At 38.1% G+C, this 144179-nt stretch overlaps 7 protein-coding genes across 10 annotated transcripts; 4 read left to right on the top strand and 3 right to left on the bottom strand.

The window, feature by feature from the left end:
• Window positions 1–6241: 6241 nt before the first annotated feature.
• perp (p53 apoptosis effector related to pmp22) lies at window positions 6242–13559 on the bottom strand. Its single transcript, XM_084092834.1, has 3 exons — window positions 13156–13559; window positions 10977–11117; window positions 6242–7405 (listed from the first exon to the last, which is right to left on the bottom strand). Exons 1-3 carry the CDS (start codon window positions 13358–13360, stop codon window positions 7194–7196), a joined length of 558 nt encoding a protein of 185 aa, XP_083948960.1. The 5' UTR covers window positions 13361–13559; the 3' UTR covers window positions 6242–7193.
• An 11149-nt stretch (window positions 13560–24708) lies between these two features.
• Window positions 24709–34890, top strand: psmb1 (proteasome 20S subunit beta 1). Its single transcript, XM_084092264.1, has 6 exons — window positions 24709–24885; window positions 26743–26850; window positions 27738–27819; window positions 27944–28073; window positions 29799–29905; window positions 34607–34890. Exons 1-6 carry the CDS (start codon window positions 24785–24787, stop codon window positions 34790–34792), a joined length of 714 nt encoding a protein of 237 aa, XP_083948390.1. The 5' UTR covers window positions 24709–24784; the 3' UTR covers window positions 34793–34890.
• A 5819-nt stretch (window positions 34891–40709) lies between these two features.
• On the bottom strand, window positions 40710–56021 carry fbxo9 (F-box protein 9). Of its 4 annotated transcripts, none has more exons than XM_084093583.1 (13): window positions 55835–56021; window positions 55235–55309; window positions 51469–51591; window positions 50197–50254; window positions 49991–50087; window positions 48613–48743; window positions 48417–48531; window positions 48197–48315; window positions 47515–47605; window positions 44595–44690; window positions 44413–44506; window positions 43216–43373; window positions 40710–41318 (listed from the first exon to the last, which is right to left on the bottom strand). In XM_084093583.1, exons 1-13 carry the CDS (start codon window positions 55835–55837, stop codon window positions 41210–41212), a joined length of 1269 nt encoding a protein of 422 aa, XP_083949709.1. In that variant the 5' UTR covers window positions 55838–56021; the 3' UTR covers window positions 40710–41209. The 4 variants fall into 4 exon arrangements, with proteins under 4 accessions (XP_083949709.1, XP_083949711.1, XP_083949710.1 ...); XM_084093585.1 differs by having other exon boundaries at window positions 55437–56014; XM_084093584.1 differs by having other exon boundaries at window positions 43216–43370; window positions 55835–56009.
• A 981-nt stretch (window positions 56022–57002) lies between these two features.
• arfgef3 (ARFGEF family member 3) lies at window positions 57003–127651 on the top strand. Its single transcript, XM_084093294.1, has 35 exons — window positions 57003–57350; window positions 59314–59365; window positions 59795–59876; window positions 61806–61937; window positions 62963–63031; window positions 70326–70448; window positions 71714–71759; window positions 74290–74374; window positions 75027–75131; window positions 75879–76206; window positions 77295–77407; window positions 78677–79656; window positions 81667–81833; window positions 81955–82120; window positions 82770–82877; window positions 83959–84174; window positions 84499–84609; window positions 85677–85827; window positions 88154–88453; window positions 88801–88934; window positions 89357–89502; window positions 90673–90852; window positions 91510–91651; window positions 93917–94039; window positions 96197–96300; window positions 96444–96588; window positions 98031–98159; window positions 101099–101275; window positions 104585–104699; window positions 107540–107642; window positions 112379–112510; window positions 112953–113083; window positions 114500–114839; window positions 121757–122653; window positions 125303–127651. The coding sequence occupies exons 1-35, from the start codon at window positions 57266–57268 to the stop codon at window positions 125492–125494; spliced, it is 6609 nt and encodes a 2202-aa protein (XP_083949420.1). The 5' UTR covers window positions 57003–57265; the 3' UTR covers window positions 125495–127651.
• A 3159-nt stretch (window positions 127652–130810) lies between these two features.
• Window positions 130811–135054, top strand: LOC311070287 (uncharacterized protein). Its single transcript, XM_084094069.1, has 2 exons — window positions 130811–130974; window positions 134071–135054. Exons 1-2 carry the CDS (start codon window positions 130825–130827, stop codon window positions 134437–134439), a joined length of 519 nt encoding a protein of 172 aa, XP_083950195.1. The 5' UTR covers window positions 130811–130824; the 3' UTR covers window positions 134440–135054.
• A 1523-nt stretch (window positions 135055–136577) lies between these two features.
• cox20 (cytochrome c oxidase assembly factor COX20) lies at window positions 136578–138175 on the bottom strand. The gene is made up of 4 exons (XM_084093930.1): window positions 138018–138175; window positions 137247–137361; window positions 137095–137158; window positions 136578–136807 (listed from the first exon to the last, which is right to left on the bottom strand). Exons 1-4 carry the CDS (start codon window positions 138042–138044, stop codon window positions 136681–136683), a joined length of 333 nt encoding a protein of 110 aa, XP_083950056.1. The 5' UTR covers window positions 138045–138175; the 3' UTR covers window positions 136578–136680.
• Window positions 138176–139541: 1366 nt separating this feature from the next.
• On the top strand, window positions 139542–140867 carry lhb (luteinizing hormone subunit beta; the record flags this gene model as incomplete). Its single annotated transcript, XM_084093632.1, has 2 exons — window positions 139542–139727; window positions 140628–140867. 2 exons carry the CDS (start codon window positions 139542–139544, stop codon window positions 140865–140867), a joined length of 426 nt encoding a protein of 141 aa, XP_083949758.1.
• Between the last annotated feature and the right edge of the window lie 3312 nt (window positions 140868–144179).

The raw sequence follows: 144179 nt of genomic DNA, 5'->3' as shown, positions 1-144179 counted from the left end.
TGGAACCAATGACGACATTGGAGTTGTTCACATTTCGTAGTGCATCCCCCCCCTCCCCCCCCCCCTTTTTTTTCCTTTTCCTTTTTCTTTTTTCCCTTTTCTTCACGTGTGGGGATTTTGAAGTCACGTACTCCTTCTGCAAGTGACATCATTACTCCAGCAGGTGACATCAAGTGTTATTGTAAAATCAGAATAATTTTCAGAATAAAAGTGCGAATAAAAGTTTTTTTTATTTATTTTTTTTTTTTTTTACTTTAATGTTCTCCTGAAGGTGTTTGTATATTTGCATCTGTTTCTTGAAAAAAAAAAAATCCTGAAATATCAGTGACACCGTTAGAATAACAAGTGGTTATTCTCTCTAATAAAATAAGTTTTTTTTATTTATTGTAACACACTCACCCGACCCTCTCTCCATAAAGATATTGTTATTAACACCTGCTATAAATCTTTTAGTTGCACTATACGAGTAGATCTATGCAATACAAAATCTATACAATATAATAAAGGGCATACATTTCATTAAATAATTATATTATATCTTTGTTCACTATAGCTCAAAGCACATTACAATATATTCAGTAACTAAGATGGCCCTTTGGATAATTTAACATTTTGTTCTATAACAATTCAATTTACAAATATTTCAATTTATTTCCTATAATAACACATTGGCTGATCGATCACCCTTCTGCATAATAAACCTATATCTAAAAACAATTTAAAAGTAAATACACATTGTTCTTAAGGGGGGCATCTTCCCCCATGTTACTCTACAATAGGCTATATATATATATTACAATTTAAAATAATTGGTTTTCAATTTATTATACTTTAAATGATCATTTATTTCTGTGATGCAAAGCTGAATTTTCAGGATCATTACTCCAGTCTATCACATGATCCTTTAGAAATCATTCTAATATGATGATTCATTATCAAAGTTGGAACACAGTTCTGCTGCTTAATATTTTTCATAACCGGTGATACTTTTTTAGGATACTTTGATGAATAAAAAGTAAAAAAATAAAAATAAAAATAAAATGTTTTAAAAATAGAAATCTTTTGTAACAACAATATACACTACTGGTCAGTAATTTGGGGTCAGTAATTTTTTTTCTTTCTTTTTTTGAAATAAATCAATACTTTTATTCAGCAAGGATGTGTTAAATTGATAAAAAGTGATAGTAAAGAAGATTTATATTATTAGAAAATATTTTTTTATTTTGAATACATTTTTAACCTTTTATTCATTAAATATATTAGGCAGCAGAACTGTTTCCAACACTCATAATAAATCAGAATATTAGAGTGATTTCTAAAGTATCATGTGACACTGAAGACTGGAGTAATGATGCTGAATATTCAGCTTTGATCACAGGAATAAATTATTTTTTAAAGTATATTCAAATAGAAAACTATTATTTTAAGTTGTAATAATATTTCACAATATTACTGTTTTTTGTTCTGCATTTTTGATCAAATAAACGCAGCCTTGATAAGCATTAGAGACTTCTTTCAAAAATATAAAAATATCTTAATGTTTCCAAACTTTTGACCTGTAGGCCTACTATGTATATATATATGTGTGTGTGTGTGTGTGTGTGTTGTTGTCCATTAGCAGGGCTTTTCCGACTGGGGTCTTCTAGAGTCTTCTTGGGGTCTCAAAAATATTTAAAATAAGATTAAGACTAAAAAAGAGCTTTAAAAAATCATGTTTTAATTCACCCCCAAACTTCTGAATTGTACAGTGTGATTATCTTCATTTTAATTAGGTATAATCATTAGTAGACCTAATAATGTATTCATGTATATCCAAAAGAATAGATATTAAATTGACATCGAAATCAAATCGCAAGCGTGTGAATCGAAGCATGAAGTTTGTGTCAATACCAGCAATGAGCTGAACTAGAAGTTGGCAGCCAGAATGTGAACAGTGTGTGTGAGGAATGTGAACAGAAGACATGCATGGTGTGTTTGTTCCCTTTCTTTTGTTGTTGTGTCCTCAGTTGACCCGTTTACAGACAGTTTCCGTCAGTACTCCATGTACCAGATGTTGTGTGACTGTTTATACAGTGACAGAGAGAAGTGAACAGAACAGGTGTGTCTCTCTCTGACTCATCTTCAGCAGAAAACACTCCTCCTGTTGTGTGCCTGCTCCAGGGCTATTATAGTTTTGCATTTTTCATTCGTTTTTATTTTTATTTCGTTTTGACTTTTTGTTTTCAAATTCAGTTTAGTTTTAATTAGTTTTTAAAGTGGGTTTGCTAGTTTAGTTTAGTCTTTATTTTTTTAAAATGTTTAGTTTAGTTTTTATTAGTTTTAGTCTTTTTTTGTAATTTGGGTTATTTGTCAGGGGCAAGATTCAAAAAGGTCAGAAAAAGTATTGTGTAATAATAACTCAACAAAAACATCATGCATTTTTAGAAAAAAAATTCACACCCCATTGAAATTCCTTTACCTCTTAGAAAATCCACACGCCGTACCAGAAATCTACACATCTTCTATACAGAATTCACACCCTATACAAATACCACAGCTGTACAATTTTCACACCCTGGCCTATACTAAATTTACCCTATACAGTCAATAGCCTAACGTTACTCATCTGGATTGAAGCAGCAAACATTCAGTGTAAAAGTTAAAAAAAAATGACATAACATTATTTAATATTTGAATCACAGCTTATATAGTGTTTTGACATCGACACCCACAACCAAAAAGTGCATTTTACCTCAAACTTGCGACTAGTTAACTTTCTAAAGAAGGCCCAATCGCTTCTCGGGTCGACATTAACACACTGACAAAATTATATTCAGAATTTAAAATATTTTTATACCACTTTTTAATGTGTGATTGTGTAAAGGTGTTCACGAGATAGAGATACCAACCTTTCGCGAACTTGCTTTCAACGTCGAACGAACACTCGTTCTCATGGAGACGCGGTGTGCACGGAGGGGAGGGGCTGGCTGTGTGTGTGTGTGTGTGTGTGTGTGTGTGAGAGAGACGCATGAGCGCGCGCATGTGAGAGACGCATGAGTGACAGAGAGACGGAGGGAGAGCAGGGAAAGGAAATGCAGCTGAACGAAAACGCTGCGTTAAAAAATGAAAGACCTTGACAAAGACGAAAACTAAGGACATTTAGTCTATTATTTTATTTTATTTTAGTTAGTTTTGCCAAACACACATTATAGTTTTAGTTAGTTATCGTTTTTTTTTGTAATGCCTCGTTTTTATTTTTATTTCAGTTAACGACAATGTTTTTTCCCATCTAGTTTTCGTTTTTTCGTTCGTTTTCGTTAACGATTATAACCTTGGCCTGCTCAATTTTCACTTATTTACACTATACTTTTGGTGAACCGCAAAGAACATTTCAAACTGATCGGAAATTAAGGTTTTTGCTGCAAACAGGGATTCATTTACTGTCAGGGTTGTGTCACTTCTGTAGTTCATATCTTTGGTGACAGAGCTGTGACACTCCCGGTCTGTCATGTGCTTGTGTTATAGTCCTGTCTGGTGTGAGCACATGGCTTGTCATGTGTTTCCTTGTGCCGTTGTCTAGACTAGCCCCACCCATCTTGTTATCTGATTATTGATTCATTAGCCGCACCTGTCCTCCCTTGTTATCCTCTTTTGTTTGCTTCCCTATTTATTGTCCCTGTGTTTACAGTCCTGTGCTGGATCGTCCTCTGTTCCCTCGTGTTCCTGCCATAGTTCTGTTGTATCTTGATGCCTGTCCTGGTTTCCCCCATGAGGAGTTTTTGTTTGTATTTTGTTTTATTTTTATTATTAATTAAAGACCCTTCATTCCTGCACTTGAATCCTCACTTCACTATTACTTCCACCTGTGACATTTACACTAAAGGTGAAACGATAACCAGATTTGTCTGCTAATAGTATCCCAGTGGCAGGATTGATAAACCATCCCAAATAATCCTCAAAATTTGCCACTCCTGTACCAAAATAAATAAATAAATTAGATATATGTGTGTATATATATATATGTATATATATATATGTATATATATATATATATATATATATATATATATATATATATATATATATATATATATATATATATACATATATACATTTTTTTTTTTTTTTTTACTGGTATGCATTCTAATTTCAACTTTAATATCACACATTGTTCATGTCAGAGCTGCTTTTTAAAGCTGAGAATAGTTGCTAGTACCTTCACTGTGACGTGGGCAAATCAGGAAACACCGGCAAAAACGCCCGTTTCTGATTTCTCACCCACTGATCTGATGACTCCTGTTACTGTCCTGCAGAGACCAACACTTGCAGTGGCCTGGAACTGAGTGGTATCATCAGCCAATCAACCTTGTCATGATGTCATTTCCCCACGGATACAAAGTGATTTGTTGCTCATTTAGTTTTGGATTACTGGCTCAAAACTACTTGGCAGCAGATCTGATTCATGGCAAGATAAATAAACTCATTGATTTCTAGACTGAGCTGCGTCTCTGATAGCACTGGTGTCAATAGCAGTTGTTTGGCTGGTGAAGAACTAGACGAAGGCGACTCGTACAGATCTGTCTATAGACCTCCTTGAGTTTATTGGCCAATTAAACATACTATGGGCCCTATCTTGCACCCAGCGCAATTGACTATTGACTATTGAGAATTGACGCAATTGAATACACCGACGCATGTATCATTCCTATTTTGCACCCGCGCACAGCTGAATTTTCCCTCCACAGACGCACGCCGGTAAACTAGCAAATGCATGTGCGCTCCCGGGGGCGGTTCAGCGCAAAGAGAAGGCGTTCCCTGGTGCTATTTTGCAGGTTTAGAAAACAATTCCGCCACTGACCAGGAAAAAACTCATCTAAAGTCAGAGGCTGAAGTTAATTTGGGTGTGTTTCTCCATCCCCAATGTAACTTCTCTCTCTTTTACGGCCCTGACGAGAACGACGGTCTCCTCGGCTGTGAACCGCTCCAGGTGTGCGTCTGGCAAATCCGCCGTTATAATAGCAATCCGCCATAGAACAAGCGCGCCTGCTCTTAAAGGGAATATGAGATGACGCTCTGATTGGTTTATTTCACGTTATGCCAAAACCACACCTATGAGTAATGAAGCTACTTCAGACCAACACATTTTAGATTTGCGAGACCCGCCCACAAAGTTACTTGCGTTTCGCGCTTGATACTTGTTTCAGATCATTAAAATAGGGCCCTATGAGTTAGTCATACTGAATAGTGCGCGATACTGAACCAAGTTCTCTTCCACGTCTTTTTGCACTTGAACGGACAAATACACACAGAGATATGTCAAAATATCATTGTAAACAGTCATTTATGTCTTAAGTGAACGTAAACAGTTGAGAAAGAAAACGCATGTGTAACAGTATATTGGATTTGTGCAGCTCTTAAAGGGATAGTTCACCCAAAAATGAAAATTAGCCCATGATTTACTCACCCTCAAGTCATCCGAGGTGTATATATCAGAGTTATGTTAAAAAATGTCCTGGCTCTTCCAAGCTTTATAACGGCAGTTTCTGTTTTTAAAGTCCATAAAAGTGCATCTATCCATCATAAAAGTGCATCTATTTTTTAATATAACTCCGACTGTATTCGTCTGAAAGAAGAATGTCATATACACCTAGGATGAGTTGACGATGAGTAAATCATGAGCTAATTTTATCCCCTTATCCCTAACTAACTATCCCTTTAAAGTGACAGCAGCCTAATATCCCTGCTGCCATCTCTATAATAACTCTATTCAAACAGCAAAAGACAAGAAAATTCACTCGCTGTTCTTGTCTAAGTGTTTGAACCAAATTTGTAATGTATATTTTATTTATAAAGTGCAGTATTATTTGATGAGATTCTGTCCCTGAATACCTGAAAATCTTAAAACACTGTTTATTTAAATTCTATCTTTGTTCAGTTGTATCTATTTGTACAATTGCTAATTTGCTTGTTCTTTTTAATTACTGAATGTTTCCTCGTCTTTAATAATGCTTAAAATGTATAGTTGTTTTTACTATGGTATTTCAAATCCTTGTGTAAGTGTTCTTTAGCCTGTTTATTTTTGTTCAAGGTATTCAGCTACAATTAAAAGACTTAGAATAAATGTGAATGATATATAAAAATGTTTTCCCTTATTTGAATCGAAGAATCAGAATCGTTAAAATTCAAAGATACCCAACCCTGGGTGCAAAAACACCTTTATGGCAACTTTAATTTCTTTAAAAAAGAATTGTGATTGTCTTAATAGTATTACTCACTTTTATTGAAGATTCGTTTACAATTCATATCACAAAGAACCACAAATGACAAAGTGAAAAATCTAAATCTCTTAAAACGCTTCAAAAAACCTACAATGTTGCAGTTTACCAGCAAAGTATATATTTTTATTTATTCATTTACTTTTCTGCATACACACCAAGCTGACTCAATTGAATTGAACAAGGCATAAATGCATCAAAATCTACAAAAATTCAAAGCAAAGCAAAGAAAAGCATCAAGTTACTGCGAAATGCATTCAGTTCTGCTTTTTTATCCACTTGCTCACCCCTTTTTTTGCTGTAAAAATATCTCTGAAACTCTCCACAAACACTTTGACCAGCCAAACACAAAACACACATTCTTAGCTAATATAAGAGCACTTTAGGGAAGGCCGGCATAGAATGACACATTAATATACAAGTACAATTACATCATAAAAATGTTTACTTAATGTTGATATGTCGAGATGTTCAAGAAATATACAAATATCAAAACTCAGCCACACTTTACATTACAATATTCATGTTACAGTGTAAAACTCAACCTACTTTCAATTATTTTCTAAGCTGTATTAATGCGAATACGTCTATAATTAATGATGTTTACATATAATACGTGATGGACAATGTAACTCTCTAAAATGTACAGAGAAAAGGTGGAGTTTTCATGAGAAATCTGTGCCGAGTGACATTAAAAACAAAGCATCAAAACCCAATCGGTTTGTGAATGAATAACAAGGTAATTGAAAATAAAAGGTAATTGCATTAACCTGGAAGGTTGGAGAAACGGCCACAGTTTGGCTGTGCATCACAGCCCTTATCAAAGTCAGTACTGTCCTACGGTTGCTTTGGGGAAATGACAATGCTTTCGAGATCTGTGAGCATTGACCTTTAGTCTTGGGGGACTTAACATTGTCCTTTATGAGAGGTTTGGGGCTTTCAGGCAGAGCTGTAGATGTATTTCACCTTCCCAATCCCGGAAAGCTCATCTTCGTAGCGAGGAAGGCAGCAGAAGAGGATCCCGCACCCCAGCATCAGGATTGTCGCGCCCCAGCCAAAACCGTACGCCCACGTGTAGTTATAATAGCCTTCATAGATCAGGTCGTTGAACTTGACGGGGTAGATGATCAGAGCGATTATCTGCACGATTACTGTAACGAGAGAAAGCACTGTCACTCAATGGCACAGCAGATTACAGATAACAGAGAAGTTCAGTCACAGTGACCAAAAAAGTATTTGGACACTTAAGTCATACCATTTCATTTTTTTTAAATGTCATTATTCTTAGGGATGCACCAATATGAAAATTTTGGCCGATACCGATAACCGATAATTCTTTATATTTGAAAGCCGATAACCGATATATTGGCCGATAAATCTAATTCCAAATTTTTATATAATTTTTGAGAGCCTGATTACAAAAACAAAGTCTCACCATTAAAAGCCACGTCCCAAACACACAATCATAATGGTCTCATTACAATTATATGTAGCTGATATGACAGACTTGCGCTGCACATGTTGCAATTAACTGTATTTTCCTTTTTTTTAAAAGTGATTCCAGTCATATTTCAAGAAACTCAAATCCATCATGTTGAACAGTGCGCATCTGAAGTGTTTTAGCTGAAGGAAATAATCCATCATTTATCAGCTTTAATATATCGGACAATTTTTCTTTTCGGGCCGATAACGATAACATTAAAAATGAACATATATCGGCCGATACCGATATGGTGTCCGATATATCGCGCATCCCTAATTATTTTACAAAATACTAAAGCAGGAGGCATTTATTTGAAAGACAGACAGTAAAAGCACACTTTTAGGCTTCAAAGGATAAAACAATAGACGCCCTTTTCAAAATGAACAAATCATTAACTCAGACATCATGTCCATGCATAAGGCACACAAAATGGGAAACACTCCTGGTAAGAACAGAAATAACCTCGTCTGATTTACAGGCATTTTATATTCATAATTCAAGCATAGACCAGTTTGAGGAATGCAGGAAAGATGAGCTGAGCGCCAGGGGCCATTTACAACTAAAAGCAGAAAACTTTATGCGTTTTGGCCGTTCATTTAAAAGACAATGCCGTTTTGGGGGCCTAAAAACGGTTACAAAGTGCACATTTTCGAAAACAATATCATTATCCTCTCTGTGTAAACCAAAAAAATGGGAATTTGTGAAAACTAAGACTGTGACATCGCCATCTACCGGCCTGGCAGCAGAATACAGCGTTTTTAGTACGAGGATCGTTTTGACAATATAGTCGTAAAAAACACAATGAAATGACGTAAAAAACACAATGAAAAAACAACAGAAAAACTGGAAATAAAAAATGGCTAAACGCACTGTAGGCTTTGGATGTATAAAAGGAAGCGATAAAGACATGGTTGTTGATCTTATCCTGCACTGCAAAAAATGCTTTTCTTACTTAGTATTTTTGTCTTGTTTTCAGTCCAAATGTCAAAACAATTCTTAAATCAAGATGCATTTACTAAAGTAGTAAAATGCCATACGATATTATGTCTTGTTTTCTGGTTTCAAAATTAAGTGAGTTTTTGCTTAAAACAAGCAAAATTATCTGTCCATGATGTAAGAAAAATAATCTTGTTTCTGCTTGAATTAACATTAGTTTTCTTACTCCATGGACAGATCATTTTGCTTGTTTTAAGCAAACTTAATTTTGATTAATTCCCCCGGAAAACAAGACTAATTTTACTCATCTAGTAAATGCATCTTGATTTAAGAATTTTTAGATATTTGGACTGGAAAACCAGACAAAACTACTAAGTAAGAAAGGCATTTTTTGCAGTTTATTTCTTGATAAACTGCACCTCATATTAACGAGGCAGTAATCTGTTTCTGCCCATAAACATGTTTAATCAGTAGCTTAAAGCCCAGCTCAATAAACCCATCATCTATGGGAGGGACAGGTCGTCACTGGGTGTTGCAGAGACATGCGAGTGAAGCCAAGCCCTGTTTGGGTGTGTGGAAACTTTCACACAGGGCCACAAAGCTTTAATCTAATCTAAAACTGAGGAATGAACTATTGCGCACACAGAGAGTGCTGAGGTTTCATTGTTTCACTGAGTACGTGCCGCCGCATAATGGTAAACTTTTAGTATCATTGAGATACTAATATATGTTTTTATCAATATTTTGATAATAGCTTTTATTATTATATTTCCATTTTAACTGTAATTTAAAGTTTTGATCATTTTGTTGTGTGTTTTTGTAATTTGTATTAGTTTCTGGTTTTATTTTTAGTTATTTTAGTACGTCATCAACATAAATTACTTGAAAATGAGAAATGTTGCCTTGGCTTAGTTGAAATAAAATAAGTTATTAAATATCAAGTTGACATTTATTTTATTTCAAGTTACAGGTTTTTTTTTATGGTTTTAGCTTGTTTTAAATAAAAGATTTATGATGATGATTGAACATTTATGACGATGATACATTCTGTTCTTCCAACTCAACAATAAGCACCTCATTGTAAGATCGCAAGAAAAGGTTGTGATTCAGTCTGGTGAGGAATAAGAGACGGAGAGCAAACCTGCCCAGTCTCGACAGCCGCTCTTAACTTTCACCTGAACAAGTGAACAAGTGAACCAGTGGATGGGGAGGGCGAGAGCGTGGTTTGTGATCGCAACACACTGACACTCGATCCCCTAGCAACAGCAAAACAAAAGTCACGTAGTAGAGGCCGGAAAGACCAAAATAACATTATCAGTACAAAGCAACGGTTATTATCTTCAAACTCTCCTCCCCTAAAAGAGGAGTTCTTACTTGTCTTAGCTTATTTGGGATGATTTCCGCTCTGTATTGTTTTAGATTCTGACCTAAAGTAAACTCAGCACAGCTGAACCTCTACTGGGTTCGATAGTCCACTTAGACACTGTACTAACGGTATAACTTTGCAACATGTCAGCTAACTCTCATTAGAGTGTTAGTAGAGTATTAGTAGACTGGTAGGGTTAGAATAAGTTGACTTGTATTTTGTAAAGTTACTTACAGTCAGTAGAAAGTCTGTTGTTGAGCATCAAAATAAAGAGTTAGCAGATATTAAGCAGAGAGTCTACTAAAACTCTAATGACTGCTAGTTCACATGTAGTTGCAAAGTTACTTATAGTCAGTAGAATGACTAAAGTGAACTATCGAAATAAAGTGTTACAGACATTTCTGTGATCCAGGATATAATAGCTATAAAATAAAATGTAAACAAAAATGTTAAATTAAGGCAACCTTTCTCATTTTCATTTAGTTTAACTTGACGCACTAAAATAACTAAAAATAAGACGGAAATAAAAAATAAATAAAAAACTACATAGATATATTTAAAAAAAATAATGGCAAAAACAGAAATGGCAACAAAATTTTAAATAAAAATGGAAGAAATTAAAATAAAAATCTAAATATGAATAAAAACTATAATGGTATCTCAATGATACTAAAATAACAGCGCTGCGTTCAGGTTTATACCATCATACCGCCCATCCCTACATCCACGTATTATCTGGAAACCATTCAATTCATCACAGACAAAGTGATAATCCTAATGTGGAATTTCCTGGGAAAGAGTTTGACTCAAAACCCACATGGACTGGAGGCGTGTGGACTGGAAACTCATATTTTGTTGAGTTTTGGCCAACATGAAGGTGTCCTCAGTCCTTATTCCTTGATTTCCAACAGACTAAAAAGCAAAGAAAGTCTCTTACCAGCCAAAATAAGCATTCCTCCAATCAGAGGCAGCAACGGGATGCTGAGTGTGCAGCAGAGAGCCACGACCGAGACGATGAAGGCGATGCAGAGGATGATGAGGCCGATGATCATCAGGGCAGCGACCGCCTGAGCCCATGCTGGAGGGACGGCAGGGACAACACTTCATCACAATTCAAAACTGCTTTATGGGCATGACTGTAAATAAGGCAATATTGCCAAAGCTTGGAATACATAGAATAATAATAATAGAAGAAGAAAATATTATAACTTAACTTAAATTTAAATAAACAGTGTAACAAATTAGAACATGTGTGAACATGTGTTTTGGTTTCATTACGGTCACACTATTCGAAAACTGTAAAAATGAAACAACACAAAGCCTATTAGCAGGATAGGAGCTGGTTTTAGTTATTTTAATATATAATATTAAAGGCATAGTTAATCTAAACAACTAAACAATCTGAGAACTCGTCACTTTCACTCAATTAATCAACATGAGGACGTTTAAAGAAAACACACGATGTTCAGTGCGAGCTTGTAATGTGGATGGTTACACATTAACAGACATGCTTAATGCTTAACTAGTTTCACTCTGAATCAGTTTCAGGACTTGTAGAGACAGCGCTTGGCTTCTTCACGCTCAGTAGAGGAATGTGTCTGAGGACAGTCACACCCAGGAGGACGGGTGTGGTCGAGTTAGACAAATAATGTGATTGATGAGACTTGTATTTTTTTGGTCTGACTCCATATCTAGTAATCAACTCATCTCATAATCACAAGTCGTTAGGAACAAAACTGCTTATGAATGATCAACTTTGTTTTTAAGATTATAATTATATTTTTCATGACACTTGCTTGACGTATGACACAAGAGCTTAAAGAAATATGAAGTGCTAATATGAAGTGCATCACAGCATATAATATTCTCCATCTATGAATATTTTAGACGCATTGTTGTTCATAAAGAGGGTTGTGGCATTATATTCCTGCATCAAAATGCTCAATAAACAGTAATGGAGAGATCTTTATTGTCATGCCTTAGATTAGACATGTTCTATTGGTAAAATAATGAAAATAACAGCTGGTAAGGTAAACAACAACACACACACACACACACACACACACACACAAAATGGCAGTTTTGCCAGGAGGTTTAAGCTGTCAACTTTCTCGTCTGATTTACTTAACTGGTTCAACTGGTTAAATGTGGCTCTATTTGAAATTTTGCAAATGTTACATTAATTATTTCCATTTGCCCAGAGGATAACAATTTTAAAAATGTTATTCTTTTATGGGCTTTTATTTCTGATCAACTTAACTTATAAGAACGTTCCAGCCCAGCTAACAAATATAAATGTTCTAACAACTTTGTGCGAAAGATTCCCATCAAGTTATGAAAACGTTATTTCTGATGTTCAATGAACTTTTCAAAACATCCACTGAAACGTTTTGAAAACGTTTTTCTTGGTTATGCGAACATTACAATGATAGTTCGCCCAAAAACTAAAATTCTGTCATCATTCACTCATGCTCTAGACTAGTTGTCCCAAACCTGTATGAATTTCTTTCTTCTGCTGAACACAAAAGAAGATATTTTGAAAAATAAGGGAAACAAAACTTTTGATGGGCCTCATTGACTTCCACAGTATGGATGGAAAAATTATATAAACCCAGGTCTGTTAGCGACATTCTTTCAAAATATCTTCTTTTGTGTTCAGCGGAGGAAAGACATTAAACGAACTAGAGCGTGAGTAAATGATGACAGATTTGAATCTTTTTGGGTGAACTGCCTCTTTAAGGGAACATTCCATTGTATCACTCCGCAAACACTGCGGAATGTTACTTTTGATTGTTCTCTGAAGTTCTGAACGTTCTAAAACTAGTGAAATTTAAAAATGGACAGATGAACGTCCAACTAAAACGTTTAAGAAGAAAAAAACGTTCCAAGAACGACATATGAATAATGTATTAGTGCTAACATTTTGAGAACATTATTAAAGGCCAGAAAACTTTAAAGACAAATTCTATTAAGTTACCGTGACTGGGAGAACATTTGTAATTGTTCATAACTTTTGCGCCTGTTTCATTTCTTTTTTGGTGAACGCTTTTATTTGTAAGTTAAATGTCTACAACTTGATTAAACATCGATTCGAAGGACTTGAACTCAATACTTACAGAACTCCATGAGAGATTTACAATCCCACTGGTCGTTGCGGCCTCGACACTGCGTCCACATGCTGGCGTAATGTGTTTTAGCGTTCTCGTCCTCGACCCATCCAGACTGCGCCGCGATGGCGATAATGTCGAAAATGATCGCGAACAGAATAAGGATAGGCAGGATCCACCTGCATCTTGGATACGCGATTCCGCAACGAAACATTTTGGCTAGCTGTGTCTCCTGGCCGAGTGTGAAGAAGAACCTCTCTGAAGGTTTTCTTGCCACTCTTTATCTGAAACTTTCCCTGAGCTCCACCCTACAGTGAAACCTGATCTGGAGAGGCTAGACCTGTTTCAATGGATCCTCTCAGGGTTGGGCCTCAAGGCCTCAACCCACTGAAATGACACACACACACACACACACACACACTTCATCAATCAGAAGTTTTACATTGTAGAAGTTCCCTTTTAATTGACAGTAAAGTTTTACAATTCTTTAAAAGTTATGCAGTTATGAAATGGCATCTCCATACAGTGGAGTTTTTGTGAATGAGCTCAGCTGTGCTGTATAGATGAAATAGATAAAAGATTATTCTGAATTCACTCAACCGGTAATTCACCTTTATCTTGTCTTTTAACTATTTATAACATTAACAAATAATTAGAGATAAAATCAATTCTAAATAACATATATTTACACCTGACACGTCCCTGCTTTTTACCATATTGGCCTATTTATTGCCACAATGTAACGATTAATTGTTTTATTTGTATTTTTTACAGTAATGTGTTCAGATGACCTAACCTGCTTTTATTTTACAGTAAACCTCTTCAAAATGCAGTATTTTAATGTTGAGAATAGTGTATTTTGGGTTACTGGGGTTTATGTTTTATTGTTCTTTCTTTTCTTTTTTAAGAAGTACAGACCTTAATTGCATGCAGATTCTTAAGATATTAAGGTGAAGTTTCTTCCCATGCTTTCTGGGATGATTTTCCATAGGTTTTTTTTTTTTTCTCTCACGAACTTCTCAACAGCTCAAACTCAGGTCTAACTTATAAGTTTAATGTCACTTCACATGTTCTTCTATTGAAAATGCTTTTCATTTCATCTTGATTTATGTAATCTTTTTGTATACTATCAAAAAGCCAGGTTTTTCCTAATATCAATCATCATTAGAACAGAACACATTTTACACATAATGAGAAAACAAGCTTGGTCCATTAATCATGAAGGTCCAGACTTTAAAGCTCATGTAGCCTACTTGTAGTTCTTGTAATTGTGGCAGTTGTTAAAGCTGTATTGCCAATGTATATCGTTTTCTATAGTTCAATACAACCTACACTTTCTATACTTAGCAGCTTAGAAACTATATACTAGTAAATGTGTATTACAATAATATGTGATAAAGTCTTGTTGTAATGCTGGTCATGAGTAGTTTAAAAAGCCTTAATTTATGTGGGTGCATGTCAGTGTCAGTTTTAGATGATTGACTTTCTTCATAGCGTTGTGTGCTGGTAAAATTATATTTTCATTAGCAAATCTCACAACTTTGTTGCATGCTGGTGATTCACGCACCACTCATGCAAAGTTAAACCAGTTTCTTTCACAAACATAATGTTGAAGTTATTCCCAGCTTTTGAACCGTAGCCTACTGTACACCAGTCCCTGCTGTATACAATATAATGTTTGTTTATGTAAACTACGTGTCGGTTTAGCCGTCCCTGGTGGCAGTGAGAAGCCCATGTTGTGGAAAACAATCTCATGACGTTGTTGCTGGGTCTTGAGAGCAAGTCATAAATTGTGAATGTATACACTGTATACATAAGCAATAAGACCTGCGAAGCCGTGTTTTACAGTGGATTTAGAACAGAAGGGGCGTTGTTAGCTGTTCAGCTGTTCTAAATCCACTGTTAAACATGGCTTCATGGGCTTATTGTTTTTATGAAACGGTTACTCCATAAAAATATTTATTTTATTCATAAAATAAACACCAGCAACAAAAAATATAACGTTATATAACACATTTATTCCTCCGCCAAGCAATGTAGTTCCAAAGAGGTTGCTAAGCAACACATGGAGCAACAAAGAATCACAAACGGCAGTTGCGCAGTAATACAGGTGTATGTTTGTAGAGTTCAGAGCATAGACTGTAAAAAATAGTTGGCCAAAACTTTTAAAAATAAAGGTTCTTTCTTATTGGCATTGATGAGTCCATGAAGAACATTTAACATCCATAGAACCTTCTCAAACAAAGGTTCTTTAGATTATTAAAATGTAATTTAAAAAAAGGGTTAATTTAGAAGAACTGGTGGTTTCACATTATTTTGATGGTCCCTTTAACACATTCTGTTGACTGTAACGTTACACCTACATGACTAACTCTCATTAGAGTGCTAGTAGATTATCAGTAGACTGTTTAACAGCAGTGTTGGGCAGTAACGTCGCTACAAGTAGTGACGTTACTAGCTTAACTACATTTCTCAATAGCGTGGTGGTAGCGTCGCTGTTTTCTGAATCAAATAGCTTTTCAGTAGCGAAGCTCTTTTGTTGATCAAGTAGTGCGGTAGCGTCCACACAAGCTGAAGCTACATTTTCTGAAGCACAAGCTCAACTCGGGCGCCGCATGATTAACATCGCGCAACATCAGCATCGCACGTGCACACGGAACGCACATGTAGGAAATCTTGTGAATTACGACCGTTTCAGACCGCAACCGCGAGCAGCGCGAATTGTTTTCGGCGTGCATGTTCAAGTGCATTCACACACCGCGAGCAGGAGCAGCGCGTGAGCTGAGCAGTAGTGAAGCTGAGGGTTTCGGCGCCGAGTCTATTTTTCATTCACCATTGAGCTCACGCTCAATTAAAGTGAAAGCACACTTTTCATGGACAAAATAAATATGATTTCACACTAAAAGTACCTAAAATGCACATAATTTGCATGTATAGTGTGTTTTAACAAGAAATAGAGTAGGCTATGTCAGAAATCAGAAATATTCAAAAATATTTATAGAAAATGTACCCATTTAAACTTCTTTTTATTAATCAGTCTGGGCAGGGGCGTAGCACCAAATGTTGGGCCCTGGTCACAGAACCAAGAGGTGGGCCCCTCACAACACAGCCGTCTATATCAATATATTGTATATCAATATATCTTTGTGGGGCCCCCACTTCGCCAATGGCCCCTGTTACTCAGTTCCACTATTACCCCCTGTCTGGCCTAGAAAATTGTAACCGGTGCATCTCTATAATCTTTCTCATTGGCTGGTATCAAACATGACCACATAATCTGATGTTCACCTAGATGTTTTATTTATTTATTTGTACATTTGCTGTAGTATTGACGATGGGTTCAATAACACATCCTGCAAAAGAAGGGCCTTGGCCAGAATCTAGTGGTAATTTTTTTTGCCATGTTGGTACTGTTTGGAGCAGGTCTTAATTATTTTGCTACTGTGGTTTGAGCTGAGTTGAGTTATAAATTAACTTACAGTTAGTCGTGCAAATATGCCCAAGTCTAAATTGTGCATACCAAGGTTATTATAGTTTTTTTTTTTATTATAGTTATTCTATATTAGTTTTTATTTTAATATCATTTTCAAATTTCCTATAAATTTCAGTTTAGTTTTAGTTAGTTTCATGAATGGTTTTGTTAGTTTTAGTTTAGTTTTTATTTTGTGAACACATTTCTATTTAGTTTTTATATATTTAGTTTCAGTTTTAGTAATTATAGTTTAGCAGAGTTAACAGAACATTTCCAGTTAAAGACATTTAATTTCAGCAAAGTTTAATGTTTGCAGTTTACATTTAACTCTTGTGAAAACCTTTCAATAATAAAAAAAAAAAAATTGTTTGAGGATGAACAAAGAACCAAACAAATGCAACTAAAAAGTACAAATTATATAATAATATTAAAAATGAAATCTTGTTAAACGTGGTGTATAAGAACAAGATATGCGTATTATTATTTTGATTATTCTTTAAGGTTATTTCAATTATTAATCCTTTCAAACATTATTCTTGTATTGATCCATTTTTGCTTTCTGTCTATTGCATCGTTTAAAGTCATATAATCATAGTTATACACATATTCAAATGTTCTCTTCAGACCAGACATGTGGTATACTTCTACTCTGACAAATAGGCCTATACGTCTATTTCTGGGCTATAGACATGCTATTTGTTTTTTCCGTTTTCTGCTCAGTGTGGTATCTTATCTAATGTGTGGTATAGGCCTATCTTGTTTAGGCTAGTTTCACATGAGATGGTTATCTTACCTGGAATTAAGGTACAGCTGTATTTGCATGAGGTGGAAATAGATTTGGGCCTTTCTGCTTCTTAGGGCTGGTTCACACAGTCGGTTTTGCTTTGAAAAACGTAAAAAAGAGTTTTTCAGTGGGGAAAAAGAGAGGCACAGTGGGGAAAAAGCGCAAGGCCTCGATACGTATCTTAAAAGTTGAACTTATTTGAACTTGAGTGCCGCGTTTTTAAAGCGTCGTGTCACGTGATGCTGCAGAAGACGCGAGACTCGAGCGCAACGGTCCATACAGTGAAAAATAAAGTAGCACAGTGGAAAAAAGTGATTTTCCGGTAGGCTTATTTGAGAGCTTATTAATTACGAAAACGATTATTTATTTTTGCGAATTATTATTTTGTTTCAGTTATTTTTTCAGTAACTGTTGTTAGTTTCGTTTAGTTTTAGTTTTTCATTAATGTTGAAATTTCTATTTTATTTCAGTTTACGAAAATGTTTTTTGACCAATAGTTTTAGTCTTAGTTTCAGTTTTCGTTTATGAAAATAACCTTGGTGCATACCCAGGCAAACATGTTGTGCATATGGATACTTACACATATACAGATGAATACACGCACACTCTCGACACCTGGTTTTGTTATTATGTGGATCACGTTTTTTGTTTGTTTGTTTTTGTTGCCAAATTGATTTGGAACAGTTGTTGAATAAACAATTGAACTGAACAATTATGCTTGCCTATCTGTTGAACTTACAGTTGTATTGATCACTGAGATAGCATTGATTTGGAATGAAGTTGGTTCAATATAAAAATGTAATTTTAAAAAATAGCTTAGATGTAGTGAACTACTTTTGCCATGTTCCTGTAGCTTAGCTCACTACATTTTCCAAGTAGCTTGCCCAACACTGGTCACTTCACATGTTCTTCTATTGAAAATGCTTTTCATTTCATCTTGATTTATGTAATCTTTTTGTATACTATCAAAAAGCCAGGTTTTTCCTAATATCAATCATCATTAGAAGAACAGAACACATTTTACACATAATGAGAAAACAAGCTTGGTCCATTAATCATGAAGGTCCAGACTTTAAAGCTCATGTAGGCTACTTGCACTTTTAATATAGTTCTTGTAATTGTGGCAGTTGTTAAAGCTGTATTGCCAATGTATATCGTTTTCTATACAACCTACACTTTCTATACTTAGCAGAAACTATAGGCTACTAGTAAATGTGTTATTATAATATGTGATAAAGTCTTGTTGTAATGCTGGCCATAGTTTTAAAAGCCTTAATTTATGTGGGTGCATGTCAGTGTCAGTTTTAGATGATTGACTTTCTTCATAGCATTGTGTGCTGGTAAAATTATATAGAATTAAAAAAATGGTTTGCACATTTTTTCATTAGCAAATCTCACAACTTTGTTGCATGCTGGTGATTCAAGCACCACTCATGCAAAGTTAAACCAGTTTCTTTCACAAACATAATGTTGAAGTTATTCCCAGCTTTTGAACCGTAGCCTACTGTACACCAGTCCCTGCTGTATACAATGTTTGTTTATGTAAACTACGTGTCGGTTTAGCCGTCCCTGGTGGCAGTGAGAAGCCCATGTTGTGGAAAACAATCTCATGACGTTGTTGCTGGGTCTTGAGAGCAAGTCATAAATTGTGAATGTATACACTGTATACATAAGCGCAATAAGACCCGCGATGTCGTGTTTTACAGTGGATTTAGAACAGCTAAGGGGCGTTGTTAGCTACGACTCGGAGCGGAGTGCCTAAAACCCCCTTTAGCTGTTCTAAATCCACTGTTAAACACGGCTTCATGGGCTTATTGTTTTTATAAAACGGTTACTCCATAAAAATATTCATTTTAATATTTATTTTATTCATAAAATAAACACCAGCAACAAAAAATATAACGTTATAACACATTTATTCCTCCGCCAAGCAATGTAGTTCCAAAGAGGTTGCTAAGCAACACATGGAGCAACAAAGAATCACAAACGGCAGTTGCGCAGTAATACTAATGTAATGCGGTCACAGTTTGTTGAGTTCAACCAGAGAATGTTCAACCATGAGTTCAACTGCTTCGAACGCGGCTCATCCAATCACAATCAAGGATTGGAACTATCCGTTTTATAATTTTTTTTTTTTTTTTTTTTTTTTTTGAGGTTACGTCAATAAACAAACTTTATGACACAGTAAGGGTCCTTCAAAACTGTTTTGTTCTTTTAAAATTGGGATTTAATATAAAACTATTCTGGACTTTTATTCATTTGAGACTAATGCTAATTGCATTCAAATGTTTAATTAAAACGATAGACATTTTAATACTATAGATTTGTGTATAGCTATACATGTTAAAGCATAAACACACCAGAACTCCAAAGGAAATTATGAGATCAGAAAACTTAATTGAAGGAAAGGTCATTAAATGGGTTAGAGTGGTTAATTAATTTCTCATTAAGGATGTGCTACCCCTGCCATTCTTCTCTTGAGTCTGTGGATTTTCACATCTATTACATTATTCATCAGTTTATGTCTGTAGTTTGATTCTAAAATAAAGATGTTTAATATTAACGTTTAAAAAAATGATGTAATCTTACAGTTCACTTACTATCAGGAATGATTAACATAGAAAGACAATATGTTCTTTCCTTTTCTAAAGATTAAGTCTGCAATTAAATAATCAATATTCAGTCAACCTCCATATTATAATCTATCATGTAATATTCAAATTCTGTACTGATATTTGACCATTTGTAACTTAATAACTTTTAAAAATAAATTGTTCTTTCTTATTGGCATTGATGGTTCCATGAAGAACATTTAACATCCATAGAACCTTCTCAAACAAAGGTTCTTTAGATTATTAAAATGTAATTTAAAAAAGGGTTAATTTAGAAGAACTGGTGGTTTCACATTATTTTGATGGTCCCTTTAACACATTCTGTTGACTGTAACGTTACACCTACATGACTAACTCTCATTAGAGTGTTAGTAGAGTATCAGTAGACTGTTAGGGTTAGTATACCGTATTTGCAAATTTACTTATAGTCAGTATAATATTTGTTGTTGAGCATCAAAATAAAGTGTAAGCAGATATTAAGCAGACAGTCTACTAAAACTCTAATGAGAGTTAGTTCAAAAGGTACCAGCAAAATAAAGTGTTACTGAACTGGTGAAATGGCATTGGTATGAAAAACAATAAAATAAAATAAAAAAGACTGCAGGTCTTCCTAAAGGCCTATTCACACCAAGAACTATAACGATAATAACTATAATAGTGTCCACACCAGCAAATATATATTGATCTGTTTATAAAACGCACAAGCTGCAGTTCTGCCTCTTTAAATGCTCAAAAACTCTTTAAAGCAGGATTGATTCTGATTGGCTGTCAATGTTTTTATCATTCATCAGCTGGAAAAAATCGTTCTGAAAGAGATTCAACGATTTCTCTGCGCCGTCATCGTTATACAGGGCAGGGGTCCTGGAAATACTAGAAAGTTTGTGAATCTGAAAAAATAAAATAAAAATGGAAAGTGGAAAGTTCTTGAAAATAAACACACACAGATACAGGTCCTTGAAAGCACTTAGAAGCAAGAAGTTTTCTGGAAAAAAAATCCATATTATTCCCTCCGGTCCGCTAATGTGTTATTTCGCCAACACCTCGTGGCCTATGCATACTACAGCTTGCTTGATTTACAGTAATTGCGCGCATTTACGCGTTACGTTAAGTGTTTCCCGCGTGAGGTATACTTTGTGTTGTACGTTGCCATTACGTTCACGCACGCAAAACTGTAACAATGTATCTTACAAGGTAACAAGATGTAACCTTGCTCTCACTTGAAATGAGTTCCCACACCTTTGTTAACTTCAAATTCAAGGACCTTTCAAGGACTTTCCAGGTCCAATACCTTCAAAATCAAGGACTTAATGTGGTAGTGGACCTGGAAAGTCCTTGAAAGGTCCTTGAATTTGAAGTTAACAAAGGTGTGGGAACCCTGGTTACAGTTGTGGTGTGAACTGTTATTATTTTATATTTAGAACAATTTTTACTATCTTTATGGTTATAGTTATCGTGCTTGGTGTGTTTCAGCTTTGTTTCAGCTCTCCCTAAAATATACAGTCTGTGTAAAAACAGATGCACTGTGTGAATGAACAAACGTGACTGGCTTGTAAAACCTTCTAACTATACAATCTTGCTCATGCTTTCTGTACATGTACTATTGTCTAATAGGCCTAATTTAGTGATGTTTGCAGTCTTTGCATGAATCAAAGGGTGTGATCATTAAGTCCTGTAATCAGAATAATTTGAGGGAAATCATAAGTCCGCCCTTTTCATCTGTCCATGAAGAAAAGACAGTGCTGTCTGATCCCCGTGAATCAGAAGTGACGATTTTACGGGGTGCATTGGAGGGTGTGGGAAAGGGTGAGGCATTGGGTAAGTCATTTCAACTTAAATAACTTCTTAAATAACAATTAAACTGACTTGTGAAAAAAGTAGAAAATTGCTTAACTTATTTTGATGAGGTAAAGCAATGTAAAACCATATGTTGTCATACCTTACTGATCATATCATGTTTTACAGTGTAGAGACATGAGCTAATTTACAGTCTGAATGTTCGAATGACTCAGGAAGCTTCACCACTTCACAAGCACACTCCCTGGACAGACCGGTTCTGAAAGAGCACAGGTGCCTGCGGGCAGGGCCGACCCGAGCGTGAGGTGGGGCCCGTGTGAGAGAGAAGCCCTGCAGGTGTCCATCACACCCAACGTCATTCACTGTGCTAATGATGAAATATGGATGTTTTCATTAGTACTTACAATGCACATTTCTAGGAACTGATAACTGATAACTAGGAACTTTTCACAAGTCACTAATAACATATAGCCTTCTTTATCTTACAACAAAGACGTGTTCTGCGTGTTGATCTATTCGATTATAATTTGGGATGGCATCTTCCTTTGATTATAAATGCTTCTGCTTGTGTTTTTGTTTGTTGTTTTAAACGAATGTGTCTGTTAAGTGTCAGTTTCTCTGAGACATTCTCTTGGCATGATACCACAACATGAAGCAACATGAAGGGATGGTGATGAAAAAAATATGAAATGGAAAAAAATATTGAACCAATCACAAAATACAAGGGACATTGTAATGGAAAAAAATATGAGATGGGACGGGAAATTATGTCAATGCTTTTGTGTTTTCTCCCAAATGTATTGCGTTCCCCGGAGAAACTTTGCGTTCGCTTGCAAAGAACTTGCAAAAGTTTTGCGAGTGAACGTAAAATTTATCTGAGGAACGCAAAACATTTGGCAGAAAACACAAAAGCATTGACATAATTTCCCGTCCCATCTCATATTTTTTTCCATTACTCCCATGTCTTTTGTGATTGGTTCAATATTTTTCCCCTCAGAAATGTTGAGAAATCTTGTTTGATCTTTTCATTTATGTCAGCCTAGTAGACTAATAAATAAATGGGCAAGTTAAAGTCGTTACAATGGAGATCTTTTCACTCTGGATAATATAAATAAAGATTTTATGATTATTTGTATTACTGGATTAATTACCTTGGATTAATGATTGTAATGTTACATTTTTAATTCTGTCATCATTTACTCACCCTCAACCCGTGAGACTTTCGTTCATCTTCGGAACACAAATTAAGATATTTTTAATGAAATATGAGAGATTTCTGTCCCTCCATTGACAGATACGCTACTAACACTTTGACGCAACAAAAAGTTAATAAAGAGATCATAAAACTAATCCATATGAATTGAGCGGTTTAGTCCAAATGTTCTGAAGAGACTCCATCACTTTATATGATGAACAGATTGAATTTAGGCTTTTATTCACATATAAACATTCATCAACTCACACATCAGTTGTGGTAAACGGAAGCTCAAGCATGTTCGCTTGACAAGTGAGAACCAATGAGATTCATCCTAGTGTTACGCAGCACGTTTGAGCTGCAGCGAGAACCAATGAGTTTTTTCCTAGCGCGTCAAAGTTGGTTGATCGTCTGTGTTATGTTCGCTGATCAATGTTCATGTGAATAAAAGACTAAATTAAATCTGTTCATCATATAAAGCGATCGAGTCTCTTATGGAAAATTTGGACTAAACCGCTCAATTCATATGGATTCGTTTTACGATCTCTTTAGCTGTCAATGAAGGGACAGAAATCTCTGATTTTATCAAAAAGATCTTCATTTGTGTTCTGAAGATGAACGAAAGCCTCACGGGTTTGGATTGACATGAGGGTGAGTAAATGACGACAGAACATGAATTTTTTGGGTGAACTATCCCTTTGAATCAAGTTATTATTACACTTAAACACGCTGAACAGAACAGGCTGGAGTGACTGAAGTAAAAAAAAAAAAAAACATAAATAACCTATAAAACAATCATTAACCAACCAAATGAACATGAATAATTACAGATACATCCATTTATTAAAATGTAGAAATATAGATTTATTTCTGCACCTAAACCCTTTCAAAAAGTACACCTTTGTATCTTATTTACCCATAAAGGGTGCATATTAGTACCTAAATGGTAGCTATTAGCTATTAGCCCTATGACAGCTTTTGTACCTTTCTTTTTGAGAGTGAAAAAGATAACATTATATGTAGGTAAAAAAATATATTTCGTTGTAATATTTGTTTTTTTATTTAAGAATCAAAACATCTCAAATGCAATATAATCTGCTTGTTTGTGCAGGTTTACAATGTAGGCTAGCCTGTATTTAACGTTAGGCTACTCTATTTATTTAGCCTATAGCTATAAGTGGTTCTCCGTTTAGGGCTTTTCCTTCACTGGGAATTCTCTAAATATACTGATGTAAGCCCTATTAGTTACAAAAGGCGCAACAAATGTTTTAATTGTTTACTTTATGAATATTGATAGCAGATATGTGTGTCTTTTGTTAGTTAATAATAATTACCCCGTTCACACCAACCAGTCCAGTTACTAGTTATTTTAAATAAATAAAGAAAATCATCTATAAAACTATGGTGTAGCCACTAGATACCTGTACTCATAAGTTCATTTATTCATTCATTCACTCATTCCAATAGGATTTTTTGACAAGGGTAGCCTATAATTTTCTTGTCCCTTTGAACTTGAGCGCAATGAAAGACACTGGGAACTTGTTTTACGTATCAATAGGTTATAAACAACTGACTAAACAATTATAATGAAAACATTTGACATATGCTTCAAATTACACAGCAGCACCTGTGAATAATCGAGGCTATCAGCAGACGGCGCTATGAGCTAGCTAGCATGTGACTACAAACTCTGTGACGTAAGCGCACAGGAAACCAGGACCTGTCAACTTCCGGTGGCCATATTGCGGTGATACAGCGAGTTTTTGTGAGGGAGCTTCATCATGATTTCTTCTCAAGCTTATGGTGATAATGGAAAGATGAAGGATTATCACTACTCTGGTCCAGTGGAGCATAAATTCTCTCCTTATGCTTTCAACGGAGGGTAAGAAGGATGTTCTGCCTCATCTTCCTCTTCCTCGCGCGCCGATCATGACAGTTCACTTCACTGCACAACTCCTCTTACACACTCTTCATTAAGTCTGTTTAGCGATTCCTTATTCTGTTATTTTATTCATATATTAAGCTTGGCATTCTGTAGTTAAATTCAGTCGTAATGGTAAATAATAAGTTGGTATGAAGCGTGTGTGTTTTTTTACTTTCACTATCAAAACTGCCGCATTTGACGGACAATAAAAGCAACAGATTTACACTTTCTCATAGTCACAAATATTAGTCAAAACTGCTGATATCTGCACTAATGATATGATATGTACATTTCATGGTGAAGTGATGTTGCGGCCTGATTTCTGTAGATTCATTTCATTGGTGAAATACGAATTATTATTATGGGATATACATATACTCACACATACATACAGTGTTGGATACGTTTCTCTAAAAACCTAATTAATTAACTTAATTACTAGCTGCTAATCAACAGTGTAAGTAGATTACTGTTCTCTTTCTGAAATGTAGCTATTGCATTACTTATCATCCCATATCAACCTCGACCAGTTGATCAATACAAGGGTAGACATGAAACTGCAGCACTTTTAATTCTTTCAGATAAATAATATTAAATTGTATACATTATTCTTGAACTAACCAAAAATATTTAAAGGGATAGTTCATCCAAAAATGTATGTCTGTCATCATTTAATTACTCTCATGTCGATTCAAACCCGTAAGTCTTTCACTCATCTTTGAAACACAAATGAAGATATTCTTTAATGAAATCTGAGAGATTTCTGTCCCTTCATTGACACTCGACACAGCTACCACTTTGACGCTTCAGAAAGATGACATAGGCTAATTTTCATTTTTGGGTGAACTAACCCTTTAAAGAGAGAAAGTTACATTAAAACACACATTTTAACATGATCAGATTTTGATGTTAAATCCCCTATTGCTTTATATAAAACGGTTCTATAGTCTATTTAGTGCAATTACATCAGAAGTAATTGTAATTAAGGGAAAAGTATCTAAATTACAGTAATTAGTCATTTATTAATGACACGCGCACACAATAATAAATGTATAAAAGCTGCAGTCCATAACTTTTTTTTTTTTCCAGAATGTATATAATGAACGAGTACGTCATGAATCCATTTTCCAAACCGTGTTTTTGCTTTATCCTAAATCACTAAGGTACACCTATAAGTTATAGGCTATAACTATAATAAGTGTTTATATTGGGACTATTTTAGACTGGTTCGGGTCGCACAGTTGCCCATAGTCATAAACTGAGAGAAGTAGCTCTGAGCACAATGTTCTTCCGCAAGACTCACGCAGTTTTGTTTATGAACCGCTAGAGCACCAAAAGTTACGGACTACAGCTTTAAAGGGATAGTTCACCCAAAAAAGAAAATTAGCCCATGATTTACTCACCCTGAAGTCATCCGAGGTGTATATGACTTTCTTCTTTCAGACAAATACAATCAGAGTTATGTTAAAAAATGTCCTGACTCTTCCAAGCTTGATAATGGCAGTGAATGGGTGTCTGTCTTTGGAAGTCCATCAAAGCGCATCGATCCGTGATAAAAGTGCTTGAAACGGCTCTCCAGGGGTTAATAAAGACCTTCTGAAGTGAAGCGATGCATTCGTGTAAGAAAAATATCCATATTTAAAACTTTAGCGACTAAAATAACGGCAGACGGCCGTACGCAAATCCACTTACGCCAAATTATAAAGTTTTAAATATGGATATTTTTCTGTACCTGTCTTTCCTCCTTACTATAAATGTTAAAGAGTGTAACTCTGTGGCGTTAAACCCTGTGTGTTTGGCTGAATCTCTCCTCAGGACCGTGCTGGCGGTGGCGGGTGAAGACTTCGCTCTCGTGGCGTCGGACACGCGTTTGAGTGAGGGGTACAGCATCCACAGCAGAGACTCCCCCAAATGCTACAAACTGTGAGTCAGCACACGAATCTCTCACACAGAACACAATCTGTATTAGCTTTCTGATCATATTTAATGTCACTTTCTGTATAGCCTATACATCAGTATTTTTAACCACACTTTATTGCACAGTAAAATAAAATACAGTCATTTAATTAAAGCTAATCAAGGAATGACGAATGCCATGTGGATACATCTGTGAACATGACATGTTTGAATCTATCTTTGTTAACCAAGCAAACAAACCTTCAGACTCTACTGAAGTTATCTGAGATGTTTCAATAAAGCTTCAAAATACAAATCAACATAGTGTTAAACTAGTGACACTGATTGATTACACTCCCTTTAGGAAGCAAATATATATAGTGAAATATTCCTTTATCGTCGCTGTTGTGCGGAAAACTCGCATCTCCAAAAATGCTACTTTTCAAAACCCAGTATTTATACAATAATTAAATACTGCATTGTCAAAGTTGATATTGTGGCTTTATATGTGGTCAGACACTTGCATGTGGCATTATATTATCAAAATTAAGCTCATATGGAGTTATAAGACATTTCTGAGAATTTCACACAGCACTTCATTCACGATAGAAGTGGGCGGAGCTATGAGGTTTGACTGACAGTTCGAGGATCCAATGGAGTTACAAGGTTTAGTCACAAGCTCTTTTTAATTCTTTTCATTGGTTAAATATTTGCAAAACCCACAGACAGACATAAAGGATGACCATTAGTAATGATTTATGGGGAAAAAAACACACGAAATACGGAGATACAAGGTTCCCGCCCGACAGCGACAACATGTGACTTCCAGTGCTTTGATTGAGCTGTAACTCTATAGAGAGTTTCAAGATAAAGATCAGATGGCTGAACCCGATCTCTCGTTCATTCCCACACAGGACAGACACTACAGTGATTGGCTGCAGTGGTTTCCATGGCGACTGCTTGACGCTAACCAAAATCATCGAGGCGAGACTGAAGGTGCGTTTGACAAACACAACCTAGAAAGGAAAATGGAAAATGTCATAGTATGTTCTGGTCAGATCATGTTCAGTCAGCACTAACAGTACGGCACTAACAGTTGTAATGTTTCTTTCCTGTATAGATGTACAAGCACTCCAATAATAAGGGCATGACCAGTGGAGCCATCGCAGCCATGCTGTCCACCATTCTGTACGGCCGGCGTTTCTTCCCTTACTACGTGTACAACATCATCGGGGGTCTGGATGAGGAGGGTGAGTGTGTGTCAGCGGGTCGAAGCTTGTCAAAGCTTGTCTTTCTCAGGCTCCGAAATGTGTGATTGAGTTTATTATACACTCTTTTATTGGTAACACTTCACAATAAGCTTCATTAGTTAACATTAGTAAATACCTTAGTTAACATGAACTAAGAATGAACAATACTTCTACAGCATTAATTAATCTTGGTTAATATTAATTTCAACATTTACTAATACGTTATTAAAGGGATAGTTCACTTTGAAATTAAATTTTGGTATGTTTTAGCTTACCTCAAGGGCATCCAAGATGTAGGCGTCTTTTTTTCCGCAGTAGTTTCAATTTTGATATTTTTAGGTCAAACCGTTCTTGTCTGTCAGTCATATAATGCAGGTCTATGGTCACCACCTCAAAGAGCATGCACAGAGTCCAAATTAAAACAATTCCCCATCGTCCAAATTAAACAATTCCCCATCGTAAGTACACATTGATGGCCTAAGACATGAAACGAGCGGTTTGTGTGAGAAAACAAACAGTATTTATATCGTTTTTACCTCTTATACACAGCCACGTCCAAGTGATCTGAGGGCGCGCGCGCATCCTGGTGTGTGACGTGTGCATAGATATATACACTAGATGTCGCCTTAAAGACATTCATTCCAATGAACTGCCGTAGACAAGGCGACATCTAGTGTATATATCTATGCACCAGTCTGCGCACACGTCACACACCAGGATGCGCCCGCGCCCTCAGATCACTTGGACGTGGCTGTGTATAAGAGGTAAAAACGATATAAATACTGTTCGTTTTCTCACACAAACCGCTCGTTTCATGTCTTAGGCTAATTTGGACGATGGGGAATTGCTAATAAGCTAAAACATACCAAAATTTAATTTCAAAGTGAACTATCCCTTTAAAATCAAAGGTTGTATTTGTTAGCATTAGTTAATGCACTGTGAACTAACATGAACTGCTGTATTTTTATTAACTAACATTATCACAGATTAATAAATACTGTAACAAATGTATTGCTCATTGTTAGTAAATACATTAACTAATGTTAACTAATGAACCTTATTGTAAAGTGTTACCGTTTTTTCAAGGCAAGACGCCTCAGGGGAATAGGGTAAAAAATGTCTTATTTGATTTATTACATTAAGTATTGCATACATTATTTTGTATTACAAGATTCTGCTATGTTATGTTTGAATATACAAATGAGGCATTAAATAATTAAATATGCACTAGCTTGCATAGATTTCCTAAACCCAAATCTGCGCATTGGATAAAGCCAGGATCAATTTGATTTTGTTCCAGTTAAAGGTTTTTACAGAGCGGATTTTGGACCTTCACTTATTTTTCAGAAAGTTCTGTCAACAGCCAGAAAACAAATACATCTTCACCATGTTTTTAGGAGTAAATGTTCTATAAATCAGGGGAATGATATACAGTATGAATGAACCTCCAGAATACAGATGAGAATAAAACTGTAAAGTCTGGTGTGTGTAAGTGCCGCTAAAGTGGAGATTTCTGACTCAAACATTGAAATTTACAGATGCAAATAGATAATATTACATAAAAGTGTATTTTGGATGTTTTACTTCCACTAGTCTGAAACAACATGTTATGAAAAGCCAAATCAGGCCAAAATCACAAAATTGGCCGGTGTATGAAAAACAATGCTTTTGCCTTAATAAACGGGATTGTCTTTCAATAGCCAGTCTGTTTTTTTTTCATTCCAGGTCGAGGTGCCGTTTATAGTTTTGATCCAGTCGGTTCGTACCAGAGAGACTGTTATAAAGCAGGAGGATCAGCGAGTGCAATGCTGCAGCCTCTTCTGGACAACCAGGTAAGAGCGTTCAGGGACGGCTGGTCGAGTGTGTCCACCTGATCTTTACAGAGAGAGTGGCGCAGACATGTAAATGAAGCAAGTCTTCCGGTGTCATTCGTTTGACCGTTCGCAAAGACCCGCCCCCTTTAGTTACCGACAAGCCATGCCGCTCTCACACACACCATGTTCTCACACACACCATGTTCTCACACAGTGAATAATACATTGCGGAGGAGAGAGGACACGGACAACACACTGACAGACAGGACAGACCAGCTTACTTTAGATATGAAACAAAGTCTCAACTCTCAAATTTGGTCATTTTTAAAAGAAATTTAAACAATAAATAATGTTTTGTGGCTCTTTAATGTGTCAAAGCTGCTCGTGAACCGATCATCTCTTCCTTCTAATTAATTTATAGCATCAAATAAACATGAATAAACATAAGAAGTAATGTTGTTTTAACCGTGGAAAGACGTCAGTACACTCTGTTTTTCAAGTTCAGATCCTCCAATGTTAATCTACTAACTCTCCTGACCGCTTTGTCGGACAAAAATGGCAGATTACGATTGGTCAGATCGTCTGTCAATCAAACTCCCTGCGAAAGGTCAATTCCCGTTATTTTAGCTGCACATAACAGTACATAAATACTCAATGCAAACTGCTATTTCTTATAATATGTTAATGTTTTGTAACACAAAACACATTGGTTTGTAGCGCAAATAGTTTTACCGTTTACTTCACTTTGTTATTCTTATAGCTCACGACCTGTAGCTGCTATTCAAGTGTCAATAATAAATAATCTTACAAACACCTAAATAGGTCATATCAATTTTCCTCCCTCCAGTAAATAATTTTATCCCTTAAAACTCATCTTTGATCATCAAAATAACACATTTTAACTTTTTTTTTCTGTTAAAATAATTTCCTTATGCCTCTATAGCTTAAATGTAACTACATCCATGAATATGCAAATTAGCCCCGCCTCCACTCAATCACAGCAGCTCGATTGACCTGATCCATTCGCTCGACTGTAGGAAACACTACAGAAGTGGAAATATTCCTTCAGAAGAAGTGGAAGAGTGAATCGCACAGGCTCGTCTACAAGTCCATGTATCAGAATGCTAATGTGTGTTTTGTATCGCTCTCTGCAACGTCAGACATATGATGGTAATTAATATGATTAGCTTTTGGTTTGACTAAAAAACAGCTAATAATGTGTTGCTAATGTTACACAAACCATGTTCCCGTTCACATCTCAGTCAGACAGCTGAACAACATCTCAGTTAAAACTCAGCGTCCACAGAAACGCTTTTAAACCCATAGAGAGTCAGTGGCGATAAGCCCCGCCCATACGTTAATGTGATTGGTTACATGTTTGTGATGTATGTAACCTGGGCGATTTCAAACCTTGATTTTGAAACTCTCTTTGGTTCACTGCAGTTTTAAGGAGAAAATACTCAGCAATGGTGTTGACTTATGAATTTGCCATTTTTTGATTTTGAAAGCACATTAAAAACACCACATAGACACATAAACTACATTAAAAACTTGATTTTCACCACGCTGAGTTTTAAAGGCAGCTGTCTGACTCTGAGATGTGAACGGGAACATGGTTTGTGTAACATTAGCAACACATTATTAGCTGTTTGATAATGTAGTCAAGCCAAAGGCTAATCATATTAATTACCATCATATGTCTGACGTTGTAGAGAGCGATACATAAAAAGCATTCTGATATATGGACTTGTAGACGAGCCTGTATAATTCACTCTTCTTCTTCTGAATCAGTTTCTGCTTCAAACATGTGTTAATGAATGGATCAGGTAATTGGATCTGCCGTGAGTGAGTGGAGGTGGGGCTAATTTGCATATTCATAAAAGGGTGTAGAGTTACATTCAAGCTATTTTGAGGCATGACTTGTTTTAAATAAAATGAAGATCGTTTTCAGGACAATTCAGCATTTTTGCGTTGACATTTTTATTTTTAAATAATGAGCTGTGGAATATTGAAATTGCATTTGTTTATACAGTGAGGAAAATAAGTATTTGAACACCCTGCTATTTTGCAAGTTCTCCCACTTAGAAATCATGGAGGGGTCTGAAATTGTCATCGTAGGTGCATGTCCACTGTGAGAGACATAAAAAAAAATCCAGAAATCACAATGTATGATTTTTTTAAACTATTTATTTGTATGATACAGCTGCAAATAAGTATTTGAACACCTGAGAAAATCAATGTTAATATCTGGTACAGTAGCCTTTGTTTGCAATTACAGAGGTCAAACGTTTCCTGTAGTTTTTCACCAGGTTTGCACACACTGCAGGAGGGATTTTGGCCCACTCCTCCACACAGATCTTCTCTAGATCAGTCAGGTTTCTGGGCTGTCGCTGATAAACACGGAGTTTGAGCTCCCTCCAAAGATTCTCTATTGGGTTTAGGTCTGGAGACTGGCTAGGCCACGCCAGAACCTTGATATGCTTCTTGCAGAGCCACTCCTTGGTTATCCTGGCTGTGTGCTTCGGGTCATGTTGGAAGACCCAGCCTCGACCCATCTTCAATGCTCTAACTGAGGGAAGGAGGTTGTTCCCCAAAATCTCGCAATACATGGCCCCGGTCATCCTCTCCTTAATACAGTGCAGTCGCCCTGTCCCATGTGCAGAAAAACACCCCCAAAGCATGATGCTACCACCCCCATGCTTCACAGTAGGGATGGTGTTCTTGGGATGGTACTCATCATTCTTCTTCCTCCAAACACGTTTAGTGGAATTATGACCAAAAAGTTCTATTTTGGTCTCATCTGACCACATGACTTTCTCCCATGACTCCTCTGGATCATCCAAATGGTCATTGGCAAACTTAAGACGGGCCTTGACATGTGCTGGTTTAAGCAGGGGAACCTTCCGTGCCATGCATGATTTCAAACCATGACGTCTTAGTGTATTACCAACAGTAACCTTGGAAACGGTGGTCCCAGCTCTTTTCAGGTCATTGACCAGCTCCTCCTGTGTAGTTCTGGGCTGATTTCTCACCTTTCTTAGGATCATTGAGACCCCACGAGGTGAGATCTTGCATGGAGCCCCAGTCCGAGGGAGATTGACAGTCATGTTTAGCTTCTTCCATTTTCTAATGATTGCTCCAACAGTGGACCTTTTTTCACCAAGCTGCTTGGCAATTTCCCCGTAGCTAGGGATGGGGCCGATCCGATCCAGTATCGGTATCGGGACCGATACCAGCGTAATTCACGTATCGGATTTTCCCGATCCAACCTGCGGAGATATCCGATATCCATGAGTCATGTCTGCGCTTTAACGTTGTCTGCTGAAATGACTCCAAAAGTGATTCCCGCCGGCGAGTCTGCTAGCTGGCTGCAAACTGCGGAATGGATTTCCTAAACAGAGGCGCGGCTCAATGAGACACAGAGTTATGAGACACGCCCCCGCTCAGGAAATCCATTTCGCAGTTTGCGACTAGCCAACAACGTCCTCTGTGTGGAAAAATACTTCACACTGGAAACACCGCAGAGCAAGACAGCAAAATGCAATGTAACGAACGCAATCAAACATTTAAAAAAGCACCACGTTACTGTGCGTTCACACCAAACGCGAATAGCGCGTCAAGTTCGCGTCTACCGCGTCTAGTTGGACGCTTGAATATTTTGAATCCATTTGCGCGTCCAGAGCGAAATTGACGCGCGTTTGAGGTGAAATCCGCTTGTCTGTTTGCAAGATGCTGATGTTGATCGAGCATTCATCGAGACGAGTTACCATGTGTGTAAGATGTTTACACTTGCACTTTTCTTATATTTCAAGACTCAAGTATTTGACATTTTGGGAATGTAATAAATATTGACATGACAATCAATTTGAAACCTGTAAGTTACAGTTGCATATTTGTTTTCAGAATGGGATTTTTCCTGTTAACAGGATTTCCTGTTTTTTTTACTTCCTTTTCTGACCTTATACTTACCTCAAGTTGCCTTTTGGGACATACATGCATACATACGTACATATCATACTTGCCTGTTGAGAGAAGTTTATTTCAGCATCATATAAAATAAACAATATTAAAGCAAGAAACACAGCTCTGGTATCGGAATAGTATCGGTATCGGCCGATATCCAAATTCAGGTATCGGGATCGGATCGGAAGTGAAAAAATGTGGATCGGTGCATCCCTACCCGTAGCCCTTTCCAGCCTTGTGGAGGTGTACAATTTTGTCTCTAGTGTCTTTGGACAGCTCTTTGGTCTTGGCCATGTTAGTAGTTGGATTCTTACTGATTGTATGGGGTGGACAGGTGTCTTTATGCAGCTAACGACCTCAAACAGGTGCATCTAATTTAGGATAATAAATGGAGTGGAGGTGGACATTTTAAAGGCTAAGACTAACAGGTCTTTGAGGGTCAGAATTCTAGCTGATAGACAGGTGTTCAAATACTTATTTGCAGCTGTATCATACAAATAAATAGTTAAAAAATCATATATTGTGATTTCTGGATATTTTTTTTTAGATTATGTCTCTCACAGTGGACATGCACCTACGATGACAATTTCAGACCCCTCCATGATTTCCAAGTGGGAGAACTTGCAAAATAGCAGGGTGTTCAAATACTTATTTTCCTCACTGTATATCATGTCAGTATTTGGAAAATGTGCTTATTCATCATGAAAACGTTACCGTTCCTTCTTGAAGGCTTGAATTATTTCCTCTTGTGCTCAGATCGGCTTCAAGAACATGGAGAACGTGGAGCATCTCCCGCTGAGCCAGGAGAAGGCCGTTCAGCTGGTGAAGGACGTCTTCATCTCGGCCGCTGAGAGGGACGTCTACACAGGAGATGCTCTCAAGATCTGCATCATCACCAAGGAAGGCATTCGAGAAGAGATCGTGCCACTCAGGAAAGACTGAGACGCCAAAATTAGCCTGTTTTTCTTTTTCTCCAGTCGCATCCTTCAAATCCGCTGTTCTTTTTATATTCCTTCTCAAGAATAAATGCGTTACCAATATCTCTACTGTCTTTCTTTTCTTTTAATTTGCGTTTTGTCTGTTTTATAACTGCATTTATGTGAAAAAAATATTAATTTATGTTTGCATATATAGATAGTGCAAGGTCTTGAGCTGACACACAGGCATGAACAACTGATTCCCATTTTATTTATTGTTAGAAAGAGACGTTTTTGCAAACGTACAGAAAATAATTGATAATTAAATGCATAATTGAATAACAGAATAATTAAGTGCAGGTTAAGGCACGGGACTGATTTACTTCATTTGAAATCATAACATTTCATTTAAAAATCTCAGACACTTTAAAGTCTTAAAATGAATAACATTTCTTTTAACCATTAATTGCCATCCAATATTTATTGTTTGCTGTGGGACATATAAGAAATTTTATGAATATGCTGTGGTTTTTCTCAAAAAAAGAAAAAAAAAGAAAAGATAAACCATAAAATACATTGTTCATTTTGTATATTTTAGCACCTGTCTAAACATACCAAAAGTACATTTTTGTAAATGTTACTTACGAATACTTAAGTTTGAGACCAGGCTTATTTTTATATATAAAAATTATTTTTTTATTTTTTTATTCTACAATTAATTAATGTACTTGAGTACAATTTTGTACTTAATTGCCATTATTATGTTGACATACAGAATTGCAAAAAAAACATTGTTACACCAAACGAATAATGGCAAATAAGAGAAATCTACAATATAACAACACCAAAAATTAAGAATTCTTTGTTGGCAATTGCATATTGGGCTAGATAAGCCTGGTCAGCTGTGGGGTTTCTGGGTAAAGACTGGTGTTGATATGCTTTACTTAGGCTGTGAATTGGTACCAGTATTAAAAGTTCCCAATTCAGGGCTGGATTATGGGTTATTAATTGATGATTAATGAGTTTCAGCACTTAGCATTGATTAATTACATTTGGTTTCTGCATATAATATTTCGGTAACAATTTACAATGAACTCCCAAGTGAACATAAAACGCATAACTAATAATAACTAACAGTGAGCAATTCATTTCTTACAGTGTTTAATCGTTGTTTATATGTCTGTGGTGTTTGTAATATGCTTTAAGACAAACCATGTGTAAATTCATATGTCAACACCATTGCTGAGTATTTCCTCCTTAAAACACAAGTTATGTCCATAACTATGGATCTATGAGACCGAACGATGACTGTCACCACGGTCTTCCCTTGAATGACGCCATTCTTCCACCTGTCCTCGAGACCTAATATATGACCCTGGACCACAAAACCAGTCTTATGGGTAATTTTTTTTTTTAATTGAGATGTATACATCATCTGAAAGCTGAACACATAATCTTTCCATTGATGTGTGGTTTGTTAGGACAATATTTGGTCGAGATACAACTATTTGAAAATCTGGAATCTGAGGGTGCAGAAAAATCGAAATATTGAGAAAATCTCCTTTAAAGTTGTCCATTTATGTTGGCGATTGTGCTGCATCAACTCACAAAAATAAATGTTTTATATATTTACGGAAGGAAATTTACTAAATATCTTCATGGAACATGATCTTTACTTAATATCCTAATGATTCTTGGCATAAAAGAAAAATCGATAATTTTGACCCATACAATGTTTTGTTGGCTATTGCCACAAATATACCCGTGCGACTTAAGACTGGTTTTGTGATCCAGGGTCACATATCAACAATGTCATGTGACTGACCTTAGGGGTTGGCTATATAACATCCAGGTGAGCCAACCACTTCCTCTTGCCTGGAACGCCCCAGTTCGTCCCGAGTGACATGGGATTGTGACGGTCATCGTTCGGTCTCATAGATCCATAGTTATGGACATAACTTACGATCTATTTCAACCTCACTCACTCACCACGGTCTTCCCTTGGATGACTTATACCACCAGGGTCATGAGGGACTAGTATCTTTTCCCTCCCCTGTCTATTTAGCCACAGATAAAACAGCAGCCACCTAGAAAGTAGCCATGCTCCTGGTAGAGTGAGCAACCAGATCACCATAGGTAGATTTTGGTTGACATAAGCTTGTGAAATTGTTTCCACTATCCAATGAGACGATCGTTGCTTAGACAGATTTGCCTGCAAACTTCTTGCCAAAGCATACAAAAAGTTGCGTGCGTGTGTGACTGCCACAATTGATGAGTACGCTCAATGTATGTGTGCAATGCTCTAATAAGACATAGAGGAAAAACTATCCAACCCTGCATCTGAACAAAGGGGATCTGGATGGAAAGCATCAAGCTCAATTACCTGACTGTACTAGGCTTAATGACCTTAGGTAGAAATGACGGGTTTGGACCCGTAAACGGTGTGCACCCTTAAGAAATTGAGACACCAAAGGGTGTTTGCCAATATTTGCACCATCGACTAATGCATGAAAGTGGGAGATGGCTGCAATGTAGACCTTTATTGTATTAACTGATTTCCCCGAATCCATCAATGATTGAAAACAACAAAGAACCAAACTGGTGTCACTCTTGGCCGGATCTAGTTGTCGATCGTGACACCATGTCTAGAATATTCGCCACTTGCTAGAGTAGTTACTCCACGTAGACGGTGCCTTAGAACTATTTATCGTCCTCAATACAACATCATCTTAAGTCTTTAGAGAGAGGACTGAGCAAAGGCCATATTTATTTATTCTTGGGTGCCAGATTTATTTATTTAGGGTAACCTTGGACCAACGATGCGTAGAGATATTTAAATGAGGAGAAAACCACCGCAATCCTCAGGAACGTGAAGCACCTGCACGAAAACGTGACGGATTGTAACCATAGACTGTAAAAAAATAGATTGTCTCTCCTGTAATCAAAACTGCGCTCTACCGCGTCGGTCTCAGATGAGGCGTTCCATGCAAGAGGAAGGGGTTGGTTCACCTGGATGTTGTATAGCCAACCCCTGAGGTCAGTCACCTGACATTGTTGATATTACGACTCGAGCAGAGGTGGACAGCAACAAAGTACATTTACTTGAGTACTGTACTTTAGTACACTTTTTGAGTATCTGTACTTTACTTGAGTATAATTTTTTTATGGAAACTTTTTACTTCACTACATTTGAAAGACAAATATCGTACTTTTTACATTTCTGTCAAGGTCCTTGAGTAGAAAGTAAGGGGATGATTTTGGTTGCAAGGGTTGCATTTTGGTTGGAAATGAAAGTCGGGTTGACATCAGAACTTGACTGATGTTGGTTTCTGACGTCAACCCGTCTGTCCAACGTTGGAGATTAACGTCAATCTGGCGTTGGATTCTGACATCAACCTAATTTTCATTTTCAACGTTGGGTTTGGCCAAGCAGCCATTTGGGTGTCCGAAACCATTGTGGACGTTATTGAGTGACTTATTCAATCTCACATTCAATCCCACTACTGGAACTGTGCTCTGGAAGTAAATGTGATATTGATATGAGGGAAGGCAGGCACAGATTCAGAGGCATACGGTACTGTAAGTATTACACACAACAATGCAACAATAATAAAACAATGCATTGACATTTACTTTTTACGTATAAGTACTTTTAAAAACAAGAACTTCTGTACTTACTTAAATAAAAATCGGTCTTTAGAACTTTTACTTGTAACGGAGTAATATTTGACCAGTAGTATCTGTACTTTCACTCAAGTAAGGAAGTTGTGTACTTTGTCCTCCTCTGACTCTGGAGGATAGGCGGAAGAATGGCTTCATTCAAGGGAAGACCGTGGTGACGGTCTGAGTGAGGTCGAAAAAAGATCTGCAGTGAACCAAAGACAGTCTCAAACAAGCGGTTTGAAATCGCTGGTGTTTCTGACGTCACAAACTACCTTAAAGACACATCTTACGATGTCGGAAAGATCCGGGAGGCCCTCCCGGAGAGATACCGTAAATACCTGATCTTCCTACACAGCTTCTCTGGCTGCGATACCGTATCAGCAATTTCTGGGTTTAGCAAACCAACTTTTGACTTTAGCTACTGCTACAAAGTCTATCACTGGATGTCCTTGAGTATGGATGGAAACAAGGAGAACAAGGTTATGCACCAGTCCCTACAACAGATCCCATTGCACTGGACTACCTCCTGAAGTTTGTCAGCTGCAGCTGTGCAGGGGACTGTGACACTAAAGCAAGGCGTCAAGCGTATTTCTGTTTGTGGGAACGGTCATGGTAACTCTTGCCAGAACATCAACCAGCCGGATGATAACAGGAGTGAGGGAGATGTAGGGGAGTTGGATGAGGTTTGTTAAATTTAAAACTGATTTAGTAAGTTTTGTTTTGTAATTGTTCAATAAAACCATTTTTACGTGGTTTTTGTATGGACTTGCGGAGTCATTTTTACTCAAAACTAATGGCTGGGATAGATTCAGCACCCCTAAAAAACCCTAGTTAGACATCTCAAAAGGTGATATTGGTAAATATATATATATATATATATATCATTATTTTTACCCAGGCCGTCTGGGCACCCCAACTGATTGCCTCTCCAGGGGTTTCCCGTGGATAAATTGGGAGGTGTTACTAATAGACACCTATAGGAACACATGGTAAAAAAAGCTATTGGTAAGAAATTGTTTTGCAGATTGGCCAAAAAAAAAATTGCCTAACTTTCACTAACTATCCACGCAGGCTCAACATGTTCAGTGGCTCTTGTGCTCTTGAGTCTCGAGTCGCTCAGCGTGTTCTTCAGCACCAGCGAGTTCATGAACTTTCCAGGTAGTTCCGGGTTCCTCCACTGGGGGCAGAATAGAGAGAACTGATGACGCCACAACAGTCACAGAAGACAATAAACATCTGGCTTCGATTAAAAAAATAAAATAAATAAATCCGGCTTCGATTCCCTCTCTTTTTTTTCTCTTTTGTATATTTTTATTTCTCTTTTTTTTCCCCTTTTGTTTCCTTTTTTATTATTGTTGTGGTTGATATTATGTGATATGCTTACTCTTTTGTATGTTCTCTTCTCTGCAATAAAAAAAGAAGAAAAAAACCTTCTGGCTTCAATTTTTTTTTGTATGATAAAGTTGCTGAATTACACATAATTGCTACCCAGTAAATTATAAACTTGCTAAATTTTACACCATTTCCCCCATGTGCTGCTTCTGTCATGAGTTTTCATTTGTTGTGGGATTGTGCTTACTGAGTAGTTTGAGTTGACTCACAACAGTTTTTGTTAAAAAGAATTAATCCTCAAAGTTCTGTATGTGCCCTTTTTTTTTTTTTTTTGGTGACTGAAAGCAGGCCCTTCTCATTTTAAATGCATAATTTATTACTATTTCTCGCTAAATTTCACACACATAAGTGTTCCTTTTCAAAGAAACGAAAACCTTTTATTTTCAATCAAGATATTGATTTAAATTCTTTAAGGAATTCAAAAAAATTCTATTGCATGTAAGACCCTTTTATGGTGTAATACATGTAAGTTACAATAGGCTTTATGATAGTGTAATGTAACCATCATAGTTCTATGTTGTGTCTGTAATAATCTTTATCTTGCAAAAAAGAAAAAGGACTGAACATGGATTGAGCTGAACTGATTTATTATCTTTTACCCAGTTTACAGATAAATGCATTATTTTGTTATTTATGAGTTCATTTTATTATTTTAAAAGATGTCAGCTAAGATGACAGCTTAAGTATAGAAGCTTGTTTCAATTTAAAAGATAATTGCAACTTTATATCATGCAATTCTGACTTTATAACTCACGATTGCAAGTTTATATCATGCTAATTTTTTTATGTTTTATTATTCAGTGGTAGAAACAAGCGTCCACACTACAGATCACCAGCTGAAAAATATAGATTTGATCTGGCAGGAAGAGAAAGAGTCATGACCAGAATGAAGTGTTTAAAGGAGAGGATTTAGTGACATCAGCCAAACAGAAAACACTGCAGACCTTCTTCATCAAATTAAGACCAGGAATGTGTATTAAGAAAAGAAAAAGTGTTTTTGATTTCAATTTGACTTCAGGTACTATGCAACATAATGTAGACATGTAAATGAAGAACAAGCAGAACACAACACAGCTGATTTATTTGGGTGTTCCAGTCGTCATTAGACATGTTCCCTCACTGAAACTCACACAAACAAAGTGAACATTCATCACAGTTGAACTGAAACTTCTTAAAGACAATCTATATATATATAGTATTTTTATCTTTTCAATAAGAGCGTGACAGATCTCTTACACTATTCATGAGAACAAAACATAATGCTTTGAGCTGCAGTTAAGACTAAACATGTCACACGATTCTTGTACATTCATCAGAAAGAGCCCGTGCTGGAAGCGGTGGGAGAAAGGTCAAAGGTCGGCTTTCGTCATGCATCGCTGGGGTCGTCCTACAGGGGACGCTCTGAAAAGGCTGTGAAGCTCTTGACTCGTGCAAAAAACAGAGGCGTGTACATTTTGTCCACATCAAACGCAGTGACGACAGTCTCTCCGGTGGATCTGAGGAGGAGAGGAAGAGGAGGAGAGGAAGAGGAGGAGAAGAAGAGGAGGAGTGGAAGAGGAGGAGTGGAAGAGGCGGAGAGGAAGATGAGAGGAAGAGGAGGAGAAGAAGAGGAGAGGAAGAGGAGGAGAGGAAGAGGAGGAGAGGAAGAGGAGGAGAGGAAGAGGAGGAGTGGAAGAGGCGGAGAGGAAGATGAGAGGAAGAGGAGGAGAGGAAGAGGAGAGGAAGAGGAGGAGAGGAAGAGAGGAGGAGAGGAAGAGGAAGAGGAAGAGGAGGAGAGGAAGAGGAAGAGGAGGAGGAGAGGAAGAGAGGAGGAGAGGAAGAGGAGGAGGAGAGGAAGAGAGGAAGAGGAGGAGAGGAAGAGGAGAGGAAGAGGAGGAGAGGAAGAGAGGAAGAGGAGAGGAAGAGAGGAGGAGAGGAAGAGGAAGAGGAGGAGAGGAAGAGAGGAGGAGAGGAAGAGGAGGAGGAGAGGAAGAGGAGGAGAGGAAGAGAGGAGGAGGAGAGGAAGAGAGGAGGAGAGGAAGAGAGGAAGAGGAGAGGAAGAGGAGGAGAGGAAGAGGAAGAGGAGAGGAAGAGGAGGAGGAAGAGGAGGAGAGGAAGAGGAGAGGAAGAGGAGAGGAAGAGGAGAGGAAGAGGAGGAGAGGAAGAGGAAGAGGAGAGGAAGAGGAGAGGAAGAGGAGAGGAAGAGGAGGTTAGAAACAATGCAGACGATTCCCTCCATTAATCTCTGCATAACGACTGTTCTGGACAGCACTCTTATTCTTTAATGATTTGTACTTTATTGATTTTCTTATTCGCAAACAAAAGATTATATAAACAATCATGTACTTGACATATAACCAAACCACTAAATCAAAAACGTACATAAAATAAAACAGTTAGTCAATAAATTGTAACAATATAAATAATAAATGAATGAATAAATAAATAAAAACAGTAAAAACAAAAACAACAACAAAGAAGAAAAAAAAGGGTGGATAGCAATCTTAAACTCAACAGGACCAGGACACGATTGTTACGGGACCGAAGACTAGACAGCACTAGCTCGTATCACATGACCCAGCTCGAGTCACATGACCCAGCTCGAGTCACATGACCCACGACATGGACCCCTGCTCTGCAGGAGGAAATTAAATGAGGGGGATTTTTAACACTTTTTACTCGTGTTTGTAGTTCTCCTCCAAAGCGCAGTGGGTTGTGGGTAATATTAGCTGTTATAGTGAGAACGGATCCACACTTCGAAAATCCACTGGAAACAGAATCATCCGTGGACTTCTGGCACACTCTCTTCAGCGTACTATGCTTTGGGACACACTTATTTCTAGGGCTGTAATCAACCAAAGAAAATCTTGGTCGACTGAAGTCCTGAAATTTTCAACTAAAAATGACGTTAGGAAAAAAAGCGTTAAATTAATTAGCTGCAGTTTTTGGTAGCCTTGTTGTCCGCCTAAATGAATTATAAATAAACATAAAAAACTAGTAGGCTATTTGCAGTATATAAATCGTTTTTGACCTAATTATTTTGCACTGAAATGAGTCTGACACACGAGTCTGTCTTCTAGTAGCCTACTTTCTTCAGTCTGTCTCTCTTCTCCAGTGGGTCGGGCTAATCCAAAAGAAGTGAAAACAAGGGGGGTGTTCTGAAGACAGACTGTTACCTGTGAAACAGGGGTGCTCTGAAAACACCCCCATTAGCAATTAGTGCTTTCCACCTGATGAAATGAACGCGGCAAAAAATCGACCAATCAGAATTTTGTCGAAAATCGAATTTTGGTCAAGCCAGAACGTATCGACCAATAATCGACTAATCGACTGGGAGATTACAGCCCTACTTATTTCAATCTCACACACGGTTTAGGATGTATAGTGTGGACATTGAGACGCAGGGCATGGCACCTGTAGGTGATGTGGCAGGAATGGTGGATCCACACCAGCTTGTTGAAGCGCTGACGCCCCCCAGAGGCCAGCTGCAGTCCCACATGAAACGAGCGCTCGGCTTCAGGAACTGGGTTCCGCCTGCAGAACCGGCTCCTCTGGTACTCGGACACCTTCTGCTGAGAGATCACAACCAATTCAATTCACATTTATTTGTATAAAACGGTTAGTTCCAGTCCTTGATTCTGATTGGTCAATATGACCGCTTCACCCAACGGTTCTGTGTATCACTCCACAACACCCCTAGCAACCACTCTTAGCAACGTAAACATATGTCTGATCTCACTGATATTGTTCAGTGAAGCTATAGTAGAGATGTGAGAGATCGAGTGAGCGAGTGTATCTGCATTTACAGTAGATATAGCATTTTCCTTCAGGTCAGTCCTATATTCATAATAAAAAATCAGTTTGAATGTCCGTTGCGATATCTTGTCCTTTTAACGGTTAAGGGGTTTTCTCGAGCCCTGACACGCTAGTCATCTTGCTTCTCCGTGTTCACATGTTTGAGTCCTTTCAATATAAAAGTCTTCTCTACTGACTGACTCACTCGTTAAGACAGTCTTTGCCGCCAACTAATGGCGTAATAACGTAACTCTGCTGCTGTTCACGGACAAGGACTATTTTTTTCCAGCGGAAGGAAGGCTTTCAGTGATTTTATTTAATTAAATAGTTGCATTGATACATTTTTTTTAGCTTTAATATTTGTATGTGTGGTAACCGTTTTATAAAAGCATTAAGGTACTCGAGGCTAGCGCTGTATCGTGAATAAGTCACGGCTGAAGGAGTTCCTCGCTCCGTGCCGAACAACGCCCTTCAGCCTTGACTTATTCACGATACAGCGCTAGCCTCGAGTACCTTAATGCTTACGTACAGCGCTTTTCACAATACACATCGTTTCAAAGCAGCTTCACATTACAATTTAGAGTGATCTGTTATCAGAGGTGACTGTCTTAAGTTACGTATTTCAGAAATGTACATATACAAAATCACAGTTAGCTAAAAATGTATTAATTGAAATGATGTAATAATTTAAGGCAGAAACAATGAGCTCATTGAAGTAATCAATACTTGTTTGTTAACAAATGATTATGACATTTAGAAATGATTGCTAGTAAAACCTCAAACAAATAGAACAGCGCTGTGAAATGACCAACCAACCTCTTCTTTTCTCTTGGAGACAACAACAAAAACTTTGGTTTGATTGTCTGTATCCTGGGACAGCCGGTAATGGCCAAACATGATGGAGTCCATCCTGTGGGAATCAAGCATTTTAACCGTCATGTCACGTGGACTAGACATGTCAAGTTCAGAGGTGTGTTATTCATGCACACGACACACACCTGGAGTTCTTGCTGCGCAGCCGTGGGACAACGACCAAAGGGTCCTCGGGGGTGGTCAACATCATCGCCTGGCCGTCAGGGAAGAAGCGCAGGTACCTGGAAGATCAGGTCTCGTCAAAGCCTGATAACACCGTGTCCTAACCAGACGCGATGCGATAAGATTCCAGCGACAAATAATTTGTCCGTCTACACTAGATGCAACGCGACTGCGAGATGCGTTGAAATCAATCAAAGCCCACAGCCAATCAGAGCAGCGTGTGGGCGGAGTCAGCCAATCAGAGCAGCGTGTGGGCGGAATCAGTCAATCAGAGCAGCGTGTGGGCGGAGTCAGCCAATCAGAGCAGCGTGTGGGCAGAGTCAGTCAATCAGAGCAGCGTGTGGGCGGAGTCAGCCAGTCAGAGCAGCGTGTGGGCAGAGTAAGTCAATCAGAGCAGCGTGTGGGCGGAGTCAGCCAATCAGAGCAGTGTGTGGGCAGAGTCAGCCAATCAGAGCAGCGTGTGGGCGGAGTCAGTCAATCAGAGCAGCGTGTGGGCGGAGTCAGCCAGTCAGAGCAGCGTGTGGGCAGAGTAAGTCAATCAGAGCAGCGTGTGGGCGGAGTCAGCCAATCAGAGCAGTGTGTGGGCAGAGTCAGCCAATCAGAGCAGCGTGTGGGCGGAGTCAGTCAATCAGAGCAGCGTGTGGGCGGAGTCAGCCAGTCAGAGCAGCGTGTGGGCAGAGTAAGTCAATCAGAGCAGCGTGTGGGCGGAGTCAGCCAATCAGAGCAGTGTGTGGGCAGAGTCAGTCAATCAGAGCAGCGTGTGGGCGGAGTCAGCCAATCAGAGCAGCGTGTGGGCAGAGTAAGTCAATCAGAGCAGCGTGTGGGCGGAGTCAGCCAATCAGAGCAGCGTGTGGGCAGAGTCAGTCAATCAGAGCAGCGTGTGGGCGGAGTCAGCCAGTCAGAGCAGCGTGTGGGCAGAGTAAGTCAATCAGAGCAGCGTGTGGGCGGAGTCAGCCAATCAGAGCAGTGTGTGGGCAGAGTCAGCCAATCAGAGCAGCGTGTGGGCGGAGTCAGTCAATCAGAGCAGCGTGTGGGTGGAGTCAGCCAATCAGAGCAGCGTGTGGGCAGAGTCAGCCAATCAGAGCAGCTTGTGGGCAGAGTCAGCCAATCAGAGCAGCGTGTGGGCAGAGTCAGCCAATCAGAACAGCGTGTGGGCGGAGTCTCGCGGCGAGTGCACAGCACAAGAGTATAATCTTGACGGCACTCGCAAGAAAATGGATAAGCAGCTACATAATCAAATTCGCAAATATTATACCATTTAAACATTATTAAAAATACATGGGCTGAGTTACTAAAACAATCTTTGTCAAATAATACACTTGTTTGTTCACAGTTTGAACGTTCTTGTTTCCATTTGTTTAATTTCAAGATCTGAGGTGAATCTTTTACAGCTACAAAGCTGGAGCACTAAATGATATTCAAAGTCACATTTCACGCTTTAACATTAAATAAAGCACATAAACAGTACCTGAGATTATCATCGCCACACTTTGTGTTGTTGTTCCAGCGCGACGTCGCAGAAAAATAGAAACCGTTTCTAAAATAGACTCGTCGCCGTTGCGGCTGGTTAGGACAAACACTCTGATTAACATGGAAAAGAGGCATTTTATCACGGCGTCGTGTGTAGTTATTAGGACACGGTGTAACACTGAACAAAACCGAATCTGTTCAGGGACACTCAAGAGATACTGCACCCAGAAATGAAAAAATCTGTCATTTACTTCCAAACCGGCATGACATTCTTCCTTCTGTGGAACATCAAAAGAAGATATTTAGAGAAATGCCTCAGTGTCTCCGGGCTCTGAAACTGTTTGGTTCCCAACATTTGTGTCACCAGAAGAAATGCAGAAATGCGCCATAGTCGAATCTGTCCCGCCACAGTTTCATAATGAACTGAAAACATTTAGAAAATTTCTCATAATCGCATAAACCTTGCATTTTGTGCTTTGCCAAAGCATCTGTCAGTCAAACTAAAATCATGATGTGGTTTAGTGTGCTCTTCAAACTGCAAAAGGTTGAGATTTAATTAAATAAGTATTTAACTTTCACAGTCGCATAATTTCTAACATTTCTGTGGACAGACGAGTACACATTTGTAATGAGATGCATTTGTGAACCTGTTTTCACAGAAACTGATAAAGGTAATATATGAACAAGCATAATAGGGGCTCTCAAAGCGCACCACATTCATGCATTTAACTTAACAGGGGACCCAAGTCCACCACTCATAGTCTCACAAAATTGTAAAAAAAAAAAAAGACTGTAAAAAAATATGGATGTGGTGTCCGTGACGTCACCCCTAGGGTTCCTGAAGAGCATTTTGAAGCCAAAAGTGGGCGGAGCCGGCCGTCACCATCTTGGCAGCGCGTCACTCCCGGATAACCGGAAATGGGGTTAAAAAAGAGGCGGATTAGCTGAGTTTACGCTAACAGACAGCAGACAAACGGCTAGTAGTGACATCAGCGACAATCCACCCGCCACTCAAGTGGCCACACCCTTAATTATGCAGAACTTTAAGGCTTAATATAATTTAAGCAGATGAGTTATAAAAAATTCATCCCCCTCACAGTCGTCATGAAGGGCAAAATTAACTATATAGACCAAAACCACTTTTTGTACCAGGCTGTAAACATGTTTATTTCTGCTGTAAAGTTGGACATTTTAACATGGGGGTCTATGGGATTGAGTCTCTTTTGCAGGCTGTCTCTAGTGGCCAGTCGATGAATTGCAGTTTAAGTCACTTCCGTGTCGGATTTAAGAGAGAGGTTGCCGCTTGGGGGAAACACTGTAAATGCATACAGGTTTGGAAGTACACGAGAGTGAGTAAATGCTGACAGAACTGTCATCTTTGAGAGGAGTATCCCTTTAAAGCCCAGATCTCACCTGTAATACTCCACCTGGTGCCAAGCCCTGTAGAAGCCATCCAGAGACTCCTCCCCCTGACGGATGTATGAGGTTTTACTGATGTAAACACCTGGACGAACCACAGACGGTTATTAAACTCTGTACGTGCAGCATATATTTAAAAGTATTCAGACACCAGATATAATTTTTGGTATTTTTTACTAGTGTGTGCAGGACACTATAGTTCATTTATGTGAGTGAGGAGAGCAAAATAAAGTAAACTGTGACATATTATACCCAAAAATTCTTCATACAGTGACTACTAGTAACATTTATAAAAATTTGGGACCAAAAATGATTCAGACACTTTGAGCTGATCATGTTTTGCTGAAGTGTTTTGTCTTTAATTGCTAATGCTCTTTTTACACACAGACTGAACAAAATGAAGCATTGCTTGGTGATTGGTTGAGCTAAACTGGTATTATCTAATTGTGTAGTTAAATTTAACAGCTGACAGATATTCAACATAATTCATGTGTGAGACAGTCTAACAGAAGAATGGACAAAACCAGTCAAATATCAGCTGATCTGATAACTCTGAGTTCTTGTCATATTTTATTACCATTTTCTGAACAATAGCGAATAAACTGTGATAATGTGAGAAATGTTGAAGGTGTCTGAATACATTTTGTTTTGACTGTACATAAACGCACACGTTTACCATCAAAGCGCACACGTGGCCTCTCCAAAAACATCTCTCTCCAGGATGAAAACGGCAGCATTTTGGTGCAGCTTCGCCCCCACACTCTCAAACAGGCAGAGCGCCAGATCTCAGGGTCCCTGCAGCAAAACACACACAATTCAGTGGCAAACCAATATTTCTGGTTCTGCTATGACTCTAAGCTGGTTTCCTCAGATGTTTGGTGAGTCTGTGAGCCCACCTTGCACAGATATAGAAACCCCTGCAAACCAATGAGAGCTGCTCTAAGGCTCGAAGGTCCAGGTCACATGACACCACCCAGCGGAAGATATACATGAGCACCTCGAAGGGCAAAGCTGTGGACGTGAGAGAGAGACTGTCAGGGAAACAGGGAGACTGTGGGATTGTGAACAGAGCAGGTCGAGCGTGAGAAGTACCTGAGATGTGCACCTGTGACGTGTCCGTCTCCGGCTCACACAGCTTCATGGTGTCGCAGCCCAGCATCAGCTGCTGCTGGAAGTATGTCAGCAGATCGTCGATCTCACGATCCTTCTCATTGTCCTCCAAGCTAGAGTGCATGAACAGGCACTTGTGAAGAATTTTGCATGTAGAAAATGAAGCTAATTTGTTGCATTGTGCCATTATTTTTTTTATGACCACAGATCACAATTACACCAATTTACTGTAATGCTAACTAAACTTTTAGTATTGTAATTGATTTTTTACTGTATTGCAGAAATGAGAATAATCAAGAACAGTCAGAATTACAAGAACCCCCCCACCCCATTTACCTGCAGTCTCCACTTTCACAAAATCTATTTTCTTTATGCATTTTTTTGTGTGTTTCTGTTTACTGCAGATTCATAAATGTATGTTTGGATAAACAGGGCTCCCACCAAAGTTGCCAACTCTTGCGAGACAAATAAGCAACTGCAGCTTCAAAAACAAGCCCAATATTATTAGATTATTTAGTTTCAGCATTATCATTTATTACCAATAAATGAGCCTGCAACATATTAAACTGAAACCACTCCTTTATTATAAAAGGATAAACGGATTAGGGAAAAAAAGAATAAAAAAAAAAAAGTGTATTTACGTCTATCATAGCTTGGATTACAGCGTCGCGCGCGCCTGCACGTTGAACGGGATTTTTCTCCAATGAGGGGGATAAGGGGGCGGATTCGGCGGAATGTTTTGACGAATTACGCCACAGCACTTGCACTGATTGCACTGATTGGCTATAGCTGTGAGCAGACAGTGTCAATCAATGCATTGGAGATTGAGAAAACTGCTACCGTGACCATAGATGTAAAGAAAACGAAGTTGCTTGTCAAATTTTCCTAACAAGCAACCATTTTTTTTTTAATAAGCCCAAAAATACGCAACCTGTGCTGTTTTAACGCAATTTATTAAAAAAAAAGCCCAAAGTCGCGTATTATAAGCAGACTTGGCAACTATGATTCCCACACTTCCCAACCAATGAATTTCCATGACCTTTCCAGTCACCTGTAACTGCTGGATGTGGATTTGTATTATTATTATTATCTGTTTCAGTATATACCATCAAATAACATTAACAGATACATCTTATGGTTTCAATAATTTATTAGTAAATGTTGACATTAACATGAACTAAGATTAATGAATGCGGTAGAAGTATTGTTCATTGTTAATTAATGCTAACTAATGCAGTTAACACATATTAAACCTTATTTTAATTATTACTATTAAGAAAAAAAGGCTGGAAAACACTATTTACAATTGTCCCACTATGCATCCAAGTTTTCCATGAGCACATGAGATCCGAGCACTTACTAGCTCCCACTACGGTCCGGATCAGGAGTTCTGCTGTAGTTGATCCGAAACTCGATGTCCGGGACCAGCAGCATCGCGCTCTTATAGTACTTGATGGCTGCAAAACATCAACGGAGGAAAAGTTTACCGGCAGTCCCGGCCTTCACTTCTTCATGGAATCCATTTTATAAGTATTGTCTAATCTAAATAAATAAAAGACTGAACACCTTCATAAACCGCTCCATTCTGCTCTTCCTCGACTGCCTTCAGGAACAGCTCTCGGGCCTGTGAATGTAAGACAAGGCACATCATCATCACTGTGGCGCTCTGACTGATTTAGATTTCATTATCATAGTGCACAGTATGAATATTCATAAGTTCACACCTCTTCTAGCGATGGGTCATTCATGAACGTGCGTCTGTCACGTGATAAATGAGCAAAAGACTCGGAAGGTAAAAGTAATTATTTATGTTCCCTGTAAATAATTTTTTGCTGCATTATAATGATCGCTTAAATCAGAATATGATCAAGATTGCGTAGGTGGATGTGTTCAGGGAATTTGGCTGTTAAAGGGCTGGTGTAATGCCCTTTTCACAAGATGTCAAATAAATCTCTGATGTCCCCAGAGTGTGTGTGTGAAGTTTTAGCTCAAAATACCCCACAGATATTTTTATATAGCATGTTAAAGTTGTCACTTTTTGAGGGTGAGCAAAAACACACCGTTCTGTGTCTGTCCCTTTAAATGCAAATGAGCTGCTGCTCCCGGCACAGGGGGCGGAGCTTCAAGAGCTTGTGTGTTAGCAGCTCCGATTACCTCACGCATACACACACTAAAATGACAGAAACTATTCTGCCTTTTATGTTTAAACGGAGTCAGACAAAGATGGAGAGACTCGAGAAGAAGTGACAACACATAGAATGCAACAGGACGTCACTGAATGGTTAGTTGATGAATTTATGTTGCTGATGTGGAGTTAACTATCTTCAATTAGCATATTCTGTCATGATAATCTATAAATCGCTCGTATAGGAAATGTTGTGAGATGCACAGAGTGACTTTCCATTGCATGTGAAAAGACGGATGCTACAGTTTGAGCAGACTCACAAATGTGCTCAACTACAACTCTTCCTCTTCTCAACATGGACTGCGTGTTCCCGGGGGCGGGGTTTATGTAAATTTTAGGGTTGGTGATGTCACTAACCCGGGAGGAAGCTCGTGTAGTCCCTACCAGCCGTTTGTTGTAGTCCTTAAAAAACTATTTCTTTTAAAGCAAATATCTCCCTTTGCTTTGAACTTTGAGCGTTGTAACTTTGCAGATGTTGTTTATGCTCAAACAGCAACATTACACACTAACTAAAGTTAGAAAAGTGAAATCAACCACCCCTTTAAAAGTATAACATTAAGCTACTTAAAATGAACGAACTGACTCGACTAAAGATTCGTTCATTTTGATGAACGAGAGAGTCAGTAAAATGATCTGAACTTCCCATCACTAACCTTTTCCTCTTTAGCTATTTCTTGTCTCCTCTTCAGCTCGGCAGATTTTTGGAGGCTCCTCTTCCCACCGGAGCTGGGCTGAAGCTCGGACATCCACTTGGCCCGGAAAGCACTGAGCTCCATCTGAAACATCATTAGGTTAGGCTCATAAGAAATTCAGGATTCCCACACCTTCTGACCAATGTGCTTTTGATGGCTTCTGCAGTCATTCATGATTACCGGGATTTGTTAACAATAAAAAGCCTTTCAAAACCTTGTGTGATCAGGCAAGATTTCTGAACAAGCTTGTTTCTGCTACAGAATAAAAAAAATAAAAAGGTTATTGCGACTTTTATCTCACAATTGCAAGAAAAAATTCTGAATTGCAAGATATAAACACTTGCGAGTTCACATCTCACAATTGCGAGTCAATATCAGTCATAATTCAGAATGGCTAGTTATAAACTCGCAATTGCACGATAAAAGTCAGAATTGCGAGATATAAACAATTGCGACTTTTTTCTCAACTTCTAAACTTGGATTGCGAGAAAAAAGTCTCAAATGCGAGATATAAACTCTGAATTTGGAGAAAAAAGTCAGAATTGCGAGATATAAACAATTGTGACTTTATCTAACAAGTGCAAGATATAAATTCGGATTGCGAGAAAAAAGTTAGAATTGCGAGATATAAACAATTGCGACTTTTTATCTAACAAGTACAAGTTATAAACTCGGATTGCGAGAAAAAAGTCAGAATTGCGAGATATAAACAAATGTGACTTTTTATCTAACAAGTGCAAAAGTTATAAACTCGGATTACGAGAAAAAAGTTAGAATTGTGAGATATAAACAATTGCGAGTTCCTATTTCAGAATTGTGAGATATAAACTCTGAATTGCAAGAAAAAAGTCTGAATTGCGAGATATAAACTCTGAATTGCGAGAAAAAAGTCAGAATTGCGAGATATAAACAATTGTGACTTTTTATCTAACAAGTGCAAAAGTTATAAACTCGGATTACGAGAAAAAAGTTAGAATTGTGAGATATAAACAATTGCGAGTTCCTATTTCAGAATTGTGAGATATAAACTCTGAATTGCAAGAAAAAAGTCTGAATTGCGAGATATAAACTCTGAATTGCGAGAAAAAAGTCAGAATTGCGAGATATAAACAAATGTGACTTTTTATCTAACAAGTGCAAAAGTTATAAACTCGGATTACGAGAAAAAAGTTAGAATTGTGAGATATAAACAATTGCGAGTTCCTATTTCAGAATTGTGAGATATAAACTCTGAATTGCAAGAAAAAAGTCTGAATTGCGAGATATAAACTCTGAATTGCAAGAAAAAAGTCAGAATTGCAAGATATAAACAAATGTGACTTTTTATCTAACAAGTGCAAAAGTTATAAACTCGGATTACGAGAAAAAAGTTAGAATTGTGAGATATAAACAATTGCGAGTTCCTATTTCAGAATTGTGAGATATAAACTCTGAATTGCAAGAAAAAAGTCTGAATTGCGAGATATAAACTCTGAATTGCGAGAAAAAAGTCAGAATTGCGAGATATAAACAATTGTGACTTTTTATCTCACAAGTGCAAGTTATAAACTCGCAAATGCACAATAAAAGTTAGAATTGCGAGATATAAAGAAATGCGACTTTTTATCTAACAAGTACAAGTTATAAACTCGGATTGCGAGAAAAAAGTCAGAATTGCAAGATATAAACAATTGTGACTTTTTATCTCACAAGTGCAAGTTATAAATTCAGATTGTGAGAAAAAAGTTAGAATTGCGAGATATAAACAATTGCGAGTTCCTATTTCAGAATTGAGAGATATAAACTCTGAATTGCAAGAAAAAAGTCGGAACTGCGAGATATAAACAATTGTGACTTTTTATCTCACAAGTGCAAGATATAAACTCGGATTGCGAGAAAAAAGTTAGAATTGCGAGATATAAACTCTGAATTGCAAGAAAAAAGTCGGAACTGCGAGATATAAACAATTGTGACTTTTTATCTCACAAGTGCAAGATATAAACTCTGAATTGCAAGAAAAAAGTTAGAATTGCCAGATATAAACTCTGAATTGCAAGAAAAAAGTCGGAACTGCGAGATATAAACAATTGTGACTTTTTATCTCACAAGTGCAAGATATAAACTCTGAAGTGCAAGAAAAAAGTCAGAATTGCGAGATATAAACAATTGTGACTTTTTATCTCACAAGTGCAAGTTATAAACTCGCAAATGCACAATAAAAGTTAGAATTGCGAGATATAAAGAAATGCGACTTTTTATCTAACAAGTACAAGTTATAAACTCGGATTGCGAGAAAAAAGTCAGAATTGCAAGATATAAACAATTGTGACTTTTTATCTCACAAGTGCAAGTTATAAATTCAGATTGTGAGAAAAAAGTTAGAATTGCGAGATATAAACAATTGCGAGTTCCTATTTCAGAATTGAGAGATATAAACTCTGAATTGCAAGAAAAAAGTCGGAACTGCGAGATATAAACAATTGTGACTTTTTATCTCACAAGTGCAAGATATAAACTCGGATTGCGAGAAAAAAGTTAGAATTGCGAGATATAAACTCTGAATTGCAAGAAAAAAGTCGGAACTGCGAGATATAAACAATTGTGACTTTTTATCTCACAAGTGCAAGATATAAACTCTGAAGTGCAAGATATAAACTCTGAATTGCAAGAAAAAAGTTAGAATTGCGAGATATAAACTCTGAATTGCAAGAAAAAAGTCGGAACTGCGAGATATAAACAATTGTGACTTTTTATCTCACAAGTGCAAGATATAAACTCTGAATTGCAAGAAAAAAGTTAGAATTGCCAGATATAAACTCTGAATTGCAAGAAAAAAGTCAGAATTGCAAGATATAAACAATTGTGACTTTTTATCTCACAAGTGCAAGATATAAACTCTGAATTGCAAGAAAAAAGTTAGAATTGCGAGATATAAACTCTGAATTGCAAGAAAAAAGTCAGAATTGCAAGATATAAACAATTGTGACTTTTTATCTCACAAGTGCAAGTTATAAACTCGCAAATGCACAATAAAAGTTTAATAAAATGTCAATAAAATGCACGCAAATTCCTATCACAGAATTGCTAGTTTATTTCAGTCATAATTCAGAATTGCAAGTTATAAACTCGGAATTGCTAGATATAAACACGTAAATGCAAGAAAAAAAGTCTGAATCGTGATATAAAAAATTCCTCCACTCGCAATTCTGAGATATGAACTCACAACTGTTAATATCTCGCAATTCTGACTCTTTTTATTTCATAGCGAAAACAAGCTTCCACAGATTCCAGAGTGAAACACAATTTTCAATGAGAAAAAACTTGCGGGACTTGGTTTTAGCCAATCAGAACAAAGTATTCCGATCCAGAATGGGGAGATTGCTGGAGGGGAGGGGCTAAAAAGTGAGAGGGATTTGTGATGTCATCCAAAAAGGGCAATCATTTCAGAGGTGGAGTAAAGTATTGTGTCATGAATTATTATCTTTGGAATAACATGCACTTGACGAACTGTGCAAAATAAAACCAGGAAACCAGTGTTTTTTGAGAGTAAACAGGGTCAATTTTGGTAAAATGCTGACTGATATTTCCAGGTTTTCAATATTAACCATGATGTAGGAATACTCTTAAAATGAATTAAATTCTAAGTATTTGATGAAAGCAACTTATTACATAAAGACATCTGCAACTTTCTTTCATATGCCTTCTTTAAAAAAAAAAAAAAAAAAAAAATTAGGTCAGGTTCACTAACTTGAATATTAGTATCCTCTGAATTTTCATCTTCCACTTCTTCAACAGTGCCATCAGTATTTTGATTGATTTCAGCCTAGAAATAACACACATTCAGTAACTTCAACTGAGATATTATGTTAAGTAGGTACAATTTAAAAAGATGTGACGCAGATAAAAAAACTTCAGCCACGTCCATGTTTGGTGTTAAAAATCAGACTGACCAATCAGAGACTAGCAGAAACTTGACAAGCATTAATCACCAGGACCCACATATGTGAGAAATTATTGCACTACATTTAAAAAACAAACAAAAAAAAAAAAAAAACAATCGTCTATCAAATTATATTCTTATTCAGTGCATCAAAATACAAGTCCGGTTGTTTCGTGATTTGCACAACTTTGTAAACATGCATGAATAAATTAGACGAAGTTTTAAATATATGGACATTATGCATGATTGTTATTACATGCTATGCGTTTAAAGAATTATTTAAATCTGTTATCCAGTAAAAACAACTCAGATGTGTGTGACAGGACGATAATACGTCACGGCTGCTAACATGCTAATGTTAGCTACTGATTAGCAGTAGCTAATCTTAGAAACACAGCTCTTACTGACCATAACAGGTTATTTTGCGAGTTCTTTTAATGTCGCGTTTAAAGACGTGCTTTCAACGAATATTTTACAGATCACGATCAGAGAAGCGGACGACAGAGCGGGCAAATACGCGAGCTCGCCACACGGCAGCCATCATGACGAGTGAGTTTGTAAGTGACAGCAGCGCTCGCGGAGAAACTTGAGCTGCGGGTACAAAACAACATCCGGTCTGCGGTTTAAAAATAAAAGTCTAAAAATAAAAGCCTATCCTTCTGCCATCAAATTCTACATCAAAGTGGCCACGTTATATATACATATATATATATTATTTTTGTAAAATATACATAATAAAAAAAAACTCAAATTATTTTCCATGGGCACAGAAATAGACAAAATCATGAAAATACATACTTTAAGTTTTACTGTCAAATGTACCCTCAAGTCTAGACGGAAACAACGGAATGGCTCAGTCCTCAATCTGCTAATGTTTTGTTTGTTAAAGTCGGTATCTGGAACAAGAAAAATGTAGGGCGGGACTTTTGTCCATGGGGAATTGATTGGATGGTTGTGGTTTGCTATTGGTCAATCTCATGTGATTGACAGGTTTCCCCGCCCTCGCGCCAGTAACCACGTCATCAGAGAAGAAATGTGCTGCAAGAGGGCGCTAGGGAAAGTTGTTTTGATTAAATATTGAGATGCACATGAATTAAAAAAATAATAACAATGTACACAAATAAATCATTTATAATATATTGCAATATTACTTAAAAAAACCCAAGAATGGTCAATTTTGATTTCATGGTGACTTTAAATTAGCCAATTATAGGGGTATATGAAATAAAATAAAAAGGCTATCAACGTGACATAATCATTAATCATTACGACTCGAGCTCCATATAATAAACATAATAAATCCCGTGCAGCATTTTTTCTTCTGGACAGAAGTAATGTAGAATACTATGGCGAAATATCACCTCATGAATATTATTAAGATATTGTTAAATTTGCTTGGTATTCTTCCAATGGCAAAGATGATCTTATATCATTAATAAATTAATGATCCTATATATTAATCAGATAGCAGTGACGCAACATTATTTCCCTCCACCAACGAAGGCGTGGCTTATGAATATTAATTAGCAATCCTTCGTCATAGTAGTTTTAGTACCTTAATTCGCGGACGGGAAGTAGCTGGACACCCACCTTACAAATCAGATGCGTGTCTAGAATGCAGTTAAACCCTTTCATTTGGTCGAAACAATATTTTCTTTATAGTATTTGTGTCACTAAACACCAGCGGCTTCCACGCATATAGTAACAACTGACGTACAGTGTGACGTATCACTGTTGTTAAAGTGAATCATCTTTAGTGTAGGGATGCTGAGCTTTAGGCAGGAGGCCTGAAACCATCATTTCTACAGCCTATCATTCCTCCACCATCCTCCCAGCGCGATGGAGGAGATTCTTCGCAAGCTCCAGAAGGACGCGTCGGGCAGCAAACATAAAGCGATGCGGGACGCGTGCGGCGTCGCGCGCGGTAAGACGCACCTGAGAGTCTGTGAGCGATGAATCAAACGCACATTCAGAACAGATGGACGCGCGTGAACGCTTATTAAAAATAATGTTTTAGAACAGTCAGAGCAAAAGTGTGCCCGCCTTTCACGGATGTTTATTTACTGCAACTGAATCCTCATAACAGCTGTTACAGGATGTCTTTTTAAATTGCATATTATTTTTTACATTGCATATTATTTTTTTTAGAACAGTATGAAGAATGCAATGAAAACATGCGAATTGAAATCAAATGAAATAGTTTAATTTCCAGTGGGCACTATATAGGCATGCGACCTGTGTGCATTTAAACCATGTTTATGTGAATATTATAGTGCTGAATGGTTTGGCTTCAAACCTCCTTATTTTTAAAATGCATGCTGTCAAAAATGAAAAAAGTCCCATGTTAATAGTATGTTTTTGGACATGCACTATGAGTACTTTGGAATAGCATGCAAATTCAGTCGAACATGTTTATATGAATACTAGTGTATGTTAATAATATGAAATTATGTTTTTTTTTTTACCATAATTGAGGCATGGTAAACCCACAGTACTTTTAATGACAGTCTGTAAAGAAGCTTCTATGTTTTAATGGTTAATTTAATCTTTTAATGGCTACTTTATTTTTTCTTTTGCTGGTAATTAAGATGTTATTTTTTTTATAGTTTTTTATAGTTATGTTTTTTTGTACATACGCTCTTTGCTTTAGTATGATCCAGAAATTAATAAAATAACAGCAACATTACTATTATTATTATATCAGACAGAATATTTAGTGAAATTAACAAAAAAAATATTGTATTAATAATAAATTATAACAAATATTCAAATTTATTGTAATCTTTAATATAATAAATATTTAAAGTGTTATAGATGTTCTAGTCTCGTTCTTAGTTATTCTGTGTTCTTGTGTTGTGTTTAACTATAGGCTGTTTAGTAGATGGGCAAAGGCAGTTGAAGTGGAGCTTCATGCACTTAATTGACCTTTCATTGTTTCAGCATTGAATATCACACACTGTTAGTCATGCTGTGCCAACAAATGAGGGGCTCAAAACTGATGCTGTTCAACTCTGGCTCATTTTACAGGATCAATGAATTCCCAGATGACAGTATAGCAAGGCCTGGTTTGGGATTTTATTTCACAATAACGATATATATCTCAATACAGTTATTTTTGCTTTAAATAAGGGTTTTATATCATCAAATATTTGATACCATTGAAAGTTCATAATTCTTGTCACCAGTTTCAGTATCACAAATAAACTAATACTAGCCTACGTAAAAACTCTCAAGCGTACAGAAGACAAGTAAACAGTCTGATTGTTTGATTGACATTAATAACACAGGTTTATTAGGCTGCTGTCCCTTTAAGACTGAATGCACAGATCCAATATACTGTTACACATGCGTTTTCTTTCTCAACTGTTTACCTTCACTTAAGACATAAATTACTGTGTTTACGAGGATACTTGCAAAGACGGGCATTTTGACACATAAGTGTGTGTATTGAACCGTTAAAGCCCAATTAGGCGGCAAAAAGCACTCAGTTCAGTTCTCAGGCTTCATTTCGCGTGTCTCTCAGACAGACTCAGAAACATGTGCATTTAGCGAAATTAGTTCTCTTTCTCCGCTTACTTCAATGGTTTAAAATAACCTGTTTTTAAAACACATTGCTTAAAAACGCATGACGCCGCAGCACATCAACGCCACGCGAGCGTAACCGCGATAGAGACGACAGTCCAAAATATCTACTGGTTTCTACCGGATAATCGTGTCTACCGGTATATATCGCCCACCCCTACTTTAAATAGTTAGGAATGATGGGGTTTCAAAGAATGTTTATTCATATTGAAATTATGTTAATTTGTTTGAATGTGTTTAATTTTTATTATATTGGTTTTCTAATTTTATATACTTTTCCCCTAATTTTCCTTGCGGTTGTACAGAGACACTGCAAGCTCAGAATGGATCAGTTAAAATACCCCCATCTAAACTCAGGCAAGTGTTTTGATTCCATACACCATATTTATATTGTCAGCATTTGTATTTTCTCAGATATACTCTCTCACATAATCTTTATGATCCATATATAATCCATAAAAGACAATGCACATTTATTAGGTTTTGCATTACATTCCCTGTTTTTAAATCTTTCATTTGTGAAAACGCATTGATAAAGTATTAAAATGACCAAATGCATAAGAATTGTTCCTTAGTAATTTTCTGGCTATACCGTTGATATTGGATTGCTTTTTGTTTTTAGCTTCTTCTATATTTATTCATATAGCAGATGCTTTAATTCAAAGTGTCTAACAAATGATCTCAGAATCATCAGAGGCTGACAGTGACACTAGAAACTGCTTCAATACTCTTCATGAGTTTCTCCTTCATGTTCTGCGTTGTTAACTGTGAACGGTTTCTGTGCAGAGAGAAGTGTTTTTTCCCTCTTCGGTTGGCACTGGAGTCTAAAAACACTAAACTGGCTCAGACTGCCCTCACTGGAATGCAGGTGTGTGTGTGCATTACTCAACACTTCACGTTTTAAAGACGTACAGAATTATTTAGGTACACTAAGATAAAGCTGGACACAATATATTTGGTCTCTGATTTATTTAATGGTATTTGCTAAGCCAGTGTTAGACTCATAACTCATTTCGTGATGTTTGTACTATGGACATGGATAGACCATATCTTTGGACCAGAATATACAGAATTTATGGTAAAAACGGAAGCTGTGGTTGCCATAACTAAATCAGTTTTACAGATTGAACTTAAATTTATAGTAAAAAACAAACAAAAAACTATATTTCATTAAAGGTGCAGTAAGCGATTTCTGAGAAACACTGTTGATATTTGAAATCAACCCAAACAAACACACCCCTCCCCTCATTGCTCCGCCCCCAAAATGCATGAACACGCAATGCAAGAGTGGATGTCTGTTTACTATAGCTGAAGCGAAGCAAAATAATGCTTTGTAAAAATAATGCGAAGATGACTAACGAACGACAAGGAAGAATTAAAAATTTGTTTTAAAATTGAGTACACAAGAGTATAAACAAGCAAGAGTTCGTTGTTAGGCTCCAGACAAACAACGGCACTCAAAACTGTCCTGTTACTATAGATAACATTACAGTAACAGCATATCTTGATTCTGTGGAACGGCAAAACCAGTGTTACTCATGAATGGAGCAGAAACAACACAAACAACACTCTCTCCTCCCACATCACGAGTGGACACGCCCCCTACTGCTGATTGGCTCTCTCTCCTCCCACATCATGAGTGGACACGCCCCCTACTGCTGATTGGCTCTCTCTCCTCCCACATCATGAGTGGACACGCCACCTACTGCTGATTGGCTCTCTCTCCTCCCACATCATGAGTGGACACGCCACCTACTGCTGATTGGCTCTCTCCTCCCACATTATGAGTGACACACCCCCTACTGCTGATTGGCTCTCTCTCCTCCCACATCACGAGTGGACACGCCCCCTACTGCTGATTGGCTCTCTCTCCTCCCACATCACGAGTGGACACGCCCCCTACTGCTGATTGGCTCTCTCTCCTCCCACATCATGAGTGGACACGCCCCCTACTGCTGATTGGCTCTCTCTCCTCCCACATCATGAGTGGACACTCCCCCTACTGCTGATTGGCTCTCTCTCCTCCCACATCACGAGTGGACACGCCACCTACTGCTCATTGGCTCTCTCTCCTCCCACATCACGAGTGGACACGCCCCCTACTGCTGATTGGCTGCAAGTGTGTTGTGCTCCTCGATCTGATCTACTTTCAACAGCGTTTCTCAGAAATCACTTGCTGCACCTTAACTTAAATAATGTTAAAGTGACAGTTCTCCCAAAAATGAAAATCCTGTCATCATTTACTCACCCTCATGTTGGTCCAAACCTGTATGAGTTTCATAGTATTTTTTATTCCTAAAAAAAAAAATCAAGATTGCGATCTTTTAATGATTAATCATGCAGCTCTGTATATATGCACTGACAACCACCTTGAAAAACACAGGTGGTGAAGAGAGAGACACACGATGAATCAAAGTTGAAGATGATCAGTAACTTATAAGATGACTTGTTTTTTTCACGTCCAAAACCTGTACATTTAACAGTATTTTACTGTAAAATTACATGAAATGTCTCATTGGATCTATTAAATGTTTTTTAGTGTATAGAGTAAGTGAACTTACCGTTAACCAATTAAAAGGTTTTTACATTTTAACAGGTTTTAAAACTATGATCAATTTTACAGTGAATGCCTAGCAATGTGCTGGCAAGTTTTGCATGCAACCATTCACACCTTATACGTTTATAATTCAGCTTACAAACATGGCAAGATGACCAGTGTTTATTTATTTTTGGTTAGTTGTGTAATGTTGGTTCGTTCATACCCTTCTCAGCCTTTTGCATGTTTTTCTGTTGACAGAAGATCCTGTGTGAGGACTGCTTTGCTGCTGTGGAGACCGAGGTGCCAGAGAAGCAGCTCTTGAGTCAGATCCTGGAGGCCATCAGGGTGACGCCCGCCTTGCATGAAGACCTGCAGGTGGAGGTCATGAAGGTGTGTGTGTCTCCTTCACCATCATCAGTGTGTGTGTGTGTGTGTGATTTGCAGCGTTGGGCATGTTACTTTAAAAAAGTAATTTGTCATAGTTACTAGTTACTTCTCACAAATAGCAAATGAGTTAGTAACTGAGTTACATCATTATAAAAGTAACTAAATACCAGGGAGAGTAACTATTGTGTTCCTTTTTTATTTATTTAAAAAAGTTCAGATATGTCAAATAACTTGGATGCCCCCAATATTAAATATGTTCAATAGAAATAGAATACACTAAATAGAATAAATTATTATGATAAAACATTGTACACTAATCTACACTATATTAATGTTGCTGTGGGACAATGTGAGAGACACCTATTCAATTGAAAATATTATTGTAATTATTAAATAGTATTATCATTACTATAGTGGAACAATAAAACACAATAGATGATTTAGAACTTTTTTCTAAACTAAGACGCCCATTCACTCTCAGTATCAAGCTTGGAAGAGTCAGGACATTTTTTTAACATAACTCTGATTGTATTCGTCTGAAAGAAGGAAGTCATATACACCTCGGATGACTTCAGCGTGAGTAAATCATGGGCTAATTTTCATTTTTTGGTGAACTATCCCTTTCAGTGAGCTCAATTATAGTAACGCCACATTTTATTGTCAGTAACGGTAACGGCATTGTAACGGGGGAAACAGTAATTCGTTTGATTACTCGTTACTGAAAAAAATAACGCCGTTTATTTATAATGCCATTATTCCCATCACTGGTGATTTAGTCTGTGGAGAAAAGACTTTCCCACAACTGAGCTGGAATAGTCAGTGCCAAAAACATTGTGTTGCTTCTATCAGGCTTAATGAATTCAGTGTCAGCTCTGCACCTGTCGTGTGATTGGACAGATTTGCAGCATTACTGGCACACGTGTGTCCATACACACACTGTGTTTCTCATCTCCTGTTTCTAATACTGAAGTGTTAATCAAGTGGCTGTTATATTAAACAGCTAATGTTTTAAGTTCTTTGTGTTGTAGGTCCTGCTTTGTGTCACCTACTCCTCTACATTTGAGATCAATGGGCACAACATGTTGAGAATTGCTGAGGTGAGACATGCTTTATTGACGTTTGACTGACAGATTGAGACAGCGAATTGCAAACCGCTAATCTGACGTGACTCTGGCAACCCTCTCATTGAAGTCCTTGTCTAAGGCCTATTAAAGACTGCTGCGCTGTGAAGACGTGCTTTAATGAGGACGATGCAGCAGTTTGGGTCACACTTATACAGTGGCAAACTGCTTGCATACAAACCCTGAGAATGTGATCGCCTTCTATTGCCTTCATTTGATTTTTTCTGTACTGATTTTTAGGACCATTAAGGACCATATATATACAGTATTGTGTTATTTCAACATTTTCATAGCAATTAGGCACATTGCCACTATTTTTCATTGCGATAATGCAAATCCCTAGCCTGGTTAAAACCAGACCATTCTCAGTAGTAACTGAGTTATGGTCTGGCAAAGCTCCATAGACAAATCATTTCCAAAGGGGCGTCACCAACGGACGTCGCTCAAATGCCTCTGGGCGCAGTTGGATAGACCTAAAACCAATCAGAGCGATCGTCATCGTGTAAAGCCATATGCTGCGTCCCAATTTGCCTAAGTTACACTACGCCATAAAAGTATGTACTCTTTTTGTGAAGAAAAGATATTTACTTTTGAATGTGTAGCAAAAAAGTAGGCAAGCTTTAGGACATACTACTTCGTCATCTTTATCGGACGGATCTGTCGTGTGCATCCTGTCACTTAAACTGCCCTGTCAATCATCGTGTCACAGTTAAAATCCTCTATTAAATCTAATTTAATTCCCTACCGTTTCGGAGAGAAATGTAGTAGCACGTTCATCTGCCAGTGGGTCTTTTATGGAGACTGTCCTCATGTGTTTGCAATTTGAATATAATAATGCATTTAAAAGTTGAACGGACGTCGCTCAAATGCCTCTGGGCGCAGTTGGATAGACCTAAAACCAATCAGAGCGATCGTCATTGTGTAAAGCCCGCCTCAACGTTTCTGATTGGTGCCGCGATTTCGACGGCATGGAAATGGGCTTGAATGAGCTCTTTGCCAGACTACTTGCAGAGCAAATCTGAATTTGCCGGAAGTTGTCTGGGTTTTCCCAGGCTAGCAAATCCCCCCCCCCCATCCATTACCATTACTTTAATTAGAAAAAAACCCAACAACAATCATATATTATTTATAATATATAAAATAAGGTATTTATGCATCACCTTTTTTGGCTGATTTAAAGGGATAGTTCACCCAAAAATGATAGTTTTGTCATTATTTATTCACTTACATTCTCTCGTGGAACACAAAATAAGTTATTTTTAAATTTGTCTCAGTGATCTTTGTCCATAAAATGAAAGTCATAATATTTCAAATGTTTATGTCCATACAATGAAAGTCAATGGGGCCCAAAACGACATTGGACCCCATTGACTTTCATTGTATGGACATAAACATTTGAAATATTATTCAACACTTTTTGTGTGTGTGCATTTTGCAGAAGAAAAAAGTCATACAGGTTTGTGAATAAATGACGATAGAACCTTTATTTTTTAATTACTTTTAAAGACCCTAGTTTTTTTTGTGTGCCTGAGAGTCAAAATAAGCTGAAAAAATGTAAGACTAAATTAAGCTGAGTCTGACCCGTCTAGTGTCTGAGATGCTCTGGTTCTGAATCATGGCTTTAAATCTTTGCCGTTGTCATGGTGGCACTTCAGTGCACAGAGCTGAAGTATCTCTTTAATAGTGAAAACTGTTTCTACACCGATTTTGTTTCATTGTATAAAAAGATCACAGTCTCTTTGTCACATTTTTAACCTCATCATGCTGTGAGTGCACTTGTTGCATCACATCACTGTTCTTTCACACTAATTGTCATTTTAAGGGAAATTTTAGATATGAACCACCATGCAGATTTTATGTATTATGCAAATTTTAGTTGCGTAAACACTGTCAGACAGTCGCATGCTAAGCGATCAGATCTCACACTGCTTGTCTGTGCAGACTGGTGTCTAACTTTATTATCTTGCCCCTGGTTGGCCATAAACGGCTCATAAAAGCACATCACATCATCATGTGTAAATGTGTCTGGTAGTGGCAGACTGCTCTTATTTTCACACAGGACTGTTGAGGAGCCCCAGGGAACAGGCCATAAACAGCGAGGCATGTGCAGTCACACAGCAGACCCATCAAGTGTTTGAACACTGCATTTGATAACAGAATATCAAAGCATGTGTGTTTATTTTAATCCTCAGATAGCCGTGCATTAAACGATTTTAATGCATGATGATAGTGCATTCAAATCATTTTAATGCACAGCTAGCCGTGGATTATGCTGCTTATACCATGGTCATTTGCCAGAATTTTTAAGTTAAAGCTGTTATTGATGTTTGCAGCACTAAATGTCACTGGAAGGGTTAAAGTGGCAGTTATTTTCATCAGTTACGGCTCGTTAGATCCAGCATTTTGCCCGCTTTGAGTCAGATAAAGAAGCGTGGATTAGATTACATTTATTTGAATGAACAGAGAGAGAGAGAGAGAGAGAGATGTGTGTGTGTGAATTACCTGCATCTGTACAGCATCATACATACAATGAAGCTGTGAGTTAAATCAAGAACAGTGATGATACTCCCTCGTTGCTGAGAAATAATGTTGCGATTCAGTAGCGAGGCTGTTTTATTAATAGAAGTTGTGGCGGAGTGATGATGATAACAAGTTTCTGTGCTCCTGAATGTTTCACTATCTATCTAAGTGTGTGTGCGCTTCAGTAAAAGCAGCACATTAATATAGAACAGTGATTAAACTGACTGGAACTACCTGTGCATTAAATGGCTTATTTATGGCACATATTCCAGCCAATCAGAATTGAATATTCAGGCTGACCACGGTATAAAGAACAACATGAGATTACAACATAACACAATTGTAGGTAGTTTGTAAGGTATAAATAATAGGGCTGTCAATCGATTAAAAATTTTAATCGCGATTAATCGCATGATTGTCATGAGTTAACTCGCGATTAATCGCATTTAATCGCACATTTTTTATTTGTTCTAAATATACCTTAAATTAATACTTTTCAAGTTTGTAATACTCTAATCAACATGGGCATGGATAAATATAGATGCTTTATGCAAATGTATGTTTATTATTGAAACCATAGTCAATATAGCATGAAGACGAGACATGTTTCAAAGGTCATAGATGTTTTTCAAAGAACTTGTTCATGTCTATTAGACAGAAAGAACAAAGAAATACCAGGTTCCCATTACTTCTCTTTGAATGTTTAGATTTTTGCATGACAGGGCAGCTCTTCTGAAAATGCTAAATGTACATTTAGCATTTATTATTACATTGTAGTTTGTCTCTCTCTGTGCCCATTTTGATGAAGCTAAATTCTCAATAAAACGTATATTTTACTGTTTCTGTTGTCAAACAACGGAATGAATATGAAATGGTGACTGAAACGCGACAAAATAAACATAACCAGCTCTCCCTTCCAAGACGTTAATCTGCACAAAAATTCTGATAATCGAGCCGTCGTCTGGTGAAATCAAATACACATAAGATAAAGACAATATCCGTGCTCTGATTTCGGCTATATTTGTAAAATTAGAGAAGCAACATAATATCTGTGTTTAACTGAATTAAAGCGCTGCTCCTCCGCGTGAGACGCAGAGAGAGAGAGAGAGAGCGAGAGAGAGAGAGAGAGAGAGAGAGGCGCGCACGCGTGCTGAGAGAGCAGTACCGGCGGTACCGGTATATTCTCAGAAACTAAATAAGGTTTGGGCGCTTTGTTGAAGGGAAAAAAATCGCTAAAGGGGTCTGCAATGTCGCTAAGTTGCCAACACTGTGTATCTCCATTTCTCCAACTAGGGGTTGGGTCACGGGTCAAACAGAAAATACGCGCTGCGTTAATCGTCCGTTAAAAAAATTAGTGCCGTTAATATGATTTTGCGTTAACGCGTTATTAACGCGCTAACTTTGACAGCCCTAATAAATAATAAAATAAAAGATATAACTACTGATCAAAGTAAAGACAAATGCTATTTGGGTGATTTATGGATGCCGAACGTTAATGGAAGATGTCCATAGTTAATGTGATAAACTACTCCTGCGGAACATCCACTAAAACCTTCCCACCTTCACACCACTTGATTAATTGTCATTGCAAAATTACTTAGAAATATGACATTAGTTCTGAGAAAAGCTCTAGCTTCATTTGTTTGATGGCACTGTTTGATGTATTCTATTAGACATGCAGACGTTTGTGTCCAATTATTATTTTGGGGCCACTAAATGAGTTGATTATTTTTTGACTGAGCGTTTTGATTTCGTATAAGGCAGTTGTTTTTCAGTGACTAAGACACGGTGAAGGCCTTTCCCCTGACATCTCACTTCCATCATGAAACTAATGTTCCAGCCGTGTGTCATTGGTTGCTGTGGTTACAGGTGATAGTGCCACGTCTTAGATCCTTTTTCCGTGACCGAGCGAGCCACACAACGGCAGATGCTCAGCTCAGCCTCTCTGTTTGCTTAGTGGAAGATTCCATTTCAGAGTCACTTTGTTGATCGGTTTTAACAGACTTTTCCACATCATAAACACACACTTGCAGAGCAATCAATCAAAAGCATGACGTTCAATCAAAAATTTTCATCAAAGACCTCTATCAGACCGCCATCTTTCTTTCTTTCTTTCTTTCTTTCTTTCTTTCTTTCTTTCTTTCTTTCTTTCTTTCTTTCTTTCTTTCTTTCTCTCTCTCTCTCTTTCTTTCTTTCTTTCTTTCTTTCTTTCTTTCTTTCTTTCTTTCTTTCTTTCTTTCTTTCTTTCTCTCTCTCTCTCTTTCTTTCTTTCTTTCTTTCTCTCTCTCTCTCTCTCTTTCTTTCTTTCTTTCTTTCTTTCTTTCTTTCTTTCTTTCTTGAGTGATGGACAACTATTTCAGTGCCCTTGGGTCCGAATATTTGTTTTTTATTTTCTAATTCAATTCAAGAAACTTCACCCTATCTAAATTAATTTCTAAATGCATGTTATAGATCTTCTTGTGAAGGATTCATTCATGTATATGTTTTATAAAAAAAAAATGGACCTAAAAAAAATCCTTTTTCCCTCCCAAATTCCTTTTTTTCTATTTTTTTTTTTCTGGATTCCTATTTAATGGTTCAAATAAATTCTAGTAATCAAAAATGAAACGTAAATTTTAGGGCCCTGAAAAATTCTGTGTTTTCCATTTTCCTTTTCCTGAATTCTGTTTTAATGGGTTAATTACATTTTGATAAAAAACAATCATGTCTAATCAATTGAATAATATCGTATTTGTTTTTACAATAATAAGGCCCTATGAAATGCTTTATTTATTTATTTATTTATTTATTTATTTTTAGAATTTTTTTGGCTTTATGTACGAATACAAATGTAAAACATTAACAATTTAATAAGTCTTTTAAAATGTATTCAAATGAAAATGAACAAATTATATTTTTGGCAAACACAAGTGCTGCACTTCAAAGGTTTACTGTTAAAATTAATACATGGAAGAAAAAAAATCATTTTAAAAAAAATTATTATTATTAATTTGAGAAGTACATTTCACTGTACAATAGTAATATATTTCTGTCACAGTTTCTATTATTTTGATGGGTTGTAGTGAAGAGCATTTTCTGTGTGTATCTGGAGATTGTTTTCTCTCAGAGTGGCTCCGGAGCTGAAGTTCATGTGTTCCCGTCCTCATATAGTGAGACGGTAGAGGCTGAAAACACCACGAGCGTCACGCATGCTTTGGACCCGTTTAACCATTTAACTAGGGCTGGGTACCGAGTTCGATACTTTTTAGGTACCGACCGAATTGCCTCGATACTATCGAGTATCGAAAAATGACTTGTTTTTCGGTACCAGATTTCGATACCTAAGGGGTTAACTCGTCAACGTCAGTGCTCAAACAAATACATATGAAATGCACAACGACACGCCTAAAGTCGCTTACGCACATACACGCAAACTCTTCACACACGAGACGCACACAAACTGTCCACGCACCTTCTCATATGAGACGCGAGCACACACACACAAACTCGCGCACATACTCAATGAGACGCGAGCACACACACTCACAATACCCTAAAGATGTGGAAAAGTCGATCAAAAGTGGGGCTACATTTCTCCAGGCTCGATGCCAACAGCGCGCGATGCAGTATTTCGATGCAGTATCATGCGGTAAAATAATTGCTGCAAAGACGGTACCGCAACAGATATGATGAAGCCCTTGACAGTGCACGGAGTAAACATAAGAGCAGAAAGTTGCTCCGTCTTTGACTGGTAAATGAAGAGATACCTTGTTGATCACTCTGACAGTGTTTATATTGCAATAATGACCTACTGAATGTACACTGTGTTCAAAAATGTATTGGTCAGAATTTTTTTTCAGTAAGGATGCATTAAAGTGATCAAAAATGACCTTAAAACATGTGTAATGTTACAAAAGATTTGTGTTTCAAATAAATGCTGTTCTTTTGAATTTTTTATTCATCAAAGAATCATGAAAAAATGTATCATAGTTTCCAAAAACTGTTTTCATATTTCTGAAGGATCATGTGACACTGAAGTAATGATTTTGAAAATTCAGCTTTGACAACACAGGAATAAATTACATTTTGAAATATATTCAAATAAGATTTTAAATTGTAATACTATTCCACAATATTACAAGTTTTACTGTATTTTTGATCAAACAAATTCAGCTTTGGTGAGCATGAGCTCTTTATAAAAAAATATTTTGTACCTTATGTATATGTATAAGGAATATTTTGTTCCTTTGTGCTTTTTTTGTTCCTTTGTGCACTGGCTAAGGAGCATGAGTCAAACTGAAAAAATAAAACCAAAGTTTTTCTGAGGTAATGTGTTATGTAATCTTGTTAAAATGGATTTTATAAAATTGGTATTGAAAAAAGTATCGTTCAGGAACCGGTATCGAAATCAAGGTATCGGTATTGGTATCGAAATTTTTTGAACGATACCCAGCCCTACATTTAACCTTTTTGAATCATGTTCATGATTTTGTGTGTGTGTGTGTGTGTGTCACAAGTGCCAAAACCTTAACCAGCTAACCAAGTTTCGTACCTGATGTTGTAAACATTCCAAAAAACCACAATATAAAATCTTTTGGTTAAAAATGACTGAAGAGCACCAGAGGGTTAATCACATTTGACGTGCAAAATATCTACAGTGGCTTTAAAAGGTAATGATGGTACCTTTCATTGCCACAGCGGAACAAAGGCAGTTTGACATGATGGATATTAGAAGTTGCTCAATCTCTGTTGCATCTTTGTGTGTCTCCAGGTGTGTATTGAGACGTACATATCGAGTTGTCATCAACGCAGTATCAACACAGCGGTCAGGGCGACTCTCAGCCAGATCCTCGGAGACCTCGCTCTACAACTACGCCATAGACAAGAAAACACTGTGAGCCACATTTCACAGAGCTTTATCAATCACAAGCTCATATCTATAATCTCGTATTATACAGCTCTCTGAAATAGGCTTGTGTGATTGGTCAGTGGTGGCATTCTGTAGTCAAATATTTTGGTAACACTTTACAATAAGTTCTCATTTGTTAACATTACAAACATGAACTAACAGTGAGCAATATACTGTATATATTTTAATCTTTGTTAATGTTGTTAATAAAACTTCTCAGGTTATGCATGTAACCATGGTTCCCTGAGAATAGGGAACGAGACGAGGGAAAGCCTCAGGCATGACTGGTGTCTGAAGCATGTGTATAAACCATAGACTGTAAAAAATAAGCCCAAAGCGGGCGGAGCCGGCCGTCGCCATCGTGGCAGCGTGTCACTCCCGGATAACCGGAAATGGGGTTAAAAAAAAGGCGGATTAGCTGAGGTGACGTGACGCTAACAGACAGCAGACAAACGGCTAGTAGTGACATCAGCGGCAATCCACCTGTCGCTCAAGTGGCCACGCCCTTAATTATGCAGAACTTTAAGGCTTAATATAATTTTAACGAATGAGTTATAAAAATATTCACCCCCCCTCAGTCGTCATGAAGGGCAAAATTAGCTATATAGACCAAAACCACTTTTTGTACCAGGCTGTAAACATGTTTATTTCTGCTGTAAAGTTAGGCATTTTAACATGAGGAGTCTATGGGATTGAGTCTCTTTTGCAGACTGTCTCTAGTGGCCAGTCGATGAATTGCAGTCTAAGTCACTTCCGTGTCACTTCCACTTTCAAAAGAGAGACCGGAAGGTTGCCGCTTGTTTAGACTCATGTTTCAGACACCAGTTATTCCCCATAGCACCCTCTAGGGGATGCAGCGCGAGTTCCCTTTCGAAAGGGAAATACATTTGTTCATTGTTTGTTCATGTTAGTTGACAACTAATTAACAATCACAAATTTTGATTTAAAAAATATATTTGTAAATGTTACAATTAACATCAAGATTGATAAATGCTGTAGAAGATTTGTTCATTCTTAGTTCATGTTTACAAAGGAAACCTTACTGTAAAGTTTTTTTTGTATTGTATAATGACCATTGTCCTGAACAATCACAGCTCAGCTCAAATCAAGATGTATTTTTTGTTAAGTAGCCATGTAATAAGCTACTCTAATTTTTCATTTTTAGATTTCTCAAACATTTCTAGAATTTCTAGCATGATTTGATGTTATGAAATTGCCATCTTATAATGAGTCTGGTTGGATTTTTACAGGGCTTTGATGGCGAGGAACGTTGCATACCTGTGCACCAGCGCAAAGGTACACGCAGTCAATAAGCCATGAAAACATACTTTCACTTGCCAAGTTTTTGACATGGCTCATCCGTCAAACTATCCGTTTAATAATTTTCATGTTGCTGATAAACCACAACCATTTTCATATCTCAACCTTTACTGAGGATAACAGCTGCCGGTTAAACCGTCACAGCTCTGTTCTGGAATCTGTTCAGGTTTTTCCTTTTTTACAAGCCATAGTCCTCATGAGTGTGTTGCTAAGATAATAACACAGTATCTAATGAGCATAAAAATACATCACAGGCACAAATATTGAGGTAATTAGTCGATTTTTAACTTGATTAAACTGTTTTTATTGATACTTTTCAATATGTAATGAATAACATATAAGAGCCATTTTAGTTTATTCCAATTTCCACCATGTTCGATTTAATATCAGTATTATTTTTATTATTTATTTATTTTAAACTGAGACTTGTATTGCTTTCTCTGTGAGGTATACATGCAATGCTGTCTTAAAACTGGGCAAAAATAAAGGTTTAGTAAGCGATTTCTGTTGGGTTAGAGTTATATTGTTGTTGTTGATATTTAAGGCGAGACACGGCAGGCAAAAACATTGATTTTTCATGCAGTGGTCAGTTTTGAGATTTTGGGCTAGTTTACTCCTTCAATATGTGTTCTTTCAAGCTGCTATAAAGAAAACGTTGAAAATATACACTAAGTTGTTTATTTCATTACATTTTGTTTACTTGCGGCAGTATGTTTCTCCCGAATTTACCAAGAAGTCAGCATTCCAACGAGACATGCCGAGTCCCGTCTGTTTACTGAAGTCTGTCATGACCGGTATCTATGTAACCCAAATATGGGCATTTCCTTTCTATCAGTAACAAATTGTGAATGTCCAAAGGGGGATTTAAAGCTAATGACAAAATCGCATTTTTGAGCTATTTAAATCTGCCGTTTTCTCAAAATGAGTTTTTTGTCATTCTCCAGTACAAACATCTCAGCCTATGTAGCACCTGTGTACACCAAACTTTCCAATTATACACTTAGCAGTATTCTGAAGATATTTTCAGAGGGATTTGTTAATAAATAATTCCTGGCCTGATTTATGTGACATTTTAATTTAAAAAAATATGGCGAAAATCGATTTTTTAAGGCTATGGACAGTATATTTTGATTTCCTAGGTAATGAAAGCATATATCCTGAAATCCCTCTGAATTTTTTTTCATCTTGTGTGTAAACAAAATGAAAAAAGAATTTTGCACCTGGCTTTATCATATCAGATCTATCTACCGTAAATATGCAAAATCGTGCATATTTAAAGAGATAATGCCTAATTTGCATACAAATAATTAAACATACAAATTTCTATACATTTTTTTTATATACTTGTGTAAGTAATCAACTGAGGAAGTTTCATGGTGATATCTATTATTTAAAATTTTTACCCTATTCACCTGTAGTGTCTCGCCTTCACCAAATCACCAAAACAAACACGCTTCAACAAACACTTCATAGCTCCGCCCCCAGGCACCTCCCCCATTATGAGTGGACACACCCATTATTGCTGATTGGCTACAAGTGTGTTTTAGTGCCAGGTCAGATCCACTTCCAACAGTGTGTCAGAAATCGCTTACTGCACCTTTAAAGGGTTAGTTCACCCAAAAATGAACTCACCCTCATGTTGTTCCAACCGCGTAAGACCTTCGTTCATCTTCGGAACACAAATTAAGATATTTTTGATGAAATCTGAGAGCTGATCACTTCTCCATAGGCTGCTAGGTGACCGAAACTTGCTGGCCCAGAAAAGTTATTAAAGAGATCGTTAATATAGTCCAAGTGACTACAGTGGCTCAATCTTAAGTATATCAAGCGACGAGAATACTTTTTGTGCGCACAAACAAACAAAAATAACGACTTTATTCCACTATTCATTTCCTTCTCTCTGGGCCTCTAGTTGGTTCACGTAGTGTTTTTGCGCTGCGCGTCTGTGTTACACGTCACCACGTAGGCTCACTATTGGCCGACGCTGGTCATGTGTGTGATGCGTGATGACGTGTAACACAGACACGCAGCACAAAAACACTACGAGGCCCAGAGAGAAGGAAATGAATAGTGGAATAAAGTCGTTATTTTTGTTTGTTTTTGCGCACAAAAAGTATTCTCGTCGCTTGGAACAACATGAGGGTGAGTAATTACTGACAGAATTTTCATTTTTGGGTGAACTAACCCTTTAAGGTATCTTAGAAGGCAGTATACACTTATGTGGTTGGAAGTGTGCTGAAATACAAAGACAAAATGCAGTAGCCACACATTTTATCATGACTTGAATGTGTAGTCTTTTAGGCTATTCTGTCCTATGAAAGACGGGTTTGACCTTGACGAATAGATGCCTTAAATTGCTGTTTAGATAACTCATTAGGTACAGATCTAAAATGTTTTACGTACATAGTCTGATTTATAATCACCTGTTATATTTTTTAATTGCTTGCTTACAGTTTTTATGTGCCAATTATTAGTTAGTTATGTAAATGTGTATGTATGTTTTCAGATGTCTCTCCTACTACTGATGCGCTGTATGAAGATGTTGTTATGGTGCTCACTGTTTTCTGTGACAAACTGGAGTCTGTCTCAAAGTAAGCTTTACATGTTATTAACTTGTTGTAGTCATTATTAGTAGACTAGTGTTAGTGATTACTATTATTAGGGGTGTTTGTTTAGATGAGAATCACTTTTACTATAGAACCTACTGAGCAAAATCTTAACGCTAAGAATTAAACTTCTGGCAAAATGCATGATCGATGCGTCAAATCGTGTGTCTAGTTAAGGAGAGGAATGCTAATACTTTTCTGTTTTATGATTTTTGCCTGATGAAGAATAAAAGGGCATAAAAATCCCATTGACTTGCATTGAAGGCGGAACACAAGCCATATCTAGGGACCAGGGGCCGGTTGCAAAAACTGCTAAGACTAGTAAATATATAATATAGTCAATGCTGACTTTGAGCAAAGACTCAAATCTGTCCACTCTGTGTCAGTATATGCCTACTTCCTTACTATATAGTCTTTGAAAGTAGTATGAAGTAGTATGTCTGAATTTGACAGTGAAAAGTAGGCGAACAAAGCCAATATGAGGGATGTAGTACACCCAGATTTAATTTATATTACATACATTCATAGTATATAGAATGTACTTTTTTTAATGGTAATTATGAAGTTTGTTCCTCATGAAATGTTGCGCTAGTGTTTCATCAATGTGACGAGAGAAATGTGTGTTGTTGTTCTTCAGTGAAAACCAGCTGCTGCAGTTGCTGTACCTGGAGTGTATTCTGTCTATGCTGAGCAGCTGTCCTCCCACAATGCACCTGCATCGTAATTTCACTGACCTCGTCTGGTGAGACTTGTTTAAATCAAGGATGTTGGCACTTTATCTAGTTAAACATAGCTTAGCTTACGCATAAATACAACTTTTTATTTTATTTGAATTAATTTACAATGAATTGCATCAAATTAACATCATTAACATCAATTGACAGCCCTCATAATCATTCGTTTTGCCATATTATTGCAAGTGTGAATAAATGACTTTTTAATGTGTATTTTTTACACGGCTTCTGGAATGAGAAAAAAATGTGGACGGGGCTTGATTTTGTCCGTGGGGAATTGATTGGATGGTTGTGGTTTGCTATTGGTGGATCTCATGTGAGTGACAGGTTGCCCCGCCCTCATCATCAGAGAAGAGAAGAGATGTCTCTCCAAGAGGGAGGGGAAGTTATTCTGATTAAAAATTCTGAGGCTCATGAATCAAAATAAATAAATAATGTGCACTGATAAATAATTTATGATAAATACTAAAATAATCCATAAAAAAAAAAAAATGCCTATTTTGATTTCATGCTGACTTTAGTCAGCTAAAAAATTATGGTCTAAAAGTATTCTCCACCATAATTCAATGGGAATCACCGTGTTAGCAGGGTATGTCCAAAAAATGGTATCAATGTACATCCAATAAACACATCTATTTTTTTTTGTAAACGCATAATCTCAATTTGTGTCACTTTGGTCTTACAAATTGATTATTATGATTCTGAGAGGAACATGGTGCAATTATACATCATCAGTGTGTCCTGTCTATACGCAGGAAGCAGTTGTGTCCAACTCTGGTGGTGATTATGGGAAACCCAGCGAGTGATAAAAGCATCACCTCTGCCCACGGTGGGCAATCTCAGGACTCAGACGCGGCCCCAGGGACAGGGGTCTCGGATCAGGGCCGGGGCTCTGGCTGCTCGTCGAGCGCTCCCGGCATGATCGGGCCGGTGGTTCGCACCATCTGCTATGTGGCCGCAGAGTTAGTCCGTCTGGTGGGCTGCATCGAGTCCATGAAGCCGGTTTTGCAGTCCCTGTACCACCGTATTCTGCTCTACCCCCCACCCCAGCACAGAGTGGAGGCCATTAAGATTATGAAGGAGGTGAGAAATCACAGATAAGACTGACACACCAAACTGACAACAAAGAACTAGCTTCATGTCACCAGTGTCTGGGCCACAAAGTTGCGCTTGAACACACAGCAAACACTACATTCGACTTCCAACCACTGTTGCCAGACGTACGATAATTATCGTATTTGTACAATCATTTTGGTTCAACTTTATTTCGATTGTCCACTTTAGACATTCTACTAACTACAAGTAGCTTTGCAACTACATGTCAACTAACTCTCATTAGAGTATTAGCTGTAGTAGACTGTAAGGTTAGGGTTAGGTGTTAGGGTTCGCGTTAGGAGAATAAGTTGACTTGTAGTTGGCCAAGTTGCTTATAGTCAGAAGAATGTCTGTTGTTGAGCATCAAAATAAAGAGTTAGCAGATATTAAGCAGAAAGTCTACTAATACTCTAATGAATGCTAGTTGACATGTAGTTGCAAAGTTACTTATAGTTAGTAGAATGTCTAAAGTGGACTATTGAAATAAAGTAGAACCAAAATGATCGTGCAAATACGATAAATATCGTACGTCTGGCAACACTGATTGGAAGTTGAATGTAGTGTTTGCAGTGTGTTCAATCGCAACTTTGTGTAGTTGCAAAGTTACTTATAGCTAGTAGAATGTCTAAAGTATACTATCGAAATAAAGTGTTACCATCATTTTTACCTATGTATGATGTTCGATCAATGATGAATAAAATCCCATAATGTATGATAATTTCAGAATTTTAAAACACTTCAAATTATGGTTGTTGTAATCATAGGGCTAAAGCAAGGGGGTATTTGACTCTGGTAAGCATATCCATAGCAGACTAGGCCTGGCCTTGGACAAGATTTTTCCTCTTTTGTAAAGCCATATAAATGCTGTTGTGGATTTTTTGTTGTAGTTTCCCTTCATCACTAGAGAAGTTTACCAAACTATGATGACTCGCTTCTAAGAACCCCTGAAATGTGAAAGACATTACAAAAGCATCTTGTTTTATGCCCCAGATATTTGAATGTATCTTTAGCGCCCCCTTGCGTACTGAGGTTTTCTGTCCTCATAAGCATGCTGTTGTTCCTCTCGCCCCCTGCAGATTGTGGGAAGCCCCCAGCGCTTGTTTGACCTGGCTGGTCCATGCGTCATTGAACATGAGACAAGAAAGAGGTCTTTCTCTAAAAGGAAGTCACACCTTGATCTTCTCAAACTGTGAGATATTTTTTTTCTAATTCTATGACAATCAGACATTTAATGGTCAATTCACACTGCACCGACAGATGCCGGCCAAGCTGACAATCACCAGATTACTGTACGTCACTTTTCAAACTAGACAAATATGAAACGCCAACAGGGGAAACGCACTGATCCGAGTACGACCAAACCAGACGAACATGTCTGTTGCCGTTGACCGGTGTCTGTCAGTGTAGTGTAATTGGCCTTAAAACTGTATCTTAAGCCAAGTCAAGTCAAGTCACCTTTATTTAAATAGTGCTTTATACAATACAGATTGTTTCAAAGCATCTTCACAGTAATGAACAGGAAAATAACACAATCAATGATGCAAACTTCATTAAATATGAGACTAATTCAAATTCTGCGGCTGTAAAAAGACAATAGTGTGATTATTCAGATCACATCAGGTCAGTGTCGGTTCAGTTCAGTAACAGTTCAATTCATCAATTATGAAACAAGTTCAATTCAGCAATAAGCAACTCTACAGAAGACAGTAGTGTTGTTATTCAGCTTGAGCCAGTTCAGTGTTGATTCAGTTCAATAACGTTGATGCAAAATTTGTCAATTTTGAAAAAGTCTATTCAGCTGTACAAAAGACATATCCAGCTCAATTTTTCTCATCTGATAGTGCCTGTGCGGTAAAATTGATATCAATTTTATATCATGTCTATATGATTCATGATATTTATATATCAAGAATATCATGTGTCTTTTAAACACCAAATAAGCAAGGTCTGTGTCTTAAGTCTGTGGGCCACAGTTCCTTAAAGTCCCCCTGTGGTGAAAATCCAGCTTTTAAGGTTGTTTATGTCTATGTGGTGTTTTTAAAATGCTTTAAGACAAACCATGTATAAATTCATAAGTCAACACCATTGTTGAGTATTTTCTCCAAAGACAGTCTCAAAAACACGCTTTGAAATCACTGGTGTTTCTGACGTCACAAACTACCTTGTAACCAATCAGATCAACGTGTGATCATCAACGAGTGGATCTCTGAGCTGAGTGAGTGAGTGGAGGCGGGGCTCATTTGCATATTCATAGAACCGCGTATACTAATTGAGGCAAGGGTGTAGAGTTACATTCAAGCTATTTTAAGAAAAAACTATTTTTCAAGGAAACAACTATTTAAATATGTCATTTTGGTGATCAAAGATGAGTTTTAAAGGATAAAATGATTGACTACAGTCCTTTAAGTCATTTTGTTTACCAATGAATGCCACCATCTTTCCTATTTTCCTATTTTAGGGTAATGGATGGTATAACAGAAGCATGCATGAAGGGTGGAATTGAGGCGTGCTACTCCTCCGTCTCCTGCGCTTGTGCCCTATTGGGTGCTTTAGATGAGCTCAGTCAAGGGCGTGGCCTGCAGCAAGACCAGTCTCGAATGCTGCTGCGCCGATTGGATGATCTGAAGGAAGGGGCGGAGTCAATGCGTGAGTCTGTAGAACTCAACGAAGCTGATTTCCGCTGGCAGCGGCGCGTGCTTTCGGCTGAGAACGCCGCCTGGGAGACCAGCATCACTGAACGCAGCCCTGACATCAGCATCAGTGTCACGACTGACACGGGCCTGACCACTTTAGAGGGGGAGATTGGTCAGACCACTCTGGAAGGGGAAATGGGCCATACCACTCCAGAGGATTTTGGGGAGGGACAACGCCTACCATCGCCGTCTACCGGCGGGGCTGCAACGGGGACTCGCCCGGATCTGCCTGAATGTGTACGAGACAGTGGCGTCCCAGAAGCCCCGTCCAGTACGGCCCCTCCCGATGTAGTGCAGCGCAGTCACGGCTTGGCCTACCCTGACATCACCAACTTTCTATCTGTGGAGTCTCGGACACGCTCGCACGGCTCACGGTACAGCGAAAGTAACTTCAGTGCGGATGAGCAGGAGCTGTCGCGCACTGAGTTCGATTCGTGTGACCAGTACTCGATGGCTGCAGAAAAGGACTCGGGACGCTCCGATGTCTCCGACATGGGGTCTGATAACTGCTCTCTGGCTGACGAGGAGCAGACGCCGCGGGAGTGTCCCGGGCACCGTACGCTACGCACGGCTGCTCTGTCCCTGAAACTGCTGAAGAACCAGGAAGCAGATCAACAGAGCGCCCGGCTCTTTGTACAGTCTCTGGCTTCACTTCTGCCTCGCCTGCTGGGACTGCACAGCACCACCGATGTGGACGTGTCCCTGCAGAACTTCTCTACCACCTTCTGTTCGGGTCTGCAAGCAGGTAACATGTCGAATGTTGTGTACAATAATTAACTGATATCCTGTTTATAGACCACTGGCCTATATCAAGCGTAGCGTCGGTTCTGGCAGATCACGTTAGTCAAGCTCGCATCAGTGACTCTCAGCTGATCCTCTACCTGTAGGAATACGACGCCTATCACTGTATTCATATATAAGTTCCTTCAGTATTATCAGCAGATATCGCGTTTCTCAGGAGCGAATTACCCTCCTCCCTCCCCAGCTCCTCCTCTCTCCCCAGCTCCTCCTCCCTCCCCAGCTCCTCCTCTCTCCCCAGCTCCTCCTCTCTCCCCAGCTCCTCCTCTCTCCCCAGCTCCTCCTCTCTCCCCAGCTCCTCCTCTCTTCAGTCAGGATTTGGCCTTCTGATTCCCCTTGAATCAGACTAAATTCTCGAATTATGTTGCACATTAAAATCTTGAATTAATGATATCTGCAATACATTCATGTTGGTTCTGTTCTGTTTACCCTAAGGGGGGTTATTGCTCTTATTCATGCTAGACTGCATGGATGCGCAGGGAGTTCTCGCCCAGAACAGAATCGTACCGCCAATCCAAAGTATATGCTAATTGTCAGTCATATTTGACGATAGTGGTCCTGACAGAAATCAATTTTTTTAGGGCAGAGGTGTCCAGTCCTGCTCCTGGAGGGCCACTATCCTGTAGAGTTTAGGTGGGCTTGACTTTGGCTGTGACTGGATTTAACCACGAGTTCAACATAAGTCTATACTATTTAAATACTGTGGTAAATTTTCCCCTATGCACCTGACTTAAGTTTACCTGGGGCATCTCCAGACGACACCCTAGCATCTACAGTCGACACTTGCAAAATTATACTCAGGCCGCGTTGGTTGACGTATAAGAGTAGCTATTCTTACTGCATAAAATAAAATGCCCAAGAATTATAGTTACCTGACCGCAATCTAACCCTGCCTAAGAGTCTCACACGGAGTCGAACAACGTCTCGTTCCTTTTTGAACACTATCACTTGGGAAGAAGGTTGGTAGTGCTCCACTAACCTGCTGTGCAGCAATAACTAAACAGACTCCAGACAATGCCTTCGAATATGCTTTAATCACAAGAGATTTCAGAGAGAATCCCACCAGCAAAAATAATACAACAGTTTTTATAAAATAGGAGCATAGCAAAGGTGACCTGATTTATTGGGCTACACAATTTTTCTCCAATAGGATTGGTTCTTATTTAGCAACCCTTCCCCATACTAGGTAGAAGCTTGACTTTGTTACTATGAGTTTATAAATATGGATATCTGTCTAGTTTTATTTCCCCTTTTGTTATATTTGGAGATGATTCACAAACACACTGACTGACTTTGACCAAAGTGTTTGGAAACATTATTTTAGGTTTCAAAAGCATAAGAAAGAATTGCAAGAAAGAATTATGATTTAGTTTTAAATACAGTTTACTATTTTATTTTAAAAATCCAATCACACTTCCTATAAAGTGGAGTCTATATATTTTTATCAGGTTCATTTTGATAAAAATGACACAATATAACATTAAGATTACATGCACAGAGTTTTTACTGTTATAAAAACACAGATTTGTGAGCATTAGCAGAACTGAAGGTGACAGAATTAACATGAAAACACATGATCATTGTCATTGGTGAATCTGGCCAGTCTTGAAACAGCAGATGTGTCGTCGTCAGAGCTATGGTTATTGGCCTATGCCAAAATGGCCAAATATCAGTAGTTTTTTATTCAGCCTGGGTAATTTCCCCCTTAAAGGGTTAGTTCACCCAAAAACAAAAATTCTATCATTATTTACTTACCCTCATGTCATTCCAAACCCATACGACTTGCGTTATATAAGATTAAATAATATCGAGGTATAATTTAGGCTATTACTCACATAAACATTGATCAACACACATACATAGTGCTCATCAAATCTGGTAAAAAGAAGCTCAAACATGCTTGAATGGATGTAAATTAGATGGCAATATGATGTTATTATGTGGTCTTATTCTCCAGGTGGGGTTCATTCTCCAGGTTTCGAGGGCAGTGAAAACCTGAATTGTCAGGCTCTGATGAATGCGGATGGATTGTACCTGGTTTCCTATTATGCTTTACTGCTCAACCTCAAACTGTGCTGCTGTGACTTCTACCACAGGAAACCCATGTGTGCTCTGGTGTCTTTGGTACTCCTGAAAACCTGCTTTAATTTACCATACATTTGAAATATCTCTGAATTAACAGAAGGCCGGCCCACACAATCTGATGGTGATGTTGAATGAGCTGTGTGTATGTGTGTGTGTGCAGAAGGAGTTTGTGCGTCAGATCCAGAGCAGTGGTGTTCTGGTGGTTCTGTCTCAGGCCTGGATCGAGGAGCTCTATAACCAGGTTTTAGAGAGAAACCTCCTGGGAGAGGCGGGATACTGGGGCTCGGCTGAGGAGCAGTCCTTACCTCTCATCACCATGCTCACTGGTAATACTCCTTTGTGTGTTATGAACTGTAGAGGTCTCAGATGAGCAATTATTGTTTCAAATCCTTGGTGTGAAGGATTAAATGTATAACATATACAATCAAACAAAAATGTATTCAGACACCTTCAACATTTCTCACATTATCACAGTTTATTCGCTATAGTTTAGAAGATGGTAAGAAAATATGACAAGAACTCAGAGTTATCAAATCAGTTGATATTTCACTGGTTTTGGCCATCCTTCTGTTAGACTGTCTCACAGATGAATTATGTTGAATATCTGTCAATTTAAGTACACAATTAGATAATACCAATTTAGGTCAACCAATTACCAAGCGATGCTTCATTTTGGTCAGTCTGTGTGCAAAAAGAGCATTAGCAATTAAAGAAAAAACACTTAAGCAAAACATGCTCAGGTAAAGTGTCTGAATAATATTTGGTCCCATATTTTTATACATGTAACTGGTAGTCACTGTATGAAGAATATTTGTGTATAATATGTCACAGTTTACTTTATTTTGCTATACTCACTTACATAAATGAACTTTAGTGTTGTGCACCCACTAGTAAAAAAATATCAAAAATTATATCCGGTGTCTGAATAATTTTTGGTCTGACTGTATATTATATTTGTGTATGGTGAATTGTCAGATATTGATGGACTGGGCAGCAGTGCTATTGGTGGTCAGCTGATCAGAAAGGCCTCAACACAGTCGCCCTTTACCTGTGACAAGAATGGCAGTGACAACTTGGTGGCAGGTACAGCATAAATGCATATCCACACACACATTCGTAAAGAGGTTACAGAGGTTTCTTTTCTTTGTCAGCTCTCAAAACAAATGCACTTGTGTAGTTGATCTGACATTTGATATGATGAACTATTAAAACTATTTTAAACATCTTTTTCTTTTTTTGCATAATTAAAGGGTTAGTTCAACCCAAAATTAAAATTCTGTCAGTAATTACTCCAAACCTGTACGACCTTCGTTCATCTTCGGAACACAAACGATATTTTTGATGAAATACGAGAGCTTTCTGACCCCTCCATGGACAGCAATGCAACGGCCACTTGCAAGGCCCAGAAAGGTAGTAAAGACATCGTTAAAATAGTCCATGTGTACAGTCGTTCAACCTTAATGTTATGAAGCAACGAGAATACTTTTAGTGCATAAAAAAAGAAAAGAAAGAAGAAACGACGTCTCTTACACTGTTTCTGTTGTATCCACACTATAGCGCTTCCCTGTTCTACATCAGAACGCTGACGCCAATTGCCGACGCTGTTCACGTGAGCACCATGACACATGCGTGAGCCGGCCAAAATGAGTCGACGTTCTGACGTAGAATATACAACATAAACAGCAATAAACAGCAGAGACTGACAATAAAGTCGGAAAATCCATGTGCCTAGTCATGTTGTGTATTTCAAAAAGAAGAGGGGGCCAAGCACCGAACCCTGAGGTACTCCGGTGGTTAGTCGATGTGACTTAGACACTAAGATACCCTGAAACATCTACTTGTAATGACTCAAACCAGTGCAATCTTTGGATATCCAGTAAAGAGAGGAAGGACTAGCAGATCTAGTGATTTATTTTGTATTAAGTCTATGGAAAAGTCCAGCAGAAATAGTATGCATAATCTTCAGTGACGGATGGCAAGGTAGTCTGCACTTGTAGCCTGACTAATTACTATCTCGGATGTTGTTCTCTCTCATATGAAGAGGATAGATGAGAATGTCTTAAAGTTTGTGAGAATCTGAATCCATGGAGAAATTGTCAGATCACAAGCTTTGACAACACAGGGTCAAGCAGTCATTCCCTCATCATGGCCTCGTTTCTTACAGGTGTGGTATTTGCCCGCTTTATCCTGACCGGCTGCTGGAAAAACCTGATCGACACGCTGTCCATGCCGCTCACAGGGCGCATGGCGGGAAGCTCTAGGGGTCTCGCCTTTATTCTAGGAGCCGAGGGAGTTAAAGAGCAAACTCAGAGGGAGAGAGACACCATCTGCCTCAGCCTGGATGGTCTGCGCAAGGCTGCGGCTCTCAGCTGTGCTCTGGGTAACATCACATTCATTCATTTTTATTTCTTTTTATACAAGTTTCTGCTTCCTTTATATCTTCAGACATACATCTGTAAAAAAATATGTAGGTAGTTAAAGCCTTTTGAAAGACTTGGAGACAGAAACATCTTGTTGTAGATGCTCTGCCTGACTTATGTATTGATTTACTTATTTAATTTTATTTAATTTTAAATTTGCCTGTGTGTTTATTTGATTTGATTTTAAATTTGCCTGTGTGTTTTCTATATATGTATGGATGAATGTTATTTGTTAAACCCACGTGAGTTGTCCCACTGCTGGCCCTTAATTCTCTGTCATTTAGGTGTGGCTGCCAACTGTGCCTCAGCTCTTGCCCAGATGGCAGCAGCGTCATGTGTTCAGGAGGAGAAAGAGGAGAAAGAAGTGGGGGAGACTGGAGATGCCATTGCTCAAGGTACTTGCGCACATTTAACATGATCGATACTGCATTCAGAGTCATGTGAAGGAATGCTATGATAACATACTTGTATTTAGTCCATTACTGTGTACCATTTGTTCATTGCCTGATACTGTGCAGCATATGTACAATGTTTTTTGCATAAATGGTTGGGATAAACTGGAAGCGAAACAAAATGTATTGCCAGTATTCATGCTTGCATAGAGCCGCTGGCATTGATGGTGTGGGAAAGGGAACACAATCGTTTTGATCAAAACAAATTTGTATTACTTCCTTACAAGTTCCTTATAATTCTCATAACATTAATATTGTAGTGAGACTATCTCAAGCCCAACATATTGTTTACTTGGTAATACTTCACAATAAGGTCTCATTTGTTAACATTAGTTAAAGGAATAGTTCACTTAAAAAGGAAAATTCTGTCATCATTTACTCACCCTTAAGTTGTTTCAAACCTGTATGAGTTTCTTTCTTCTGCTGAACACAGTTGATGGACCCAATTGACTTCTCTAGTAGGAAAAAAATATTATGGAAGTCAATGGGGTCCATCAACTGTTTGGTTACTGACATTCTTCAAAATATCTTCTTTTGTGTTCAGCAGAAGAAAGAAACTCATACAGGTTTGAAACACCTTGAGGGTGAGTAATTGATCACAGAATTTCAAATTTAAGTGAACTATTCCTACAGCATTTATTCATCTTTGTTAATGTTAGTTAATAAAATGTTCATGTTCATTGTAGTTCACAGTGCATTGAAATGTAATGTTAGGAATATTATCTAAGATTAACAAATGCTGTAGAAGTATTCATCATTAGTTCATGTTAATTAATGTAGTTAACTAATGTTAACAAATGAAACCTTACTGTAAAGTGTTAACGTTTAATTTAACAAATGAGTAAATGCCCTATTTGTATATGTGAGTGCATTGGTGATCATTATTAGTGAGTTATTAATAGCTGAATTAACAGTTCATTCAAATATTGAACTTACTAACCTCAGATCATCAGTTACTTCAAACCCTATTGCACTTATGTTTAATGATCTTGCATGTGTCTGTGTTGCAGTAAAGCAGCGTGTTGAACAGAAACTAGAGCAGATGGGCCGCTGTCAGGGCGTGAGGCTTCACACAGCTCATGTGCTCTGCATGGACGCTATACTCAATGTGGGGCTGGAGATGGGCAGCCATAACCATGACTGCTGGCCTCACGTGTTCAGGTAAAACACTCACAAATCAGTTCTTTGGGAACCAGGATCTGATCTTACTGTCCAGTCTTTAGTAAAGTAATAACATTGATTTTAGGCCTGTCCCCAGATTAAAATAATTCATTATAATAACTCATTAATTGTAATCTGACATTTTGAAATTACTCAAATTTGCAAATTTCCTTTCAAACTGTAGTAATGCATTCAGTTCATCTTTTAAGGAAAGAAACCGGTATATTATAACTATATATCTGTAGCAGCACTACTATGATGGTCTTCTCATTATTGATGTATTTCGCTCATGCTGTTGGTTGAGTTTTTCTCATGATTAAACGCTATAGACCTTATGCGCCAGAGAAACGAGGGCGCCGCCATCTTTAGAATATTGTCTTTGAACTTCCGTTTTTGCAGTTGCTCTGTATATGGCATTGCTGTCCAAGAGTAATTAGCTTTACTTAATGTAAAGTTAACGAAAGTTATCATGAGGACTGTGATGTTTAAAGCAGATGACTAAACAAATGTCAGTCGACCGGGAAGATATTAAAACGAGCTGTTCATTCATAAATACGCAAGATCGCTGTGAAAATACAGACCGGAAGTCAAAAGACAACGAGCGCAGCGCTGAAAAGGGGCGGAGCTACATAAGGTGTATATCGCAAAAAATCTACATGAGATTTTACTTTTAAATCAGTACATTACCGTGAATCAAGTCTAGCTATCCACTTCAGTGAATTTACTCCAATCATATTCACTCGCATGCTGTTTGTCATCTATCAAAATGTTTTAATAAAATCCAGTACTTTTGCAAAAGTCTTAGGCACATTAGTATTTTCACCCCAAAAATGGTTTTAAGTCAGTTATTTGAATCTTTTGCTGTAGTGTGTCAGTAGGAAATATTAGTTTACATTTCCAAATATTATTTTTGCCATTCATTTTTAATAATCCAGTGAGATATTTGAATGTTCAAGGAGTCTGACAACAGCCAGGATGATCTGATCTCACCATCATCGAGTCTGTCTGTGATTACATGAAGCAACAGAAAAAACGAAAGACTAAATCCAGTAGAACTGCGGGAAAATCTCCAAGACGCTTGAAGAAACCTTCCTGCAAAGCTACAGTACTGTGAAAAGTTTAATGCACTTGTGTTAAAATGCTGTAAAGTCATGTCTGTAAAAAATAATTTTGAAATTCTATTAACTAAATCAAATCATTATTTGGTGTAACGACCCTTTGCGTTTAAAACGGCTTTTGTCCAGGTACACTTGCGCATAGTTTTTCAGGTAGCTTTGCAGGAAGGTTTCTTCAAGCGTCTCGGAGACGTTCCCGCAGTTCTTCTGGATTTAGTCTGTCTCAGTTTTTTCTGTTTCTTCATGTAATCACAGACGGACTCGATGATGGTGAGATCAGATCATACCGGCTGTTTGTCAGACTCCTTGTGCATACACAAATCTCACTGGATTATTACAATTAATGAATGTTTGGAAATGTAAACAGATATTTCCTACTGAAATACTACAGCAAAATATATAAATAACTGTCTTAAAACCATTTCTTTAGGGCGAAAATACTAGCGTGCCTAAGACTTGCACAGTACTATATTTAGGTAAATATTGCTGTTTATTTAAATGCATTGTTATATTGGTGCATATGAATGAATACTGTATGTATTTTTTCTACTGTATTTTACTTGCGTTAAACATTCTAAATATACTGTACTTGCCTTTCAAGGCATTTTAGAGCAAATGCATAAATATAGAGTTATAGTATATCCGTGTTAAAATGTTTTAACGTATTTAAAGGTGCATTGTGTAATATTTAGGAGGATCTTTTTACATTAATGCAATATCATATACATGACTATGTTTTCAGTGGTGTATAAAGACCTTACATAATGAACCGTTATGTTTTTATTACCTTAGAATGAGCCATTTATATTCACACACACCGCGGGTCCCCTTACATCGACATGTTTCTACGGTGGCCCTGAACGGACAAACGTGTTTCGTCACTATGTTGTTCTTCGTGCAGAGAAGCGAGCTAAAGTCAGCGAATAAAACACAATGATGAGCAAGTAACAATAATATTCACAATAACATATCATTTAACTGAATAATTAAGTAAACATAATTTCTTAATTTATCTTTGTAAAGAAACCTCATTGCTGAACTGGCTACTCTCTGCTGTCTCAGACGATGACATCACTTCCTGTCGGCCACCGTAACTTCTGTTGGGTGCAATTCGCAACCTCACCACTAGATGCGGCTAAAAATTACACAGTGCACCTTTAAATTAGATCCAAAATCAAATAAGAAACTGAGTTTGTTTTAATATTCCTCAGAGTGATTGAGTATGTTAGTTCACTGGAGCACACACACTTCAGTGACGGCGGCTCGCAGCCTCCGATGGCCATCACACAGGCGGCGCAGGCCGTGGCCGTGGACCTGGAGCTGGAGCTGAGCGGAGAGGCCAGTCCAGAGCTGGAACTGGGTCTCAGCCATCCTGTTATCCAGCCGCTCTCCATCCAGGAGCTCCTGAGGGAAAGCAGTCGCGGGAAAGCCACGGACCTGCGGGGGGGCAGTCTGCTCACGGGCACCAGTGTGGCCAAAGCCGTCTGCACTCTGTCCACACAAGCGGACCGGTACCACAATAACATAATCATTTCTCCCCACCTTCATTTTTCCATTTGATTTTAGGTTAAGTGGAATATTTTATCAATAACATGGGATAATGTTAATTATACTGTGTGTAATCAGAATTAAAGGGATAGTTCACCCAGAAATGAAAATTAGCCCAAACCATCTGAGGTGTATATGACATTCTTCTTTCAGACAAATACAATCGGAGTTATGTTAAAAAATGTCCTGGCTCTTCCAAGCTTTATAATTAGTGTAAATGCCACGTTGTATATTATTTAACCATTAGTCCATCACTATTCCTCTCACATTTCTGCATGTTTAACATGTAATTGTTGTGAATGTCCTGCAGGCTGTTCGAGGATGCAGTCAGTAAACTCAACCTCGTGGGTCTCGTGGGTTTCCTGCATCAGCTCAGAAAAGCTTCACAGTCTCAACTGTTTGATTCGGTCACAGAAACCGGAGACTATTCCTTAGCCATGCCAGGTACACAAAGAATACTGAGTACACTTTCCACCAACAGAATACCATCATTTAGGCTACATTTTCAATGCAGTTACATGCAACTCTTTATTTTTATTTTTTATAAATATCTTTATTTATTTTTTTATGGTTATTGCTATAAAATAATGAAGTCAGAAATAATCAAGGTTTTCAGAACCGTATTCAGACAAGTTCCAGATTTTAGTATCAGAGTTGAAAAAAGGTTTTAGTCTCATATACAACTAATATAAAACTATTCGAAAACTATTCAGCTCACTTAATATTTAGTTTGACCTCCTGGAGTAAATGAACCAAATTTTCTGAAAGTTATGCATCTTATTTCACTAACGCTTGAAAAGGAACAACAATTTTTTAGGAGTTTTAAAACCAATTTTTTCCTTCACCTCATTGTGTTTTCATGAAAGGGGAGGCGAAGTCGACCCAGGACAAGCGCAGCGCCCTGCACCTGTTCCGGCTGGGAGAGGCCATGCTTCGCATCGTGAAGAGCAAGAGTCGACCTCTGCTGCACATGATGAGGGCCTGGAGTGTGGTGGCGCCACACCTGGTGGAGGTATAGACACAAACAACCCTCATGTGGATTATACATCCTTACGGCCCTATTTTAAGGATCTAAGCACATGGTCTAAAGTGCACTTAAGGCGAGTCCGAATCATCTTTTGCGAGTTTAAGGGCGGGAAAAATGTTCGTCGCGCCAGGCACATGGTCTAAAAGGGTGTCCCTATTCTCTTATATAGTAATGGGTGTGTTTTCAGACAAGCACGCCCATGGGCCACAGATGGGCGCAAATGCATTTGCTATTTAATCAACGTGGCGCAGGACGTGAAAATGAAAACTGCCGTCGGGCTGAAACTAGCAAAAGGACACATGCGTTGCGCCGGGTGTATGATAGGGCCCTTAGTGTTGCGATGAAATGGAAGTAGCATCACATCTTTTCTTCTGAATGTGACGTACATCCGAGCGTACCGGATTATCGCAAAAGAAAAAATGTAAGGCGGAGACTTGGTTCTGTGCATCGGTTGTTGATTGGATGTTGAGAAGTGGGCGTGGCACTCAAGTGGATGCAGATGAATGTGATGCGAGTTTTAAAGTCGGCATTAAGCGCAATGAATAAAAACAGAGAAATGCAAACTCAGAATATTATGCAAAACTGCAATAATTAAAGGCACACTATGCAGTTTCCGTTTTTGCGCCCCCTAGAGTCGCTGTGGAGTACTTGTATTTAACGTTACTGTCGTAAATACCACTCGCGCAGAGCCGTCTCTGCACTCTTCCGACCGCGCTTTCTTCGTTTTCTTCGTCGACTCTGCCATGATTCACGTCTGAAATGCGTGCTAGTGTCTTCCATAGAGGCTGCTTCATATGTTGTTGATGTATGTGACGTCGTGCCGTAAAGCAAGTCGTGATTCTCGCAAGATTTGTCGGGGCGCCACCTCTCAAACCTGCATTGCTGGTTTTGCCAGCAATCAAACCTGCATCCCATTTTTCTGTGATCTAGAGTGGCAGAACAGTTGAAAGGTTTGTTTGAGCTGCGCCCTCTACTGTACAGGAATGAATTTGTATTCACTTATTCATTTCACTTTTGGTGTGAAAGGGCCTTTACATTTGCCAAAAATAGAAGGTTTTTTTTTTTTTTTTAGTTATTAAAAAAACCAAGCAAGTCAAGCCCAAGTGAGGAAAAAAAAGAACGCAAATCCCTTTTCTTTGACTTTTTCCCCCACAGGCGGCCTGTCATAAAGAGCGCCACGTATCCCAGAAGGCCGTGTCCTTCATCCATGATGTTCTGATGGAGGTTTTGATCAGCTGGGCAGAACTGCCACACTTTCATTTTAATGAAGCTCTCTTCAGACCTTTTGAGCACATCATGCAGCTGGAGCTCTGCGACGAAGACGTCCAAGATCAGGTCTGACATTCTGATAAATCACATGACCACGCTGAAGGATGGCTTAAACAAACATCTAGCGTAGCATCAGTTCTGGCAGGTCACGTTAGTCAAGCTCGCATCAGTAACTCTCAGCTGATCCTCTACCTGTAGGAATACGACGCCTATCACTGTATTCATATATAAGCTCCTTCAGTATTATCAGCAGATATCGTGTTTCTCAGGAGCGAATTACCCTCCTCCCTCCCCAGCTCCTCCTCTCTCCCCAGCTCCTCCTCTCTCCCCAGCTCCTCCTCTCTCCCCAGCTCCTCCTCTCTCCCCAGCTCCTCCTCTCTCCCCAGCTCCTCCTCTCTCAGTCAGGATTTGGCCTTCTGATTCCCCTTGAATCAGACTAAATTCTCGAATTATGTTGTACATTAAAATCTTGAATTAATGATATCTGCAGTACATTCTTGTTGGTTCTGTTCTGTTTACCCTAAGGGGGGTTATTGCTCTTATTCATGCTAGACTGCATGGATGCGCAGGGAGTTCTTGCCCAGAACAGAATCGTACCGCCAATCCAAACTCCTCTGCTAACTGTCAATCGTATTTGACGATAGTGGTCCTGACAGAACTGTCTAAGCGTGTGGTAAACCCTATAGTGTGTTAATGGCAGCATCTGTCTGTTATGGCACACAGGTGATAACATCCATTGGAGAGCTGGTGGAGATGTGTTCAGCTCAGATCCAGTCCGGCTGGAGGCCGCTGTTCAGTGCTCTCAGAACCGTGCATGGAAACAAGACGGATATGAAGGATTACCTGATAGGAGAATATTCTATGGGTCTGTGAAGTTTACTTTATTGTTAGTTATTTGTGCAAAGAATTTTTTTTTTTCTGATTTTGTTTTTATATATCCTGCATTAATGGTAAACATGCATTATAGGGGTTTTACCTCACTGTGTTCTTGTATGGCGCAAACCCTCTTAACTTTAGCATTTTTATATATATATATATATATATATATATATATATATATACACACACAATTTTATATCAATAAGCGTCAATCACAGCATTATGATAAGAGTCGTCATGCATATTTCTACAGCACATTTAGATGAAAACAACAAACATGCATTTATAAAGATAGTTTGATAGTTACATTTATTTATAATATTACCTGAATATTAGGGCTGCAACTAACGATTATTTTGATAATCGATTAATCGGGCGATTATTTTTACGATTAATCGATTAATCGGTTTATGTACTTATATTTTAGTTTTGCCCATTTTTTTCCAAGTAAATTATTAACAAAGGGTCCTTATCATTCAATATAGACTTTTTAGAGATTTTAACCATTTTGCATTGTCATATCCTCATCAAAAACATACTTGGAGTTGTGTTTTATTATGTGTTAGTAATCCTTTGTCGAACTCTTCTGCTATCAAAACACTGACCCATACGTACTCTAGCAAATTTCACAAGGAGACTTCAAATGTTTTCACCATGGCAGTCATTAGGGCTCCTAAAGTAGTTTAATAACATCCCGAACAAAGCTTATTAAGAAATCTTGCAGAACATATTTTCACGAAGAATAAGAATAAAGACTACAGTTGCAGTAAATTGCATTTTATTTTATTTTTTCCTGTAAACACACAGCTTATACCTGGGAAACAGCTTTATAGCTTATGCTGTGAAATCAATCAGAAAGTTGAAAGTAGCTTTTTTTTTGGTAAATTTATGGTAAACTTTCGTTCCTACCAAAACATTAGTTCTGAGAAAAAATAATGAATTGCAGAGTTTAACCATCATAGAGTTAAAGTGTATCATTTGCTTGTGACAAGTCCAGTCAGTTTAACAGAGAGCCCCGGCCGCGCGCGCGCACTCACCCGAGCGCTGTCTTGCTCTCTCTCTCTCCCTCGCGCATATTAATCAAAATCAATTGATACGATGGTATCGGAAAAAAAAACTCTCCAGTGATGAAATGTTTTCTTTGTTGACAAATCTTGTGCGATATCCTAAACTGCCGAATGCTGCTTCGTTCGATTAGTTTTATCTTCCGCTTTTTTCTTTTTCTTTCTCGAGCTTACTCCACTGCCGCCTGCCTCCGCCATCTCGCTGAATGCTGCAGAGACGCTGTGCGGGAAGCACGTGACATAAAACAAGGCCAGCTATTGGCTATTCGCTACTTCTCCTGCTCTACTGGCTGAGTAAAACCTCCGGTGGCTCATTACTGCCACACTTTGGTCACCGCAGATTTAAAATATGCACGAAATGAGCCGCTTATGGCAAATAAAAGTTATTTAGCAACTAATCGATGACTAAATTAGTTGACAACTATTTTAATAATCGATTTTAATCGATTAAATCGATTAGTTGTTTCAGCTCTACTGAATATACAATTATTTCAAGTAATATTGTTCATTAGCATAACTATAGGCTTTTGATTGCACAGCAAATTTGCGCGGTTAATAAAGACTTCACGGTTACAGGTGTGTATTTTGCAACAGCTTTAACGGCAGCTTATGCAATAATAGTTTAGGGGCGGGGCTATGTGTTTGTCCAGCCAGTGGAAGATAGGGAAAGTTTGAACATTTTAATTTTTGTACAACTTTATTTGGTGCCAACAGTGTGGGAGAAATATGTACAGTAACTTTACTATGTAATTTGGTTTTTCATGATAAAAAAAATTCATCTTCTAAACCAGGGGTCACCAAACTCGGTCCTGGAGGGCCGCTGTCCTGCAGAGTTTAGCTCCAACCCCAATTAAACACTCCTGAACCAGCTAATCAAGGTCTCACTAGGCATACTAGAAACTTTCAGGCAAGTGTGTTGGACCTGGTTGGAGCTAAACTCTGCATGACAGCGGCCCTGCAGGACTGAATTTGGTGACCCCTGTTCTAAACCAATTATTTTCCCAAATACACTGATAAACCTATAACAATGATTAATATTGTAGAGCATACATTCACCGTGCTTGTTACATCAGAAAAGTATCTCCGCTCCGGCTACTGTGGCGTGTGTGTGTGTGTGTGTGGAGTGAGAGTAGCGTGCAGCTGAATCAATCTGAAATGCATTTCTGCTTCATTCTGTCTATATGCAGGGAAGTCCCAGGCGCCTGTGTTTGATGTCTTTGAAGCCTTCATTAACACGGACAACATTCAGGTGTTTGCCAACGCGGCCACTGACTACATCATGTGCCTTATGAAGTTTGTGAAAGGTTTAGGTGAGCTGCTCTTTTAAACAGTGTGTTTTGCTCCGATTGATTACCAGATAATTGTTCACATTAAAGCTGCAGTCCGTAACTTTTTTGGGTTAAAAATTATCCAAAATAATTTGAGCAAGTACATAACCAGCCAGTGCAACCGGCCCATGCGAAAACAAGAATAAATATCGGAAAGGCATTAAATGTAGTCATGCAATGCTGATGTTGTTAACATTAACAATTTGAGAACAAAGTATAATTTGCACGGTTTGACGTGATATGATAAGCGATCGTTAGATTTAATCAGCGCGATTTTTCTGCAATGCTTTTTTACCCTTAGTTGGTCAGAACAAAAGTGGATGTTACTTGTTCAGACGACATTTTCCGGTGAAAATTCTTATATTGGTCATACTTCCAAAAAGTAGAATCTGTGATTGCGAATAACAGTATCCGCACATTCTCCTCAAAACATTGGATCCGTGCCGAGGCACAACCCACGTAAAGTTGATAATTCCGCGAATAACTGCAATTGCAGATTTCGAACAGAGATGGCGACAAAGAGGAAAAACTACGGACTGCAGCTTTAAATTAGAAATGCACTTTATATTAGATATTGTTCGACTTCGACTGATATGGATTATTTTACATTTACGATAACCTATTGTTTTAATTATTGTTTTAGTCCTTATTTTTGATAGACATATTTGATACAAAACCATGAAACTTCAAATCTTGTGCATTTCTCATGATGGTTAATGTACATTTTTACAAACAAGCATTAAAAATTAAAGCATTATGTTTCCTGTTGAACACATAGTGGTGTAATGACATTGGTTTGACATTGAGTGCTATTCTTAAAGATATTATATATTAAAAACCAATAACTGATTAAGTAGAAAAATGGAAAGAAAATGGAATATGGGAAAAATAAAAATGCAAACTGATTATGAGTCTATATTATGGAAGCTTGTTTCCACCACAGAATAAAAAATAGATGCATAAAAAGGTAATTGTGACTTTTTATCTCAGAATAGCGTTATAAAGTCAGAATTGCGAGATATAAACTCACATTTGCGAGAAATAAACTTGCAATTCTGACTTTTTGTCTTGCAATTGTGAGTTTTCATCTCACAATTCAGACTTTATTTCTCAGAATTGCGTGTTATAAATTCAGAATTGCAAGATTTAAACTCGCAATTGCAAGACAAAAAGTCAGAATTGCAAGTTTATTTCTCGCAATTCTGACTTTATACACTACTGGTCAAAAGTTTTAGATCGGTAAGATTTTTTATGTTTTTAAAAGAAGTCTTTTCTGCTCACCAAGGCTGCATTTATTTGATAAATAATAATAAAAATAATAAAAAATAAACAGTATTATTGTGAAATATTATGACAATTTAAAATGACTGTTTTCTATTTTAATATATTTTAAAATGTAATTTATTCCTGTGATCAAAGCTGAATTTTCAGCATCATTACTCCAGTCTTCAGTGTCACATGATCCTTCAGAAATCACTCTAATATGCAGATTTTATGCTCAAAAAACATTCATTATTATTTTCAATGTTGAAAACAGTTGTGTACAATTTTTTTTTCAAAATTCTTTGATGAATAGAAAGTTCAAAAGAACAGCATTTATTTAAAATAGAATATTTTCTAACATTATACATGTCTTTACTGTAACTTTTGATCAGTTTAACTCGTCCTTGATGAATAAAAGTATTGATTTATTTTATTTCTTTCCCCCAAAAATAAAAATAAAATTCTTACTGACCAAACTTTTGAAGGGTAGTGTTTAATGTTACAGAAGCTTTCCATTTCAGATAAATGCTGTTCTTTTGAACTTTCTATTCACATATATTCACATAGAAAACAGCTGTTTTAAATTGTAATAATATTTCACAATGTGACTGTTTTTGTTTGTATTTTTAATCAAATAAATTCAGCCTTGGTGAGCAGAAGAGACTTCTTTTAAAAACATTAACAATCTTACAGATCTAAAACTTTTGACCGGTAGTGTATATCTCGCAAATCGGAGAAATAAAGTCAGAATTGTGAGATGTAAACTCGCAATTGTGAGACAAAAAGTCGCAATTATCTTTTCCAATGTAATTCTGTGTGTGGAAATAAGCTTCGATACTATGCAGTGAATGAGACGTGCTGTGTGCTGATCTGTAGGAGAAGTGGACTATAAGGAGATCGGGGACTGTGTTCATGTCAGCGGCTTCAGCTCCACAGATCTGTGCCTGCCTGCACTGGACTATCTGAGGAAATGTTCACAGGTGGGAAAGATGAATGGATTTATGTCCGTGAACCATGTACACACTTTCAAACCTTTTTGTATTGTGGATTTGGGTCAAAGAATGATTTTTGTATGCAAAAAGAATAACATGTAGTTTGGTGTTTTTTATGGATTATTTTGCAGCTGCTTGCCAGAATCTATAAGATGCCATCCAAGCCGGTTTTCTTGGGCGCGCGTCTGGCCAGTCTCCCGATGAGGGCTCAGGAGAGATCCGTGAGCAGCGAGGAGGGCATGGACTGTGTTTTAGCAGAGTTTGACGACGATACAGGTCATTTATTTATTTCATTTTTGAGGTATCATTCATATCAAGAGTTGCAGTGATATGCATGATTGGGGTGTAACAACATATGTGACCCTGGATCACAAAACCAGTCACATGTCGCACGGGTATATTTGTGGCAATAGCCAACAATACATTGTATGGGTCAAAATTATCAGTTTTTCTTTTATGCCAAAAATCATTGGGATATTAAGTAAAGATCATGTTCCATGAAGATATTTTGTAAATTTCCTTCCTTCCATACAAAACATTTATTTTTGTGAGTGAATGCAGCACAATCGTGAACATAAATGGACAAATTTAAAGGAGATTTCCTCAATGTTTCGATTGTTTTGCACCCTCAGATTCCAGATTTTCAAATAGTTGCATCTCAGCCAAATATTGTCATGTCATAACAAACCATACATCAATGGAAAGCTTATTTATTCAGCTAACAGGTCTGATCCAGGTGTGTGTGTGTGTGTGTGTGTGCAGGTCTGATCCAGGTGTGTGTGTGTGTGTTCAGGTCTGATCCAGGTGTGTGTGTGTGTGTGTGTGTGTGTGCAGGTCTGATCCAGGTGTGTGTGTGTGTGTGTGTGCAGGTCTGATCCAGGTGTGTGTGTGTGCAGGTCTGATCCAGGTGTGTGTGTGTGTGTGTGTGTGCAGGTCTGATCCAGGTGTGTGTGTGTGTGTGTGTGCAGGTCTGATCCAGGTGTGTGTGTGTGTGTGTGCAGGTCTGATCCAGGTGTGTGTGTGTGTGTGTGTGTGTGTGTGTGCAGGTCTGATCCAGGTGTGTGTGTGTGTGTGTGTGTGTGTGTGCAGGTCTGATCCAGGTGTGTGTGTGTGCAGGTCTGATCCAGGTGTGTGTGTGTGTGTGTGTGCAGGTCTGATCCAGGTGTGTGTGTGTGTGCAGGTCTGATCCAGGTGTGTGTGTGTGTGTGTGTGTGTGTGTGTGCAGGTCTGATCCAGGTGTGTGTGTGTGTGTGTGTGTGTGTGTGTGTGTGTGTGTGCAGGTCTGATCCAGATGTGTGTGTGTGTGTGTGCAGGTCTGATCCAGGTGTGTGTGTGTGTGTGTGCAGGTCTGATCCAGGTGTGTGTGTGTGTGTGTGCAGGTCTGATCCAGGTGTGTGTGTGTGTGTGTGTGTGTGTGTGTGTGTGTGTGTGTAGGTCTGATCCAGGTGTGTGTGTGTGTGTGCAGGTCTGATCCAGGTGTGTGTGTGTGCAGGTCTGATCCAGGTGTGTGTGTGCAGGTCTGATCCAGATGTGTGTGTGTGTGTAGGTCTGATCCAGGTGTGTGTGTGTGTGCAGGTCTGATCCAGGTGTGTGTGTGTGCAGGTCTGATCCAGGTGTGTGTGTGCAGGTCTGATCCAGATGTGTGTGTGTGTGCAGGTCTGATCCAGGTGTGTGTGTGTGTGTGCAGGTCTGATCCAGGTGTGTGTGTGTGTGTGCAGGTCTGATCCAGGTGTGGATCCTCCTGTTGGAGCAGCTGACGGCAGCCGTGTCGAACTGTCCTCGGCAGCATCAGCCTCCGACACTCGAGCTGCTGTTTGAGCTTCTGCGGGAGGTCACACACATCCCAGGTAAACGCCTGTGAATATCACTACTCACACTTAGGGTTGGGCATCGAAAATCAGTTCCAATTCTGGAATCGATTACTTGAGGTCAGGAATCGGATACTTGTTATAATATTTAAATTTCGATTCCTCCTATTGATTCCTCTGGGAGCATTTCAATACGACTTTTCAAGCGCGAGACGACGCGTGCGCTGTTTTCTGTGCATCCAAAGCGCGCTCACAGAAAATGTGGTTTGCGAGCAGTTTTCAGTGTTTTCTGTGTAACTACACTGAGCAACTCTTAAAGTGACAGCAGCTGCCGTCTCTATAATACCACTAATCAAACAACAAAAGAGAGAAAATTCACTCGTTCTTGACTGAATAACTTTTGTAACTATATTTATAATGAATATTTTATTTATAAACTGCAGTGTTATTTTACATTTGATTACAGTTTCTGTACCTGAACACTGAAAATCTTAAAACACTGTTTATTTCAATCGAATCTTTGTTCAGTTGTATCTATTTGTTGCGATTTGTTAATTTTTTATTTGTTCTAGTTGAATTACTGAGTGTTTACTTGTCTTTAATAATGCTCTACATGTATATAAGTTAGGCTAGTTGTTTTTCTATGGTATTTTTTAAACCACAGGCAAACGTTATTTGCGTAAGTGTTCTTTAGCCTGTTGATTTTTGTTCATGATATTCAGCTATATTAAGACAGTTTTGCATTAAGACTAAATGTGAATGACATCTAAGTTTTTTTTTTTTTTTGCATTACTGGAATCGAAATTAGGAATCGATAAGCAGAATCAAAATAGGAATCAGAATCGTTAAAATTGAAACTATACCCAACCCTACTCACGATCCCACTGCTGCAGATCCAGAACCCACACTGGCTGCGTTTACATGCACCCAAATCATCCGCTAGTAATCTGATTGACGGTTCAGTCGGACTGAAAAGGCCTTCATGTAAACGCCTTAATCGATCTGATTGAGCTCGATCCCAATGAAATTTCGTTTGGATTGAAAGGCGTGGTTTATTCCTTTTCTAATCTGATCGAGAGAACATGTGAACACTTGATCGGACTGAAACCGAAACTGAAAGGACAGCGCATGTACAATGACGTTAATAGCGTAATGACGTATGATGCATGGAACGAGCTGTTATTCCTGTTGAATAAAGTGTCGTATAAACGAGTGTCCCGTCAGTCTATAATCCTCCTTTCACTGCGTCTGTGAAGTGGAGCAGGACAACGTCCCACCAGTGCTCGTTTCAGACTCTCATCCACAGACGACTGCGTGTTTTCTGCGTTATAAATATAAGCAGCGGCACAACGGTCCATGTACTCGTTGTCTCCAAATTATGACCAGAAATGGATAAATATTAATCCTGCTGTTTAAAACAAATAAAGAACCAATCTAGGAGAATGGTTATCATGCTCAAACTGCTGGAAACTCTGTATATTCGTGCAGTGTGCACATGCTAAAAAATCGAGCCCGATTTGAAGCTTGTGAAATATAAACACACACATTAACCCGATCACATGTTTAGCATTCATAGTAAGTAAGTAAGTAAGTAAAGTTTATTTCTAAAGCGCTTTTCACAGATAAAATCACAGAGCCTGGCCATTCCCTATTAAGTCCTATTGTACCGAATTTTGGTTGTAGTTCCACCAGAGTTCCACTGGGGGCGATCGCCCATGAGTGCAGAATGAATGGGAGTCTATGAAGCTAGACGGCTAAATTTGTCTCTCTAAAAACGGCACCCGATTGCCGTTGAGAAATCTCAGATTTGATTGTAGGTTTTGCAAGTTCAACATGGGTTATAGGTCGAAAGTTGAATGAACGAGTACTTATGTCCTTTCGATTTCTTACAGGTTGAGTTGTTGTTGCCCATAACACGCTAGCATTCTGCTAATGAACGCTGATTGGTCAGTGAAGGACTGATTACGACCAGAGATGCCGCTTGATGGCATCGTGTGTGTGTGTGTATTTTCGGCGTGGTCTTTTAAAACAACAAAACAAAAACTCTTCTAGCACGTGTATTTGCCTGTGTCAGCTGTGTTGTCGATGCCTCGAGAGAAAAGAAAGTGCAGAGCGTGAAAGCACCAAAGTGACTGAAGGACTGCTGTAAAGCAGTATCTCTGGTCGTAAGATGTGTATGACGTCATTGACATTTTAAAATACTTTTTAAAGCAAATAAGTGACTTTAAAAAATCTAACACCCAGCAATGTGTAATTTCTTTGCATCTCCTTTCGAATACAACATTCAAATTACTAGACAAAAAATTATATCCTGAGAAAAGTGGATTTTGAGGGGTATAGCGCCATAGACCTCCATTCATTCTGCACTCGTCCTGTGAGTGCCCTCATGTGGAGCCAGAGTGGAACTGCAACCAGTTCAGAAGCCGGAAGTGTACTGAGAGTGGAAGTTCTCCCCTTATTCTAGACATTCTCTGCGCCTATTTTGTATACCAAAACAATGGCCGCGCCAACGCCTACAACAACCATGCCTGACGAGGAGTTCGAAATCTACACTCCTGACAATTTGAAAAGCAACATGTGGCGCTACTTTGGGTTCCCTAAGAAACAGGGAAAAATCACGAGTAAGGACAAAGTGATGTGTAAAATATGTAGGACCAAACTCACATACCAGCAACATGAGAGGCCACCTTCTTCTGAAAACATCATTGCCTGTCTATTGACATTGACTGATACACTGCCCTCTGGTGGACAGAACATATACAACTTAAGTTTGATACCAATATAGGTCTTACTGAAGGCATTTAATGGTCAAAATATTATTAATAAATATTTGAATATTAATATTAATAAACAAACAAACTTCGAATATGATTTTTGGGCAAAAGTCAAAGCCCTAATCAAAATGAATTCAGTCCAATTGAAACAGAAGTTGTGCATGTAACCGTAGCCAGTGTGATGTTCCTCTTCCTCCTCCACAGGGCCTGGTTTTGCCATCTTCTCTGTCATCCAGCTGCTTCTCCCGGTCATGTCTCTGTGGCTCCAGCGAAGTCACGGCGAGCACTCGTACTGGGACATCGCAGCGGCAAACTTCAAGCACGCCATCGGACTGTCCTGTGAACTGGTGGTGGAGCACATTCACAGCTTCATACATTCAGGTAAAACTCTCAAATCAGTAATAGTTTTGCTGGATGCGGATTGTACTCAAGCTAAAGACGACTGTGACGTGCAGGAGTCGTACAGTACGCCCTCGTGAGTCTAATATATTGATGCTCAAACAAAGTGTGTATGTGCGCTCTCGACGCATTGATTGGACACATTTCACATTCACGTCGTTTCCACACACATTCAGGATAATGTTCTCATCTGTCATGTGTATGTTGCAGCCTGAGTTTATTCTGAATGGATCCGTGTACTGTAGGTTTATGCAGTCAGGTCAAGGCGTTCGTTTTAGGTTTTTATTTTTGGCGTCTCCATGTGGTCCTGTTCGGTATCTTGACTTTTCTAAAATTTAATAACATTATGCAAAAAATAATCAAATAGGCTTTATTTCTGTCAGGACCACTATCGTCAAATATGATTGACAATTACAGTTAGGATTGGTGGTATGGTTCTGTTCTGGGTAGGGATGTTAACCGATGACCGTTTAACCGATGGTTGACCGTATCGACGTTAACCGATCAAAGTTGTCGGTAGTCGGTTAAAAAAAAAAGTGATCTCTAAATTAGGCTATTATAGACAGTGGACTAAACGCTACTACAGTTAGCCATCTCATTCCAAGATCTTTTTGTGTGAAGTGAACATCCATCACACTCAATTTTTCATAACTCGCCTGTTTGTACTTAGTAAACCAATAAAAACATTTGGCGCGAGGTCACAGCGTTTGGGTTTGCGTAGTGTGTGTAGACCATTTCACCAAAAAGAATGACACAGATGTAAGTTGCAACTTGTGTGATCCAGTGCTTAAATACAGTAGTAGCACAGATTTGTCTAAAAATATCTATTATCTAAATATCGATAAAAAAACTATTGCGAAATGACGGCGTTTCCATTAACCGATGTTATGCGACTAAAACGTCCTTTTTTTCTCTCGCGATAAGTCATTCAAAAAATCACGGCAAAGGACGTTGGTAAGTTTATATATATCACAGCCACCGCATTAGACATTATTATTATTATTATTATTATTAATGGAAGGAGACGTGGCGTGTTATCCAAGCATTAATGGCAGGGAAAGACACTTATATACGAACGACACATATAAGGAGTTTATGGGTGTTTCGCCCTCATTTCTGCTCCGAGAAGGCTAATTATTGTTTATTTTATGAATTTAATCAAGATCTCTTTCTCGTATTCTGTCCAAACGATCCATGTAGGCTACTTTTGTGTCCATTCGTTTTTCCTTTTTTATTAACCCGTAATTGAAAAACGAAAAATGAACTGTTGTTGTCTTTTTAAAATGCAAAGTTGAACACCAAAATTTGAATTTGAACTGGCTTCACCAACTGCTGCGCAAAAAAAGTAAATATCGACGAATTTTCAGATTTTTATGACTTTTTGCCCCTTTATTAAACATTTAAAATATTCACAAATTAATATGGAAAACATGTCGATTTTACTGGTTTTCTAAGGCCAAATTAGAACCTGTAATTGATATTTTTCCCACAGTGCTGAATGAGAAGAGCCATTAATATTATTAATAAACTATTGTTTTCTAAGTGTCGGCTAAAATCACATCTCCATCTCCGCTGTTAAGCAGATGCGCTTAGAGAGAAATGCACCTTTCATACGGATTACATAATCAGAAGGTATTAGCTTTCGATTCGAATTGGTTCGTTTTAAAGTGGACATTTCAAGCTTTAGCCTACATAGGCTTTGTTTCAGTTCTCGCGCTCCAGTTTACGGAGATCATGAAAGTGCGTCTGATTGTTTTATTTTATTTTACCAGAGCACAACGTTTTCTTGTTATTGTGAGTTTACACAAATAAAAGTAGTTGAGAATAATGTATTATTATTTTCTGTATGACCAGAAATGATAGAGTATTTTAAGTTGTTTCCACTGTTGATAGGAAAATGCAAGTGTTCGCGCCTGCGCCTCCGTGTCATGCAGTGCGCGCTCCACACTCAGCTTTGTTCCTTTTTTGCATAAAAGCGTCTTATAAATATAGCCTATTAAATGTTATAATAAAATAATATAAAATTATTATTATTTGCGTAGCTATACATGGACCTCAAACACACCCCGTCTTCTAAGTCAGGTGACTGTAAATGCGCAAGAACTGTTTCCATTGCAGTTTTGCGAAATATTCCTTTTTCGAATTGCCTGAAAAACCACCTCATGCAAGCGTAAAATCTTTATTGCGAAAAACGGGAGTTTATGCGAAATTGACGTGTTTCCATTGTGCGCATTTTCAATTCGCAATTTCAATTTGCGAAATTTGAAGGGTAATGGAAACGCGGCTTATGATGTATCACCTGAAAACGCGACACCCGCAAGCCTCTTCGGGTGAGAAAGGTAGCCAAAGCCAACCTACCGTGTCATCTATGCAAGCTGGTAGGAAATGTGACAAACAGCGGGAGGCAGAGCGGCAGAGAGATGCGACAGAGTTGCGAAATTGCAGGCGTGGCTCGAAATGGCTGTTATTTCAAATAGCGAATATTTTAAACTAATCGGTTAACCGGTTTCAACCGGCTGATGAGGCTCGGTGGTCGGTCAAGAAAATGTTTAGTTTTCGCCATCCCTAGTTCTGGGCGAGAACTCCCTGCGCATCCATGCAGTCTAGCATGAATAAGAGCAATAACCCCCATCAGGGTAAACAGAACAGAACCAACAAGAATGTATTGCAGATATCATTAATTCAAGATTTTAATGTACAAGATAATTTGAGAATTTAGTCTGATTGAAAGGGGAATCAGAATACCAAACCCTGACTGAAGAGAGGAGGAGCTGGGGAGGGAGGAGGAGCTGGGGAGAGAGGAGGAGCTGGGGAGGGAGGAGGAGCTGGGGAGAGAGGAGGAGCTGGGGAGGGAGGAGGGTAATTCGCTCCTGAGAAACGCGATATCTGCTGATAATACTGAAGGAGCTTATATATGAATACAGTGATAGGCGTCGTATTCCTACAGGTATAGGATCAGCTGAGAGTCACTGATGCGAGCTTGACTAACGTGACCTGCCAGAACTGATGCTACATTTGATTTGCTTAATACAAAACCAGGGTTATTTAACATTATTTTAAACTAAAAATAAAATAGACAGTAAATAAACTGAAATAAAATGAAATGTAAAACAGGCGTTTGCTCTTGACCGGTTTCATGAGGTTCAGCCGACTAATACCTGATGTGTGCAATATGTGCCATGATATTTAATACAGATATGTACAGGAGTTTTAAGTTGGTGACGACTTTAAAGTGTGAAAATGGGATGTGTGTGTATAACTATAAATTGTATGACTTTATTTTTTTTGTAGATATTGGCTATGAGAATCTGATTAACCTGATGCTGAAGGATCTCTTCAAACTGCTGGTGTCCTGTGTGGCAGAACCAGCCGAGACCATCTCCAGAGTGGGCTGCTCCTGTATTAGGTGTGTGTGTGTGTGTGTGTGTGAGTGAGTGAGAATGTGTTTGTTTGTGAGTGAATGAATTTGTGTGTGTGTGAGTGAATGAGTTTGTTTGAGTGAGTGTGTGTGAGTGAGTGAGTGAGTGAGTAAGTGAGAATGCGTTTGTTTGTGAGTGAATGAATTTGTGTGTGAGTGAATGAGTTTGTTTGTGTGAGTGAGTGAGTGTGTATGTGTGAGTAAATGAATTTGTGTGTGTGTGTCTGTGAGAGTGAGTGTGTGTGAGTGAATGAGTTTGTTTGTGTGTGAGTGAGTGAGTGAGTGAGTGAGTGAGTGAGTGAGTGAGTGAGTGAGAATGCGTTTGTTTGTGAGTGAATGAATTTGTGTGTGTGTGTGAGTGAGTGAGTGAATGAGAATGCGTTTGTGAGTGAATGAATTTGTGTGTGTGTGAGTGAGTGAGTGAATGAGAATGCGTTTGTTTGTGAGTGAATTAATTTATGTGTGTGTGTGTGTGAGTGAATGAGTTTGTGTGAGTGAGTGAGTGAGTGAGTGAGTGAGAATGCGTTTGTGAGTGAATGAATTTGTGTGTGTGTGTGAGTGAGTGAGTGAGAATGCGTTTGTTTGTGAGTGAATGAATTTGTGTGAGTGAGTGAGTGAGTGAGTGTGTGTGAGTGAATGAGAATGCGTTTGTGAGTGAATGAATTTGTGTGTGTGTGAGTGAGTGAGAATGCGTTTGTGAGTGAATGAATTTGTGTGTGTGTGAGTGAGTGAGAATGCGTTTGTTTGTGAGTGAATGAATTTGTGTGAGTGAGTGAGTGAGTGTGTGAGTGAATGAGAATGCGTTTGTGAGTGAATGAATTTGTGTGTGTGAGTGAGTGAGAATTCGTTTGTGAGTGAATGAATTTGTGTGTGTGTGTGAGTGAGTGAGTTTGTTTGTGTGAGTGAGTGAGTGAGTGTGTATGTGTGAGTAAATGAATTTGTGTCTGTGAGAGTGAGTGTGTGTGTGTGTGTGAGTGAATGAGTTTGTTTGTGTGAGTGAGTGAGTGAGTGTGTATGTGTGAGTAAATGAATTTGTGAGTGTGTGTGTGTGTGTGTGTTTGTGTGTGTGAGTGAATGAGTTTGTTTGTGTGAGTGAGTGAGTGAGTGTGTATGTGTGAGTAAATGAATTTGTGTGTGTGTGTCTGTGAGAGTGAGTGTGTGTGAGTGAATGAGTTTGTTTGTGTGTGTGAGTGAGTGAGCGAGTGAGTGAGTGAGAATGCGTTTGTGAGTGAATGAATTTGTGTGTGTGAGTGAGTGAGAATGCGTTTGTTTGTGAGTGAATGAATTTGTGTGTGTGTGTGTGTGTGTGTGAGTGAATGAGTTTGTTTGTGTGAGTGAGAATGTGTTTGTGAGTGAATGAATTTGTGTGTGTGTGTGAGTGTGTGAGTGAGTGAGTGAATGAGAATGCGTTTGTGAGTGAATGAATTTGTGTGTATGTGTGTGAGTGAGTGAGAATGTGTTTGTGAGTGAATTAATTTGTGTGTGTGAGTGAGTGAGTGAGAATGCGTTTGTTTGTGAGTGAATGAATTTGTGCGTGTGTGAGTGAATGAGTTTGTTTGTGTGAGTGAGTGAGTGAGTGAGTGAGAATGTGTTTGTGAGTGAATGAATTTGTGTGTGTGTGTGTGTGTGAGTGAGTGAGTGAGAATGCGTTTGTTTGTGAGTGAATGAATTTGTGTGTGTGAGTGAGTGAGTGAGTGAATGAGAATGCGTTTGTGAGTGAATGAATTTGTGTGTGTGTGAGTGAGTGAGAATGCGTTTGTTTGTGAGTGAATGAATTTGTGTGTGTGTGTGAGTGAGTGAGTGTGAGTGAATGAGAATGCGTTTGTGAGTGAATGAATTTGTGTGTGTGTGTGTGTGTGTGAGTGAGTGAGAATGCGTTTGTTTGTGAGTGAATGAATTTGTGTGTGTGTGTGTGAGTGAGTGAGAATGCGTTTGTTTGTGAGTGAATTAATTTGTGTGTGTGTGAGTGAATGAGTTTGTTTGTGTGAGTGAGTGAGTTAGTGTGTATGTGTGAGTAAATTAATTTGTGTATGTGTGTCTGTGAGAGTGAGTGTGTGTGTGTGTGAGAGTGAATGAGTTTGTTTGTCTGAGTGAGTGAGTGAGTGAGTGAGTGAGTGTGTATGTGTGAGTAAATGAATTTGTGTCTGTGTGTGTGAGTGTGTGTGTGTGTTTGTGAGAGTGGCCTGGTAAACCCTACATTATGGGGACAAAATGTCCCCATAAGGATGGCAATATCCGAAATCCTTGTTCGTGTGGGGACATTTTTTGGTCCCCATGAGGAAAACGGCTTATAAATCATACTAAGTGATGTTTTTTTGAAAATGTAAAATTGCAGAAAGTTTTCTGTGAAGGGTAGGTTTAGGGATAGGGTTAGTGTAAGGGAATAGAATATACAGTTTGTACAGTATAAAAACCATTATGTCTATGGAAAGTCCCCATAAAACATGAAAACACAACATGTGTGTGTGTGTGTGTGTGTGTGAGTGAGTGTGTTCCAAAACATATTGAACTGCCTACATAGGCAGCATCGTAAGCATGCTCTTAATGCGAAAGATAGACAGCATGATTATTCTTTTGGACAGATTGTAAGGCAGCATCTTAAAAACCTGTCAAGCTCAGTGAGAAAGTCCATCCAAGCATCAGTAGCGTAAAGTCAAACTACTCAAATCACTCTACCGTGTGACAATCACTCATTCAAAACTCATTGAAGAAGGCTTGAAGTTACGCTGCAAAATATGATTAGATTAGTTCATTCTGTTTTTAGTTTATCATTAGTGTGTGTCTCCAGTGGATACACTGCGTTCTGATGTGTTGTGTGTGATTTCCAGGTATGTTCTGGTGAGCGCAGGGCCTGTCTTCACGGAGGAGATGTGGAGGTTAGCATGCTGTGCCCTGCAGGACGCTTTCTCTGCTACCCTGGAGCCTGTGAAGGTGACGCTCATAATCAGTGTTGGGGGAAGTTACTTTTAAAGTAATGCATTACAATATCGCGTTACTCCTCAAAAAAGTATCTAATTGCGTTGCTTAGTTACTTTTTATGAAAAGTAATGCGTTACATTGCTTTTGCGTTTCTTTTTCTCACCTGGGCTGGTCTTGTTTTTTTTTTTAATAACATCAAAAAAAATTCTATTTTTGGCAAATGTTAAGGCCCTTTCACACCAGTAGTGAAGTGAATAAGCCTCAGGCTGAAGGAAATGCATATTCACTCCTGTACAGTAGAGGGCGCCGCTCAAACAAACCTTTCAGCTTCTGCTGTTCTCGATTAAAGAACAATAGGAGACTGGAGAAGGAAGTTCAACACTATTATTTCTATATCTAATCTAAAGTCATTTTTGCTTATTAGTATGGTTGAATTAGATCATTGAAGGTCAGCAGCAAATACATTGGTTAAATACATAAAGTATATTTTTGTAATTTATTATAGTTAATTATAAAAGTTTAGCGTAAAAATTCTGAGATTGCACATCACTTTATTTCTCTCAACATGAGGACAGGAGAGCTGTCAGTCAAAAAATGTGCAAAAGTAACTAGCGTTACTTATTTGAAAAAGTAACTTTGATATTTTGTTGGACATTGAAAAAGTAATGCGTTACTTAACTAAGTTGCTTGAAAAAGTCATCTGATTACGTAACACAAGTTACTTGTAATAAGTTTCCCCAACTCTGGTCATAATAACATGACTGACGTCTCCTCTGTCCCCAAGTCTTGCATGAGCATGCAGAAACCTGTAACCAGGGTCAGCGCAAGGTCATTTGCTAAGCCACGAGGCCTAAACTGCGCTTGCCAAGTGTAAATGGTTTGGTTGTGTGAATGCATTGGTGTTTCGTATCTTGTCAAGCGACAGCCATGTAAATGAAGACAGCCTATTTATAGTAGCTTAAATGGACAATAGCAATTGAAGGAGACAATAGAAATACATCATTTTTATATACACATGAAAATCAGGGCTCGACAGTGCGAGCGTTTCACTCACAGTTGCAACTAAAAATAGATGTGTGCAAACTGTGAAGTGTATTCAGAGCAGTTCACAATCCTGCACATTTATATTAATAGATCGTCATTAATAGATTTACTCTTAAATTAATTATGGCAATGTTTACTTTATGGTGTTTATATTGAAATAGGTTGTAAATGATTGTAAGAGTGAATTTCTTAGTGTTTCATTGCTTTGACTGGGCACCAAAATACCAATAATAACCAGAGAAAAAAAGCCTAAAATAGACCATGACTCTTATTTTGATATGCATAACGTTCTTCTCTGGAGAAGGCGTCAGAATAATGTTCATGAGTTCATTCATGATGTTCATCCGTGGTCGCCGAGCTCATGCGCACTGTGGTCAGAGCGGTATTAATGCGATTAAGGTGTTTACATGCCTGTTTATTGCGTTTAGAATCAGCGTAATGTGATTATGGTTACTACGATTATGAGCTTAATCTCAGTTTGATTGAAGTATTGTGTTTTCATGAGGTTTAATCACATTATTGCCAAAATCCCGTTATAATCGCATTATTTCCTTTATTAGGAAAGAACAGTCCATTTTTCATTACACCCTTACACATTACACCCGTTGCCCTGTGCCTAACAAAGCTGCGGGGTTCACTGATATATTGTGCATGCCTAGCAGAGCTAGCTGCTAATGCTAAACCACTAACCAGTTCATCTTTCATGATTGTTCATGACATTGAGAATTAAGAATGGCCCGTAGGCGATAAACTAATGAGTTGAGCTCTCTACATCTAGACTTTGAGAGGTTCACACAAGCTGTTTCTGAGCCGATGAAAGTGAAAAGCTTGTCAGACAGGCATGAAAACAAGAGTCGTTGGCCTCTAAAGCGTTGGAAAATCGCATTCCTACGACATCGGTTTGAACATGAAAATTCATTGTTACTGTGTGTTTAAACACATGCTCTGCAAAACGTTGTTTACGTCAATAGATTGAAGCGTAATGCTCAGCAAGTCTTCGGACACATGTGGTCTTCGCTGTCTCCACTAATATTCGGGGTGTAATCTGCTTTGAGGATTTGAGGATTAGTGTTGTGCTATTTTCTGGAAAGAAGTAAAATGGTGCTACCGTCAGAAACTTGAATACACATGTGAACTTAATGCTTTCTGATAACAAAATCACGAGACTTTAGATTGCAATTATCTTAATGTATTTCTTATTTGGCAATCAAGTTTCCTAAAGGCTGTGCCAGTAAGCCATTGTTTTGCTTCTGAAACAACACTGTCTCCCTCAGCCAGTGGAAGTTTGTGGTTGAAATGATGGATAAATAAAATCGTCTTTTAAGCCACATCAAAACTAATACATTTACATTGAATATTATCAAAAGGCTGAACATTATTGGGGTATTTATTTAAGCTATATCATCCAACCATAGACTAGAGATGCCGTACACTGTAGTGAATCTGGTGTACAGAATCAAAGGTTTTCCTTGTATGATTTCACTAAGACTTTCACTTACACACACACACACACACACACACAGATCCTGCTTACATGCTGATGCTCTTTTGCAGTTATAAAGCTGCTGCTATAAGAAATGTTGATATAGGTCAAGCACAGAGTACAGACAGATGCAAGAGCTTTATTCATGCGAGCACTTAAAGAGCTTGTTCTGTACAACGTTTTTAATGGGTAGAGGATTCATGTGTCACATGCATATAAACCAGTGCAAGCTTTGATTTGCATTGCAAGTTTCATCCAAATGTGGGGGAAGAAATTTCTTATTATCTAATTATTTTTAATATAAAATATACAGTTGTGGCCAAAAGTGATGTCTGGAGGAGATATTTGTTTTTAATGACCCTACAAGTTCGATTAAACCATCAAAATATGAGGAAAATACTTTATATTTGTTTTAATATTTTCAGTATGAGTGAAGACCAAACCCCAAGTTTGGTTAGGGTATTTGTCTGACAAAATTATTTGGCAAAAAAAGCTAAACAACAGCTATAGATTTTATTTTACTATGCAAAAAATGCAAAGAAAAACTAAAAGCTCAAAGGAAAATTGATACATTAACTAGTCATACTAGTCATACACAATCAGTTATTAATATTTTGTTGGTTTTCTCTTGTTTTTGCATGTGTTCATAATTTCTTTGTATGGCTTTATCACAAATAAAACAATCTACTTCAAGCACAACTATGTTTACAATATGCTTACAAAATCTTTAACCAGTTTTTATTAATATTTGAATTAAGCGTGATATCGTTTTTCCTAGGTTATATATATATATATATACACTCACCTAAAGGATTATTAGGAACACCTGTTCAATTTCTCATTAATGCAATTATCTAATCAACCAATCACATGGCAGTTGCTTCAATGCATTTAGGGGTGTGGTCCTGGTCAAGACAATCTCCTGAACTCCAAACTGAATGTCAGAATGGGAAAGAAAGGTGATTTAAGCAATTTTGAGCGTGGCATGGTTGTTGGTGCCAGACGGGCCGGTCTGAGTATTTCACAATCTGCTCAGTTACTGGGATTTTCACGCACAACCATTTCTAGGGTTTACAAAGAATGGTGTGAAAAGGGAAAAACATCCAGTATGCGGCAGTCCTGTGGGCGAAAATGCCTTGTTGATGCTAGAGGTCAGAGGAGAATGGGCCGACTGATTCAAGCTGATAGAAGAGCAACTTTGACTGAAATAACCACTCGTTACAACCGAGGTATGCAGCAAAGCATTTGTGAAGCCACAACACGCACAACCTTGAGGCGGATGGGCTACAACAGCAGAAGACCCCACCGGGTACCACTCATCTCCACTACAAATAGGAAAAAGAGGCTACAATTTGCACAAGCTCACCAAAATTGGACAGTTGAAGACTGGAAAAATGTTGCCTGGTCTGATGAGTCTCGATTTCTGTTGAGACATTCAGATGGTAGAGTCAGAATTTGGCGTAAACAGAATGAGAACATGGATCCATCATGCCTTGTTACCACTGTGCAGGCTGGTGGTGGTGGTGTAATGGTGTGGTGGATGTTTTCTTGGCACACTTTAGGCCCCTTAGTGCCAATTGGGCATCGTTTAAATGCCACGGCCTACCTGAGCATTGTTTCTGACCATGTCCATCCCTTTATGACCACCATGTACCCATCCTCTGTTGGCTACTTCCAGCAGGATAATGCACCATGTCACAAAGCTCGAATCATTTCAAATTGGTTTCTTGAACATGACAATGAGTTCACTGTACTAAAATGGCCCCCACAGTCACCAGATCTCAACCCAATAGAGCATCTTTGGGATGTGGTGGAACGGGAGCTTCGTGCCCTGGATGTGCATCCCACAAATCTCCATCAACTGCAAGATGCTATCCTATCAATATGGGCCAACATTTCTAAAGAATGCTTTCAGCACCTTGTTGAATCAATGCCACGTAGAATTAAGGCAGTTCTGAAGGCGAAAGGGGGTCAAACACAGTATTAGTATGGTGTTCCTAATAATCCTTTAGGTGAGTGTGTATATATATATATATATATATATCACATTCAATGGATGGATAGATAACTATAAATATAAATATATATATTATAAAAATGTATGTTAATTTGTATTTATGTACATACATTCCTTCTAAAAATAGTGGAATTAAATCATGAAGACACAAGCGTTTCTTTGTTATTGTTCTCTAAATCCCTTCTCTTCCCTTCTCTCCGGCAGAATCTGCTGGCTTGTTTCCGGAGCGGTTCGGACAGTTTCACTGGAGATGCATGTGAAGTGAAGGTCGCGGCCCCGTCACACTCTCCTTCAGCAGAGGCCGAGTACATGAGGATCCGGGCCATGGCTCAACAGGTACACCTGCACACCTCATTTCTTTTAATAACTAATAATTCCTGACCAAGGTATACGCAGAATAAAGGGGCGGGGCCTGGTTGAGTTAGTTAGTAGTGTGTTAAACTGGCGGTTATGGTAAGAGGCGGGACATTTCCCAAACACACTCGATGTGCTTGACCAATCACAACACACTGCTCCAGCCGACCAATCAGAGCACAGTGTGCTTTTCAGAAGGAGGGGCTTCATAGAGACAGGAACTAAACAGAGCGTTACTGACAGACTGGGAAGAGAGGAGCTGCAACAATGGAGAATATGGGGGAAATAATCAACATTCAAGCAGGAAAACCTGTTCTAGTAGAGCCTGAAACAACATCAAGACCTCTTTAATAAACAGCTGCTTGGCTCTTTGTGTGTATAATTTATTGTTTATAATGGTTGGATTAATTTCTTCATCTTCCAGGTCTTCATGCTAGATACGCAGTGCTCACCTAAAACTCCCAGCAACAAGGAAGGGTTTGAGCACGCTCAGTCCTGTGTGCTGATCATTGAGCTTCCAGCCGATCAGCAATCCAACGGTCAAGCGCAGAAGAGGTGAGAGGATGGACATTAAACTCAGACTGCAGATATTTATTATTTTAATAACACTGTGTAGATCATGACTTGATACAGGACTGCAAGAAAGCAAGGGGATGCATCGCTCCCAATATTCAGTTTAGTGGTTGATCAATATTGGTTTCAGTGACTGATACATAAAATGCCATTCATCCATAGACCTGATATTAAAGAACCACTTTTTATAACTTACAATACAAAATGTTAAGTAAAATAAAATATAGTTGAATTACAGATTAAAACAGAAATGTTGTTTTAATCATACAGTAACCTGTGCTTGTGTGTTGCTTCTCTTTCACATGCTTTGCATGACACAGAAAAATTGGGTAAGGCCACTGCAAACAAAACCTGCATGCCTTACTGTTCTTCCATACTGTTTAAAGTCCCCCTGTAGTCAATCATTTTATCCCTTAAAAATCATCTTTGATCACCAAAATGACATATTTAAAAAAAAAAATTATTCATGCCTTAAAATATCTGGACTGTAACTCGACACCCTTGCCTCATTTAGTATTCACGGTTCTATGAATATGCAAATGAGCCCCGCCTCCACTCACTCCCTCAGCTCAGAGATCCACTGGTTGACGATCACACATTGATCTGATTGGTTACAAGGTAGTTTGTGACGTCAGAAACACCACCGATTTCAAAGCGTGTTTTTGAGACTGTCTTTGGTTCACTCCAGTTTTAAGGAGAAAATACTCAGCAATGGTGTCGACTTATGAATTTACACATGGTTTGTCTTAAAGCACATTAAAAACACCACATAGACATAAACAACATTAAAAGCTGGATTTTCACCACAGGGGGACTTTTAAGTAATCTATTTATCACCTACAGAACAGGGTTATACACTGCATTTGTTTAGATTTTTTGTATACCAATTAGGGATGCACCAATATGAAAATTTTGGCCGATACCGATAATTCTTTATATTTTAAAGCCGATAACCGATATATTGGCCGATAAGTCTAAATCCAAATTTTTATATAATTTTTGAAAGCCTGATTACAAAAGTCTCACCATTAAAAGCCATGTTCTCATTCAAATTTGTATGTAGCCTATATGACCTTTTTGTATTTGTATTTTGTATTTTCCTTTTTTGAAGTGATTCCAATCATATTTCAAGCAATTAAAAAAAAAATTGCATTAATATATCAGACAAATTTTCTTATCGGGCCGAAAACTATAACATTAAAAATTAACATATATCGGCCGATACCGATATATCGTGCATCCCTAATACCAAAGTATGCAGGGCATGGAATTAATAGAAACAAAGAAAGTTCATTTTAGGACATCGTTCTTACATATGTACTACTTCTCGTGCTTGTAAATGAAATTCTGATCCCAAATGATCTGTTTAAAGCGAACCGAACGCATGTTTCTGTGCAGGATTCCCTTCAGGACTCTGGTGGTGAGTTTGCTGTCCCATCAGGTGCTCCTGCAGAACCTGTATGATATCCTCTTGGAAGAGTTTGTGAAAGGCTCTGGGATCTCCGAGGGCCAGGCCAGGGTCCCGGGAGTGTCGGAGCCCCGAGGCGCAGGCTTTCTCCGCTACATCTCCATGCAGAACCTGGCCATCATCTTTGACCTGCTGCTGGACTCGTACCGCACCGCACGGGAGTTCGACACGCGTCCCGGCCTCAAGTATCTGCTCATGAAAGTGTCAGGGGTGTGTGGAGCTGCGAACTTATACCGCCAGTCTGCCATGAGCTTCAATATCTACTTTCAGGTACATTTACATTCTTACCTCAGTATATACAGGGACGAAACAATGTGAGCACCAGCGAAATAGGCAATATTTCTTTAGGTGTTTTACAAAAATTGGCCTTTTTTATGAAACTTACCCACATTTAAGTGTTGATAAAAAAGAAATGCATGAAGCTAGAATAAGACAGTTTTATGCTTGTTTAAAAGCAGAGTATCTGTTCTTTCTTATGATATATTGCATGTTCAGATATTCATGCAACAAAATATTCTGGGGGCCATAAAACTTTTGTGAAAATAATCAAAAATCCTGGCGCTGTCTGGCAACTTTTTTCCAAAATGCTGTCGAGGAAAGAGTTAATACATCTTTTGAATGTGGTCTATCAAACATCTGCCAGTTGCTTCAGAGATGTTGAAGGAGGGAATCTGCTTCTCACTCAATAATATTCAAGTCAGGTGATTCAACTGACCAGAGAAGTTGAAGTTCATCCTCATGCTCTAACGTTCCTGTTTTTTTTGTTTTTTTTACTTTATTTTTATTCTTTATCCTTTTGAAAAAAACAAAAAACAAATAAAACCAGCAACAACATCATACAACCACATCTAAACGAGACAGAACAATCGTTTGGTCACTCATACATTCTTACATAAAACAACATTGATGAAAGTATATGTCAGATGATACATTGCTCAATAAACATGTCATGAAGTCGTAAACACAATCCATTTTTCTTTTCATCCTCTCCACATTTTGGACACTGGTCATAATGTCCAGCCATTCAGCCTTTGTCGGGGGTTCAAATTGTAGCCACTTTCGTGTTACAGCTTTCTTGCTGGCTACCTATCTTTAAAAGGTACTTGTCTTTCATCATCAAATGAGCTGCTAAGTTGCCCAGGTAAATTGTAGACAATGAGGAGTCAATTCCATCACCGAAAATAAAATGTATTACTTGTATTACCTCCTGCCAATAAGACTGAATGGCTGGGCAGCTCTACCCTCTAATCCAGAGTTCTCGTGAGAGCACAAGTTGAATTTGCTCAGCGAGTTACTCTGGTGTCGAGTAATGATGCTCATTAAATATGCCCCTCGATCCGAGCTGCACCAATCACATCGGGTTATCTGATATAGGCGGGCCCGAGGCGAGATGACGACAGCGCTGCGACGTCCAAGTCATTAGTAAACATTGCAAGATGGCTATGGATGAACGCCAGTTGTTTGAAACGGCTTTGGCCGCTACAATGAACGAGTTAGACTTGGCTTTTTATCTAAAAGAGGAACAGAAGACGCCGCTCGAATCATTCCTTTGCAAGAATGGCGTTTCTGCTGTTTTGCCGACCAGATACGGCAAGAGTCTAATCTACCAGTTAGCTCCGCTGGTAGCTAAGCGATGTTGTGATTGGTCGTAGTGTTATCCAATTGCGTGCAGTGAGATTTTCAAATGCATGCTTGGTGCCGCCCCTCGAGCCGGCCGATTTTCATTAGTCGACGATTAATCTTTTAGATTTAGGTCTGGGTTTCCAGGCTAGGGCAGCTCCAGAAAACATGAAAATGGTCTGCCAGCTGTTCACCACATTTCCTCCAACATAGACCACTTCCCTTCTCGCAAGTCTGAATAGATTTTAACTTGGGGGTTACAAAGTATCTAATAAGATTCCGCCAACAGAATTCTGTCCACAAACCCGAGCTGGTGGAAGTCGCCTGTGCAGAACAGATATTCAGCCAGTCTTCCTCTGAAACACCTAGACCAGATTCTTTTTCCCACTTTAATCTAACCTTATTTTGTTGATTGTTTCTTTATGGATTGAATGGCTAGATATAGTTTTGAGACAAGTTTCCTATTATCTTTATTTTTATACATGTTGATAAATAGATCAGTTAAATTGGTGTCATGCTTCTCCATGTATCGGATCTCTTTATTAAAGGGGTGGTTGAGTATGATTTCACTTTTCTAACTCTAGTTAGTGTGTAATGTTGCTGTTTGAGCGTAAACAACATCTGCAAAGTTACAACGCTCAAAGTTCAAAGCAAAGGGAGATATTTACTTTTAAAGAAATTGCTTTTTAAAGGAGAAGTTCACTTTCAAAAAAACTTTTGCTGATAATTTACTCACCCCCATGTCATCCAAGATGTCCATGTCTTTCTTTCTTCAGTCGCAAAGAAATTAAGGTTTTTGATGAAAACATTCCAGGATTTCCCCCCATGTAATGGATTCTATTGGGACCCAAACGGTAGAAGGTCCAAATGACAGTTTAAGTGCAGCTTCAAAGGGCTTTAAACGATACCAGACGATGAATAAGGGTCTTATCTAGCGAAACGATCGGTCATTTCCAAAATAAATAAAAAAGTTTAAGTTTTATAAGCACAAATGTTCGCCTTGCTCTGTTCTGTGATGCGCGTTCGTGACGTCACGTAATACGCAATTACGTTGAAAAGGTCACGCTTGAAAAATTTCTGTCCTGAAGAAAATGTTCTTTTTGGCTTTTTAATATTAAAACACCCAGGATACGCACACGAATGGGCATTTTAAACGATAAACTGACACAAATACATTTGAAAATGTGTATATGGTCCTCCTTCCGCACATTTGTAAACACGTCAAGCGTGACCTTTTCAACGTAATTGCGTATTACGTGACGTCACGAACGCGCATCACAGAACAGAGCAAGGCGAACATTTGTGCTTATAAAACTTAAACTTTTTTATTTATTTTGGAAATGACCGATCGTTTCGCTAGATAAGACCCTTATTCATCGTCTGGTATCGTTTAAAGCCCTTTGAAGCTGCACTTAAACTGTCATTTGGACCTTCTACCGTTTGGGTCCCAATAGAATCCATTACATGGGAGGAAATCCTGGAATGTTTTCATCAAAAACCTTAATTTCTTTGCGACTGAAGAAAGAAAGACATGGACATCTTGGATGACATGGGGGTGAGTAAATTATCAGCAAAAGTTTTTTTGAAAGTGAACTTCTCCTTTAAGGACTACAACAAACGGCTGGTAGAGACTACACCACATTCCTCCCGGGTTAGTGACATCACCAATCCTAAAATTTACATAAACCCGCCCCCGGGAAATACACATTAGCTACATAAATTCACCAACTAACCATTCAGAAATGTCCTGTTGTCCATGTTGTGACTTCTTGAGTCTCTCCATCTTTCTGACTTCGGTTTGAACATAAAAGGCTAAAAGTGTTTGAAATTTTCAGTGCATGTCTGTGTGAGGTAAAAGGACACAAGCTCTTGAAGCTCCGCCCCCTGTGCTGGGAGCAGCAACTCATTTGCATTTAAAGGAACAGACACAAAAACGGTGCGTTTTTGCTCACCCTCAAAAAGTGACAATTTTAACATGCTATATAAAAATATCTGTGGGGTATTTTGAGCTAAAACTTCACATACACACTCTGGGGACATCAGAGGCTTATTTTACATCTTGTGAAAAGGTCATTGTACCACCCCTTTAAAATAAGTTCTAGTTTGTAAGTACCTAAAAAAATCAAGTTTTCCCAGACCATATTTATCAGAAATCTCCTGAAAGCTATCTAATTCTCCCTTTGATGAAACTGAACTAAAAGAGGTGATGCCAAGCCTATACCAGAGCTGAAACCTCCCATCAGCCCTTGCTGGTTTAAAGTCGGGGTCGAAAGCTTAATAGTCTCGATTGTCTTTCATGTAACGGTGATTTGCATTCTTTAAACCAGATTCTAAAAGGAACCTTAGTCCATTGATTTAAACGTTTAGAATACTGTTCATATAAAGGTTTGTTACCCAGCACTGATTGCAAAGGTACAGTCAGCTGCGAGATCTCCAAATCCTTCCACTTTGCTATATATTCTGGGTTCCAGCAGAATGCTAAAGGTCTTAGCTGGGCTGCTTTGAAATAATCTGATAAACATGGCAGTGATCTACACCCTTTCTCTTTTGGTAGTGTTTTAAATTGAATTCTTGGCCTCCTACCCCCCCATATGAATCTTGAAGTCCACTTATCCCATTCAGCAAATTGTTTTAACAGAACTTCGACTGGTAAGGATTGGAAGAGGTATAAGAGTTGGGGGAGCATGTTCATTTTTGCTGCATCTATCCTGTTATGCATCTCTAAGGGCAGTTGGGACCACCTATCTATATCTGATTTAATGTTCTTACTTATAGGGCCATAATTGCTATCAAACAATTTAGAAATATCCTTTGTTATTATAATCCTCAAGTACTTAATACTTGATGAATTCCACTTAAATTTTAATCTACTCAGCATGTCACTCTGAGGGGTGTAGTTAAAACTTAAGATTTGTGGTTTTTTAACATTTAATTTATATCCCGAGTAAGTGCCGAATTTTTTTAAGATGGACATCAACCTAGGGATACTAACCTCTGGTGCTGCTGGTGCTGCAACAAACAACAAAACATCGTCTGCGTACAGAAACATCTTTTGTTCGAAACCTCGAACCCTCGTTCCTGGTTGTATGATCATAACTCCATCTTTTTCACATTTTAGCAGTGGTGTCTGAGATTAAATCTTTAATTGATGTTGGTTTTGGTCAGGGTTTGTGGAAACGGTTTTCAGGGTGAATGTTGAGGTTTGCTGTCAGTTCGCTGCAGTTCTGTGTTGTTTGGACACAATCCTTCTTAGTGTTCGACGGTCCCTGTCATTCACTTTCAGTTTTTGCCCTCTATTCTTCTTCGCTGATTAATTATATAAATGTATCATGGTTTCCACAAAGCAGCAAAAACTGTTTTCAACCTAGTAGATGTAATAATAATAATCAGAAATGTTTGAGCATCAAATCATCATATCAGAATGATTTCTGAAGGATCATGTGACACTGAAGACTGGAGTAATGATGCTGAAAATTCAGCTTTGATCACAGGAATAAATTACAGTTTAAAATATATTCACATAGAAAACACTTACACTTATAATAATATTTCACAATATTACTGTTTTACTGTATTTTTGATCAAATAGATGCAGCCTTAGTGAGCAGGAGACTTCTTTCGAAAACATAAAAAATCCATTCCAAACTTGACCAGCAGTAGTGTATGTATATATATATATATATATACAGTTGTGGTCAGAATTAATGGCACCCCTAGTAAATATGATCAAAAATGGCTGTAAAAAATAAATCTGCATTGTTTATCCTTTTGATCTTTCATTCAAAAAAATCGCAAAAATCTAACCTTTCATTGAAGTAAAAGAGTTGTGGGGGGGAAATCACATTATGAAATAAATGTTTTTCTCCAAACCACATTGGCCACAATTATTGGCACCCTGTTATTAAATACTTTTTGCAATCTCCTTTTGCCAAGATAACTGCTCTGAGTCTTCTTCTATAATGCCTGATGAGTTTGGAGAACACCTGACGAGATCAGAGACCATTCCTCCATACAGAACCTCTCCAGATCCTTCAGATTCACAAGTTCATGTTGGTGGTGCTTCTCTTCAGCCCAGCCCACTCATCTTCTATGGGGTTCAGTTTAGGGGACTGGGACGGTCATGGCAGAAGCTTCATTTTGTGCTCAGTTACCCATTTTTGTGTTGATTTTGATGTTTGTTTTGGACTGTTGTCCAGATGGAAGATCCAACCACGGCCCATTATAAGATTTCTAGCAGAGGCAGACAGGTTTAGGTTTTTTTATCTGTTGGTATTTGGTAGAATCCATAATGCCATGTATCTGAATAAGATGTCCAGGACCTCCAGCAAAAAAATAGGCGCACAACATATAAGATCCAGCAGTGTATTTAACCGTAGGCATGGGGTACTCTTCATCCCTGTTTGCACCAAACACATCTGGTGGGTTTGCTGCCCTTTTTTTGTTTCATCTGACCATAGAATCCACGTTTTGAAGTTCCAGTCGTGTCTGTCGACTGAATATGCTGGATTTTATTTTTGGAGGAGCGAGGAGGATTTTTCTTGAAACCCTCCTAAACAACATGTGGGGATGCAGGGGCTGTTTGATATATATTTTTATGCTTTCTGACCCCAAAGATTCAAGTAATCTCTGCAATTCTCCATCTGTGATCCTTGGACAATCTTTGTCCACTCAAACTTTCATCCTCACCGTCCATTAAGACAATATAGACACACGTCCTCTTCCTGGCAGATTCGTAACATCTTTAGTTGATTATAACTTCTTAATTATTGCCCTGATGGTCGAAATGGGGATTTTCAAATCTTTAGCTATTCTCTTACTGCCACTTTCTATTTTGTGATGCTCAACAATCTTTTGCTGCACATCAGAACTATATTCTTTGGTTTTACTCATTGTGACGGATGATTCAGGGAATTTGGCCTTTGTGTTTCCTCATATTAAACTCCTGTGAAACAAGAAGTCATAGCTAGACAATTTCATGTTCCTAGTCACCCTGGTGTGCTAAAAAAGGTAAATATTAATGGGAATATACTTCAGAGATATTTTACTCATAAAAATTCTAGCGGTGCCAATAATTGTGGCCAACGTAATTGGAGAAAAGTATTTATTTCATAGTGTGATTTTTTTTCCCCCACTTTTAATTATTTTACTTCTTCAATGAAAGGTTAGATTTGTGCAATTTTTTTGAATGAAAGATCAAAAGGATAAACAATGTAGATTCATTTTTTTACAGCCCATTTTTGATCATATTTACCAGGGGTGCCATTAATTCTGACCACAGCTGTACAGTATATTAAAAATAGTATATGTATAAATGAGCAAAAGTTGTTAGTTTCTTATACTAATGAATTTCTGATATTTTGCATAGCAACACAGTAATCGCTTTACTTTGACAGCATAAACGCTGTCAGTTTTGCTGCTGCCGTTCTGACACACTGTAGATGTGTGAAACCTTACTGTGTTCATTTGTGTTCATTAAGCATAAGAATTTGTAATTTCAAATGATTTAACTGGTGAATATCTTTGTTTGTGAAGCATCATCTCAATATGCCTTCCTGTTGGGTGTTCAGGCTTTGCTGTGTGCAATGCTGACGAACCAGGAGAACATGACGGTGGAGCAGGTGAAGAAGATCCTGAGTGAGGAAGAGGAGGGCGGCTCAGACTCGTCCCAGCAATGCTCCTCCGAGGACGAAGATATCTTCGAGGAGATGGCCCAGGTGAGTCCTCCTCGTGCGCGGGAGAAGCGTCAGTGGCACGCTCGTGTCCCGTCTCTGAGCACACAACCCTCCAGCAGCGCAGACTGGGCCTGGCTGGTCAAACGCCTGCACAAACTCTGCATGGACTCGTGCAACAACTACATCCAGATGCACCTGGACCTGGAGAGCAGTTTAGGAGAACAACCCACACACCGGGCCGACCCACTCTTTTTCTTACCGCTTTTAAATTCGGAGACCTCCACGCCCTCGACCGGGGGCCTGTCGGGTCACGGGACGCCCTCCGAGGACAGTGTCCGCCTTCACCTTGACGAGACGCCCTCGGATGAGATCCTCAGTCCCGGTGGATCGAGTGCAAGTGTCCCCCAGCTGAGAGGAGACCGGAGAGACGGGGCCCGTAAGAAGGAGTGGTGGGAGAGTGCGGGAAACAAGCTGTACACCATCGCCACCGACAAAACCATCAGTAAACTCATGGTCGAGTACAAGAAACGCAAGCAGCAGCAGCAGCAGCAGCACAATCACACTGTGTTTCCCAAAGATCCCACAGCGGGAGAGAAGAGAGGCGAGGTGGGGACCCTGCGTGGGCCGGACCCCCCGGGACCCCCGAGGCCTCAGCAACTGGTGGAGCCGGGGCCGATGCGACACTCCTTCAGCGCGGGGCCCGAGCTCCTGAGGCAAGAGAAGAGGACCCGATCCGGCTCCACGGCCAGCTCGCACAACATCTCCATCAGAGACTCTGAGGCTCAGATACAGGTGAGACGCAACAGGAGACACACTGCACTTCACATGAGCATCACTGCGGATCAGTCATTTTAAAATCATGAATAATGCATTTACCAAAGTTGACACAGGCCTCATTTACACTGTCAGTGAAATGTGACCCAATTCCGATGTTGTGACACAGATCACATGTGTTCTATAACCGTGTAAACAGGAAAAAAACGCATGCATTCAGATATTTCGAGACCGGTTTCAGGCCTCGTTCATATGTGGAAATAAATCTGATATAAATCAGATATGTGCCAATGCGACTGTCATGTAAACGGGCAGATCGGATTTTCTGAGGCATTATGTCTCTGCGGTTTAATGACGAGAGAAACCCCGACGCACGTCTGCAAACGTTGACACAACATATCAAAGGTTGGCTTGCTCATCCTAAAATTTCGGACCCACTGCTCTTAAAGCCCATCACAATATGCTCCCGCCAGTCCTGAGATCTCTCTCGCACGCAATACTCCAACTCCAATAAAGTTACATCGAGTGAAACCTAATTCTGTATTTTTAGCTAAGCAGAATCATGAATATTTCTATTCTGGCGTCACCATTGACTTGATCATTCCTGATATAACACCAATGTAGCATTTGAATGAAAAGTACTTTTTATTAACCGTTTCTCATGTGTCTGGGAAGTAATCATATTATAAGCCAATATTTTGGCTTTATTTAAAGTATCGTGAGAGTATAATATCATATCGTGAGATAGTATCATGTATCGAACCGAATCGTGACACGAGTGTATTTACACAACTACTATTTTCTTACATTAAAACAATTTTGCCACATATTTTTGTTTTGTTTTATAGCCTTCGGAAGGAATTAAACCGATCGTGACATTCAAGGAACACTTCGACTTTTTGGGACTTTAGCTTATTCACCGTATGCCCCAGAGTTAGATAAGTCCATACATACCTTTTTCATCTCCGTGCGTGCTGTAAGTCTGTTTGACGCACCCACCACTAGCCTAGCTTAGCACAAAGACTGGATGTAAATGGCTACAGCTAGCATACTAATCCCAATAAGTGACAAAATAACGCCAACATTTTCCTATTTACATGTTGTGATTTGTATAGTCACAGTGTGTACAAATAACAAGGTCACATGAGACACAGCCATTTTTTAAACGTTTAAATACTGGGAACTATTTTCTCAGAAGGCGAAGCACTGCTACTTGGGCGGAGTGATTAGCGCAGCACCCGAGAAGCGCCGTTCCGTCAACAAAACCAACATGACTAACTAGCTAGTAGCGAACGTGATTCGGGATCATGGCTGACTTTGAGGAATTGTCAGAGGATTTTTATTTGGTATCAAACCAAGATCCAGAACCATATCGTTTTGAGCCAGAATACACAGACGAGGAGTTACAAACTTTGGAAGCTGATAGAAAAGATGCCGTAACAGACTGAGGTCAAGGGGAGAATCAGAACGGGAGTAGCCTACTATTTCACAAACAAGGTCACTGTTTCTCAAAAATGAAAACTGCCCATCCCCCCCTCCACATCATTAGCAAGTTGACGGCTACAGTGCTGAAAGTTACCTTTAGCGCCGCTTATTTGTTACTGGGGCGATAGAGCGCGTTTGTGACAACACAATACTAACATTACAGGGGATACATGGAGCCCGGGAACAACTAATAGTAGTGAGCACCCTATTCATGTAATAGTGTCACGAAGGTTACATCTACCTAATGGCACTGTAACAGTCGGCTAGTCATCTAAAAACATAACGGAACACTTACCGCAGCCACAGGTGATCCACTTTGTCCTGTCTTTACTATCGATCGGATGGCCGTATCCTTCAGCACACGTTTCATGGTCCGTGTGGCAAATACCATTTTTTCAAATAGTTGTCCTCAGTGAAATGTTCTGAGCAAACGCGATAGTCCTTGATGATGTCTACAGGTATATTTGGATCTATATCCAGAGCAAGTAAGCCATTGATTCATCAGGTCAGCGTTTTTGGTTGGAATTCTATGAAACATCATGGCATTACCTGGTCTCCCCTGTTTATTGTCGCAGCTCTTTACAATACAGCGAACACCCATGATTGTAAACTTTGCATTTACTATCTAGTAATTGCTGACTCTATTACTCCAACTCTGAGCGAACTCTCTGCTCCTCACCACCACGGCGCTTCTCAGGTGCTGCGCTAATCACTCCGCCCAAGTAGCAGTGCTTCGCCTTCTGAGAAAATAGTTCCCAGTATTTAAACGTTTAAAAAATGGCTGTCTCATGTGACCTTGTTATTTGTACACACTGTGACTATACAAATCACAACATGTAAATAGGAAAATGTTGGCGTTATTTTGTCACTTATTGGGATTAGTATGCTAGCTGTAGCCATTTACATCCAGTCTTTGTGCTAAGCTAGGCTAGCGGTGGGTGCGTCAGACAGAGTTACGGCACGCACGGAGATGAAAAAGCTATGTATGGACTTATCTAACTCTGGGGGATACGGTGAACAAGCTAAAGTCCCAAAAAGTCGAAGTGTTCCTTTAATAGAAGAATATCGAGTCAAATTACAGAACTTTCAGCAAAAGTAATTGCGTTTTTCTCTGGAATTGCATATTTCTTGTATGGGACTGATATTATTTAATGCATATTTTATGTCGATTTTCCTGCCCAGGCCTGGACCAACATGGTCCTCACGATCCTGAATCAGATCCAGGTGTTGTCGGACCCCACGTTCATGGCCCTCCAGCCAGCCGTGTTCCCCTGCATCAGTCAGCTGACCTGTCATGTGACCGACCTCAGAGTGAGGCAGGCGGTGCGCGAGTGGCTCGGGCGAGTGGGACGCGTTTATGACATCATCCTGTGATGACCCGGCTCGCGTGCTTTACTCTTCGCTCATGTATTCTGTGACGTCTAACTATTTTTACCGTAGTGCACAGTGATCTCTGTGTAATACAAAACCCTTCTGCGAATGTTCTTCAATATCCATGCTGTTATATTCAGAATCTATATTTTTTATTTATTTATATCTCTGAATGTGTATTGGCTTTAAATGTACATGTGCCATATACCGAATTATGTTGTTTTTCTCTCATCTAACCCTTTAAAACTTCAACTTTAAACTCCCCTGAACATTTCAACTAGTTAAAGTCGTTGCACAATGAAATGTGGAACTAATGCACTTTCGTTAATGCTTTGATTAATATATCTAAAGCATGAACTTGTGCTTTGCTAAATGCAGTTTTATGTTAGTATCATCACAACATAGTTAATGTACATATTATACAATGCCTTAAAATAGAAGTAATCAGAGGAATTGGCTTAAGTTCGATATTTAATTCTGAACAAAACCACTGTACAAGACATTATGTGCTTTTGTAGAATCAGCTATAGTTTAAAATCAGGAGCCCGGATGTGTTGGCTTCATCTCAGTTTGTTTCTGTCTGTAAATCTGGAAGCATTGGTTCAACCTTCACAAGAAATATGTTTAATATCTAATGTCCAACGTCCATCCAGTCAGGCAGAAACTGTGTGCCATAGATCCCACTACCCATAATCCAACGGGAATCTATGGTTTAAAACATCAGACGCTAGTTTTAGAGTTCACCAAACATCTGACTAAACTTGAATAAAACAGTGAGAAATCAAATGTACAGTAAGTGTAGTTTTTCCAGCTGCACCGTATGTTGTCTTAAAAACCTAAAAGCCACTTGTAGAAGTTATCATCTCAAACAGTTTAGGGATCTTTTAACTGGAGACTATTTACAATCTATTTATTAAAACTGGATATGTTTGCACTTTTAGAGGCATACAATTTTAACGCTTTATCCCAAATATATTTTATTCCTTGATCTAGAACTGCAGTTGTTTGAATATTCATTTTTGCCTTCAATCATCTGCATGTATTATGTATATGTTGATTTTTATGTGCGTGTGAAAAAGGATATTTATTTTGTGATGCTTAATGTTATTAAGAGAAATTTGCTCAACACGTATGACAAGCTACAAAGAAATGGTATGTAATTCATATACAGTTATTTCAAAAGGCTTCTGCGCTGTATACTTTGTTATGTGCAATGGGAACTATGAAAATGTGGACCCACATACAGATATTCTTTACATGTATCCAGTGCACACAGCCTGTGTTTCATGATCTTAGTGAGAATGTATAATCTTTAGCTCCATTTATTGCTCATATTCGGTTGTGTTTATGGAAACTGCTTGGCATAAACAACAAGGGGAGATTAAACTGGATGTTGAAAGGGACCAAAGACAAATTTATGTGACAAATGTATATTCAATATGAGATTGAATTCTGAAAAACTATTATGTACTTTATTTTTAGCAAAACAAAGTTGTTTTTTTCTTCAGTTGAAAAGCCTGATTTGTCCAGAGATTTGTTTTCTTTGATTTTTTTTTTTGTTCCTCTTGTTTTTCTCTTCTTCTTTTTCTTTATTTTTCTAGGTACACACTAAAGGATTGTCTACATTTGTCTAGTTTGTGTCGGTTTTGTAAGTAGTCGACAGCACAAAAGTTCAGTTTGAACAGATTATGAATATGTTCAGAGAGTGTTTTGTCTGGACAAAAATAAGGACTTTATAAACTCTAAGGGATATTTTTAGTGGATGTTTTGTGCAAATGATTGGTTTGAGACTAAACTTTCAGCACTTGGTCTAAATCCATAGGAAAACACTATGGATTATGTTGTGCAGACTTAAGCTAAACATAAAAATACAAGCTAAAACAGATAATACTCAAAACATGTCTTAATTTCATAATGCCACTCCATTCCCAGTGCACTAACATTAATCATCCCATAATGTACCACGCATATATATCATTTTAAATACGCTGGTGAGGATCTGTTAGTGTGTGTTTTGGAGGGAGTGCGCTCAGTACTTATTTACTTCATACTGTTTATATCAATCAACTGCAGTACATGTGCATTACGCTGAATGTGCTCTGAAGTGTTTATTGGACGATCATTTATGTTGTAAGTGTTGTAGAATAAATAAGCAGAATTACAAACCGTGTGTGTGTGTGTTTTTTATTATTGGCAACATTGACTGGCAAGTTTATTCTGTTTAATATTACTATTAAATCACATATGCACATATAAAGCAAACTGATTTGCAAAAAACAGAACTTTACATTCCTTGGATTCTTCATCTATTTTTGAAATCATATATATATATATATATATATATATATATATATATATATACCTGTGAGGTGGATGGATTATCTCGGCAGACAGATTTGTGAACAATATTTGAGAGAAATAGGCCTTTTGTGTACATAGAAAAAGTCTTAGATCTTTGAGTTCAGCTCATGAAAAATGGGGGCAAAAACAATTGTTGCGTTTATAATTTTGTTCAGTGTATATATATATAGAGAGAGAGAGAGAGAGAGAGAGAGAGAAGGTATACAGCACTTTACAATAAGGTTCCATTTGTTAACATTAGTAAACATGAATAAACAATACTTCTAGCATTTATTTTTAGTTCATGTTAATCTCAACATTTACTAATACATTTTTTCAAGATCAAAAGTTGTATCTGTTAACATCAATGCACTGTAATCTAACATGAATATTAATAAATCTCTAAAAATGTATTGCTCACTGTCAGTTCATTTTAGTTAATGCATCACCTAATGTTAATAAACAAGACCTTATTGTAAAGTGTTCCCTCGTTAATGTAATTAGACAAAAAAATAAATCAGTTTGTCAAAATTTTTAACTTTATATCTATTGTTCTATAGTTTATATGTTTAAATAATGCAAACAAATAATGGCAATAATCTCCAATTGACATGCATTGGAAAGAATACGTTTGTGAACCCTTTGAAAATATCTGATTTCTTCATTGATTGCTCATAAAATGTGGTCTGATCTTAATTTATATCCCAAAAAACTGTTACCTTAAAAAAAAAAAAGAAAAAAAAAAAGTATTTTGATGTCATGCACCGATCGGTCTACACAGCGCCTCTTCAAGTCAAACACACCTAACACACTTGCTCTGTCCCTGAATGAATCGGCACTTTTGAATAAATCGTTTGACTGAATTGCTGACACCTACTGGCGGTTTAGTGTCATTTAAAAAGTATGATTTCCATTATGGTTAAAGAGATAGATAGTGGTAAATAAAATGCACTTTAAAATAAATAGACATTAAACATTGTTAAATATAACAGAGATAATAAAATAATTGCAGTCGCATTGCATGACATGCGTTTTTCTCTGTGACATAGGCTTTGGCTTCGGGTCGTTGTCACGTTGCTTCACTCAGCCTCTCTAAAGCTCGAACTGCTGTCCTGACACTCTCCTGTGAAATGTCTTGATACACTCTTGAATGCATTGTCCTTCAATGAGTGTGAAGTGTCCCGGTCCTGAGGCATTAAACCCATCATGGTTTCACAGTTGTGCAGATCTTGTGGTGTTGGTGTGCAGAGCCCTTTTCTAAACAAAGCATTGTGCATTATTGCCATTAAGTTCAATTTTTGTCTCACCGGTCCACAGAACATTTGTTGTGGAACAACCATGATCTTGAGAAAACAAGCGACATGTCTCAGTCATGTATAGCCAGCATGTGGCTTCCTACAGTATACTCAAAAAATTCATTTTTGCCTCTTGTTAAATTTAATTAATTAAAATAAGCAAAAGTAACACAATTTTTTAATATTTTGTCACAACTTAATTTAATTGTGTTCAATCAACCTAATATATTTAAAACTGAAGTTTACTAACTTAATTTGTGTGAAAACTATATGAATCATTTTTGTTGACAACTAACTGGGCAGTGGATTTGTAGTTCCCAGCATGCTTTGCAAGGGACTGCATTAGGAGGGTAAATTTAGGGTGTTATTTTATGTGTTTTTCTGTAAATGGAAAGATGTTGTTAGTTAATGTTAAATATTCAGTAATGTTAGAAACTTAGAGGAATTTCTGTAATGTTTTTGAATTCATTGTGCAGAAGAGTGGCGACTGTGTTAAGTTTAGGGCTGTGGGCGCTAGGTATACTCTATACATGCATTAAACCTCATTCACAGACCTGCATAAGTAATATTCAATATTACTCTGTAAAAAGTGGTTTTAATTTAATTGAACAACACTAGTAGCTTCTATCATTGGAAATAACTGTAGAGTCAAATTAGCTAAAATTATAATGTTGGCGATTTTAGGCATGTAGATGTAGTCAACCTGACAAAACTTTATCTAGCAGGAATGACTAAATGAATTTAAGTTCATACAACAAGATTACAACAAATCATTTCAAACAAAAAAGATTTTGTTGGAAAAATGTAATTCATTTTCGTGGAAAAGTTTTCCTTAATTTAATCAAGTTCGTTCAACAGCTTATTTACATGTCCCTTCATAAAAAACATTCTTGTGTTTTTCTGATAATAAGACTTCCCCATTTAGTAGATATTTCTAGAGGTCTTTAACTGTTATCCTGAGATCTCTTTCAGGATTGTCTTCAAGTGATCTTTGCAGGAGCTCATGGAGAGAGAAGCAACTGTTCAGCATTTTCTACTCTTGGGTTGATGAACACCAAGGTCTTTCGCAATGCTTTTGCTGCATTTTCCAGCTTTGTGCATCTTTACAGTGCACTTTTAAGGTCCCGTGAAAGCTTTTGGGAAACCAAACGTTCTTGAGAAGACCAGATTTGTCTTTGTGCCTTTATTTAAAGGACAGGGAGGGAACCTGTGTGACTCTCTTTAATTGACTCAATTAGCTTTTGGAAAGACGTTACACGGAGGTTCACTTACTTTTCCCAGCCTGCCCTTTCAATGATCACTCAACATCTTCAATAAAAATGAGAAAAATAGAGAATCTGTGTGTAATTACTTCAGTCAGATTGTGTTTGTCTATAATTGCGACTTTAATAAGTAATCAATGCATAAATCCAGATATATTTTCAGAGGGCTCAAAAACTTGCCACTTTATATATCAGCCCATTGTTATAGCAAATGGACGTACATTTTTTTGCTAAAGAAAATCAGTCTTTGGAGAAAATAAGTAGTGCAATAAGTTAGGTCTATTCCCGAAGCCATGGGATTGGACCCGGATGCCCTCACAGCTGTGTGATGTATGTAGGCCAGTTGTGTTAAGAATGATTGGATGCTCCGGCACCAACTCTTGATCCCTGAGAGTCGAGCTGCTTCTAGACGGGGTATAAGCCATTAATGCTATAGATGATGCAGCTGTGCACTATCAGCACTCACAGAGCAAACATGCGCGTGCTTCTGGACAGCAGCTGGATCCAGTTCGGCCCGGCGGGACGGGGCTCGTACGACTGGGTCGCAGGCGCAACCGCTCCGCCATCAACTGAGAACCGTCTCAAGGTAAAACTCTTAACTTCCTTTGCTAAGTTAAAAACCTCTTTTCACAGACTTACAACTGTCCTTGATTTGTAATGTTGAATTTTTCTGAATGGTGTTTTTGATGTGGTTTTTGACTCTTTTTATCATTTTGCGGGTCTTTCTTGTTTTGTTTTTTAGATATCCTAACAGTGGCCAATTAAGTTGCTTTTATTGTGCTATATTAATAAAAGTTGGTTGATTGATTGATTAGAGACTAAGCAGATGAGGTAAATCAACTATAAGTACACTCATTCCTCCAGGAGAAGCTTATCGCATCTCTATGACTGCTTTCATCCAGAAGTTATCATATCTCATATCGTAATCTGTCCTTGTCTGATACCATCACTCGCATACACAGATAAGCAGTGATACGGTGTGAGTCTCAGGCAGAACATGATTTCACCAAGTGCAACATGTTTCAACATCTTTGTTGATCCTGAAACAACAATCAACCAATCAGATTTGAAGGACAAGTTTACAGTTTATGTCAGGTTTAGGCTTAAACAGGGTTAGGTGCGTCTACATCAGTGTTCTTCATCTACAGTTTCCCTCTGATTTGAGGAATAACTTATGGTTAGGTTTAGGAGTAGGGATATAGGATTACATTTTCTGACAGGAATGTTGTTCCTGAATCAACAAAATATGTTGACCCAGGAATGCGGCAATCGATTGTCGATTGCTTCTGGTTCAATCATATCTGATCTAATGTTTGAACTAATGTTGATTAATAATAATATAGTATTTTACATTTACATGCTGCGTTCATGTCGTCGTTACTGTAATTTCGGGACGACAACATGTGATGTTCTTGTCTGAGCTGTTCACGTCCTCAGACTCATAATTATGTGCTTTAAGTTTAATGGCAACACTATCAACTTATGAATCTGCAGCCGTCGGGTGAAGTTGGAGCTCTCAGAAAATTCCCAGTTTACAAGTTCACTGTAAAAAGTGAACAGTTGGATCAACTTAAAAAAATTACTTCAATTGGTAACACCTAAAGAAATTAAGTTTTCTCAACTTAAATTATCACATTTTATCGTGAAAAACGTGATAATTTAAGTTGAGAAAACTTCATTTCTTTAGGTGTTACCAATTGAAGTAATTTTTTAAAGTTGATCCAACTGTTCACTTTTTACAGTGTTGTTATTAGAAGCTCAATGAGGACAAGAACGCTTTTTACAAGTTGGAATGTCAACGTAATTACGACATGGCGTGAACCTACATTTCCAAATTTAGCAAACACTTTTATCACAAGAGAGAGAAACAAAAGCAATTTGTCAAGGAATTGCTTTCGTTCAACACTGTAAAAAGTGAACAGTTGGATCAACTTAAAAAAATTACTTCAATTGGTAACACCTAAATAAATTAAGTTTTCTCAACTTAAATTATCACGTTTTCACGATAAATTTAAGTTGAGAAAACTTAATTTCTTTAGGTGTTACCAATTGAAGTAATTTTTTTAAGTTGATCCAACTGTTCACTTTTTACAGTGAACGTCGCCTTCGCCAAGCTTCTGACAACTCTTTCAGTCTTATTTAAAAAACAAGGTTGAGTGAGAATAGTTTGCAAGAGCATGATTATAAATAAGACTGTGAAATTGGACTAGTCCCTGTCCCAAATGGCCCTCACGATCTTCCTCTGAGTCCACACTTTTGTGACGTAATGCCGCTTTGACTGTCATTGAGGACACATATCGGCTCGCAAGAACCCTTCTGAAACCTAAAATGACAAATGGCACACCCTACGGTCTTCTGGACTTCCACAAGACCTTGAGTGCACATGAAGTGTGCCACGGGACAGGGTCTTAGTAAACGAGTGCCTCCTTGGTTGATGATTATTAATATTCTCGACAACCTCTGTAGTCTCATTTAGACTCTTGTTAACAACCGCCTTTCTCAAGATAAGTAAAAGCTTTAAATAAATTACAAGGGGGTATTACTGATGTATTTTATGCAGTAGAGTAAAATGTGGAAAAAAAAAAACACTGACTTCGGGGCGAAGGAACTGACAGCGCTAAAACTCAATTCTGGGTTTTGGCCTACAAAAATACATCTTTTTTAATGCTTTATTTAAACATTCGGTTTACAGTGTGAAACAACAAAATTAGAACACAACAATAATTATTAAGAATAACAAAAATATAAGGAATATAAATGAAAACACTTTCACAAAAAAAACGAACTAGACAGTAAAATAAACAAGAATGGGGGGAAAAGAAAGAAAGAGGGCATTAGCCTACTTAAATTAAAAGAAATATAAACATTAATTAAGGTAAAAAGTTTGTAGGTTGTGCAAATTGTACATGTTCTGAGTGCTTTTGGGTTAAGAGAGGATGAAATTGTTATCCAGTAATGTTTTATCTTGTGTAAGAATACCAAAAAAACAGGTTTACAATTTGAAAACTTACATTTATGAATATAAAATCTACATAGGGAAAGAATTAGAAATATTAAAAAGCAGGCATTTGAATCCGCTTTAAAAAATCCAAAAATAACAGTTTTGGGATTCATTGAAAAATTTTGCAAGATATTGCTTGAGATAAACCAACTAACATCTTTCCAAAGTTGCAGATTAGGCTATAAGTGCACGACCAAAACAAGTGAAGAAGAGTTTCATTCTCATTCTGACAGAAAGAGCAATAAGTGTCAAAATCAGATCTGATTTTTTTTACTACAAAAACACATCATCTCTGCAGCGCAACACTGCTGTGATGTCATGTGAGTGACAGGTTGCCCCGCCCTCGTCATCAGAGAAGAGAAGAGATGCTGCAAGAGGGAGGGAAAGATATTCTGATTCAAGATTATGAGGCACATGAATTCAACAAAATTATCTGCACGGATAAATCATTTATAATAAACACTGCAATATTCCAGGCCTCAGAGAATATGACCCTGTGATGATGATGTGATGTCTTAGGTGTTTGGTGTTTTATGCCCCCAACGGCGCCTTCCAGGCAGCGAGGGGATGGGTAGGTTTAAGGTTGAGGGTAGGGTAGGGTTAGCTGCCTCTAAGGAGCCATTGGGGGCTTAAAACACCATCGAGCTGATGTCTTACGTGTCTGTTGCCATGTGTTGCCAGGGTTACTGGAACGAACTGACTTCAAACAAGGTCGAGGAGAGAGCGGAGGTGACGCTCTATGTTGCCATAACAACGGGCTCGTTGCTCTTCCTCATGGGATTTGTCTTTTTCGTTTACAAAAGATGTTCCAGGGTCAAAGAGACCACGACCACAGTAATAACACTGGACGGCACCGCTGAGTTTCTGTCCACTTTGGAGGAAGGAGACCGCACTGAGGACGGGAACGACGGGGTTTTCCTGATGGTTTATCTACCGGCTCCATACGAGAGAACCCTGACGAAGATCGCGCGCGCCGCCAGCACTTCCGGCTCACACACTGAACTGGAGATTGAGGAATTAGACACAGAAAACTCCAGTGATCAAGAGTGATCCTTCAAAGCTCATATTTCACCTCCAATGTAAAGCATATCGATCCAAATAATGCATTAACAGTAACAAAATGGTATGGGATTGGGAATATCACTGTTTTCTTTGGAATCCCATGTAAATAGCATGAATATGGTAATAGGCTACCATACCTTTACCATGGTACCACCACAGCAGTTTTTGTAAGGAAGTAGTGCCAGCTTTGTTTTTGAATATTTATGATCTATGGAACTACAGAATATTTATTAATCGAAATGGAATACAAAAGGATTTGCTTTTGTTTCTCCAAACTTTACTAGTAGTATTGTAAAGTATAGGGTATAAAATATAGGCCCTAGTCTTTTTTGTGCACAATGTGTTAAATGGTTTTAATAGTTTTGCAACATTTTTAAAGATGGGGACTTCTTGTATCTCAATAGTTCTCTTTTTTTAATGTAAAATATTTTGACCTCATCATTATTTCATTTGTAAGAAATGTTCAATAATGGAGATGTTATCAACAGTGACACATAAAAACAATAAAAAAAATTCTTATCTCTAGTTAATATCAGCTCTTTCACCACATTATGTGATTCTGCAAGCAAATTGAAATAAAATTAAATTGCATTACCATGCAAATTGGTTTGAGAAACTGATTGAACTGAGGATTTTGAGGATTCGTCTACTCTGAACAGGAGGGGGAAACTCCATCTTTGTATCACATGGTTAAAAAGCACACATCTTTATATCGTTAACCATGTCAAATTCCACCTTCTTTTAAGTTGTTGTGATCATATAAGGTAAATGTGATCCGACTCCAGTTTTAATGAAATGCTGCATCACTTTGGCCTCACTATAACACTCAACATGCTTTCTTTCTCACTGAAGCTCTCGAGAATCGACAGCTATCTTAATATACCACATATTAGAAATGTCTATAGCACATAAGACACACTATTTGCACTATATTCACAGCATACAAAAAGTAGCCATAATGCAAGTAGCCATTAGTTACTGTGCAAAGGTGACTTTAAACTGTTAAAATATGCAAGACGAGACCAATCATCATGCAAATAGAATCGGTATGCGAGTCAATGGGAACTTTCATCTTTAGTTCTTTATAAAAGAAATAGCCATTCTCTACAAAACAAAGTTTGAATGACGTTTGTACTTTAAAAGGGCTAAACGAACTGTCTCAGGAATATCACTGTAACAAAGACCTGTATGGTTCAAGTGATCTTCCTCCAACATGAAGAGAAGTAAACTGTGAAGAGAACCATGTCTGTGTTCAGTGTATGAATACACACTCGAAAGAAAACACACCTACTAAGAATCCAGAAACTATGCAGACTGGCCCTTACAAATGATATCTTACTTCAGTTACACTTGATTGAGATTTTTTTTCACTAATTTAACTTTTCTATATGCCATTTTTTTTTTTTTTTTTTTTTTGCATTTACTTTTAACCAGTTGGTATCAAGGGAACTTTCAGTGAGGAATAATGTCAGATGCCCTCCAGTTTATTTGGTTGCCAAAAAGAGCATGTCTCTTCATTTTGAACACAATATCCATTTATTTAGTCATTTCTACCTAACAAATTCTTGCTTGGAAAATGTGATTGTTATATATTTTTTCATAATGCAGTTTCCAATATGTTTTTTAATCTCATGTCACACATCTGCAGCCCCTTTACTAAGACTCAATTACCCTTTCATCAGCCTCAAACCAGTGTTTGTATGGAACCAGAAAAGTATGTCGCATCGCTGTGGATTATACCTGTTACTCCTTAAACAGTGTTCATTTTAAAAGTCATGCTTTCTGTCGTAGGTTCAACAAACCAAAATCAGTCTCTTTTCAAATGCCCTCTAGCTGGAACCTGCTTTAATAACACCTCACGCAATGACCGTGTGGTACAGCGCCATCGTGTGTTACAACGCGGAACTGCAGCTGTTAAAACAACTGATTACCACCAGGAAAAGGATATGGCTATTATTTTTTAGTGTGTTCTCCTTTTATTACTTCAAATCAGAGCTCGGGAAAAATCTTTTCATTACCAAAAAGTACTTCTTGTTGTTGCTTAACAAATAGATCTTTGACTTTGCTTCTATGCGTCTAAGAGACATTCTGCCTACAACATATTCTTAAAATAAAAATAAGAAGCATTTGTTTAACTTTAAAACATTTTTATTACAAACATTTCACATATTTGATTATGCAATAAATACACATTAAATCACATTAAAGGCATCAGACGAGGAACATCCACTAGTCTTCTTTCTTTTTCCGTGTGGGATCCAAATTTGTGCCTTCATAAATTACTTTATTCTTCATGCCGTCCTGAATGATTCTCTGCTGAACACGCAGCTTGGCATTATTATATCTGCAGTAGAACCTGTAAAATAATGAGATGAGATAGACATGAGATAAACAGCTGAACCTCCTGATTATATAGCATTTATTTTTATTTTTTTACATTTTACAAGACAATGAATTATAATTTCCCCCATTCTAATGCACATTTTCATATTCACATTTCTGTAATGGACAAAAAAAACAACTTTTTTATTTTTACTTGTTTGATAATATGTTGATTAAAATATATGCTTCTTACTGTAAAGTAAAAAACCTGTAATTTTACAGTATTAATATAGTTTCAATGCCTGTTTTTGAGACACGCACCATGAGCCCAGACTCGTAAGCATGAATCCTGCGGCACCCACGTCAAATGACCTCTTTACTCGACCTGTGAACGACAAGTTGAGCCTTACATTAAAGACATAAAACAGAAACATTATCAACAATGCTGAAGATCATCAGAATCATGCTCTTACTTGTTGCCAGAAAGTGCAGCAGTCCTGCCACTACTGACGCCCCGGCTCCGTGTAGAAGAGATTCCCGAGCACACGGCGTATTCTGGATGTCAAGGATCCCCAGCACCTTCGGGCCCTGTGTGTGTGTGTGTGTGTGTTATAATGTTAGGGTCCAATTAATGGCTGGACACTCTAGCCTATTCATTTATTTGTATAAAATGCCACTGATTACAAAAATACAGTGTACTCATTCACTACACTGATTTAAATCTCTTCTGGGTTCAGTGAATAAATATTAATGACACACTCAAAACTTACACTAAACAGCATGTTTATATGAGCATCTAGACCATTACATTTACAAAATACCATGTTATAGTATCAGACAGCGATACCATGGTACTTTTTTGTTGTTGCTAGAAATCAAGGTGAATGTCACCATAACAGTGTCGGCTCAAAGGCATAAGGCTCAGTGTCCTGCATCCAGACCCTAACCATGGTTTTACTACAGATAAAATAAATAAAACATGGTTATTGTAGTGGTAACCACAAATGAACCACGGTTTTGCTACACTAGCCATAGTTTAACCATGGCATTTGTAGTAAAACAAATGGTATTGGTTATACAAATGGTAATCAATCCGCCAAAAAAAACCCCACATAGTTACTACACTTTTACTATAATACATGGTCAATTTTTGCAAGGTTAATTGTGGCCAGGGTAAATATGACCGTGTCTTATGAACACCAGCGTAATATCTGACTAAAAATCTTGAATAAAATTACACCCACTTGGCTCTTACCGCCCTCCTCGGTCATTTTCGAGACGAATTTTCAACACAATCATTTAACCAAGTTCATCTCATGGTTCATCTGCGTTATGAAATGTTAACCCAATACTTTTGCGGTGCGCCGATAAATCCTTCCCGACGGAACACTTTAGCTGGCGATCGTTGGTTCCGGTGTTTAGAGGAGCCGGCTATAGCATTACAGTAGGCTAGTGTAGTAATTGGCAAAGTGTAAAATAGGTTACTAGTGTAAAATAAAGTAAGATTCCATTTCCAGTGTTTATATAATGAAATAAATAGACTACTGAATGCACAACAGAGACAAAGAACTAAAGATTTGCTTTTTCTGAAAGAAATCTTAGGCAGTAAAATAAGTTTTTGATAAGTTTTAGTTTTTGATCCTGTGAAGGCTAAATGAGATGCTTCATCCCCTTTAAATGTTGTTGTCAAATGACAATCTCTGCCATGTGGTACAAAACAACACATAACAAGAGTTTATTTTAGACTACGAATTTATAGTTTGGAGTCATATCAGAAGGAATTCAATTTTCCCTGATCCTTTGAAAGTTACTATACGGCAACTATCACGTTCATGTTCTGTTCTCACGCAGTAAAAAATACATTGCAGAGCAAAGGAACAAAGTCCTGTGCATTTTATTATGAAAGTGAATTTTTTACTGTTATTAAAAAGTTATTATTATAAGAAAATTAATTATATGCAAATATAAAAATATATAAATTTTAACTTTAATATTATTGTAATGTACCAGATGACAGGGTTCCCTGTTTACAGCATTATTTGAGAGGGATTTTTTTTTTTCTAGAGAAAAATTCACATGTAGGCTACTGTACCTGATATATCCACATGAATCGATTTCAGATCAAACTGAATCGACAATTTTTTATTTTATTTTTATTTTATTTATTTTTTAGTGTGAAGAACAAAATCTAAAGAACTATTTTCCAATATAGAACCTATTAGAATGAAAAAGGTTCCAAAGATTCTTCATGGAACCAAAGATGCCAATAAAGAATCTTTATTTTTAAAAGTGGATATGTTGTAAAACAGAGTTGTGTTTGAGTGTTTTCTGCCTTGCGAACACTAACTCAGTGAAATCTGAGAGCAGGGCCTCAGACCTTGATCATTTCCTGACCCTGGACCTGTGTTTCACAGAGAGGCCATGGAATCCAATTTAGCTCCACGGAAATGATGTTAGATGAGATATGATCACATGAACACAGCAGGTGTTCTTGTATCTGCGTTCTGACCTGACACATTTAAACAGTTGTGGAAACACATAATCCACTTGAGATCAGTGTGATTAATTTAAGGTCAGATTTTAGTTTAATTGTCAGTCACTTGGTTTCAGTGTCCTGTATAAATCTAGCCAGATGCTCTGAACACACAGAGTGTCTTCTAACAGCCTGCTGAGCAACACACACACCTGTCAAGTAAGTCGAATACATTTTTAATATTGTGAATGTTTCAAAGGCGCTTCAATGAAATTCCTTCCTTTCCTTCCACAGGATGTTAGTCGTTCGAAACAACATCCTCCTTCTCTTATTCTACTTAGTTGTTCTTCTAGTCGTTGCTCAAAGCTCTTTTCTTCCGCCATGTGAGCCAATTAATGAGACGGTCTCTGTGGAAAAAGAGGGCTGTCCGAAATGCCTGGTGTTTCAGACCAGCATCTGCAGCGGACACTGCCTAACAAAGGTGCTTCTGTTTGATGTGCATGGGAACCATTTTTAGCAACATTCATTTGCATTAATATTTATATACACTGCCGTTCAAAAGTTTTTGATCGGTAAGATGTTTTTAAATGAAGTCTCTTCTGCTCACCAAGGCTGCATTATTTGATAAAAAAAAACAAAAACACGAATACTAAAACTTTAAACTAAGTAATATTGTGAAATATTATGACAATTTAAAATAACTGTTTTCTATGTGAAGATATTTTAAAGTGTAATTTATTCCTGTGATCAAAGCTGAGTTTTCAGCATCATTACTCCAGTCTTCAGTGTCACATGATCCTTCAGAAATCATTCGAATATAATCAGTGTTTCTTGAGCTTAAAATCATCATATTAGAATGATTTCTGAAGGATCATGTGACACTGAAGACTGGAGTAATGATGCTGAAAATTCAGCTTTGATCACAGGAATAAATTACACTTCACTACATATTCACATAGAAAACAGATGTTTTATATAGTAATAATATTTCACAATATTACTGTTTTTTAGTTTGTTGCATTTTTAATCAAATAAATGCAGCCTTGAGCAGAAGAGACTTCTTTTAAAAACAGGTTACACTTTATTTTAAGGTGTCATTGTTACAGTGTAATTATACATTTAAGTACTGAATAATATTAATTAACTACATGTACATAGGGTTAGGATTAGGGTTTGGATTTAGTTTAGGGTTAGTTGCATGTAATTATGCATAATTTATACATAATTAACTACATGTAACATATGTAACAATAACACTGTAAAATAAAGTGTTACCTAAAAACTTAAAAAATCTTACCGATCAAAAACTTTTGAACGGCTGCATCAATATTTCCAGTGGTGAAGTAGGCTACTATAAAACAGTGTATCATCTTGTTTGTAGGAGCCTGTATACAAGAGCCCGTTCTCCACTGTCTACCAACACGTGTGCACGTACCGGGACGTCCGCTACGAGACGGTGCGCCTGCCGGACTGCCCCCCCGGGGTGGACCCGCACATCACCTACCCGGTGGCCCTCAGCTGCGACTGCAGTCTCTGCACCATGGACACCTCCGACTGCACCATCGAGAGCCTGCAGCCCGACTTCTGCATGTCTCAGAGAGAGGACTTCCCAAACTACTAGCCCACTGTCCTGAGGAACATCCCAAACTACTAGCCCACTGTCCTGAGGAACATCCCAAACTCTGACAAACTCACACTCGAAATCAGATCAATGCTGCGTACATGTAGGCTATTAAAAAGTACATACTACATGCTACTTCAATATTAAATTGAAGCTTGTTTCCGCCACAGAATAAAATATAAAAAAGTTTGGTTTCACTTTATTTTGATGGTCCCTTTAACACATTCTGTTGTCTAGAAGTAACATTGCACCTACATGTCTACTAACTCTCATTAGAGTATTAGTAGAGTATTAGTAGACTGGTAGGGTTAGGGTTAGAATAAGTTGACGTAGTTGCAAAGTTACTTATAGTCAGTACAGTGTCTGTTGGAGGACCATCACAATAAAGAGTTAGCAGATATTAAGCAGACAGTACACTAATACTTTAATGAGAGTTAGTTGACATGTAGTTGCAAAGTTACTTATAATCAACAGAATGTTCAAAAGGGACTTTTTATCTCAGAATTGCGTGATGTAAAGTCGCAATTGCGTGTTATAAAGTCAGAATTGTGAGATGGCTATATAAACTCGAAATTGCGAGTTAACTTACGTGAAAAAAAACTTGAATATCTCGCAATTCTGACTTTTCCCCCTCAGAATTGCGAGAAATAAACACGCAATTGCCTTTATATCACGCAATTCTGACTTTAGATCTCGCAATTAGAGAAATAAAGAATTGCGAGATGTAAACTTTCAATTGTGAGATAAAAAGTCGCAATTAGCCTATCCTTTAAAATGTTTTATTCTGTGGCGGAAACAAGCTTCCATAATATTCTATGCTAAAGTCAAACTAATTTTATTCTGTGTATAATCTAAAGGAGCAGTTATGGATACTGAAACTAAAAAGGTTGTAAGTTATCATTGGAAAATCATCAGCCAATGACCAGAGAGAAGAACAAAAGTTGGGTTTAAATGATACACAAGAAAATCCTGCAAATGAACTATTGACTGAAGCGTGTTAATTAAATTGACTACAGTATGTCTCAACCATGATGAATTACAATAAAACTGCACCTCTTTTGCACTTGAAATATAAAGAGATACAAAATAAATTAAATGAAACCATTCATAAGAAAGGCCTATGCATTCTGCTGGCAAAAGGCATTGCTCTCCATTGAAGGCCATTCAGAAGTGAACATATTCTGACTTAATAAAATATTTTGCAAGCACATAGTACTGTTTAACACAGATGTTTTACCAGTATTTAATTTATTTCTGAAAGCATGAAATTAACTTATCTTTTTCATCATCCCTGAGACACTTTAAAAGTCTCTGCTAATCGAATGCATGTAATTAATCAAATATTAGATCTTGTACTGATTTCCCCCAAGCACACCAGATAGGATTACCATGAAAAGAGCAAAATGATGCTATAGGAGAATCTGTAGCTCAAAGAAAACGAGACAACATGCAACAGTGAAGACTGGTGGACCGCGGCAATAATGTTGTACAGCCAGAAGATGGCAGGAAAGATCAATACTGGGAAAACTGGGAAATGGAAAAGTAAATGTGCCCTCTCACACTAATTTATGCAGTCATTTAAAAGTTAACAGTTTGCCTTGTGGAAATACTGTTATGCTATAAAATCTTGATACTGTACAGTAATTATATTGTGACGGCATGACAAGACATTTACCACGAGAAATGACACACAATGGCTCTGTTTCAAAACTAAGCAATGGAACCTTATAAGAGACTGATTTGGAACTCTAGCACACAAGATAATAGCATTTGGTGTTAGTATATTACTAAGCTAACGTGATATTAAACAAAAAATAAGTACAATAAAAAATAAAAACAGGTTCATTTTGAATTAGACTGAGCAATTGTTATCGATAATATTCAGTAGCCTACCGAATGAATTCTATAAGCAATATTTCTCATTGCAAAGCATTGTGGAATTCTCTTAAGTAATGATATGACACAAATTATTTTCTATTACAAGGAATCATTTCACGTCGCTTTTTGTCAAACTTTTTTAAAGTCCCTCAATTATGCTTTTTCAGACATTACATTTCATGTAGTGTGTAATATAACTGTTTGTGAATGTATAAGGTCTGCAAAGATCAGAGTAGGCTACAGATAAAAGGAGTTATGTCAAGTACATGTCTCCTAAAAGAAAAAGTGATTCTGAACTGACTGGAACGAGTCGTCAGTAATTCAGTAACACCGTGTCCTAACCAGACGCGATGCGATAAGATTCCAGCGACAAATAATAGCCGTTTCTCAATGTCAAGGAAGGATCCTCGGAAGCCAGAATTTCGAGGATGCTACGTCATCGACATCCGTCGAAGGACTGTTCCAATGTCGAGGATCCTCGGAATTTCAACCAAGGACTGAGTCCTTCGTTCGAAAAATATCCCATATACAGGAAAGGATGCATATGTGTAGCCTTCGCGCTCTTCGCGCTCTCAAATCACCCACAATCCTATGCACGCAGCTTTGCTATCTTGTTCAAAAAATTCAAAATGTCGGACGTTAATGGAGTCGGAGCGTTAACGGGGCAATATGCTTTCAAATGTAAGTATATTTACGTTACCAAACATTTGATTAAAAAAATAATTACATCCATTATGTTATGGGTCAAATTGACCCGCACTGTTTAAACACACTTGACAGTCAAAGAATCAATATGATTAAAAAGGAGTTTATTGATTTAAAAATGATTATATTGCCTGAGTGAACAGAACTGCGTCCATAGCAACGCTCTGTTTTTCATTTTCACTGACGTAATGACGCAATGACGTGCACTTGCTAGCCTGTTCCAGAGCCGTTGAAAAACGTGTTCTCCGAATGCTAAAGAGGAGCCTCGCCTAGCCTCTGAAGGAAGTGACTTGGAAGGACCAGTCCTGCCAAGGAAGTATCCTTGACATTGAGAAACACCTAATGTGCCTATCCACACTAGACGCGACGCGACTGCGAGATGTGTCAAAATCAATCAAAACCCACAGCCAATCAGAACAGCGTGTGGGAGGAGTCAGCCAATCAGAGGAGCGTGTGGGCGGAGTCAGCCAATCAGAGCAGCGTGTGGGTGGAGTCAGCCAATCAGAGCAGCGTGTGGGCGGAGTCAGCCAATCAGAACAGCGTGTGGGCGGAGTCTCGCGGCGAGTGCACAGCACCAGAGAATAATCTCGACGGCACTTGCAAGAAAATGGATAAGTAGCTACATAATCAAATTCGCAAATATTACACAATTTAAACATTATTAAAAATACAGAGGCTACTGAGTTACTAAAGCAGTCTTTGTCAAATAATACACTTGTTTGTTCACAG

The sequence above is a fragment of the Abramis brama genome (genome assembly GCF_963993115.1).
Source record: "Abramis brama genome assembly, chromosome: 19".
Lineage (NCBI taxonomy): Eukaryota > Metazoa > Chordata > Actinopteri > Cypriniformes > Leuciscidae > Abramis > Abramis brama.
The sequence above is the reverse complement of the archived record's forward strand: the minus strand, read 5'-3'. Positions and strand labels throughout refer to the sequence as shown.

Bases quoted from the DNA above. Each gene is read 5' to 3' on its own strand.
- LOC311070287 (XM_084094069.1), top strand. From the start codon at position 130,825: ATGATGCAGCTGTGCACTATCAGCACTCACAGAGCAAACATGCGCGTG. The intron at 130,975-134,070 runs GTAAAACTCTTA...ATGTGTTGCCAG, and splicing joins CAACTGAGAACCGTCTCAAG to GGTTACTGGAACGAACTGAC.
- arfgef3 (XM_084093294.1), top strand. From the start codon at position 57,266: ATGGAGGAGATTCTTCGCAAGCTCCAGAAGGACGCGTCGGGCAGCAAA. The intron at 70,449-71,713 runs GTGAGCCACATT...GGATTTTTACAG, and splicing joins GCCATAGACAAGAAAACACT to GGCTTTGATGGCGAGGAACG. The intron at 88,454-88,800 runs GTACCACAATAA...AATGTCCTGCAG, and splicing joins CTGTCCACACAAGCGGACCG to GCTGTTCGAGGATGCAGTCA.
- fbxo9 (XM_084093583.1), bottom strand. The intron at 44,507-44,594 runs GTGTGTGTCGTG...TGATTCCCACAG, and splicing joins CTGCGCAGCAAGAACTCCAG to GATGGACTCCATCATGTTTG. The intron at 43,374-44,412 runs GTTGGTTGGTCA...GTGATCTCTCAG, and splicing joins TCTCCAAGAGAAAAGAAGAG to CAGAAGGTGTCCGAGTACCA.
- psmb1 (XM_084092264.1), top strand. From the start codon at position 24,785: ATGATTTCTTCTCAAGCTTATGGTGATAATGGAAAGATGAAGGATTAT. The intron at 26,851-27,737 runs GTGAGTCAGCAC...ATTCCCACACAG, and splicing joins TCCCCCAAATGCTACAAACT to GACAGACACTACAGTGATTG. The intron at 27,820-27,943 runs GTGCGTTTGACA...TTTCCTGTATAG, and splicing joins TCATCGAGGCGAGACTGAAG to ATGTACAAGCACTCCAATAA.
- cox20 (XM_084093930.1), bottom strand. From the start codon at position 138,044: ATGACCGAGGAGGGCGGTAAGAGCCAA. The intron at 137,159-137,246 runs GTAAGAGCATGA...TGTCGTTCACAG, and splicing joins GCTGCACTTTCTGGCAACAA to GTCGAGTAAAGAGGTCATTT. The intron at 136,808-137,094 runs GTGCGTGTCTCA...ATTATTTTACAG, and splicing joins CTTACGAGTCTGGGCTCATG to GTTCTACTGCAGATATAATA.
- perp (XM_084092834.1), bottom strand. From the start codon at position 13,360: ATGTTTCGTTGCGGAATCGCGTATCCAAGATGCAGGTGGATCCTGCCT. The intron at 11,118-13,155 runs GTAAGTATTGAG...CCGTCCCTCCAG, and splicing joins TAAATCTCTCATGGAGTTCT to CATGGGCTCAGGCGGTCGCT. The intron at 7,406-10,976 runs GTAAGAGACTTT...CTCTCGTTACAG, and splicing joins AGGAATGCTTATTTTGGCTG to TAATCGTGCAGATAATCGCT.